Below are 114,658 nucleotides of genomic sequence, written 5' to 3' on the forward strand. Positions count from 1 at the left end.
AAATGTCCACTTCTGTTCATTACTTGTAGTTTCCAGACCTGAGAGCCCACCGAAAGAAGTGATGTGCAGTTTTCCTTGGAGAAATATATGGCAATACTCTGCATTACCGTTTAAGATCCTTGAGGACTTCCATCTGAACTTTATTGAACGGAGAAAACACTAACCAATCATTATGGACACGAATCAACTTTTGATAAAGAAAATGGTAAAGCGAATCTTACTCTCCTGCTCTCCCAAGGCAGCCCCACATCCCAAATTATGGGTCTCCTGGGAAAATAGGCAGGGAGGGCTTCTCGCTAATTAGCATTACTCAGGCTCCATTCTCCTTTCCAAAAACTTCACCATTAATTCAGTTCAACAAAATTCAATATTATTAATGTAGCAACTAGACTCTCTGGTGAGATGACCCACCACAACCACTGGAGCACTAAGACTCAAACTTCAGTGTGAAAACTTCTCAGACTTGATTCTCTAGTTCCTGATAGATAGGAGAAGAGGGAGGGCTCCAGAGGATTCTAAAGCACATGAGCCTGCCCATTCCTTGAGAAGTATACCAATAGAAGCCTAAGGACTCAGGGTGCCTGGTTGGCTCAGTCAGTAGAACACGCCACTCATGATCTCAGAGTCAAGCCCTGTCATGGGGCAGAGCTTACCTAACAATGAAAAGCCTAAAGACTCAACTATTTTAGGTTTTCTCACATTTTTTTCTCGTGTATATAATTTTAAGAGGAAGCTATCGAAACCAACATTTCCATCAAAGTTCTGGCAAACTTTTCCCAGCAGAGGCTCACTTCCTGCCTCAAGAATGGAAGTTGGGGTACACACAGTGTCTCCAAAAGAAAATATTCTAGTTAAGTTCAATATAGTAAACCTTCACTAACGATCTACGAATTGGTTAGAAATTGCATTCTGCTGCTAGAGACAGAATCTCAAAGTCAGTGGCTTAAACAAATTTGGTTTTTATTCTATTGTGTGAAAAAATTAGAAAGTAATGGATCAGGGCTGGTATGGGGGCTCCGTAAATTCATCAGGAATCCAGGCTCCTTTATCTTTTTGCTCAGGGTAATAACAAGGCTGCTGGAAGTCAGCCATCATGTCTGTATTCCAGGCAGGAAAAGGGGGGTGGGGTCGAGGAAAAGGGGGAGCCCTCTTCCCAGCTGAGTCATTTCCCTATTAGAAATTTTCCTGGAGGGGAGCCTGGGTGGTTCAGTGGATTGAGCGTCCAACTCTTGATTTCAGCTCTGGTCGTGATCTCAGGATCGTGGGATCTGCCCTGTGTTGGCCTCTGCGCTGAGCATGCAGCCTGCTTGGGATTCTCTGTCTACCTCCCTCCTCCTTCTCTCTCCCCCCACCCCAAAAATGTTTTCCTGGAAGCCGCAACCGGTAATTTCCCTTTACCAGCCACCCCTAGACCCTAGATGCAAGGGAAGCCTGTTAGCCTGGAGAATATGATGATTCTATAACCAGGGAAGAGGGAAGAATCGACGTTGAGGAAGGCGACTGGAAGTCTCTGCCACAGTCTCCTGAGGACTACGAGGGTGAGGAGGGAGGAGATGGAGCTCTGTGACCCTTAGTCCATTAGGAAGGACACGCAGAGCACAGAAACAATATACCTCAGAGGAAATCTGTGTGTGTGCCAAGAGAGCTGTGGAACAGGTGCCACAAGGCTTTTGGGAGGAGAGGGCATTTGATCCGCTTCTTGATGTTGGGGAGAATTATATCCCACAGAGAAGGATGGCACAGAAAGTCACTGTGGGCAGACAACATGTTTGGGGAACGACTGGGCTCATGACGTCAGAAGAATCTGAAAAGAAAAAGCTTTCAGGGATAGAAAGACATTCAGCAGCCACTTCGTTCAAAGGTCCTTACCCTGAGATGCAGGCACAGCCTTACTGCAGGGGCCTCGGGGGCCCTGAATTGCCTGAAATTCTACACCAAACTTTTAATATATGGGTATATTGTATTTCTCTTAGAAAAATGTTCAGGATAGTCCCCATATTGTTCTTTCCAGTCTTTCCCAAAAGAGCGCACCCTGTCCCGACTTTCGCCCCTTCCACACAACCTAGCCAGCAACTCTAATTCCTCATTCCTCAGCTGCCAACAGCCACACTCTACCCCCTGGACTCATGCTCTTCCTCCCTCTTATGATTGCTCCTCTCTGCTTCTCCTCTTCCTCTAGGTATGGGAAGATGGGTAGTGATCTCCCCACCACTGGAAGTATGAATATATGGACTGCACAAACACCTGGAAGGGAAATTCTTTTTTTTTTTTTTTTTTTTAAGATTTTATTTATTGGGACACCTGGGTGGCTCAGCATTGAGCGTCTGCCTTTGGCCCAGAGTGTGATCCTGGAGTCCCGGGATCAAGTCCCCCATCGGACTCCCTGCATGGAGCCTGCTTCTCTTTCTGCCTGTGTCTCTGCCTCTCTCTGTGTCCCTCATGGATAAATAAATAAATAAATATATTTTTAAAGATTTTATTTATTTATCCATGAGGGACACACACACACAGAGGCAGAGACACAGGCAGAGAGAAAAGCAGGTGCCCTGTGGGGAGCCCCACGCGGGACTCCATCCCAGGACCCCATCCCAGGACCCCGAGATTATGCCCTGAGCCAAAAGGCAGATAGATGCTCAACCACTGAGCCACCCAGGCATCCCTAGAAGGGAAATTCTTAAAGAAATTTGTCTTATTTGTAAGCAACAAAAACCAACCTGAGATTGTAGGATTCCTTTCAGCGTGAAAATTCTTTGGCATTGGTATTTTCCAGGAAGTCCTCCTTCCCTATTCCTATTTACCACAATCTCTTATCTTGTTTTAATGCTAATACTTTTTATGTGGGGTGCACAACTTAACATTTGCTTTGTAACTTGTTTTGTATTGTTCCCCCTCTTTTTCTATGCATAGGTCTAATGTAAGAAAAAAAAAGCAGATAATAACTAATTCAGGACAAGAATCTGAGTCTGCTTCCCTTGTGCTTTCACTATGTCTTGCCCAAAGGGTGACCAATCATCCCAGTGGACCTAGAACTGAGGAGACATGGGACTTTCAGAGCTAGAACTGCAGAAATCTGGAGCGAACCAGAATAGTCGTTCCCCAAATAGTCACCCTATTTGCCCAAGAAATGGTCACATTGTACCTGCTTATTAATTGCTAACTGTGGTAGACATTTCTGCTGCTCACCAGTATTCCTGGTTCTCCTCTCCTTCTGGGTACACATTGTACTTTCTCATCCCTTTGAAGTTGAGCATGACCATGTGACTTGCTTTGGCCAATAAAATATGAGCAGACAATGTGTGTCACTTCTGAGTGGGCACATTTAAGACCCTATGCTCTATTCTCTGTATATACTCTTCTGCCATGGCACAAGTTGAGGGGATAGTGTTGAGATGACTGCATCATAGGATGGTGTAGAATTCCATGTGCCACAGAGTCCCCTGCCTCCCCATACTGGACACGTAGTGGGAGCAAAACTCAGCTTCACTCATAAGTCACAGCATTTTTATATTTTCATTACCGCAGCAAAACCTGACCTAACCTGACTGATACATCACCCAACAGAAGTTTCAGTAGCCACTTAATCAAAGTCAAGTTACTGAAACAAAACAAAACAAAAAACTCTTTAGAGTTTTTTCATAAGGAGGAGCTTTAAAGCATATAAGCAGAAAGCCAGTTGTGTGAAAGTGGGAAATCTGAGCCCAGTCTCCCAGGAAGCACCAAGAAGCTGGAGGCAAGAGCTTGAGAACAAAGGTTCCAGGAATAGAATTTGCCTTCCTAGTTCCTACCCACCAGCCCAAGCAATTGATTTCAATTGTTGGCATTTAAATTTCAGATCAATTTTGGAAAGTGCAACTCTTCAGGGTTCACATGCAAAACTTTCCAAAAGGGGAAGCGACTTGTTCAGGATCAAACAGGGCACTCCTGCTTATGATCTCCCCACATTTTTTGGCCATTTTGCCTATTTTTTTTTTTCTTTTCTACCTAGTCTACAGTCATTGTCCCTTTCTTTGGGATTTCATATATTAACCCCTATATTCACTTGATGGTGAAAAACTAGTCTCAGTCTCATGAATGGATTTAGAAACATATTTTATTAAAAACTTTTTCTGCTCATAATAGTGATTTTCTTATAACAATAGTCATAAGGATATACCCCTTTTTAAAAATCTCACCTATACAGAGGTAATCACTATTAATACTTTTTAAAAGTAAGAATGGATTTGTTACTTTTTTAATAAAATAAATTCATCCTACTCGGTATTTTTACTGGTACCGTGACTTTCTATTTTTATAGATATATCATAATTTACTTAATCAAGCTCCTTTTTCTTGGATATTCAGGTTGTTTTGGATTTTGCCTGTTTGCTGGTTTGCTTATTTGTTTTTAAATCCTGAACACTGTTTCAATAAACATTGTAAATTTAAGGAGACACTCTTTCTTCATTGCCTGTTTAGCACATCCTACAGCAGGGGCTCTCAAACTTTAGCAGGGTCAGAGTCACCTGCAGGGCTTGGGAAACTATAGATTCCTGAACCCCATCCCCGGAGTCTAGGATCTGTAGGTCTGGGTGAGGCCTGATAATTTGTATGGCTAACAAAGCTGTCTGGTAGTGAGGTTGCTGCTGATTTGGGGACCACACTTTATGAACCACCGTCCTATATTATTCTTCCTTCCAAGAACCTTGTATCATCTGTATCTTTAGTTTCCTTTTTTAGAACCTGCTGCAATTGGTCTTATACTCTGTGGAGGGGGAGGTTCCTTTGTGGTCTCTTACTCTTCCTCATTCATGACTGTAAGTCCCTCTCACATTAGCATACCTTCCCAAGTGTCTCCGGGCCTTGTATAATTTGCTAATAGATGCACAGATACACACGCACGCTGATTTTCAAAGTTCGGTGTGGTTTTTTTCTACATTGCCACTCTCAGAAACCCCAGGTAGTAACAAAGTGGCAGTAAATAAAAATTCTCTTGCCCAGGCAGCGACAAGATCTGAAGATCTGTCCCTTATTCCCACCGCCTGTCTACTTCACAAGGTGGCTGTAATGGGTACCATCATCCGTCCAAGACGGACAGCGTATTACAGATGCTCGTGACCCGGAAAGAACGGCTGACCCAGAAGTGAAGAGGCATTACAATTAAACTAAGTATCATTATGTATTTGTAGGGAAGTGGTTCAAAGCTTAGGGTCACCAATTAGAACTAGAATTTATTTGGGCTCGGCTACTCCCTAGCTAGTGAGCTTCGGCAAATGATGTCTCTGAGCCTCCCTTCCCTAACCTGTAAAGTGGGAGGAATAATACCTTTGTTGCAAGGAGATTGGGGGGCTGGAGGGGGGGTAGTAATACGTGCAAAGTAGCCGGCACAGACACAGCTCTCAAGAAACGGTAGCTGTGTGTTTTCTAAGTAATTGTTTTAATTTTTTTTTTTTTCTTCCTGACCTTTTCTCTGCCCAGGGCCCGGAAAAGCATCCGTGGTTCGTAGGGACCTTCTGTGCCCGGCCCGAGGTGGTTGCCTTTCGCAGAGTCGGGTCACCTGCCGGGGGCGGCGGCGCCGCGAACCCCCGAGGCCCTGCTCTTCGGGTATTTACGGCGCGCGGCCGCCCCAGCGCCGGCTCAAGTCTGCGCTTCCAGGTTCAGTTTCAGGGTCTCGCCGGCAGCCCCGGCGGGCGGGCGCGCGGTCCTCGGGGCGGGGGGCGCCCGGAGCTGGGCGGCGGCGGCCGGAGCCCCGGAGGAGGATGGGCGGCGGGCACAGCCGGCTGAGCTGCTGCGGAGCCCCCAGAAAGGTAAAGGGCCGGGGCGGCGAAGTTTGCCCCGGGAGGGAGGGGGCGCGGAGCCGCTCCGCCGCGGGCCCGTGGGCGCCGCCCGCCCTGCGAGCCTCCCGGGGCGCCGGGCGGAGGACGGCGGGGCGGGCGCGGGGGAAGGCGGGCAGAGCCGGCCGGGCTGAGCCGCGCGGGGCAGCCGAGTGCACCCGCACGGCGCCTGGGCCCCGCGAGCGCCGCTGAGCCGGCCGCCCCGCCGCGGAACCGCCCGGGCCGAGGCAGGTGCCGGGCTCCCTTGGGTCGGGGGCTGCTGGCTGGGCCGCCCCGGCCAGGTGACGCGACCTCTCTGGGCCTCGCGCGCCTCCCGCGTCCCGAGGCCGCGCCTCGCAGAGTGGCCCTCGGGGTCCCAGCAGCGGCCCCACCCGGGACCCGTGTGAAATGCAGACTCTCGGGCTTCGCCCCGGACCTGCTAAAACAGGACCCGCCTTCTAACGAGCTGTCCGGGTGATGACAACAGACACTGAAGTTGGAGAAGCGCGGGTCGCGAGCCTCTTGGGGGGCCCCCAGCCGGTGCACGTGGGCTGTGCTGGGGGTAGCTGGGAGGGGCCAAAGAGGGAGGAGATCCACCGCCTGCTGCTGCCCTGCGTTTCCTTCCTGTCCCTCCCCCCGAGGGGCCTCGGAGCTGGGTCAGGACCCAGGAGACTCTACTCGGGTTTCTGGCAGTGGGACCAGGTGCCCCTGGGTTCTGAGCAGCCCAGAAGGTCAGAGCCTGGAGCCGAAGGACGACTTCCTTCGGGGACCCGAGCCGCAGAGGGGAAAGGGAGGGCCCTCAAATTCTAAGCCTTCTTCCTACTACTGCCTGCTTTTCAGCCAGGTGGGAATAGGTGGTCCCATGAACTTGGTGAGCAGTTCCCTGGGGACCCTGAGAAGCCCCAAACTGCAACAAAATGTAGTTATTTTTCATAAAACTTGAATCTCTCTCTCTCTCTCTCTCCCGCTTTGCTGGGACCAAGGCAAACTTTCCATGCCGTGTGCCTCGTTCTGAGAGAGGAGTTTTCACCCCAAGTACAATACCTCCTCTGCTTTTCTTGCTCCTCCTTTATTCCTAGTTCAGAAAACCTCGTCAAGCTCTGGCTGGGAATCCCTCACGTCATCCCTTACTGCAGCAGGGAAACTGAGGCTTACCTACAGCAGTGGAAGCAGAGGGCTGGCAGATAGGGATTGTGGGCAGATAAAGCTGAGCCTGGCTTGAGACCCGAAACGGAGCTGGCGATAGGTGGACATCAGTCCTGGCTCCACTGTAGACGTGCTTGGTGAACTGGAGCAAGCCCTTATCACTCTCTGGGCCTCAGTTTCTCCCTCTAGGGGGAGAGGGAGGGAGATGAGCAGGAAGATTTCCAAGGGTCTGAGAGTCTGTACCTGTGTCAATGTCTCAGTCTGCAAAGTGGGCCAAGAGTGAATTCCATCTAGGCAGGGGCAGAAGGAGACCAGAAGAGGGGCCCTGTCCCAGGCCTGACCCTTCTAACAGCGGGCATGGGTTCCCTTGCCGCCTTGCCCTTCCAAGAGCCTTACCAGCTGTCCCTGTCTGTCCTTGTCACAGTCTGAACTGGATGACCCTCCCCTACCACCCCCAAACCATGAAGGGCAAGTAAAGCCTGCACAGACTATCTCAGTGGGAAGGGACCTTGGGTACCACCTGGGCTGATGCATGGATCAGAGGGTAAGGCCTGGAGAAGGGAAGTCTTGACCGAGGTCATAGAGTAGCTTAGAGTAGAACCCAGGCATCCAGTCCCCTAGCCCAGTGCTCTTTGTCTCTTCCCCTACTCTGTGCTTCCAGTGACTTCTTATGGATTCCAGAGCCCTTTGGCCCAAAAGCCTTCACTCTGTTGCCTTAGGCCAGTCTGGCACATCTTCCCTGCCCCAGCAATGCCAGGCCCCTGCCCCTGTGTGGCAGGATTTATAAGTCAGTTCACTTAAAGTTCATGCCTGTTTCCATCCCTCCAGGCTGTGCTCCTGCCCAGCTTCTCATCCAGGTGCCAAACCCCGGAAGGCCTGAGCTCCCAAGGCCATCCCCACCAGCTGTCATTCCCTCAGGGAGACCCAGGGCTCTAAGGATGGGATGTACAAAAATGAGCTCACACTACAGAGGGGTTAGGTCATGGTCACAATGACTCACGCTGAGTGGCAGTTTACAGAGTGCTTTCACATCCTGCGAGCCTTACAAAAGCCCAAGAAGTTAGGCTGAGCTGCCGAATCTTCGCCACTCTATGGGTGAGGACACGGAGGTTCGGGGAGAAGTGATGTGTCCAAAGTCGTAGAGCCAGTTGGTGGCAAAGCTATTCAGCGGAGCCTGGTTTTCTGCACCCCCGCTGGTGCTCATCACCTCCTATGGAGTAGGTGCTGCGTAAATATTTGAGTGAGCAGATGAAGGCCAGCCAATCAGGGTCGGGGTTAGCCCCGGGGAGCAACAGCACTACCTCACCCAGCCTTGAGAAATACAGGAAGATTCCTTGGATGTGGGGAGGGGTGGGTGTGGATGCCTTGACTGAGCACTGAAGGTTTGGAGGCAGAGAGAAGAGCCCGAGCTGAGACTGAGCCAGAGAAAGTGCAGCATGATGGGCTCACTGTGGAAAGCAGGGGTGGCAAGCAGCAAGGAATGAGCCCAGAGCTTTCAGCGGGCACTGCCCTGGCTGGGGACAGAGGCTTGACCGTTGGGACCTCTCAGTCCTTCCAAGTTCAAAGATTAGAGGGTGTGCTGAGTTCTGTAGTCTACTGTGCCTGGTGGCCTTAGCCAAGACACCCCACCTGAGGCTGTCACTGCCTCATTGGGATGAGTTGAAATCCTGATGATGGCTGAGCAGGGATCCCTGGCAGGTGGATGCTGAGGAGCCATCTGCACTTTCTGGTCCTTCCTAAATCCATCTTGACTGATACCATGGGTGATATGGTCATGTCCCCAGGAAGACTTGGGAGGAGGATGGGCAGAGAGGGGAGAGGCCAGGGAAACATTTTCCACGAATTTGCCTGTAAGAGTAACATGGGAGTACAGAGGGGCCTTCCATCCCCAGTAGCTTCCGCCCCCCACCCCCCGGGCAGGGGTGGGGAAGGGCACCTAGTGCCTCATGGTCAAGCCCCTGTGTGTGTGCCTGGTATGATGTCTGAAATCCCTGGTCCCCAGGACTCTGACTCATGGCACCACAGTCCAGAGCAGAGTGGCAGAGAACCAACTCAGCACGGCTCCCACTACTGGGCCTTGGGCACCAGGTTCTCAATGGGTCTGTCGTGCAGGAGCCCTTCATGAGCACCTCCAGGTAGCAGGCCGGGTGAGAGAAAAGGGGGGGTGGGGAGGGATGCAGAAGTGAATGGCCTGGAAGAGCCCCGCGTGGGCGTACATAATTCTGAGACCAACCATGGCTGCTAAGGGCATGGGCTTCAGGGCAAGGTTCATGCATTCATTTACTCACCGGGCACAGCAGGCTCTGCCTAGGTGCTGCCGCAGTCCTGGCTCTATTGCACATTGGTTAAGTGACTGTGGAAAGGACTTGGCTCCTCCATGCCTCAGTTTCCTAATCTGTAAGATGGGTGTGAGATTAGCTCCTGGGTCATAGGGTTGTCTCAAGATTAGGAGAAAGAATGCATGCAGCGGAGCCCCTGAGACACACTGACTGGCAAGAATAGAGGTCATGTGGAGAATGTCATAAGGAGACTTTAAGGACATCACTGCCTAGATTGTACCCAAGGAAAGCAAACAGGGATGTAGGAAATAGGGGGACATTCATGTCCCTGGAAGATTTTTGGGGTTGGGGACATGAAGCCTGGAGCCTGGCCATTGAAGTGTTGCCAAGGAGACTTGGGGAGCAGCCTTGTTTTCTGTTTTTCCAGAAGGCAGAATTGTGGCCCATAGGGGAAGCTAAAGGAAGCCAGATTCCACCTGTTCTGAGGAAGAGGTAGCGAGTTCCCCATCTCTGGAGAAGTTCAAGCAGAGGTCAGGTGACATTTTGTCAAGAATAGAAGAGGAGATGCAAGCCTAGGACTAGTAAATATTTTAGGATTCCACTTAAGAAATCTAATTCCGATTATTATAATGTTTGAGGCAAAATTTCAGAACCTGGGGGAGCCTGGGTGGCTCAGTTGGTTAAGCGTCTGCCATCGGCTCTGGTCATGATCTCAGGGCCCTGGGATCGAGTCCCGCATCAGGCTCCCTGCTCAGTGGGGAGCCTGCTTCTCCCTCTGCCTTTCCTCTCCCACAGCTTGTACTCACTGTCTCTCTTGCCTTCACTCTCTCTCAAATAAATAAATAAAATCCTAAAAAAGAAAATTCAGAATTTGGAAAAATATAAAGAAGTTTAAAAAATCACCCTTAAGACATAGCCTCTGCATACACTTCAGTGTCCTTCTATTTTTCCTATATAAATAATATCCACGAGGGTGACTTTTTACACAATTGGCAATATATTTTAAATTGGTTATATTCTAGTTAATATTTTGCTGGGGCATTCTTGTTAAATAGTCCATGGAAACATGATTTTTAATGGCCACTTAATATTCTGTGGATGTTCCATGGCTTATTTAACCAGTTTGGACACTTGGTTGTTTACATTCCCCACTCCTACCCTCATTATTCATGAGCATCTTTGTGTTTTCATCCTAATGGGTGAGAGGGGTGGCTCTGAGCTCAGAGGGGAGAGGAGGGGCTGAGGGAAGGCCTCCCTAGAGAGCTGGCATCTTGGCTGGGTTTTGAGGGTTGGTGGGGTGGGGCTAGATAGTTGTGTTGGGGTAAGTGGAATATAGAAAAGTCCAGGCTCCTGACACTTTGTCAATAGGAACTGGGCAAACCTGACCTTTTAGCTTGGTTTGCCAAGGATGGGACAATTGAACGTGAGAGGAAGCTGACTTTCCTGGGCACTGAGCCCCTTGCCCCAGGCATCATGGAGATGTTGGTGTGTATGTAGCCTCTGAGCTGATGGGGTTTTGCCCACCCCAGAAAATCATCCCAGCTAGAGCCAATACAGGCTTCCATGCATTGCATTCTGAAAAGCTTGTGAGGTTGAAAGCCAGATTTCTATTTTATAAAGAGACCTCTGTACTTGGGTAGAAAAATTTCTAATAATCCTTGCCTTAAAGACACAATCTTTGGCAACACATTTTCTGCACATGTACATGTTTTCAATTCTGTTCTTTTCCTTTGTAGTTGAATTCCCAGATGGCTAATGTAGGTCCCCCAAGGGCAGGGTATGTACCCAGTCACCTAAAGACATCCATCTTTGCCTCCGTTGGGTGCTGAGTTTGGGGCCCAGATTTCATGTCTTTTTTGTTGTAAACAAGGCAGAATACATGAAACCTCAGATTCATTGCCCAGAAGCGGGCTACCATGTAAGTCAAGCTGATGATGGTCCTGGGTTTGGGGGTGGGAGGGGGCACTGCCAACTAACCTCTCAGTGTTCATGGAGCAGCTAGTAAATCTGCCTGGAACAGGGATTCTAAGGGGTCTCAGTGTAACACTTGTGAGCATTCAGGTTCAAAAAAAAAAAAAAAAAAAAGACTTGGAAAATGTAGGGATACCCCTCCAAATAAAAGGAAAAGCCTGATGATGGTTGGCCTGATTGGTTTCCACCTTTGTCCTCTCAGTATCCTCCACCCTCAGAGCACTGTGAGGCCTACTGGATGACCAGGGAGAGCTGGACCTGTAGGTGGGGGAGGAGGAGGTTCCAGGAGTCCAACGTGGGCAGAGAGTAGGAGCAAGAGGAAAATCCATCCATCTTTAGCATGTGGAGATCTAAATCTGTCCATTACCTGAAGACAAGTCATCCTGCTTCTCTTGCCAGGTGAATTTTAATCCCTAAAAATCGTTTATCTTGTCACTTTATTTTCAAACCTGAATCTTCCAGAACATCTAGGCCAAATGCCTTATAAGACATAAAACATCCATCCTACGTCCGTGCTTTCCTCCAGATAAGTGATGTACAACCTGACCTACTTCTGCTTCTCCCTCTCCCCCAGTGGTGGTGTTCTTTTACTGGGTGTGCAAGGAACCTTGTAGACCTCCTTGCCACTTCTCCACGGCTCCACACAACCCTACCAGCTGCCCAGTGATTAAGGAAATAGCCCTGACGTTAGGAAAGTTACCTGTACTGGAGTGAATAGTGCCCCCACCATACACAACTCATGAACACACAGAACCTATGAATGTGACCTTATTTGAAATAGGTTTTTTTGGAGATGGAATCCAGTTAAGATAATGTCCTACTGGAATAGGGTGGGCCTTCACTCAATGACTGTTTCCTCATAAGAACAGGAAAATGTAGACAGTGAGAAAGCCAGAGATAACAGAAGTAGAGACTGGAAGGATGTAGACACATGAGCTAGGAAGCACTAAGGATTGCTGGCAAGCCCCAGAATCCGGGAGAGAAGGAGAAAAGGGTCAAACCTTCTCCCCCAGGACCTCCAGAAAGAACCAACTCTCCTGACACCTTGATTTTGGATTTCTAGCCTCCTGAACTGTGAGAGAATACATTTTTGTCTTAAGGCTCCAACTTTGTGGTAGTTTGTTACAGCAGCCCTGGGGACTGTGGATATATCTTCAGGTTCATTACTCCCACCCCCACTGTCAACCTCCACCATCAGTCGAGGGAGGGCAGCAGGAACCCCAGGCCTCTGTTTGGACCCAGGGTTCACCAGAAGAGAAGGGAGCATGGCAAACAAGGAGGTGCTTGGCCAAGGCCCGGGTGCTTTCGGCCAGCAGTCGTGGCATCCATGGAGGAAAGCACTGCCCAGGGAGTCAGCTGTGGTCTGACTCCTGCCCCTTCCGCTAGCCTGCTGGGGATCTGAGCTAGGGGGTCCTCTCCCTGCCCCTTCACTTCTCCATCTGGATAATGACCTGCCTTCGCTGCTTTTAGGTTTCGAGAGTCGTATTTCTTCCTGTTGTTGATTTCTTTGCACATGAGTAAAACTTGAATGCATCATTGTTTAAAAAATTCTAAGAATTCAGGTAAGACTAAAGCTCCCCATCCTTGGCTACAATGATCTTAGTCCTTTCTCAAGATATGACAAGTGTCATCAGGTTGTGCTTTTCTGTATAATAGAAATAGTTCATTTTGCATTTTGGTATTTTACCAAATGTCTTTCCGACGTTGTATGTAAAATGTGCTTCATTTTTTAAACTTATGACCTTGCGTAGTATGAGGTACCTTAGGGTATCAAGCCAGTCCCCACGACAGGTATGAAGCTGGTTCCCAGTGTTTCCCTATTACACACGACTCTGCCCTGAGCACCCTGGAGGTACTGTTGTCCTCACTAATGGGTGTCTCTCTGCTAGCAGTGCAATTGCAGGGCTACAGGGTGTCTATATGTGCTGCATATAACCTGGGGGTGGGTGGCTACTGGGCTCCCTGTCACCCTCTGCTCCAGGCAATTACTGCCTCCCACAGGGGCTGCTCGAGGACAGAGGGTATACATGAAGGGCGCAGGACACCCACTCAGGTCTTCCTGAGCAAGGGTGCCTCTTTCTTGGCCTCTGGAGAAGCCCTCTTCGTGCAGGGGTTGACAGCTGAGTGTGTCAGATTGCCTGCCCTGCTCTGCCCGGAGCAAATGAGCGTGCCAGGACTGATACAGGATGAGGTGTCCGAATGACCTCACTCTGCCCCTTCTTCTACATCCAAAGTATGTCAAAACTAAGAAGGACTCTGATGTATCCCATCACCCAACTCCATACCATACAGAAGAGGAAACAGAAGCCCGGAGAGGGTAGGGTACATTCCCAAGGTCACACAGCAAGCAAGTGGCAAGCCAGGATTTTGACTCTAAACCCCGCTCCATCCCACCACCTCCCAACTCGGCTGCTTGCCATTGGGTTGGGGAGATGGGTGGATATCTGATATGTTGTCTGTGCCCTCAGCATGTCTCTTTCTCTGCCCCGGCCACCGACATCATTTTCTATCTCACCCCTTCAGGGTCTCAGGCTGACCCAAATGCCAGAAATGGTGCTGAGTGCTTTTGCCAGCTCCAGGCCCTGCCAGGTGCCCCAGAATTGGTAGACACCCTGGGAAGCTGCTAGGGGACAGGGAAGCATGGGCTCTGGGGAGAAAGAAAAGGAATATTGTGCACTGGGAAACATTTCTGTAGGCCTCAGCTCCTCCATCTGTGAGCGAGGCTGGGCTCTGTGCTCAAGGCCTTCCCCACTGTCTGCCATGGTCTGCGCAAGAGGGAAGTGGTTCTGTCCTCCTCTGAGGCCTCATTTGTCAGTCAATCAGATAGGAACACTAGAGACCACATCCAGCCCCGACTTGGGTGCTCTGGGGGCATCACAGGTGTTCAGAGAATAGGCAGTGCCCCCAGCACAGCCGAGGGGTCCAGGCTGGCCCTCCTGCCTTTGGGGTGGTTGTGTAGCCAAACCACTCTATCCCCAGGCAGGCGGTGGGCGGTGGTGACGTCACACTCTGTAGCATGAATGAGGCAAGCTACATCTTCGGTGTCCCTGACACTGTGAAAATGAAATCAAATTCAGGCATCACTTTGGCAAAACACTTCTGCCCATCTTAGAGATAGGGGAGAAAACCTGTGTTTATGGTGATCGTCCATCTGGGCCTCTGTGATTTGGGTGTGAGCACCAATATTTCTCAACAGCCCTGAACATTTAGGCCCTGCCTTTCCTCCCCTTTCTGGAAGGGGGGGGGGGCCTTTGGGCCTCCACCCCCACCTCCTTCCTGTCTCTACCCTCAGCCAATAGGCTCTGCCTTGGTTGTTAAGATTCTGAAACTACTGGTGAGGGGCCCCGCCCACGCTGAGCGCAGCCTCCGGAAAGCAGCTCTGATACTGCAGAGGGCTGTGACCTGAGTCCCGTGAGACCCAGAATCATCTGTCCCCTAGACTTCATCTGCTGAGATCAATCTGGTGTATGCATATAGGAGAAGGAACGGCGTCCAGGCTCCGCCTTGAATCTGGATTCTCAGTAGCGTTCTGCTCCCTGGCCTTGTGGCCTCTGACAAGTATTGTCTGCCCCACCTCTGGGCCTCAGTTTCTCCATCTGGAAATAGGAGATGAAGAATGGAATAAACTGTCTCCAGGGGCCCTGCCAACCCTGCCTTCTGGGTCCCAGGAAGCATTCCTCAGCCAGAAAGGGTGTAATAGGACTCTGTGGCCCAGGGAAGCCAGGCGACAGGAAAGGAGCTGGGTAACTCTTAAGGGTCCTTTGATTATTAAATTCTCTAAGGGAGGCAAAAATAATGAGGATGTAAATGATACCACTCAGTCAGAATTATACAAAGCCCAAAGGCCCGTGGAAAGCATGGAGTGATGTCCCTAAAGCAAGGTGAGACCAAGTGTCTTCTGGAAAGGCTGAGCCATCCTCAAGGCTGCTCTTGGCTTCCATCCTAGCAGGAGCCCCAGCGGAAGGAATAGCTGGGCGGCTTCCATCTGAGCTGCTCCTGCCTTACTCACCCATGCCTGGTGCAGCTCACAATTTGAGGGAAATTGAGGATTCTACCCCCTAGGCTTTAGTACAGGACTATGGAAATTTACTCCAAAGTACTACAACCTGGATAATACTCAACAGAGCCCCCGAGACTGTGTTAATGCTGGTGGCTTTCCCACACCACCTGTACTCTGTGTTTACCTGAGGGCTTTACTTGCTGAACATCAAGGATACTTTATAGAATTATAGACTGTTGGAGTTCAAGGTCCTCTGTAATCACTCAGTCCCACCTGTGAAATGAAGTTTACCTCTTCTTGCATGCTCCTGGTGATGGGGAACTCACTGTCACCACTGCACCCCCAACCTCTAGTAAGGCAGCTTATCTCTGTCTGGGGCAGTTCTGAAATTCTTCTTCATGTTGAACTGAAACTTCTTGAAACTTCTAGTCCTTAGCCACAAGCCTGCCCTCTAAGGATGTGTGGACCACACACTAGCAGCTTCTACCTCGTGACAGTCCTGCAGAGATTTGAAGACAGCGGCCAGGTTTTCTTGCCTCTTCTTGACGCTGACCAACTGTTGTCAACAGTACCTCCTATAATTTGGTTTTGTGCCTCCTTCCACATCTTGTCAACTCCTTTTGGATGTATTCCAATTTGTCAATTTACTTTTCAAAATGCAAGCGTCTTCTACGGGTCTCACTGGACCCAATCTGAGCTCATCGGGCTTTTCCACAGCTCTGGCCACTGTCCTCCCACTCGACCCTGACTTTTTTTTTTTTTAAAGATTTTATTTATTTATGAGAGACACACACACAGAGAGAGGCAGAGACACAGGCAGAGGGAGAAGCAGGCTCCATGCAGGGAGCCCGATGTGGGACACGATCCCGGGGCCCCAGGATCACGCCCTGGGCCAAAGGCAGCACTAAACCGCTGGGCCACCGGGGATACCCTCGACCCTGACTTTGTACCTGTATTTGGCAGCCACATCCTGCTGCAAATCGGGTTGGCTTCAGGTTGAACCCAAAGCAGGGCTCTGGTCTGCTTGACAACAAGGAGCTGGGCCCCAGAACTGTGTGTGTTACCAAGATAAAAGCACCCTATTTCCAGCCTTCATAGTGGAAGGGCTGCCCTGGAGTTTGGAAGAACTGTTCCAACCCTGACGCCTGGCAGATACAGAAACTGAGGACCAGAGCAGGCAAGGGACTTCCTGAAAGGCTCATAGGAAAGCTGGGACCCAGGTCTCCTGGTGTCTCCCCCGGTCAGGGGTTCTGCTTATACGTCCTGTGCTGCCAACTGCTCCCCTGGCTCTCTTCTTCCAGTTTCTATCAACTCAGGAAACCCTGCTATCTCTCTTCCAGAGCTCGATCCGGATGCCCCACCCCAGCCCTGGCCCTCCCCGGTCTGCTTTTGGAAGGGGAAATTCTTGTGTCCCCCTCCCAGCCCCTGTCCTGTCCCACTGCAGGCTGTACTCTGCTCTGTAGCCTCTGAGGAGGAAGCCGCTGGAGCCCCAACCTGGGGATTTTCCATGTAGTGGCTGCTTATCAATTCTTACTCAGCTCTGGGCTCTGTGTCCTTAGGCTTTTGTGAGCATCAGGACCTCCTGCATAGATTGGCAGATGGGAGCTTCCTGGCACACACATCACCCTTGGACTCTGTGGGTCCAGAACTGGGCCTGGGGGCTGTGTTAAGCAAGCTTTCCAGGTGGTTCTAATACGGGAGACCCATAGACCACATTCCTAGAAATTGTGTTCTGGGCATCATAACAGATGCTGGGACAAATCCAAAGTGAGTTTCAAAAATGATCCCTATCCTCAAAGAGCCCCCTTGGCCTAGCTGGAGAAACACAGGTAACCAGACAGGTGCTCATGCTGGTGTTCGGACAGGTACTGGAGCACAGAGCCACCAGGAACTAACTCAGCCCTGGGAAGAGACAAAGGAGAAATGTGACATGAGCTCAGCCTGGAAGCCTGAGGAACTGGAGGGTGCACCATGCTGGGATGGGCTTGAGCAGCTTGGGTCGGTCTTGAACACATGGATGCACCCATTGGGGCCAGGAATACCATAGGCTTGTTTGGTTTGGGCCTACCAAATCTGCCCACTATTTTTTAAAAAATGGTACTATTCCATGTTGGCAAGGTTGCACTGAAACTGGCCTTCTCATGTGCCAGTAGTGGGTGTGTTCATTGGTAGAACCTTTCTGGAAGGTAGAACCAGTAGTTTGGGATATGTAAAAAAAAATCGTATAAATCGGCAGGTGATTAGTGAAAGCATAATTTGGAAATTTAAAAATGTAAATAACCGAAGTACTCATGCAGATTATTAATCAAATGATTGAATTTGTTCACAAAGATATAATGTTTGAGTCGTGAAAATTAATATATTTACAGAATATTTAATGCCATGTAGTAAATGCTTATAATGTAGTTGAAAAAGTAAAACATATAAAGTATATATAATGTTCAAATAATGAATAGATATATCTATTATTACTACTCCTATAATTGGAGGAAGATGTTTATAAATATTCATTAAAGAAATAGGAAAGAAGAGGAGGATAGTAGCCTAAGGACAGAGAGTGATGAGTCTTGAACGTCATTGGAAGGAGTAATTCTGGGAGTGATTTTATCAGGATCTGGGGACTCAAGCCCCTGGTTATACATCCTGCCTGTGGTCTGGAAGCCGTTTGTGGAGAAGAGCTTTTCACCCTTCTGTGATTGTTATTTGGCAGGAGACAGTTTTTTATGAGCTTTATGATCTTACTTCAGGCCACCCTGAGGGAGATCTACCAAAGCACTGCTTTTCAAACAGAAAGTAATAAACTCAGGCAATGTTTGAGCTCTTAGACTATGCCAGACATTATAGGTACATTATCCCATCTAATCCTTAAAACAATCTCATGAGGCAACCAAGGTTTAGAGAGGCCATGCCATCATACAGTGTTAGATTTAGGATTTGAATCCAGGTCTGGGTAATTCTAGAATCCCAGAGTTCTTTTTTTTTTTTTTTTAAGATTTTATTATTTATTTATTTATTTTAGAGATAGAGATTGGGGTGGGGGCGGGTGGGAAGGGGCAGAGGGAGAGAAGCAGATTCCATGCTGAGCACAGAGCCGGACAGTGGGTCTCAATCCCACAACCCCAAGATCATGACCAAGAGCTTAACCGACTGAGCCATCCAGACATCCCTAAATCCCAGAGTTCTTAACACACCACTCCATCTCTAATGTGCTAAGACCTGGTTCTGATGTGGATTTTGCCATCAAGGCACAATGTGACCATGTCTTGCTTCCCTGGGTTTCCTCACTGTAATTACTCTGCCCATCAGCGCTATCGAGAGGGGCTGTGGGCAGAGGCCTAGAGTTGGAACACCGTGGGGATCCACTACTGTGTTCTTGACTCTGTTTTGCAAAGGAGGGAGCAGGAGCCCAAAGAAGGGAAGAAATTTGCCCAGGTTTGTAGAAGAGCCAGGACTGGAATTCAGGAATTCTCAGTCCCATAAAAACATCCCCAGATGAGTATAACCAGTGGTGGCAACCAGGATGTGACAAGCACTTATCTCCCTTCTTCCTACAGGCCAGAGTAGAGAGGCTGGCTCCCATCACTTCCCTGATTCTTGCTCTGACAGCTCCCCTGGCTTGTGCCTGGGCCAGGCATCCCCTCTCGCCTGGGCAGGGAGAGCCCCGTCTTCACAGGGTGGAAGGAGAACTCAGTTGTCAGGCATCCGCAGCCACGGAGCGCCTGCCCCAGCCACTGACCTGGATGGGGGTGATAGTGCCGTGTCATGTTCAACTGGCCAGGGGCTCACATCGTACCAGGCTCTGGGCTGGGTACTTTGGGGGCAGGAGTTGAAGGTTGTAGAAGCCTTCCCTTGACTTGACTTCCTTCTCCAGCCAGAAGTATGCTTTCTAGCAGCATTTCAATCATTCTTTAGTTCAGGAAATTGTTAATAATTTTGTGCAATAATTTACTTTTAAAAATCTGTTACCATAGTAAAAAGTAAAGTTTGTCTTTTACAGTGATAATTCGTAATGGAACATTTTCAAAGCCTTCCCATAGGCTGGCTTATTTATTTCTCTCTCTCTCTCTCTCTCTCTCTCTCTCTCTCTTTTTTTTTTTTTTTTTAGAGAGGGAGATGGGGGAGGGGAACAGGGTCGGGGAGAGAGGGAATCTTATGCAGGCTCCACACCCAGCATGGAGCCAGACAGCATGGAGCCTGGACACGAGCCTCATCTCAGCCCTGAGATCATGACCTGGGCTGAAATCAAGAGTCAGATGCTTAACTGACTGAGCCACACAGATGCCCCTTTTAAGTGTTTCTTAAAATGGGATCTAGAAATTTTTTTTGTTTTTTAAAAGCATCTTTAAAAAACATTTTTTTAGAGATTTTATTATTTATTCATAAGAGACAGAGAGAAAGGCAGAGACATAGGCAGAGGGAGCAGACTCCTCACAGAGAGCCCGATGCGGGACTCAATCCTGGAACCCCGGGATCATGCCCTGAGCTAAAGACAGACGCTCAACTGCTGAGCCATCCAGGCGTCCCAAAGCATCCTTTTTTAAAGGTATAATTGACATATGAATATTATATTAGTTTCAGGTATACAACAATGATTAGATGTTTGCATATATTGTGAAGTAATCAGCACAGTAAGTCTAGTTACTACCCGAAAACATTTTTAAAAGTGTACAGAATGGCTTAACTTTTTTTTTTTTCTACCCCAGATTCTGGCCCAGTGGCCAGGGCCAGGCCTTGACCGACTTTCCACCAGCTGGGGTGAAGTGGAAAAAATTAAAGGTGTAGGTGTGTGTATAACGTTGAATAAGCATGTCAGTTCCCCTTTCCCAGAAGAAAAGTCTTGAGCTTTCCTTACTATATTTTGGAAGGTTATCATGTGCTCTATTTTATGAAATGATAGTGTTAGTCTGCAAATAATATTTTTCAGCATCCTTTCTCATCAACCCATATCAACTCTCCAATTAAAAGATACCATTTACGAAACTTGAAAATCTGGGAGCCACTGGCACTGCTCTGGAATACAGCCCTTTGGCATCTGTTCCCTCCTTTGATCAGATTCACCCAATACTGGCCAACATTGGTTAAAGCACCCAGAGGTATGGCTCAAATCCTTGACTCTGCCAACGATTCGCTAATCTACCTTGATTGAGTCCTGACTTCACTTAGCCTCAGCTGCCTCTTCTTTAAATTGGGGATATTCAGGGACCCCTGGGTGGCTCAGCGGTTAAGCATCTGCCTCTGACTCAGGGCGTGATCCTGCAGTCCTGGGATTGAGTCCCACATCGGGCCCCCTGCATGGAGCCTGCTTCTCTCTCTCTCTCTCTCTCTCTCTCTCTCTCTCTCTCTGTGTCTTTCATGAATAAATAAATAAAATATTTTTAAAAATAAATTGGTGATATTCATATTTCCCAGGATCATTCTGAAGATTTGCTAAGGTAGTATAGATAAGACATCATGATGCCCAGTACATCCTGAGTATGGTGTCTTATCCCCATCTGTCAAGTAAGTACCACTGCCTCTTTATAGTTGGGAGAAGCACCCCCTCTAACAAAGAATAATCATGGTAAAACCATGGCTTGGACCTCTTCTCTTTTTAAAGAATTGATTTTTTTAAAAAAGATTTTATGTATTTACTCATAAGAGACCCACAGAGAGAGGCAGAGACACAGGCAGAGGGAGAAGTAGGCTCCCTACAAGAAGCCCGGTGTGCAACCCTCTCCCTGGATCCTGGGATCATGCCCTGAGCCAAAGGTAGACACTCATCCACTGAGCCACTCAGGTGCCCCAAGAACTGATTTATTTATTTGAGAGAGAGAGAGCAGGGAGAGGAGCAGACAACCAGACTCTGCACTGAGCATCAGCCGGACATAGGGCTCAATCCCAGGACCCTGAGATCACGACATGAGCCAAAACCAAGAGTTGGAAACTTACCCTACTGAGCCACCCAAGCACCCCCCACCCCCATGGCTTGGACTTCTGATGCTTTGTCCCAAATATAGGGAACTTGGAAGGAAGCTGTGGTAAGCGTAGGTCCTCAGAGGAAAGGGTAATTGTCTCTGAATTCAAGATTGGAAAGTTTCAGCTCTAACTGGGTGAGGATAATAGCAAAAGGTCTGAGTAAGTGCTGGGAGAAGGAAGAGGTGGGCAGGGAGGGCCTTCTGGTTGGTTCACAAACCACAAGAATCTAAGGAGAGGTCAATCAGCATCAAGCTCCCCACTGAAGGTTTCCCTGGTGATGATGAGAAATCCTGCTATGGGAACCCCTTCCCTACAGAGGGAGTGCTGCCTTCGGCTAGTGAGGGAGGCAGCCTAAGCAACTGGATCCAGGGCAAGGTCTGGCATAACTGGAAATCAGTCCTGTCTTGCCTTTGGAAGGATCCAGTATAGCATACATCCTCACATTGACTTCCTACCTTATTTATTCATGAGAGACACACAGAGACAGAGACATAGGCAGAGGCAGAAGCAGGCTCTCTAAGGGGAGCTTGATGTGGGACTCGATCCCAAAACCCCGGGATCATGACCTGAGCCAAAGGCAGACGCTCAACCACTGAGCCACCCAGGTGCCCCTACCTTCACTTCATTGTTGTCTCATTTCTTCCAGAGGCGCCGAAAACCAGATCAGCCACCCAGACCAGAGCCACAGGAATTAGGTCCCCTCAATGGGGACACAGGTGAGTAGGCAGCCCTATAAATGCCCTCCTCTCCATCCATGAGGTTTCCTACTTTATAATCAACAGAAGTGATATAGCTATTTAATTATCTCATGAGACCTTAGGTAGGTTACATTAATAGGAGTATCATGTCTAAAATCAGGGAGGTGATAGTCCTGACCCGTTCCTGGCTATTAATGCCACACCCAGAGTGCTGAGTTTATTTCTGGAAAGTACATTTTTAGGGGAATCCAGAAAAATTGGAGGGAGTACAATGGAGACAGATCAGGCTGGTGAGGAATCTGGAAACCATGTCCTGTAAGGAGCAATTAAAGGAGCAGAGGATGTTCTACCTGGAAAGAAGATGTTGCAATAAAAGACAGCAGATCTCTCCAAGTGTCTGAAGTGCCCCTGTAGAGAAGAAAGATAAGCCTTGTTCAGTGTGACTCAGAGGTCAGCACAAGGGCCTCAAGGTGACAGAAACAGGCAGGTGGAATTCAGTTCAATCTCAAAGGATTTTTTTGTGTGATTGTTGGTTTAAAACCATCAGAGCTACCTACTAATGAAATGAGCTCTCCACCTCGAAAGTGTTCAGTTACAGACTGGAGACTGTCAGGGCCGTTGTAGACAGAGTTCAAGCACCAGATAAGCAACTGGACCAGAATTCAGAGGTTCTATCATCCGCCTGTGCACGAGAATTACCTGGAGGAGCTACAAAGATACAGATTCTGGGGCCCCACCACAGACCAGCTAAACGGGAATCTCTTGGACGGGGGCTGATGGTATTGGTGATGATTTATGTTTTTTATGAGCTTCTCCCTGGCTGGGGCCAGTCTGGGACTGGTCTTGTGGACCAACATTTGGGAGCCTGAGCCAAATGGTTTGTGAGAGTCTGGGGTTCCCTGAATGTGGTCACCGCTGTCCCCCGGGCTCCAGGGCACTGACTCACTACTCTCCTCCCCAACCCCGATAGGAGGCCCAGTGCCAGCTAACTGGCTAGCAGCCCCATTCTTCACCTTTCTCCCCAAGCCCTTTGCCAGTGCTGTCTGTGGCACTCTGTGATAATAATACTAACATGGATATAATAATGCCAGCCACAGCAGTAATGCCAGCCCCTCTAATACTTGTCATGAGCAATGATGAATCTCTAGAGAGCATGTAGTTCAAAATAAAGCGCATTTATTGAGCTACCTCTAAATACCTGGCAGTACACTTACTGCTTTTTGTACGTAAGCAAGCAGAGTTAAGGTGGCAATGAGGGGTGCTTGCCGTGGGATCAGACTGTGCAGGTTTAAAGCCCTTCTCCCCCAACTGTGAGCTGGGTGATCCTGGCCCAATTGCATAACTTCTCTGTCTCTCAGTTTCCTTCTCTGTGAAATGGGGATAAACACAGTACCCGCCACAGTGGGTTGTTGTGAGGACTGCGTATTCCCTGTGGGGCACTTTCAACAGGTTCCTGAGCACTGGGTAAGCACTCAGTACTCCTTATCTTGCTCATATAATTTCTGTTGCCATTGTTTCCAGATTTAATCATCTCTATAGCCCTGTGAGCTAGATAATATTATTTTCCCAGTTTCCCATATTGAGTAACTGAGGCACAGGGAGGGTGGATCATGCATTGGGTCACACCCAGAGCCTGTTGGACTCAGAGTGGCATTGGCAGGACCTGTGTTGGAGTTTCCCTAATGAGATCTAGGTTTCCAGTTTGAGGCTTCTTCCCACTCACAGCAGCCCCTCTGCCTCCAGCTAGCTGGCCGTTGGCCAGGATGGGGGTAGGGGATGCTAAAAGTCGGGGGTCACACACCCAGACACTCACAGGCTCCAGCCCCAGCAGGTAAAGCAAGTGATGGAGTGGTCCCCTCTATGTGCCCTCTGGAGAGAGAGGCAAGGACTGTGGCAAATGGCAGAGCCACATCCTGTACAAAGGGGAAGACAGCTGTGCCTCAGCGTCAACTCCTGGGTGGCACAAAGGTATATGCGGCCAGTTCTTGGGCTTCTTCAAGCAAAACTGGAAATCTGTATATGAAGTAAAAGTAAATCTCAGCAACTTTTTAAAACTTTTATTTATTTTTTAAAAAATTTTTAAAAGATTTTATTTATTCATGAGAGATACAGAGAGAGGCAGAGACATAGGCAGAGGGAGAAGCAGACTCCCCGCGGAGAGCCAGATGTGGGACTTGATCCCAGGACCCTAGGATCACAACCTGAGCTGAAGGCAGATGCTCAACCACTGAGCCACCCAAGCATCCCCCTTTTTTAAATTTTAGATATGAGCTAGAGCATGTTAATGGGCTGAGTCCGTCCTCTGAGTTCCCAGCTCTGCTCTAGATCCTAAGGGGCCATAATGAGATCACTGGCTCCTACACTAAAGAGGGTCTCTGAAGCCAGAGAGATGTGAGGGGCTGGTGCTGAAGGTGGATCTCCCATCTATTTTTTTTTTTTTTTTAATGATAGTCACAGAGAGAGAGAGGCAGAGACATAGGCAGAGGGAGAAGCAGGCTCCATGCAGGGAGCCCGACGTGGGATTCGATCCCGGGTCTCCAGGATCGCACCCTGGGCCAAAGGCAGGTGCCAAACCGCTGCGCCACCCAGGGATCCTCTGGATCTCCCATCTAAAACCATTCTTGAGCTGGAGACTGGAGTTGTCACCACTTACCCCTGACCTCCTACATCCTCTCTGCCACATCCCTGACCTCCCCTCTGCTGTGTGTGAATTTTTTGCTTCCTCACCTGTAGCCACAGCTGTCCAGCTCTGCCCATCTGAGGAGGCCGAGCAGTGCCAGAAGGAGATAACCAGAATTCTCCAGCAACATGAGGAAGAGAGGAAGAAATGGGCCCAACAGGTAAGTCCAGGTGACACACAAGCCCTCTCTTTTCCTCCTCCCTTCTAATCTTGAGGACTACCTTTCGATTTTGATGTAAGTATCTCTTACTCCTTTACCCAGTAGGAAGTCCTTTATCTTTTGACTAAATATTTGTAACTGCTTGCATGTAATTCATTATACTCATTGTATGCAGTGTAAGATTGGGAAACACTCTAACACAGTACAAAGACTTCCTGCCTGGAGAGGGCATCAAGTTTACTATGTCTTGAAAGTCTGTGCCCACTCTGAGCTCAGGTTGTTTCCATCACTTGGATGATGGGGTGGGACTCTGATCACCGACCTCCACAAAGCTCCAGGGGTTGGTGTGTGGATCAGTGAAGCCCCGCTGAACCACTTCCCGCCCCCAGGTAGAGAAGGAGAGGGAGCTAGAGCTTCGAGAGAAACTGGATGAACAGCGAAGAGTCCTGGACGGAGAGCATGAGGAGACCCTGCAAGGTAAGGATGGAGATGCTTCACTAGCAAGGGTTTAGAAGGGTCCTTCTTTTCTTCCCACCTCCCCAATTCACCTCTCGAATTCCGGACTCTCACTGGCCCCCACTCCTGTCTCTGGTCCCTCTCTTTTGCCTCTGACCCCTCCTTTCTACTATTGCCCCACACCCACCCCCGCTTCTGGCCCCTCCCTCCTGCCTCTGGTCCACAAATAGTTGGCTGCTTCAGGGCTGGAATCTTCAGGGTCCTGGGACTTGTCCTTTTGGACATGACTTTAAAACTGACGCCATGCTTTGTTTAACCTTAATTGAGAGAGTTTTCCCCCCTTTCCATTTAAAAAAGAATTCGTATTCTTTTTAAAATATCCATATTCCTTCCCTACAACAATGACAGCTCTTAAAATTTATAGTTAGGCAATTTTTTTCAGATAACTTTCTTTCTTTTTATATGTGATGTGGCCATCATAAAATTTAGACTCTATGGATCAAACAAAATGATCTTACCGCATAGTGGTTGGGATCTGAGGCTCTGCAGCCACAGGTTTGAATCCCATCTTCACCTCTTCTCTTACTGGTTATGTAAACTTGAAGAATTTAGTTAAATTCTAAGACCCTAATACATAGGGTCTTTATGAGAATTAAATGATTTGATGTACAGGTAGATGGATAGATAACATTTAGAACAATGCCTAATATTTCACAAGATAGTTAGCAAACAATTATTAGTGTTTATTATATTATTGAGAAAATTAAAATTGTATGTAATTCCACCAGAACTAGTCAATGTTATCCCTTTGCTATGGATCCCTTTCATTCTGTGTGTGTGTGTGTGTACGTGTACCTGGGATATTCATCTATACACATAAACACACAGACATTGGGGGAGGAAATAAATTGTTCTCACTTTGAATTCTATTAATATCTTGTCATTACACTTCTGTAACATAAGTTTTAGTAATTGCACAGCATTCTAATGTCAGCCCTTGTTCATCTGAGCCCATTGGTTAAGCATTTAGATAATTTCAAACTTTTGCCATTGTTTATAATAGCAACGATACTTACACAGTAAACTCTGTTTTGTACATCTTTGCCACATTCATGACTTTTTCTTGAGAATAATATTCTAGTAGGATGCCTGGGTAGCTCAGTGGTTGAGCGTCTGCCTTAGGCTCAGGGTGTGATCCTGGGGTCCTGGGATAGAGTCCCACGTCAGGTTCCCTGCATGGAGCCTGCTTCTCCCTCTGCCTGTGTCTCTGCCTCTCTCTCTGTGTCTCTCATGAATAAATAAATAAAATCTTTTTAAAAATTGAATAACATTCTAGTAAAGTTGGTGTGTCAAAGTTCATGTATTTTTTTTTATTTTGGTAGCATACACATAAGACCATTACCATTAGTGACATTTCGTACATTCACAGTGCCCTGCAACCATCACCCCATCACATTCCAGTACACTCTCATCACCCTGAAAGTGAGTCCCATACCCACCAAGCAGTCCATCCCTCCCCAACCTCCTAGCCCCTGGCTGCCACCAGTCGACCCTCAGTAAATAGAATCTTACCATCTGTGACCTACCATCCCACCCCATGTCTGGCTTCTTCACCCAGCATAATGTTTGCAGGGCACATCCATGCTTCAGCTTACATTTATGCTACAATTTCTTTTTTCCTCTCCCACTTGAAAAACTACTCCATTCCTTTTTATAGCTGAGTCATATCCATTATTATTGGTATGGACCCACCATACTTTGTTATTTGTTTATTAGTTGATGAACACCTGGGCTGCCTCCACCCTTTGGCCACCGCGAATAGTGCCACTAGTACAAGCACCTGCTTGCACACCCACTTTCAGTTACCCTGGGTGTACACCCAGCAGTAGAATTGCAGGCTCATACAGTAAATCTATGTTCCACTTTTTGAGAAAACGCCAAAGTGTTTGCTACAGCAGCTGCGCCACTCTGCATCCCCATCAGCAACCACGAGGCTTCCAGTTGCACCGCATCCTTGCCAACACTTGTCTTTCCATTCTTGCTGCTATTGTTGTCATTGTCGCCATCCTAGTGGGGAGTGGAGTGGTATCTCCTAGTGGTTTTGATTTGCATTTTCCTAATGCCTAATTTTGCTGAGCACCTTTTCATGTGCTTTTTGGCCATTTGTATAACTTCTTTGGAGAAGGTTATGTACATTTCTTATTCTATTGAAACAGACCTAGAAAATGTTATACCATTGTTTACTTTAATCATTAGTATTTGCATGATCTTTCCCAAAAACTATCTTTTAAAGATACAGATAGGATTTTTTTTTTTAAGATTTACTTATTTATTTGAGAGAAAGAGAGAGAGAGAGAGCACCAGAGCAGGAGGAGGAGCAGAGGGAGAGAGAGCAGCTGGGAGAGGGAATCTCAAGGAGCCTCCAGCTTGGGGCTTGATCTCACCACCCTGATATCATGACCTGAGCTGAAAGCAAGAGTCAGATGCTCAACCTACTGAGCCACCCAGGCGACCCCAGTTGGGATGATTTTATATGTGAAATTTTAGATCTGTTCTTTTCATTTAACATTGTTTCCCACATGTTTCCAAGTAATTATTCTGCTTGTAAATGTTGATAAAGGTTAGACTATTGCATACATGGTTTTCCTTATATCCTGTGAGTCTAGACTTCCAGATTTTAACTGCTGTAAATAACACCGCACTAAACGTCTTTTGCATAAAGATGTGCCCACATTTCACGTTATGTCCTTAGATTCCCAGAAACGGAATAACTAGAACAGAGGTCTGAACAATTTTAAGATTCTTGAAACATATTGCAACATTAGCACAAAATGTTTTGGAATGGATTTGAAGCCCTCGCCCAGGGAATTTGAAGAGCTGTGTTTTAATTCTAACGTGCTGTGCAATCCTGGGCCTGTCACTCAACCTTAGTTCAATGTCTATGCCTCTACAATCTACGTTGAATCTCAGTTGGGTTTCCATATCTCTAAAATCTACCTTCCCTGGGCGCCTGGGTGGCTCAGTCAGTTCAGCGTCTGCTCCGCTCAGGTCATGATCTCAGGGTCCTGGGATCAAGCCCCACATAGTCTGGTTCCCTGCTCAGCAGGGAGTCTGCTTCTCCCTCATGCTCTGCACTCCCCCACCACTCATGTTCTCTCTCTGTAATAAATAAACAAAATCTTTTAAAAAATAAAATCTACCTTTCCCATGTCACTAGGCTATTGTAGGAAAGCAACTTTGTTCTCTGCACATTGCTTTGATACCCTTTTTAGCATTATAAATATATTGATAAGAAAATTTTCCTTTTGTAAAAACCCCAGAGGAGAAGGGACTGCTTGTCTTGAGTTCTTTCCACCAGTCAGAATTCCTTCATAGATATTTCTAAATCACTTGGCTTATATTAGGTGGTACATAAATGTGTATGAAATGAATGAATAAAAAGCATAGTGGGAGGGAAAATAAAGGATTTTATTTGTTTGGGAAATGATACATAGATAACTGGGAAAAACTAGTGGTAGTTTTCCATATTGATGATTCTTTGTTGTCTTTTGTTTTCTTTTTTGTTTTTATTTTTAAAACTTTTTTTAAAGATTTATTTACTTATTCATGTTTTTATTTTTAAAATTATCACAGTAAAATTGACTTTTTTGGTGTACCGTTCCATACATTCTAACACAGGTATACATTCACGTGATCATCACCTTAATCTGATACAAAACAATTCCACCTCCCCCCAATTCTATCAGGCTATCCTTTTTTTTTTTTTAATATTTTATTTCATTTTATTAGAGAGCACATAAGAAAGAGAAGGGATAGAGGAAGAGGGAGAAAGGGAATTCCCAAGTAGACTCTCCACACTGTGTGAAGCCTGCGGGGGAGCCTGAGCCCACAACCCTGAGATCATGATCTGAGTGGAAACCAAGAGTCCGACACTTAACTGACTGAGCCACCCAGGTGCCCCTCAGGCTATCCTTCTGTACTCATCTCCACCCCTACACCAATTCCTGGTACCTACTGATTTGTTCCCCATCACTATAGTTTTGTCTTTTCAAGGCCATTGTTTACTCATCCACTTGTAAGACATATGGATTGTTTCCAGTTTGAAGCGAATGTGAATAAGGCTCTTTGGAACATTCATGTACAGATTTCTGTGTGTTCATAAGTTTCCATTTCCCTTGGGTAAATAATGCAAGAGTAGGATGAATAGGCCATATAGTAAATGTATGTTCAGCCTCATGAGAAATGGGAAACTGATTTCCTACGTGGCTACCATTTTGCATTCCCCTGAGCAGTACAGGAATTCCACTGTTGCTTCTCACTGAATACTTGCCAACTTTTTTTTTTAACCTTAGCTGTTCTAATTGGTGTGTGGTGATATATCATCATGGGTTTGATTTGCATTTCAGTAATGACTAATGATGTTGACCATTTTTTCTTGTGCTTACCTGTGGTCTGTATATCATCTGGTCAAATGTCCATTCAAGTCTCTTACCCATTAACTAGCTTGCTTGTTCTTACTGTTGAGTTTTGAGACATCTTTATACATTTTGGATACAAGTCCTTTGTATTTGCACATATTTTCTCCTAGTCTGTAGGGTTTTTTTTTTTTCTCATTCTCTTAACAATGTATGTTACAAAGCAAAGTCTTCAATTTTGATAAATTTCAATTTATTATTTTTTCTTTTTTCATTATGCTTTTGGTATCATATCTTAAAAATTCAATACTGAACCCCAGACAACAAAAATCTTCTATATTGTCTTCCAAAATTTGTATGGTTTAAAGTTTTACACTTAGATCTATGACTCATATAATTGTGTGATTTTTCTTCTTTGGACTGTTAATATTTTGGGTTACATTGATTTGAGTTTCAAATTTTGCACCTAGCCTTGTATTCCTGGCATAAACCCTACTTGGTCACATTGTATTATTCATTTTCATGTATTTCTGAATTCGAGTTGGTAATATTTCACTGAAGATGTTTGTGTCTATGTTCACTAGGGCTCTTTTTCTGTACCATCTATCTGGTTTTCGTTTCAAGGTATAGCTTGCCTCATGGAATGATTGAGAACTGTCCCTTCCCCTTTCATTTCTGGAAAAGATTGTATAGAACTGGTATTGTATCATTTTTAAATGTTCAGCAGAGTTTGTGAATAAACCATCTGTTCTCAAACATCTCTTTTCCAGAAAGTATTTAAGTACACATTCAAATTCTTTAATAGTTAGTTATAGGAATGCCCAGGTTATGTATTTTACCTTGGGTGAGTTTGGGTAGTTTGTGGTTCTTCAGGAATTGCTACAATTCACCTAAGTTATTGAGCTTATATGCATGGAATTGTTGTAGTAGTCTCATACTATTGTTATAAATATCTTCTGTGTCTGTGGTGATATTTCCTCTTAATTTCTTGAAATTGGTAGTTTGTGTATTCTCTTTCTTCTTTGTCAGTCTTATTTAGGGTCCATCAACTTTATTAATCCTTTCCCCAACCCAGCTTTTGGTTTCCTTGATTTTTTCCCCCTGATTTTTCCATTTTGATTTTCATTGATTTCTGTTATCTTTATTTTCTTCCTTCTGTTTGCCTGCTTTATACTTAGCTCTTCTTTTTGTGATTTCTTAAGCTGGAAGTTTAGATGACTGATTTGAGACCCTTCTCTTTTTTTTTTTTTTAAGATTTTTTATTCATTCATGACATACACAGAGAGAGAGAGAGAGAGAGGCAGAGATACAGGGCAGAGGGAGAAGCAGGCTCCATGCAGGGAGCCCGACGTAGGACTCAATCCTGGGTCTTCAGGATCATGCCCTGGGCTGAAGGCAGATGCTTAACTGCTGAGCCACCCAGGCACCCCGAGACCCTTCTCCTTTAACATAAGCACTTAGTGCTATAAATTTCTCCCTAAATCCCATGGATTGATGTTTTTGTATTTTCATTTTTGTTCAGTTCAGAATATTTTCTAGTTTCCTTTGAGACTTCCTCTTTGGCTCATTGAACACTCATAAGTGTTTGGAGATTTATAGTTCTCTTTCTGTGACTGATTTCCAGTTTGGTTTCATTATGGTCAGAAAACATAGTTTGTATTTTGCTCCTTTTCTGGTTAAGGCTTGTTTTTTTTTTTTTTTTTTTTTTTTTTTTTTTTAAGGCTTGTTTTATGGTTCAGGATATGGTCTATCTTGTGAGTGTTTTATGTGCACTTGAAAACATGTGTATTATGCCACTGTAAGTTGTACTTTATAAATTAGTTAAATCAGGATGTTGACAGTGTTCCGTTCCTCTGTATTCTTCCAGATTTTACACTTCCTTTTTCTACTGAATACTGCAGAGTGTTGCAGACCCCTACCATAATTGTGTATATTTGTCCATTTCTCCTTTCAGTTCTGTTCATTTTTGCTTCATGTATTTTGAAGCTCCTTTGTTAGGTATATAAACACTGAGGATTATGTTTTCTTAGAAAACTAACCTCTTCATCATTATATAATGTCCTTCTTTATTCCTCATAATATTCCTTATTCTTAAGTGTACTTCATCTGAAATGAATATAGCCACAGCAATTTTCCTTTGATTAATGTTTTTTCTACCTTTTTGCTTTTTAATCTACCTGTGACATATATTTAAAGTGGGTTTCTTGTAAATAGCCCATAGCTGGGTTTTTTTTTTTTTAATAAGATCCATTCTGACAATCTCTGTCTTTTTTACAATGTTTGAACCATTTAATTTAGCATTCTTATTTTTTAAGATTTTATTTATTTATTTATTTTTAAGATTTTATTTATTTATTCATGAGAGACACACACACACACACAGAGGCAGAAACACAGGCAGAGGAAGAAGCAAGCTCCATGCAGGGAGCCCAATGTGGGACTCGATCCCAGGTCTCCAGGATCAGGCCCTGGCCTGAAGGCGGCGCTAAACCGTTGAGCCACCCAGGGTGCCCTATTTTATTTTATTTATTTTATTTTATTTTATTTTATTTTATTTTATTTTATTTTATTTTATTTTTTTATTATTTTTATTTTATTTTATTTTATTTTATATTTTATTTTATTTTATTTTATTTATTTTATTTTATTTTATTTTAATTTAATTTTATTTTAATTTAATTTAATTTAATTTTATTTTATTTTTTTATTATTTTTATTTTTATTTTATTATTTTATTTTATTTTATTTTATTTATTTTATTTTATTTTATTTTATTTTATTTTATTATTTTATTTTATTTTATTTTATTATTTTATTTAGAGAGAGGGTGAGCAGGGTGAGGAGCAAAGGCAGAGGGAGAAGCAGACTCCTTGCTGAGCAGGGAGCCCAATGCAGGGTCTCTCTATCCCAGGACCCTGAGATCATGACCTGAGCCAAAGGCAGACACTGAACTGATCAAGCCACCCAGGCGCCCCCTGGTTTAATGTTCTTATTGATATGGTTGGATGTAGGTCTGTTATTTTTGTATCTGTTTTCTGGTCATTCTGTTTTTTTAATCTTCTACTTTCCTTTCCCTGCTTTCTTTTGGAGTATTTGAAATAGTATCCCATTTTAGCATTTTAGTAACACATTTAGTATCCCATTTTAGCTTGTCTCTGTGTTTTTTTTTTTTTTTTCTTTTCTTTTTTTTTTTTTTTTTTTACTATATCTCTTTGTATAGGCTTTTTTGTTTGGTTGGTTTTGGTGTCTTTCTTTTCTTTTCTTTTTTTTTTTTTTTTTTTTTGGGTGACTGCTTTAAGAATTACAAAATACTTAAGAGTCTACCTAGAATTCACATTTTGCCACTTCCAGTGGAATGTAGCAAGCCTACCATCATGCAGGTCTCTACCTCTCTCTTTCTTGTGGTACTTCTCTTAGGTATTACATCCACTTACATTGAATGCACCATCAGAAAGTGTTACACTGTTTATAACGTTGATTTACCATCACTCATATCTTCAGGGGCACAAGGGAAGAAAAAGAAGAGTAGTCTATTCTATTGCCTAGGAATTTACTGTTCTGTTGCTCTCCTGCACTCCTGAAGTTCCGAGTTTCCCTCTGGTATCATGTGCTTTCTGTCTGAAGAGTTTCTTAAGCAATTTTCTAAGAAGGGCTGCAGGTGGGGGATTATTTTAGCATTGTTTCATCTGAGAATGTTTTAGTTTCACCTTTTTTTCCTGAGGATATTTTCAATGGCTATAGGATTCTAGATTTACAGTCCTTTTATTTTGGCAGTTCTTATTCCTTATTTATGTTCTTACTTTGTCTTGTCTCCAAGGTTTCTCATAAGAAATCCAGTCATTCAAAGTATTGTTTCTTCTAAGGCACCATTTTTTTCTGGTTCTGCTCCAGATTTTTCTTTGTCATTAGTTATCCAAAATGATGTGTCTGGGTGTGGATTTCTTTGGGTTTACGTTGTTTGGGGTTCAGTGAGTGTCTTCAATCTAGAGGTTTATATTTTGCCAGATTTGGGAAGCATTCAACTATTCTCTCTTTAAATACAGTTTCTGTGCTGCACTCTTTCTCTCCCCTTTCTGAGACTCTGATGCACAAATATTAGACATTTTCAGATTGTTTTACAGGTCCCTGAGGCTTTGTTCATTTTTTCCCAATCGTTTTTCTCTCTGTTGTTAAGACTAGATAATCTCTATTGCTCTATATTCAAGTTCATTGGCTCTTTACCTGTGTCATCTCTATTTTGCTACTGAGCCCACCCAGTGAGGTTTTTTCTAAATTTCATTTATTACACTTTTTAGTTCTAAAATTTCCTTTTGGTTCTTTTCTATAGCTTCTATATATTTGCTAAGGCTTTCTATTTTCCATTCTTTTCAAGAATACTCACCCTTACTTCATGAAGCATTTTTACATCAGTTGCCTTAAAGTCTCTGTTAATAATTCCAACATCTGTAGCATCTCAGTGTTGGCTTCTGCTGAATGTCTTTCTCAGCCAAGTTAAGATTTTCCTGCTTCTTTGTATGCTGAGCAATTTTGGATTTGTATGCTGAGCCATTTTGGATTTGTGTGCTGAGCCATTTGGATTCATATGCTGAGCAGTTTTGTATTATATCCTGAAATATTTGAAAACATGAGATTCTAAGTCTTGTTTAAGACTACTGGTTCCATGGTACTTCAAATTCTGATCTTCTTGCCCAGTCTCCCTGCTACCATTTACTTTTCTGAGTCTGCAAATAGCTACTCCATTCATTCTGTCTAGGTCTTAGAGCTATATTCAGGAGGACAAAGTGTTATGGAGTCAATATCCTCTATCTTACCTGGAATCAGAACCTGTCTTGATAGGCAAATTAACAAATTTGGCCCATAGTTGGAAAAAAATTCAGCCTGTAATTTTTTATAGCTGATCTCTTTAATTTCTTTTTCTTTCTTTTTTTTTTAAGATTTTATTTTTATTTATTCATGACAGAGAGAGAGAGAGAGGCAGAGGGAGAAGCAGGCTCCGTGCAGGGAGCCTGACATGGGGCTCAATCCTGGGTCTCCAGGATCACACCCTGGGCTGAAGGTGGCCCTAAACCGCTGGGCCACCAGGGCTGCCCTGATCTCTTTAATTTCTGACAGCTCTATCACATTTATACTACTGAACATTGTTTTCTCTCTGACACAGGCCCACTGTATACCTAGGCTTTTGGTCATGTGAAACTTTTCTTTCCTGTCCTCTCTGTCCTGTTTCATCCCACCCATTGATTCGTCACTTTACATTGTCTTCTTCTAGCTGAGACAAGGTAGGAATTTTCCATGAGGAACTCTGTAGAGGAGGTGGGATAAGAAATGTAACTATAGGGACTCCTGGGTGGCTCAGTGGTTGAGCATCTGCCTTTGGCTCAGGTCATGATCCCAGGGTCCTGGGATCGAGTCCCACATTGGGTTCCCTGCAGGGAACCTGCCTCTCTCTCTGTGTCTCTTATGAATAAATAAATAAAATCTTAAGAGACAAACACAAGATATGTAACTATATTGATTTGGGAGAATGATAGCAAATCTGCCCAGCACTGCCCAGTCTGGAAAGCCCATGTATGTTGTTTTCTCATGTCATCCTTGAGTCATCCCTTAGAACAACTCATTTCACAGTTGAGGCAATAGAACTTTTCAATATTTGAAGTGATCCTCTCAAGGTTCCTCAGTTGTGAAGAAGCAGAACCAGGACGACATAGATTTCTGGGTGGCAAATCAAGTGTACTTACTGCAGTTTTATGCTAAGGTTCGATAAGTAACGATTTAATTGTTTCAAAGTTTGGGTAACCCAGCTTACAAAACATTGACCCTCTGCATATGAGGGCATGGTGAACAAGATGGACAAGCTTACTGCAGGGTCTTAGCCAAAGTGAGGTGTGGGTGGCTCCCATACTCTGGTAGGGTTCACAGTTCCTCTCAAGATACAACTTGTTTCCATTTCCACAAGCTTTTAATTAATATCTACTATGCTTCTGGCACAGCTGCAAGCCCAGGAAAGGAAGTATGAATAAGACCATCCCCAGACCCCTGGCCCCTGTGGGCCCCAGCTGATCACCCAGGTTCTCCGGCCCTCATGGCACCTCCCAGAAGGCTTTCGGGTAAAGGGCCTGGGTGTCTGAGCTCACAGAGGTCTCCTTTCCCTGCAGTCCTCCGGGCCTCACATGAGCAGGAGAAGGAAGCCCTTACCCAGTCCTTTGAGGAGGCCAAGGCGACCTTGCAGGTGAGAGGGTAGGCCATGGCTGACTCTGTGGGGGAGGGGAGGCCCTGAGGGAAAGTAGCATGGCCTCTACTTAGATGTGAGGGGCATAAGTGAGTGTCTTCTGTGTATCCAGCCCCTTGATGTGGTGATGGGGCTATTAGCTCAGGAGGACTTGGTCTGAGATTAGGATTGGCCTATTTCTCTGAGGACTGTTGTTGGAGGATCTTGGGGTACCACATTGTGACTGGGCTGCCAGGTGGATACAGGCAGGCATGTGGAGCACGAAGGAAGGCCTCTGAGCCAGTTTATCAGGTCAGGGACTCCCCAGAAAGATGAAATCTTAGCTGGAACCTGAAGGGTAGGTTGGAATTCTTCAGATGAAGAGGGGTAAAAAGAGTGCCCTAGGCAGAAAAAAAACAGTGTGCTTAAAGACATGGAGAAAAAAGGAAAATCTGGATTGCCCGTGGAACTGAAAGAAGTCTAAGATGAAGAGTATGAGTGGGAGGGAAGTAAGGTTGGGGAGGAGGTGAGGGCCAAGTGCTGGGGCCCGTGAGCCATATGAAAGGCCTGCTCTATCCTGAAGGTCATGGACCAGGTTTGGTTTGGGTGCGAGAAAGTAGGAGGCAGGGATGTCCCTGGCAGCGGGAGGACTGGCAGGTGCCTGGCCACAGAAGCAGTGAGAGGGAAGACTGGGAAAGTGCAGAGCCCTGTTCAGGTGAGCTTTGAATGCCAAGTTAGCACCACCAGCCTTGAACACTGGGACATCGTCCCTGAGGGCAGAGGGAGTCCTTGAAGGCTCTATGACGAGAGACGGGGCAGGTGTGTTTCAAGCAGTAGTTGCAGCAAATCAAACCTGCATTATTGGGGAGGGCAGAGTGAAGATAGATGGAAAAACCCAAAACTGCCCCCTCGCTGGGATATGCAGATGTCCACCACAGCCTTTATGAACCAGACTTTGACCATCTCCCTCCCACTCCCTTCTCCAGGAGACCATTGATGAACTGTCGTCACAGCTGGAGGTCTTCCAGGCCAAGATGAAGAGGGTAGAAGAGTCCATTCTGAGCCGAGACTATAAGAAGCACATCCAGGTAGGTGGCAGGGAGGGATTTCCCTTCTCAGATCTCCAGGGAAGTCAGGGTCTGGGCAACAGGAAAGGCCAGGCCCTCTTCAAGGGCCCAGACTTGACACTCTTACTTTCACAAGGGCCTGGAAGAAACAGGGTCCCTGTGTCATTGAAGGGGAAAGGAAGGATGAGAGAGAAGCATAGGGAAAATAGGAAGTGCTTGGGCTCTGGATTCGAAAGGAACTACATGCAAAGAGCTAACCTACCACTTAGCACAAGCATCATCACCTATCCGAATGACAGTTCCTCATCTGTGGTGGTAGTGGGACTTGCCTCAGAGGCTAGTGTTAGGCTAGAATGAGGTCAAGTGTATTAAGCACTTACCATGAGCCAAGGGAGGGAGGTGACTGGTGAGAGGCAAACAGTGATTTGCAAGCAGAGTGGGAGAGAGACAGGTACTCCCTGCATCCCCTCTCCCTGCCTGCTGGTCTAATGAGATCACTCTGTGTCCCTGTCTAGGATTATGGGAGCCCCAGCCAGTTCTGGGAGCAGGAGCTGGAAAGCTTACACTTTGTTATCGAGATGAAGAACGAGCGTATTCACGAGCTGGACAAGCGGCTGATCCTCATGGAAACAGTGGTCTGTGCTTGGAAGCAGCTGATGGGGGTGGGGGGAATGTGTTCTCAGGCTTCTGCTTTCTGGGCATTTCCTCTGTAAAGTGCGTGGAGGGAAGGGACTTTGAGGAGGCTCCAGCCTGGTCTGCACTGGCTTTGACCTGCCCTGGCTTTGACCCATGCTGACCCTTGAGACAGCTGAGGCTGGCCTGTGGCTGATCTGGATCAAGCAGTGGCCCCTTCTCATCCAGACCCTGTGCTTTTCTTGGCTATTCCTGTTGCTATAACTTGGGTGACAGCAGGGCAGGTACCCTGGCTCATCAGGAGGGACCAGGGAAGAAAACAAGGCTGAAAAATCAGATAGAAAGGCAGCCAGAGTCAGCAAGGGCAGGCCTGGAGAGTGGTGGGCATTGAGCACACAGCTGGCTTTGTTTCCGCGAGAAGGGAGGCCTTGGGAACCTAGGGTTGAATCCAAACAGAGATTATGTTACTCCAGAAGAAATCTCCCTGCTGTGTGTGCCACACGACCCATATTCTAATCAGACCATCTCAGATGTTCCTGTGAATTTTGTTCAGCCGTTCTTGTGGAAGAGCATAGCAGACACATGGAATTTTATTTATATAGATTATATCCTTCTGACTTTAGAGAACCAAAAATATCCTTTCTCTTATGAACTGATGGAGATGTTAGATGGGAGTGGCTGTATTCTTTTCCTATGTCTCGTGTAGCAGAATTAAAAATTGGCAGCCCCTTGTTCACTCCTTAGTTACACTTTTTTTCTTAAGTAATCTTCCTGCTTCACGAAATGTAACATCTAGTCCAGAATGAGTCAGGGTTTTCAGTGACCACAGATAAGAGGTAGGTGATGGCACACATTGTGCCATGTGAGTTTGGTGGCTTCTCTGAGCTCCTTCTGATTTGTTACAGAAAGAGAAAAATCTGATGTTAGAGGAAAAAATCACCACCTTGCAGCAGGAGAACGAGGACCTCCATGTCCGGGGCCGCAACCAGATGATTATGTCAAGGTAGCTGTTGCCCTGCCTCCTTTCCTCCCATCACCACCATTTGGTCAAAATCTCCAGTTGGGAAGGTCTCAGAGAACCTAGGGAATGGATTGACATGGGGCGGGGGGAGGGCAGGGGTGAAGGGCAAGCCTTTCTGGGGAATGTGGCCCCTCTTTCCTTGGGAGTCAGGAATCCCAATGGACCAGCTCTACCCAGAAACCTAAGTCTCTGTGCCCGGATTGGTATCTGTCCCCATCCTGGCTAAGCAGGCTCCATGGCAAAGCCCAATACAGGAAGAGGACACAGGAAATTTCTAGCTGGGATGGCCTAATGAACGAATGAATGCACATGAATGAATGAACCTATTCTGAAGGCTTAGTAAATGAGGGCCAGTATCGTGTGTCAGACATAATTCATTGAATTCTTTACATATTATCTCACCTGATCCTCATTACTCTAAGAGCTGGTCCTCCTCCTATTGTCCCTCCCATTTTACAAAATGAGGAAACTGAAATTTGGCAAGACTAAATAACTCGTTCCAGGTTGCATAGCTAAGTGGTGGGGTACAGCTGAACCCGGAGCTGTGGCCCCTGAGGGCCACGTTCCTCTGGCAACGGATCAAGTGGCCTCCTGCAAACAAGAGGGCCCAGGAGCCCAGGAGGGCGGCCCACCTGAGGAAGGCCTCCTAGAGGAAGGGGCTGGTGTGTGCAGCCGCTGACAGGCTCTCCCCGCGGCCCCCCGTCTGCATCCACAGGCAGCTCTCCGAGGACGTGCTTCTCGCCCGCGAGGCCCTGGAGAAGGAGTCCCAGCTGCGGCGACAGCTCCAGCAAGAGAAGGAGGAGCTGCTGTACCGGGTCCTGGGGGCCGACGCATCCGCTGCCTTCCCCTTGGCCTCCGTCACCCCCACCGAGGTCTCCTTCCTGGCCAGCTAGGGCCCCGGCCTGGGCCCGCCACGACGCCTGTGGTGGCAGCTCCCTCTTGAGGACTCACCAGAGAAGACAGCAGAGGCCTTCTTTCTCCCCGAGGGGCCGAGGGCAGGAGTGAGATGGGGAGCCGGTGTGTGCCCAGTGACCCTGGGGGCTCGGGCCATGCAGGATCACCCTTGGGGCTTTGGGGCCCCAGGTGTGCCTTCCCTTGAGTTGGCCCAGGGAACAAGCAAGAGGAGTCCTTCTGTCCCTCCCTGTTCTCTCTGTTCCACTCAGGGAAGTCCTGAGCTTCTCCCAGGGGCAGCCATGGCTGCTGCGGCCATCTGACAAAGAGACAACCCCCTGGTCCTGACTTGTCAGCTTCCCCCAGATGTTCCTGCCTCTGCTCAGGCCCTCCCTTAGCCTCAGTTTACTTCTCCTCTAAAACAGCCAGGGGAACTGCACGAATGACCCTTGAGTCACTACGGTGTACCATTCTAGGATAGTTTGAAGGTCAGACTAGGGGCTGGGGGGCAGGGGAGGAAGTGGGCCAGACCCTGGGAATCAACAGGGAAAGGTGAGCAGCTGGAAAGGGGGTCACTGGAAGCTCTTGGGACTGGGGTGCCAGGGCCTAGCCCAGCCAAGGCATGGGCTGGGTATGACATGGGGCATGCCATTGCTCCCAGTCCCAGAGTCCAGCCAGCCCAGGAGTTGAGCCAGTGCTCCTCCCCCCTGCGCAGGCAAGCAAGGCTCACTCCTCAGCCCTCTGGATCTCTTAGTCTCCGTGTCACCTGGATGCAGGGCCACCTAGTGGGTCTGGGTACACTTAGCTGCCAGTGTTGGAACCTCATCCCTGTACAGACTAGGAAACCAAGGTGGGGAGTGGGACCCACAAAGCCAGGACAGGAACTCATCTGTCATCCAGCCCTTAGCTTGTTGTGCTTGTTTTTCTTTCCAGGCTCTGGAAAGATCAGAAGTGTGACTTGGTCTTTGTCCTCCTTCCTCTACCTGCCCCCACCCACTTCCAATCTCTCATACTCCTGCTCCTTACCTTTACTCGTTCTGCCACCCCTGATGCCAGGCACCAGGACCCCAGAACCTGGCCCTGAGCTTCCCCATCAGTGCAGAGGGGTGGCCAGACTAACCTCAGCAGGCCTGTCCAGCCCAGACCGTCTATGGATTTTATATTCTTCTCAGGAAGCTTCGGGTCAGCTGGACATGATAATGATAAAATAAACCCTCCCTTGCGCAGAGCATTTTAATTCAATGCTCTCACATACACCTCCCTCCCCTCAGCCATCTAAGATCCTTGAAGCCCCATTCTTATCTCTCTTCAGAGCAAACTGAGATCACAGGAGCCAGTGAGATTCCCCAGCTCCAGCCCCAGGCCCCAGACCAGCAAGTAAGAAAAGTCAGTCCAGGAGAACTGAGGTTGGCTCTATCATCCCAGACTGCCTTCTTCATTCCCTTGGATCTGGTCTTCAGCCATTTCTTGTTCTAGGAGTTCAGATGCAAATCTGTTTCTCCATTTCTCCCCTAGTAGGGCTAGGGGAGTGCTGAGCTGTTTCTCCGGCCACAGGCAAACAAGTTATCCATCTCGGAGTCTTGGAAACAGCTCTGGAGTCAAGTATACACGTACTTCTTCATGCAATGTTTCCCAAAGTTTGTCTGCGATGCACTAGTTCATTGCACATTAATAGGCATGACCAAGAAAAGAATTGGTAGCCAAGCAGTTTGAGAAACTCTAGGTTCAATCAAGTTAAACAGACCTGCAGGACTTCTCAGAACCTTTAATGTGCTAATGTGCACTGCAATTTCCAGTGTGTCCAGCATTTTCTAAACTCCTTTGACCAACTTTCTACCCCAACCTAAGCACTTCAGGCTGCAGTATGCACTTTAGAAAGCATCATTTTAATTGAGAGGGGCTGGTCTGCAGAAGGGGCAAGCGGGGAGTGAGGTTTCTCCCTCATATAGCATGTGGTGGGTGCCAGGAGCTAAGCTGTGGTCACGCCCTCACCCCAGCAGACAAGTTTATCTGGCCCCTGTGTTTTCCCCGGGTGAGGGAGGAGGTGGCCCCTCACTGAGGACCCCTGCTGGTGGCAGGGATCATTGAGGAAAATGTCCTGGGCCTGAGTGACTTGCCTAGAGGCTCTAGGCTCCCTCTTGGGGTATTGGTACCCCAATGGCCCTAGCTTTGCCCAGCCTTGGAATGGGGCCTGATGTTGGAGTGAAGACTGGCCATCAGAACAGGTCAGGGCTTGGAGGGAAGCTGTGAGGTTGGTGGAAGCAGTGATGGACAGCAGGGTATAAGGGGTGATGTGAAGGTTCCTTTTGTAGTCCTTGTGCGAGTGACAACTCCTGGGCATCAAAAGCACCAAGGGTCACATAGTAACCTACCCCCATGTCTGCCCTTGGCTCCACTAAGATGCCAGCAGTCAGGGAGGGCGCTAGGAAGGGGCAGGGGAGATGTGACGGCTTCCTGTGTTCACAAGGACATGGGTGGTGGCAGTCCCCATGCCCTGGAGGTTGGTGGCCTGGCAGGTGTAGATGCCAGAGTCCCCAACCTGAGCCTCTTCCACGTACAGGGTGCTCCCTGCCACCTGTTGTACCTGGCCCTCTTGGTGAACAACACTGGCCCACTTGCTGACATAGGGGGGTCGGCCCAACTGAAAGGACAAAAAAATAATTGTCCATCAGCTACCCCAGGTGTCACCTCTGACTCAGGCACCAGCAGGCGAGTAAGAGGCACTGTGTATTCCTTCAGGAAAAGGACAAAGGGACAGTGACTCGCCCAAGGTCGTACATGCATATCAGAGCACCTGAAAGGGCAGGTTCTTTGTGGCAAATGTGAGCTTCTCAGGTCCCTGGGGAGAAGCTGGGGTCTCCTCCCCTACCCAAGGAGATACAGGAAGTACCTTGGCTGGGAGCACCCCCCCCTCCCGCCCCAGTGTGGCACTCTGGTTTTGTGTGATTGTTAATGGGTGCTACCTCCCCAAAGCGGGGTGTGGAGGGGAGGTGGGGTTCTATTAAATTGTTTGGGAAACACTGAGTTAAGCAAAATTAAATTGAGACTCAGACCACTGTGTCTGTCGCATGTGCATGTGAGTTTTGAATCTCCAAGGCAGGTGGTGGTTATAGGAGGCAATGTTTTCCTAAAAACACTTTTTTAGGGGTTTGAGGCTGAATTTTTCGGTGCCCTACCATTCCAAGGAACACGCTGGGGAAAGGCCAGCACAGTGAAGCCATGTCTCCCAACCATCTGTGTGGTCTTTTCCCCTTGCTGGGTCTTGGTTTTCGTTTTGGGCAAGTGGGAGAATGTTCCCCCACTCTTTCCCTCTTGTGGCCTCTGGGGAGCTCACCTTCACCATATTTTTGTTGGTCTAGCCCCCCCCTCCAGGGTCATGTCAAATTCTAGCTCTTTCAGGAAGCCCTGTGAAGAATTTTTGAAGTTGTCAGTGCTGGTGGATCTACCGTTTGACCCAGCTGCTTTCCAGATGTCTGAGGGCTCTGGGGGTAAGTTCTTTGAGAGGAAGGAACATCACAACCATCTGTTGAACAACACCTTAGGAACGTCTGACCTCCAGCAGGTACCCAGGAGACAGTTGCTAATGGATTTTGTCCATCTCTTACTACACACACCAGCCATGGGGCCTGAGCACTTGCCCAGCCCTGTATTCATGAGATTTGGGCCCATCCAGTCTCAACTTGAATGTCACCTCAGAGAACACTCCCTGACCACTCTATCTCAAGAAGACCCTGTCACATTGCCCTATTGTATTCTCGATGTAGCACTTCATATTCTCTCCATGATCACATTCATTTCCCACTCCTTCCTCCCTATTTAGATGGTAAGCTGCAGACAGCAGAAGCCATAGCTCTTTTTGCCTCATCATTGTGGTCTTTGCACTAAGTACAGTGTCTGGCATGTGGTGGGTGCTCAGTAATTACTGTTGGATTAATTAACAAAGGAGCAAATTATATATTTTATACAGTAATCTAAACAAGGAAACTGAGGCCCAGAGAAAGGGAGGTGATTTGCCCAAGGTCACTCAGAGTACTGGTCTAGCAGTGGTTCTGCTCTGCCACGATCCTCATCCTAATTCCTCACTCCCATGCTCCTGCCCAACACACCATCACCACAGACACACATACACACCTCTTCTTCCCCTCTGCTTACCTTCTGCCCTGGATATTCCCAGATAAAGTCCACAGCAATCTCCGGCTCACCCAGAGCCATACAGGTCACGCTGAAGTTCTCTCCAAGTTGAACTGATGTTGCTGAAGCTTGGATGGTGGGTTTGGGGGAGGAAGACGGGTCTACCATGGAAATGATGGGAGAGAAATGGTGACAAACGTGTTGACTGATTGTTAGAGCGATTAAATGAAATGAACGGGTGGATTGGTTAAGTTCGCAGAGGATGAATGGTTGGGGTGGTCGAACTGATAGAGGATGAGTAGTTGATGGAACAGGTGATCTGATGGAGGATGGGTGACTGGAATAGTTGATTTGAAGGAAGACAGATAGATGAATGGAATAGTGTGACATGATTGACAGTGAGTGGATGGACAGCCTGCATGGATGCAAGGTCGCTCAATAGCTGATTGGCTGGCTAGACAAGATAGTTGACTACATGGAATGTTGTTGAAAGCTGGTTGATTGTTTAGTCCCATAATCCACAGAACCCGAATCTGAGGTCCCTGAAGGAGGCATCTCCCCCATATCCTCCCTTCCCTGCCCACCCAGGCCCTAGGCCCATGCACAGTTGATGTAAATCAGCATGAACTTGGTAGAGATTTGTCTCAAGCCGCCCAGGCTGGCCAAGCAGAAGAAGGAGCCAGCCAAGGAAGCTCGGGGCTGGTGGATGGTGAAGCCCTTCTTCACATCGAAGGAGATGTCTCTCCCACCCCCTGGAATTTCCTCCGGGGGGATCTCCCGATGCAGCGACACCTGGGCCAGGGGGTTGGTCACCTGGCAGGGAAGTAGGACTGGTTGATGGCTGCGCAACTGTACCACCTCCTAATCCTCGGTGGGGACAAAGAGCTCCTCTGGGTCTAGGAAGGAAGGAGGGAGAGAGAAGAATGAGTTTGGCATAGATTAGTTTCCTGATGCTTTACCACCACCCATGAGCAGGAGGTCCCCTCATGGGGCCCTAAAATCGCCCTTTCCCTGCCCATCCCGGTTTTCAGTGCTTTTTCCTCTCTGGTGAGGGGTCCGAGACTGAGAGCTGAAGACCAGCCTGCGAGTTCCAGCGTCGTCATTCCCACTGGCATTTTGGAGACCCTGACTTCAGGGCGCCTGTGAAGAGGACCAAGGCCTTTCCCTGGCCGGCCTCGCCTTCTGCGCACGCGCAGTCCCGGCAGCGCCGCGCCCGGCGGCCCGAGTCCCCTGTGTCCGCGCCCCCGGGCTCCACCAGCTGCAGCGGCTGGGCTGCCCCCGTGTTTGATTCTGGAAGACAGTCGGGGGCTGGACCAGGGCGAGGCGGGCGGGGGATGGGGGCCCTGAGCCAGCCCGGGAGCACCCAGGGAGAGCGTGGAGCCGAGGCCCGTGCTCCCCCCAGGGCTCAGCACCCCCCACCCACCTCGTCCCCTCGAGGACTGGGAGCGGCCCCACCTGGTTTCCACTGCTCGCCTCTCACGGGCCCCCTGCACATCCGCTGGCATCTACTCCTCACAGAGCCTGTCCTCACATGGCAGATGGCATCCCCCGAGCTCCCTTGTGCTTGCTCCTTGGCTCCTTCCCTAGCAGGGGCTGGGGTCCCAGCAAATCTCACTTTAAGAGGCTGAACTGAGAGAGGGCAGACAAATCTCCTGAACCTAGTTTTATACCCCAGCCTTTGCCCAATTTTCTTCTGCAGTGGCGTGAGCAGTGCTGGTGGGGTCAACTTTGCCTTTCTTTCTGCCTTCCCTGTGTTGGCGTCCCTGACATCAGGGTGTCTCAGCCTGACATTCAAGCACGGGTAGGTGGGACAGTCGGCCTCCTTCCCTTCCCATTGCCACCCTTCTCCCTACAGGCACTACTTGCTGCCCCCAGAATTGGTTTCCAGTCTTGCGGGAAGCCGTGCCCCCCGTTCTGTTAAACCACTAGGCATCTGATGGGTCTTGGGAGCTCATCTTAATTTTTTTTTAACATTTAAAAAATTATTTATTTATTTGAGAGAGAGAGAGAATGAGCAGGGGGAGGGGCTGAGGGAGAGGGACAAGCAGACTTCCCGCTGAGCAGGGAGCCCAATGCAGGGTTCCATCCCAAGACCCCGGGATCATGACCTGAGCCACAGTCAGGAGCTTAACCCACTAGCCACCCAGCCACCCCCTGTTTCTTTTAGATGCTGGTAGTTGTACCTAATGGAAGCCCATTGTAGGTTCTGGACCACTTTAATCACTATCAAAACTGTCGTCAGATTGTGAACTGCTGCCCCACTCCCACTGATGCATAGGAAGTTCCTCTACCTTGTACCTCAGGCACCCCTGGCCTACCTCTTCCAAGTATACAGGTACCTTCCAGCGAACCACCTTCCCCCTGCAGCGCAGCTCCAGGGGATCCCCGGCCCTGCAGGCTCAGAGAGTCCCCACCTTCTGGAAGTGGCCCCTCCCTAACACCTGGGTCAGGATGGAGGAGGCGGGTGGGGCACAGGAGCCTCTGTGGGAGTACTATCTGCAGGGACTTCTGGCTCGGGTCTGATTTGGGTTTCCTCCTGCCTGTGGCTCCTGAGGCCTTCACCTCTCCAGAGCTGGCTTCTGGACTTCAGCTGTAGGGAGACGGGGTGGGTGTGGGGCCCTGAGCCTTCACCATTCATCTCAGATTGGGTCCTCCCCTCACCCCAGCGGTTGACAGACCCCAGAGATCTGTAAGGAACCCTCATTCTTTAGAGAAAAATTATAAAATGCAGACCAATCAAGAAAAAGGATTACATTTACCCCAAAACTTACCATCCAGAGATAACCACCATGCCTATTTGAAGCATAGTTCTCCACGGCTTTTAAATGCAAATATTTTAAAGACATTAAAAAAATAAAATGGAGCAACAGAACACATATTTTTAATAATCTGCCTTTTTCACTCGGTAATATGTTATGATTACCATTCCACATCAGTAAACACACATGTACCAAAACATCCTGAACCATTTGCATGGTATTTCGTGGTAGGTGTGTATCATGATTTATTTCTTTATTGTTGGGTATTTGGGTTTTTCCACATTCTTAGCCAAAATAATCAGTTCTGCAATGCACCTTTGACAGCTTCCTTCCTTAGAATGAGTTCCTTAGAAATGGAAGTACTGGTGGGCTATGGAAGGGAACTTACACACTTTCTTCCCCGAGCGGCCACCAATATTTCAAAACCTTCTAGAATATGCTCCAAAAGAGGTCACTTAACCTGCACTTAGATATGTCTAGCAGTAGGGAGCTCAGTATTTAATGATACTAGTAGCTACAATTGATGTGCCTATGTTTCTGGAGTTGTTCTAGCCCCTTTCTATACATTTTCTTATTTCATCGTCCTAATGACTGCAAAGTAAGTATTGTTCTTGTTTTACAGATGAGGAACTTGAGGCTCACAGAGGCTCACTTTCCACAGGTACTAGGCCGAGGAACAGGAGACCTGGGACTCAGACTTAGGTTAGCCTGGCTCCAGAGCCCATGGCAGCTCCACCGTAGTGTATCTTAAGGCTAAATGGATCTGACTGCTAGAAAGACATTAAGATGCTGACCCTCAATCTTCAGCTTTTACCACTGATCCAATTTTTCTTCCCTGTGGAAGAGGACGTAGAGCCATTCCGTGTGCCTGCCTGCCACCCCAGCCCCCAATTTTCTCTTCAAACAGAGAAGGTTGTGCAATTTCTACCAAGTTCTGAGGCTCTTTCTTTTCTGCTCTGGTAGTTCCCAGATACATCCTTCTCTCTTCATCCCCACTGCTACAACTCCTCAGTCCGAACCCTGGTCAGATCATACCTTGTCTACTGCTGTAACTCCCAACTGGTCTTATTTCCAATCTAACACACATCACAAACCTCTTCTTAAACCATCCTGTTAAGACCAGTTACAAAAGTCTTGGGCCATCCCCATCCATCATGGGTAGCAGGTTGGGAGGTAAGGGCAAGGGGCGGGTATGGTGTTTGGGCAACAGCAACAGAAAAGATCCCAATGGAGTTTAGCAACTGTCTTTTTATGTCCCAAACCACCATCACCAACACATCCAGGTTCCAATGGGCAATAAAACAATTAATTCACAACAAAGTTAAGGTCTCCGTAGTGGGAACTTCTATAATGGGGGCCTCACCTGGCCTTGGAGGGATAGGGTACGGCAATAGCTTAAGGAAGGTTTGGTAGTTTGGGGGCAGGTTTATTCTGAAGTTCTTACATGGGGAGAGCACTTAGTTCCATGGAAAGAGAATTCTTCAACTCACACTCTGGTTTAATCCTTGCCATGGCCCGGAAATGAGCACCCAGCAAGCATTATTATCCCCCTTTTACAGGTTGAGAAACTAAGCATCAGGGAGGTCAGCTGGGCTCAGCATATTAATGAGGTGACCTAGAACACTGCAGTCTAGCACCTAAAAACAACGATTCTCTGAGGAATTATCTAGGCCACTCCAGAGAAGGGGTGGGAGCCTAGATGCACTGATGGAATATGGACTTTAGAACCAGGGGTGCTAGACTTTGAATCTTTGCTCCACTAAAAGCTAGCTGTGTGACTTTGACCAATTCATTTAATTTCTCTGAGGCCCATTTTATTCATTTAGAAAATGGAAACAAAAACACCTGCCCCGCAGGACTGTTGTTGTGTCTATTAAATGAGATAATATACGGGAAGCACTGAGTGCAGTGCCTAGCTTACAACAAAAGCTCAATAAATTTTCATCAAGAACAATGTATTCATTTCCAATTGTCACTGTAACAGGTTACCACAGACGTGGTGGCTTAAAACAACATGAATTTATTATCTTATAGTTCTGAAGTCAGAAGTCTAAATTGGGTCTCATTGTGCTAAAAACCAAGGCGTCGGGGATTGGCAGTCCTTCTGGAGGCTCTCAGAAAATCTGTTTCCTTGTCTTTTCCAGCATCTAGAGGCTGTCCAGATACTTTGGCTTATGGCCCCATTTAACTCTCTTCAAAGCCAGCACTGTTGGATGGAAGCTTCCTCGTGCCACCACCTCCCTTGTTCTGCCATCCGAGTCCCTCTTCAGCTTTCAAGGTCCCTTGTGATGACATTGGGCCCAACTGAATGAATGAACAATTGAGACCACTTCCCTACATTAAGGTCAATTAACTAGCAAATTTGATTCCATCTCCAGCCTTAATGTGTCTTTGCCATGGAAGGTTCTGGGGATTAGGATATAGATATCTTTGGAAGGCTGATAGTCTACCTATCACAAATAATTTTTTTTTCAAATGCAAATATAAAGCTATGATTTAACAGCCAAGCTTCCATAAATAGAGGCCTTCCATGAAGCAGAAGCAAGCCAATCACAGGGCAGGATAAGAGAGGGCTCGTGGTACTTGCTGGTTCTTTGTGTGCCTGACTGAGAAGCTGTTGTTACAGCAGCTGGCTGGAGGTATCTCTGGGTCCTGGGTCTGAAATTCTATTTGATCTGGAGTTGAAATCCAACCAAGAGCTGGGCTGGCCTGGTCCCAAGAGCTGGGGCTGCCCAATTCTGACAGGGCCCACCAGGACCTCCGCTTGGGGGGGAGCACGCTGCAAACACATCTTCCTGAACAGACACTGGGCTGAGGAGGGGAGGAAGTGGCTCTCTGGGAGCCATCAAGATGTCCCCAGCTTTGGAACCTCTGGGTTTGCCAAGCCAACAAACCACCTGGGAAAATTTAGGGAAGCTGTCAAGTCTGATCTCAAGATGTGAGGATGAGGATAATGATCATAAATAAAAACCAGTGGGCACCCAGGCTCTGCACTAAGTGCTTTCTGTGCTTTATGTTATGTGGTGCTCTCACAAAGGGATCTGGAAAGGGTTTGGATGATCGTGCAGTCCAACCTTATCATTGTGCAGATGAGGAAGCTGAGCTCACAGAGGGGATCCTGCCAAGGCAGCACAGACAATCCATGGAAGAGCAGATCTTAGGGGTTTGAGTGCTCACCCCCCACCATGCTGTCAGGGTATTCCTGGGAAAGGCAGAAAGGAGGGGTCTCCGGGCACCCGGGGAGAATAAAAAGATTTGAGATAGATGTCCATACCTGAAATGACACAGATGAGCAGGAAACAGGACAGCCAGCACAGGGCCTGGGGGTCCATTGCAGGGGCCTTGCAGCTCAGAAGATGTGGCAGCAGGGGCTCCCAGGAAGAGATTAAGGGCTGAGGAGTGTGAGCAGGGAAGTGGCAGGGACTCCTGAGAAAGGGAGAGGAGGGCCTGACTTCAAAGTCAAATCCAAGTCCTGAGTCTAGGACTCCAAACAAATTCCTTTCTCTGGGTCCCTGACGTGCCCTCACAGCACTCTCCCCACCCAGCCAAGGTGAATAGAGCTGTTCAGAGCTCTGCTGCTCAGGAAAAAACAGTCCTGCAGCCAGGAGAGGAGTGTCCCCCCAGCTGGGACACAGCTGGAGGGGTCACTGAAGGTCACAGGAGGGTTATGAGGGGGCCTGAAGGACAGGACTGTTTGAGGACAGAGCAGGTGAATGTGGTCTGGGAGGGATGGGGCTCGAACAGGACTTAAATGGGGGGCGTTACCACAGGTGGGGTTGTGCAAATCTGCAGGCAGCCACCCACTTCTGGAGAGCCCTCAGATAAGAATGGCTAAAAAAAAGAAAAAAAAAAAAAAGAATGGCTTAACATTAAAAAAAATATATATCTGGAACCTTTATAAATTTCTGTGTCATCCTTGTGCCACACTAGTGTTCTCTGTATGCTTCCAATTTTAGTGGATGTGCTGCCTAAGGGAGCACTTACCATTTTTAAATGCTTAAAAACCTATATTTGGTGACACAGGAAAATGATATAAAATTCCAATTTCAGTGTCCATAAATAAAGCAGTGGAAAGAGGCCACACTCATGGGAGTCCATACTGTCTGGGGCTGCTCTTACACTACAACTGCCAGATGGAGCGGCTGCCACAGAGACTCACGGCCCACAGAGCCTGAAATATTTACCGGCCGGTCCTCAGCAGAAAATGTTTGTCAACTCTTGCTGTAAAGGTTGGTGTTTCTAAAAAAAATAATTTTATTGAAGCAAAGAATATGTAAATAAAATTCATTTTAAAAAAAATTACAGATGAAGCTTAAGTTCCCTTTGACACCCTGACTGCCACCCCCACCCCCACCCCCCACCCCGTTTCCTCAGAGGTCACTACCTGGGTATGTGTTCTTCTAGATCTCTGCCTGCATTTACAGAAGTCTAGGTGTGTATCCATAGAGAAATAAATAAATAAAGTCTAGGTGTGAATTTTTTTTCTGTAGATAATTTCAGACTGTGCATAGTTTCTTTTCTTTTTTTTTTTTAAGATGTTATTTATTCATTCATGAGAGACACAGAGAGAGAGGCAGAGACACAGGCAGAGGGAGAAGCAGGCTCCATGCAGAGAGCCCGATGGGGGACTCAATTCCAGGACTCTGGGATCATGACCTGAGCCGAAGGCAGATGCTCAACCACTGAGCCACCCACGGGGCCTATAGTTTCCTTAAACTTGCTTTAAAAACAAAAACAACAACAAAAAACCTCAACAATGTTCTCTGGCTCCCTGTAGAGACCTACCTTTATACTTTTTAAAGTGCTACATAATATTCTGTGGCTTTATTATTCCCCTACCAAAGGACACATAGTGTGTTTCCTTTTTGCTGTTGGAAACAATGCTGCAAAGAGCAAGAAGGAGTGTTTCAATGCTCAACTAGCTGTATGTCCTTGAAGATTTAACACTTGTTAAATGAAAGAATGGGACTCCACACAGCCACCCACAGGAGCGGATGTGTGTTTGTGACTCAGGAAACACCAGCAGGCAAGTCCCTCCCACGTAGCCTGTAGCCGTGAGCCACCTGCTCTTCTGCAGAGTTTGGTGTACCTTCCAACTATTGGTTGTAAGCAGGTAGGAAGCCTCCTGGCTTCTGGTTGAAACAGGATTCCCTCGGTACAAACTCCATGGTCATTCTTGGAAGTAGTGTGGGAGGGTGGGAACTAGCAGAGAATGGAGAGCCTCACCTTGCCACTTGCTGTGTGACCTTGAGCAGCCTCTTCTCTTTGGGCTTCAGATTCCCCAGCTATTTAAGGAGGATGTGGGACACTGAGAGGAGCCAGAGGGACCTGAGAGGTGATGGTGTAGTGCTCTCAAGGCAGATGCTGGGAGCTAAGGAGGGCACCTTGTTGAATCCATGTTCTCTCTGATTGTTCCCCAGTGGAGAGATTGCACAGAGAGTATCCATGCAGCCCAGCCCAGCCCATGGCCCTGGAGAATGTCCATGGAGCCCAAGGTCCTGAGTCTGGATTGTGAGCTATTACATGCTCCTGGAGCACCCTGTTCCCCTCCGACCCACAACACTTACCACAGTTTGTTGTTCACAGGAATTTGTGTGATTGAGTCATGAATGTCCGTCTCCCACCCTCTAGGGGGTGAACTCTGTGAAAGCTGGGGCCAGGCCTATATTGCTCACCCTTTATCCCAGTCCCCTAGCACAGTGCCTAATACTTTGTGGGCATTAGATAAACATCTGCTGAATGAATAAATGAGCCTGGTTTCAACAACACGGACATAGCCTTCTCTTTAACCCATAGGCTCCCAAAGAGACAAATAAAGAGGAGTGGGGAGCAGAGGGGCTGGGGTACAGACAGTCCAGACAACATCTTGGAATTAGAAAGGTCACTCTCTTCTTGGGTGTCAGCCTTCAGGTGGGCCGGGGGTGGGAGGTGGGCTGTGTCTGGAATAGTAGACCTTGGGAATAAATACTCAGGGAAGCTTTGTATTCATTCATTCATTTATTTCATTTATCAAATATTTACTGAGAATCTACTTTACCAAGCAATAGAGACATGAAGAAGACAGATATTAGCCAAAATCACAAAAATAAGTATCTAATCACCAACGAGGACACTGTTATGATAGGGAAGAACAGGATCCTAGGAGAGCCTATGGGGAGGGGTGTATAAAGAGCACTGGAGAAAGGATCAGGAAGGAATTTCTGAAGAAGTGCTATTTAAGGAGAAACCCACAAGAAGAGTAAGTTTCTCCCAGGCTTACAAGAAGAGCTTTCATTCCACGGAAATGGAATGTTTCAATAGAGTTTTGAAAAAAAAAAAAAAAGAGTTTTGAGTGAGTCATGGGATCTTGGAATCCTAGATAGAAAATCTCAGAGTTATAAAATCCTAATCTCACAAAATCCCGAAACAAGCACTTAGAGATTTTCAACAGTAAATGGAACCTTAGACTTGAATGTTAGAGACTAGAGTCTTCAACATGTAAGAACAAAGGGAATCTTAGGAGGTAGTTTATTCCCATCCCCTTCTCTCTACTATTTGTACAGATAGTAACAGAACAAAACAAAAGTGCATGATTGTAGAACCCAACCAGAACTCTCACCTCTTATTATTAATAAATTAGGACCCTATCCATTTAATAAATAATAAAAATAATAGCAACAATGCTTATATTTATTGTCTCAATACTAGATGCTAATTGCTAAGTGATTTATATCATTACCTCAGTGAATTGCAACATCAAACTCGTGTGGTAGGTATTCTATAAAACTTGTGTATTATAACTAAGAAAACAGAATCTCAGGGGGAATAAAAATGGTTAATGACCCAGCTAGCATGTGGTGGAACCGGAACCCTGGTTCTTTGCTAGGGCTTTCTTTGCTCATTTGCTTTTTAATTTAAAGACTGTGCTCTAAAGCATAGTGCTATGCAGCTTTTTCTAATTACAGCTGCTTTCAGGCCCTTTTCACAGTGACCCAAGATTTCCTGCAAGGGGTCAAGGTAATCCCTTGGCCCGACTTTGCTGTGGGGTGATGAGCTGCCCGGAAGGTCTATAGTACACTCTCACGTCAAAGGAGCCTTCTGAAGACCTAAAAGTACTGTTAAACCTAAAAGAAGTGAGTCTGTTAACGGGATCCAAGAAACAGCATGGCATCAGGAAACAGTTCCCATCTTAGGGTAGGCACTAAATAGCTATGTTATGCTGGCTTTAGCAATGGGGCTTCCCTGGCTTCCAGGTCAGATCTTTTGGGTGCGATTATAGTGCCTGCTGTGTCCACCTCAGTTGTGGAGACATGATGCGTGCAAACATGCTTTGTGATTTATGAAATCTATGTAAGCATTCTAAGGTTCAGTGGTTTCTCTTCTACCTTGTGCAGGAGAGTGTGGATTGCTCTCTCAATGGAGGGGAGGGGGAGCAATTTGGAAATATAAGGAGCCTCTAAAAATATTCACTACTCTTTCATCTGGAATTCAAATTTTAGGAAACAATCTCAAAGCCATGCTGAAAAATTCAGAATCAACTTAAATGTCCAAGGTGATTAGATAAATAAATTACATTACCATATAATAGAATTTGGCATAGTTATTCTCAGTGTTTCAGAGTATCTAATCACATAAAATAGTGTTTACAACAAATTAAGGTGTATCAAGGATAGAACAATATTTACAGTAAGTTCCAGGTTTTTGTAAATAAAAGTATACGTGTGTGGCACATAAGTGCTCTCCATCAGTGTTGCTGTTATAATCATTGCTGTTGTTGTTATATAATTTAAAAAATGATGTTAATCACAGTGTTGATGTAGGCTACCTTTATTTTTTTTTAATTTTTTAAATTTATTTATGATAGTCACAGAGAGAGAGAGAGAGAGAGGCAGAGGGAGAAGCAGGCTCCATGCACCGGGAGCCCGATGTGGGATTCGATCCCGGGTCTCCAGGATCGCGCCCTGGGCCAAAGGCAGGCGTAGGCTACCTTTAGATTGTAGGATTATGGCTTTAAATTATTTTCATCTTTTGATTATATATATGTATATGTATATATTTAAATTTTTGTTTACTTGAGAGAGACATAGAGAGAGAGCATGAATGAAGAGAGGGAGCCCGATGCGGGGCTTGATCCCAGGACCCTGAAATCATGACCTGAACCAAAGGCAGATACTTAACCGACTGAGCCACCCAGGTGCCCTCATCTTTTGATTATCTGTAATGAACACCCAATATTTTTACAACAAGAGAAACAACAAAAGTCATTAGAAAAGCGGTTCTGTGATTTTTTTTAAGCCAATTTTTGTTTGTATGCTATTTCTCCATTTCTCCACCTTCCAAGTGACCTGCCTGCCCCAAAACGAAGCATCCTCACATCACTGAGACTCTATGGCTGAAAATAATCCGCTTCATGTCAAGTGGTTAGAAACTCTCTTTCCCACAGAGAGGAGCAGCCCCCAAGTCTTTCAAAGGAATACCAGGCACTGAGACAGGCCTTTCTTGTGGAGGAAGAGGGTCTTCCTGGAGGTCCTATGAACATTACCCCAGGGCTCCTTCCTTGAGTGCACTTAAAGTGAGACCCCCCTCTGGGACAGCACACAGGGCGCACCATCCTGATGGAGGCCGGCAGAACTGGCATCGGCCAGCAGGTGGCAGTATCTGACCACTCCCAGCTTCTCCAGAGCCCAGCCCCCAGATCTTGAACCTTTCTCCTCTGAAATTAGAGAGACAAGGAGGGGAGAGAGTCTGGAATCCCAGTCCATTGTTCTGCCCACATCTCCACATCACATTGTCTCTCTTACATACACTTTGGAAGGGCCACTCTATGTAGGAAGGGGCTTGGAACAGCACCAAAAAGATGAAGTCATCTTAGTAGGTTTCCGTCCCATATTTGCCTCCTTCCAGGCTTTGTGTCCACCAGCCAGTGAGGTGGTGTGACATATACTTACTTGCTACTCCACAGCCCCTGGATGTTTATGTTGTTTCCTTTCTGTGGCTAAAAGTAAGGTGTGGGACCTCAAAAGCTCTGTCTGTATTTCAAATTATTTTCTTAGGACTGATTCTCAGAAATGAGATGTTCAGTCAAAGAAAATGAACAATCTATTAACCTTTTTTCTGCAGCTCAGAGAATGAGGCCCCGGGCCCAGCAGTCAAGGGGGCCAGGCTTCCAATCTGGGCTGACTTTGGGCAAACACCATATTTTCTCTGAACTTCAGTCATCTTTACTGCAAATTAAGGATACGAACAGCCCCTACACTTATACACTAGATCCCATTCTCTCCCCAAATATCGCTCCCATCTCTCTCCATTTCTTTATCTGATCAATCCCACCAGCTCACAAATATGCTGTGATGTCACCAATCTTTTTTTTTTTTTTTTTTTTTTTTTAGATTTTATTTTTTCATGAGAGATACAGAGAGAGAAACAGAAACACAAGCAGAGGGAGAAGCAGGCTCCCTGCAGGGAGCCCGATGCAGGACCCAATCCCAGGACCCCAGGATCACGACCTGAACCAAAGGCAGATGCTCAACCACTGAGCCACCCACCCAGGCACTCCTGATGTCACCAATCTTAAATCAATAAACAAACCAAAACCCTCCTCTTGATCCCCACACCCCCAACCAGGAATGACCCATTTTCTTTACTTGCTTTTACAGCAAAACTCCTGAAATAAGTAGTTGACACTTGTTCCCCTAAGCCTGTTCCTATAAGGTCATTGCTCTCAATACTTCACTGAGTCAGCTCTTCACAGGATATGTGGATCTTCATATCGCTAAATACAACGATAGATTCTTGGGACTTGTCCTACTGGACCTAAGGGCAGCAAAGAGCTGACCACTCTCTCCTCATTCAAACACTTTTTTCCACTTGGTTTCCAAAACACCACACTCTTGGGTTTCCTTGCACATCACTGCAAGTTCTTTCCCAGTCACCTTTGCTGGGTTCTTCTCCTCTTTCTGATTCTTTTTTCTTTTTTTAAGTTTTTAATTTAAGTAATCTCTACACCCAACATGGAGCTTGAATTCATGACCCCAAGATCAAGAGTTGCTCTTCCAACTGAGTTAGCTGGGCACCCCTTTTCTTTCTGAATCTTTTTTTTTTTTAATTAGGATCCTTGCACAGTGCAGAGCCCATTGTGAAACTTGAACTCATGACTCTGAGATCAAGACCCTGAGATCAAGAACTGAACTGAGACCAAGAGTCAGATGCCTAACCAACTGAGCCACCCAGGTGCCTCCTTTCTGACTCTTAATATAAGAGTGACCCATAGTTCTCTTTTCTTTTGATGAACTCATCACTTTCTGTGGCCTTGAATAGTAGTTATATGCATGTGACTTTCAAATATGCATCCCCAGCCCTGACCTCTTTCTTGAATGCCAGATTTCTGTATACAGCTGCCTCTTTGACATCTCCTCTTGGATATCTAATAGAAATCTTAAACAAACTGGTTGAAAATGGAAGTCAATCTTTTTCCCACTTTCACTCCTCAAATTTCTCCTTCTGAAATTTTGTTCATCACCGTTCATAGTAACTCCATTCTCCAGGAGCTCAGACCAAGATCCTTGAAATCATTCTTGACTCCTCTCTTTTTCTCTCACCTTATAACCAATCCTTTATGGAAATCGTGTTAATTTTACCTTGAAGTATATCCAGCCTTTAACCACTTCTCACTGACTCCATTTATGCCACTCTGGCTAAGCTACCAGCATCTCTCATCCAGATTACTACAAAAGCCTCCTAACAGAGCTCCAGCTTCTACTCTTGCTCCCCACTAGTATTCAGTATTCTTGACACAGAAATATATCATTTCCAGAATATATAAAGAGCTCTGACAACTCAACAACAAAAGGACAACCCAATTTAAAGATGGGAAAAGGAAAAAAGACTAAATTGGGTGAAGGACTTAAATAGACATTTCTTCAATGAGGATGTATGTACAAATGGCCAATAAACCCATGGAAAGATATTTAACATCACTAGTCATTAGAGGAATGCAAATCAAAATCATGAGATTGGTATCTACCAAAAAGAGAAAAGAAAAAATTCAGCTATACTTCAATTATAAAAATAGAACACAAAACCACATAATACATTTCACACTGACTAGAATGGCATTAAAAACAAAAAGTACGGTGCACCTGGATGGCTCAGTGGTTGAGTGTCTGCCTTTGGCTCAGGTCGTGATCCCAGGGTCCTGGGATTGAGTCCCACAGCACGCTTCCCACAGGGAGCCTGCTTCTCCCTCTGCCTATGTCTCTGCCTCTCTCTCTGTGTCTCTCATGAATAAATAAATAAAATCTTTTTAAACACACACACACACACACAAAACAGAAAATGGCAAGTATTGCCAAGCACATGGAGAAGCCTGTGCATTGCTGGTGGGAATATTAAATGGTGCAGCTGCTGTAGGAACAGATCAGCAGTTCCTCAAACGATTAAATATAGAATTACCACATGAACTAGCAATTCTACCCTTAGTAAATATGTAAGAGAACTGAAAAGAAGTACTCACACCAGTATTTGTACACAAATGTTTATAGCAGCACTGTTCATGATGGCCAGAAAGAGGAAACAACCTAAATGTCCATCAGCTGATGAATGGATAAGCAAAAGGTGATATATACGTACAATAAAATATTATTCAGCCATAAAAAGAATAAAGTATGGACACGTGAGGCAGCACAGAGGAATTCAAAACCATTGTCACCATGGTTAATTTTACATGTCAACTTGACTGGGCTAAGGGATGCCCAAAGAGCTAATAGAACATCACTTCTGGGTGTGTCTGTGATGGTGAGCATTTGATTCACTGAGAGATTAGCATTTGGTGCAGTACATTAAGGAACTGCCCTCACCAGTGTGGTTGGGCATCATGCAATCCATCAAGGGCCAAACGAAACAAATGGCAAAGAAAGGGCAAATTCAGCTTTCTCTCTTCTTGAGCTGGGATGTCTATCTTTTCCTGCCCTCAGACCACCCCTTCCCATCCCTATTCTCAGGCATGCAAAAAATTTTTTTTAAGATTTTATTTATTTATTCATGAGAGACACCCAGAGAAAGGCAGAGACATAGGCAGAGGGAGAAGCAGGCTCCTTGTGGGAAGCCTGATATGGGACTCGATCCTAGGACCCTGGGATCATGACCTGAGCCAAAGGCAGACATTCAACCAGTAAGCCACCCAGGCATCCCAAGGCCTACAGATTCTAACTGAATCACACCACTGGCTTTCCTCATTCTCCAATTTGCAGACAGCAGATTATGGGACTTCTCAGCCTCTATAACTTCCTGGGCCATTCCTATTATAAATCTCCTCTTATATATATCTATTTCTGTCTACCCTATTGGTTCTATTCCTCTGGAGAACCCTAATATGATTATGCTAAGTGAAAGGAACCAGAGAGGAAAGGCCCCACATAGTACCATTCCATTTATATGATACATTCAGAATAGGCAAATCCATAGAGGCAGAAAGCAAATCAGTGGTTTCCAGGGGGCTGGAGGCGGGGAGAATGGAGTGTAGTTGCTTCATGAGTTCGAATTTTCTTTTAAGGGGATATGGAACTATGGTTTGGAACTATACAGAAGTAGTGGTTAGATAAAAATGTACATGTATTAAAAGTCACTAAATTGTTCACTTTAAAAGGGCTAATTTTATGTTATGTGAATTTTGCCCCCAAAGAAAGAAGAAAACAAATGTCACGTCCTCCTCTACTCAACACTCTGCACCAGCTCCCCAAATGCCTCAGCATGAAAGATTAAGTCCTTCCAATGGCCCACAAGCCCCCTCCCTCATCCCCATTTGATTGGGTCCCTCCTTATGTCTGTTCTCCTGGTTTTCTCCCTCCTTCTCACTCCACTGCAGCCACACTGGCCTCCTTGCCGTTTCTGGAACATCCCAGGCCTATGCCTGCCTTCAAACATTTGCTCCAACTGTTTCCTCTGACTGAGATGCTCTTCCTCCAGCTTGGCTACCTTCCTTACCTACAGGATCTTATCCTGAAGATTATCTTAACTTTCTTTGGGGGGGCCTCAGTGGTAGATTCATTGGCACTGATTTAGAAATTCCTGACTGGTTAATATTACCTTTCTGGGGGAGGTTGAAACAGATTAAGTATTAATTCCCAAGACCCAGTTTGTGAATTCAGTCTCAATGACACTATTTTGGGCAGATGGTTTTATTTTTAACAGATGTCATCATAAGGTAATTATGTTAATTTCTCCTTGGTCTCCTATGAGATTCCATTCATCTTTTTTTTAATTTTTAAAAAATTTTTATTTATTTATGATAGTCACACAGAGAGAGAGAGAGAGAGAGAGAGAGAGAGAGAGGCAGAGACACAGGCAGAGGGAGAAGCAGGCTCCATGCACCGGGAGCCCAATGTGGGACTCGATCCCGGGTCTTCAGGATCTCGCCCTGGGCCAAAGGCAGGCGCCAAACCGCTGCGCCACCCAGGAATCCCTCCATTCATCTTTCTGGTCACAAATTAACATCACTCTCATTTGGATGCCTAGGTTGGGCTGCTGTAGGCCAGTGTTGCACTTTATCGATCACAACTGCCCAAACTTTATTTTAACAATGACCTAAGCTTCTGTCTTCTGTAAGAGTGAATGCTCCCTGTGGACAGGTCAGGGCCCCACTTCCTATATGCTCACTTCAGTCTCCCAGTTCAGCATCTGGCATGCAGCAGGTACTCCATAAATTTTGTTGGGGGAATGAATACGTTGGGAAGGAAAAAATTCCCTGGCCTTTCAAGATCCTTCTAGCTGGATGAAGACTCAAATTAACAAGAGGCAGATCAACAGGAGAAAATCTTTTTTTTTTTTTTTTTTTTAACAGGAGAAAATCTAATTTACTTTCATACTAAGGGGAATCCACACAGACATGGAAATTCCAAGGACACTGTGGCAACGTGACACTTATATGAGCTAAGGAGTGGAGTAGGGGTCTGAGAAAGACCATTAGCAGGAAGGTAAGAGATGGCTGGAGAAAAAAGTTTGCCTTGTTATGAAGATAGGTTTCTTAGATAAATTGGAATGTCCTGTTAAAAGTTCTCTTCTTGGGCAGCCCAGGTGACTTAGCGGTTTAGTGCCGCCTTCAGTCCAGGGCCTGATCCTGGAGACCCGGAATCGAGTCCCACATAGGGCTCCCTGCATGGAGACTGCTTCTCCCTCTGCCTGCGTCTCTGCCTCTCTCTCTCTGTGTGTGTGTCTCATGAATAAATAGATACAATCTTTAAAAAAAAAAAAGTTCTGGGATCCCTGGGTGGCGCAGCGGTTTGGCGCCTGCCTTTGGCCCAGGGCGCGATCCTGGAGACCCAGGATCGAATCCCACGTCGGGCTCCCGGAGCCTGCTTCTCCCTCTGCCTGTGTCTCTGCCTCTCTGTGTGACTATAATAAAAAAAAAAAGTTCTCTTCTTGGGTGCCTGGGTCTCAGTCAGTTGAGATCATGATCTTGATAGTCCTGGGATCTGCCCTGAGTCAGTCTCCATGCTCAGTGGGGAGTCTGCTTGAGGATTTTTTTCCCTCTCCTCTGCTCCTCCCCCTACTCATGCAAGCTCTCGCTTTCTCTCTCTTTAATAAATAAATAAATCCTTAAAAAAAAAAAGTCTCTTCTTGGTACAGCCTCTTTCCAATGTAAATTTAGGCAGTTGCGGGGGAAATAAAGAGCTTTTCCTGAATCTGTTGGTACAGATTGCTTTTAACTCAAAATAATCTTCATGCCAAAGTGGTTCATCTTGGAGCAGCCTGCCCTTGGCCCCTACAAATAGATGAAAGAATATACTTTCCAGCCAGGTCTTCTTGTGGGAGGTTTAGAGGATTCTGACCTAGTGACAGATTGAGGACAACCCTCCGCAAAAGCCTCATCATTATCTTTTGGATGAGCAAATTGAAAATCAAAGTTCTGTCCATGCAAACTCAGCAGGTGAATAGCAGCCCAGGGTTGCCATCAGTCTATCTTTTCACCAAAGCAGAACTTCTAAGGAGGTGTAGGGGTTGGGAGATACTACTGACCTCTCTACTGCAGGATCACCTCCTCCAGGAAGTCTTTACAAATATCTGGGGGGACAATCATTCTGTTTCCTTTGGATTCCCAAATAGTTTATGGTGTCCTGTGTTCTAGGCGTTTTCCACACCGCTCTGGATTTTAACTGCTGGTCTCTTTGCCTTTTCTCTTAACCACACACTCCGCAGAGCCGAGCTCAAATGAGCATCCCTCTGGAGCCACTAGGCCCAGGTTCAAGTCCCAGCTCTACAAGTTACTAGCTGTGCCACGTTGGTCAAATAACTGGACGTGTCTGGGCTCTCCTGCTCCAGAAAGTGGGTAAGTAATGTCACCAGCCTGATGGGGCTATTGAGGAATGTGATCTGATCAACCAGATACAGGGCTTGGCCTCAATTCTGTCAAGCCTCAATGTTGTTTCTCAACGAAGCTTTGGCGAGTGGTAGGGATTTGGGGGGAAACGTGCGGATGAGGGAAGCCCTGACGTCCGGCCCTGAGCGCCGACGACCTTGGCCGAAGCCCCCCACCTTCTCTAGGTCTGAGCCCCGACGCGGGCTCTCCTGCGGGGCCCCTCCGGCTGGTGACATTCTCAGATTCCCGGAGCGAATGAACTTGCGGGCTGCGGGGGAGGAGGCAAGGCGGGGCGAGCCCGATTGGCCTCGGCGCGCCACGTGTCGGGCCCGGCGCCGCGGCTGTGCTCGGCCCGCCCCGCGCTGCGGCTAACGGGCTCCCACCCGCGAGCTGCGTCCCCGCCGCCGCCGCCGCCGGTCGCGACAGGAAGCCTCCGCCGCGCGGTGAGTGGCTTGAGGTCAGAGAGGAGATGGCTTCGGGGAGCCCCTCGCCCGGGGGCTGCAGGGGCGCGCGGGCGCGATGAACGCCCAGTCGTCGCCGAGCCGTGCCTCCCGCGGGACTCCGGGGAGGGGCGCGGGCAGGTGGGGCGCGGGCAGGTGGGGCGCGGGGCCGGGAAGCCGAGAGGGGCGCGGGCTGAATGTGCCTGGGGGAGCACAGTGGCGCAAATCTAGGGGGGCGCAAAGCGGAGGCGAAGGCGCTCTGGCAGGGGGAGGGGAGGGGAGGGGAGGGGAGGGCGGACTCTGCGGCGGTGTGGTCCCGGGGCTGGGGGCGCGGGGCCCAGGCAGCGCTGGATGCTGGCGGTGCTTTGGGGGGAGGTCGGGGTCTGGGGAGGCTTAGCAGACCTGGGGTTGGGGGCAGCCGGACGGGGGTCTGCGGACCCGCAGGGCAGGGTGTGGCCGGGGCCTGAAGACTGAGGCTGTAGGAAGAGGCGGCCCGACCCTCCAGCGGCTCGTGAAGTGGACTGGGTGTGTTGTTGCGGGGGAGGGGGGGCTCTCGGCGTGCAGACCAGTGGGTGACTGGCTTGTCTGTTCACTCCCTAGGGACCCTCGAGGGGCCCTTTGGACCACCGCTGCCCTAACGGCGACTTGCAACCAGGCCCTAAAGGCAGACGCCCCACCCTTCTTGCCTTCCGGAAGCCCAGTTTGGGCCTTCCCAAAGCTTAGGGCCTCAGCTAACTCCCAAAATACCAGCATGGGACTGAAATACCCTGAATCCAATCCCAACTCCACCATCAACTCGCACTGTGACCTTGAATCGGTAGCTTTCCCTCTCTGAGCCTCAATTTACTTCTCCAAGTCCAGCGCTCATAAACCAGCCCCTCTGGGGGGACATGGCTATCCTTAAAATTGATTTATCTGTCAGCTGCAAGGAATGGTGACAAATTTGAGAAGTCTTGATTAGGCCTGGGAAGTCTGACCTAACCTTCAGACCCTGTCTGAAGAAGGGGGGGGGGGGGGGATCCTTTGGGAAGAGAATCCAGCCTTTGATTCCTTCCTACCCCTCCTTTTCTCTAAACCCCCGTGGGTCTTCCCTGACAATTCCAAATTTGGAAATATGGCTCAGGGGTTGGTGAAAGGACTCTGGTTTCCTCAGCCTGCCATTTTTACTCACTTCCCCCTCCTGCCCCACCCAAAGCACACCTGAAATTGCTGGCCCCACTGACCCAGAAGGGATATCCTGTCCTGCTTTGCCCTTCCAGGTGAATGACCAGCCCAGCTGCAGCTCCCACAGACCCTGCCCTTCCGGCTGGCAGGCCCTGTGCCCTGCAGAGGTCACTGGCCTGCGAGTGCGTGGAAAGCAGGGTTACAGTTCCAGGAGCTGGAGGGGTCCTTGGGCAGGGTCCTTCCCTCTCTGAATTAGTTAGCTGTCTGTTGCAAAGACTGCTGAACTAGCTGCCACTTCTGGCGCTGGTATTCTAGGATCCACTGTTGTAAGACAGGATTCTGGGAGTTGGGTGGGGCTGGGGAGGGAGGCCCAAGCCTGCATCCCCCTCTGCAGCTGTGACAGTCACTCATCCATCTTCCTTTGCCTTCCACCCTTTGTTCCCAAGGCACTGGCTGCTTGGATTCAGAAAATATTTGTGGTTTCTGCTTTAGGGCCATAGCTCTTGCTGGGGCAGAGTGTGGATACCAATGTGCAGAGTAGGGGGCCGTCCTTGGGAAGTACAGGACCTTGCCTATTGGAGCTGACCCTGGGAAGGGGTGGGGGACGTTCCGCAGTGTTGGGTAGCTGCCAGCATCTGGAGCATCTGCACTGCAGCACCCAGCAGGAGCCTTGGGCCACTAAGCCTCTACCCTGCCTCTGAGCAGCTGGGCCCCCAGGCAGGCCTAACCCCTAGGCCTTAGTCCCTTCCTCTCTAGAGGGGTAAGAGATGTGTCCATGGCACCCCACTGGTGAACTGGGTTGGGGCTGCCTAACTCTTTATGTTGCATTTTTTTTTCTAGAATTTTCTGGGGAGGCCCAATAGTATCACTTAGCCTCACCCCGCCCAGCTTCTCCAAGATATTTCCTGGGTGGAGACAAAGTGCAGGATGTGGTCTGTACCCTGATTTCTGAGCATGCAAGTCCGTGTCTTGTCCGTACCCCCACCACCCCCACAACGGAGGAGAGGAAGTCTTTGTTGGGGGGTGGAGGGACCTTTATGCTTATAAACTTCTCAGCTTGGAATCCAGCTACACTGCATTTCCTTCTCTCCGGAGACTGAGAAGCTCCCCCAGAGACTAGCAAAGGAGGAATGACTGTCTTTGGGTTCTCTGAGCCTTATTGCCCATCTGTAAAATGAGGATGAGGTTGATACCTCATGAGATTTTAAGATGGCAGATGTGAGAGAGCTTGCAAACTGTCGAGTGCTATGCACAGAGAGGCAGGTGCTACCGTTGTCGTCTCGGAAGGTTGTGGTATTTGAGGAAGCAGGTGACCCAAGCCTCAGGTTCCTCATCTGAAAAACTGAGAGTCCTGGTACTTCTCAAACGATAATAAAATCATCACCTCTGTTATTGAACCCTTCCAACTCGCCAGGCCCTTGCTGAACCCCTTGATATGTTGGATGCTGCTTCCATGCCCATTTTGCAGATGTGGAAAGTCAGCCTTCAAAAGTTTAGGGAAGAAACACTACTAAATACACATAGTGTTTCTGCTGTGTCAGGGCCACTTCTAAGCTCTAAGGTGTGTCTTCTTTTCATCTTCACCATGGCCTCTTCTGAGGCACTATTTTCGTCCTGTTTTACATACAAGGCTAAGTACTTGCCCAAGACCACACAGCTCTTAAAGAGCAGAGGCTGCAGCCTCTGTCTGTTAGACACTATACTTCTCTGTCTCTCACAAAAATGAACTGAACTGGGATTCAAACCCGGGCCCATAATTCCAAACCTGGGGCAGCCTGATGATCTCCTGGGGCCTTGCCCAGCCGAGATCAATGATTCTGGGTCAGGAGAGGCAAAGATACTGCTCTCTAAGAAACTCGAGTGTCTTGAGCTGGAGGGGGGGTGCCCAGGCACAGGGCCAGGAATGGCATTTACCCCAGCTTCATCAAAGCCTGGCTTCATCAAAAGCTAGCTCCTGGAGGATCGTGGGGCTGGTCCTGGTGTCTTCCTGTGGGCTGGGGGAGGAGCCATCAGGAAAAGGGGAGGGGAAGGATCATGAACTTATTCCCTGGGGGGCCTCTGAAGTTGGGTGCACTCATCCTGGGAGGCACTAAGATGATTTTCTGGGGTACAGGAGGAAACTCTAGGGCTCTTATTACATATGCTTTTAATTTCATGCTTATAAAATATATTTTTATGATAAATACTCAGTTTTTTTCCTTTTGTTACAGTGGTATATAGGATCCAAAAAAAAAAATGACAGATTACTGCACTAGATTGCCAACTTTGTGTGGGTGGGAGACTCATCTGTTTATTTTTTATTCTACCCTCATCTCCTGCCAATAAACATACTCAGTCAATTTTTTTTAAATGAGCCCCTTAATCACTATCTTTCTTTATCATATTGGGTAAATTATATCAGTTATTTCCTCTCGTGGCTATGTAATGAGGAATAAAGCACAGTTTCAAGCCCCGTACGCTGGATGTCCTTTTATTGTGTGATTTTTTTCCCTCAAGGGGGTCACTAAAGAAGCATTAAAACAGCTCAGTGCATTTCACCCAACAATCCTTATGAGCCGTACCCTGTGGTAAGGGGGTGCAGCAAAGAATCAGACACAGTGGGGATCCCTGGGTGGCTCAGCGGTTTAGCGCCTGCCTTCAGCCCAGGGCGTGATCCTGAAGTCCTGGGATTGAGTCCCGCATTAGGCTCCCCGTATGGAGCCTGCTTCTCCCCCTGCCTGTGTCTCTCATGAATAAATACATAAAATCTTTAAAAAATTAAAAAAGAGTCAGACACAGTAATTTTTAAGAAACAGTAAAGTCATGATTCAAAAGATATAAAAATGACCATGTGCCAAAGATTTTATTCAATTTACATACTAATAAGGACAGGTAGATGTTATAGCCAGCTTGAAAGAGAATCAGTAGACACTTTTATTAAAAAGAATGTACAGGGCAGGCCGGGTGGCTCAGTAGTTTAGCGCCGCCTTCAGCCCAGGGCCTGATCCTGCAAACCCAGGATTGATCCCAAGATCCCACGTCAGGCTTCCTCCCTCTGCCTGTGTCTCTGTCTCTGTCTCTCTCTCTCCAATGAATAAATAAATAAAATCTTAAAAAAAAAAAAAGGGAATGTACAAATGGAGGCAAACTGGTTTTTCTGGTGGAAGGGGAGGGAGATTCATTGGACCTTTACCAAATAGAACAGTATGAACATGTCTGTAAGAATTATTTTGCGCTGCCACCATTTACCTACAAATTACTGAGCTGTAAAATTGCTCAGACTGGAATCATAACCTGGAGACTTTGAAGTAGAGATTTTTTTCCTAGAGTACCTTGAAGGCAAGCAGCCTCCATCTACTCGAGGAATGGTAAATCCACAATGGTTGAATCCAAGCCAGTCAAATGTAGGTGGTTTCTGAATACTGTAGGGGTTCAAAGAAGAGAGAAATCCCTCTTGGATTCCTGGAAGAGTTGAAAGAATCACCTAGGAAAAGTTTTTTTCTTTTTTTTTTTAATTTTTATTTATTTATGATAGTCACAGAGAGAGAGAGAGAGAGGCAGAGACACAGGCAGATGGAGAAGTAGGCTCCATGCATCGGGAGCCCAACGTGGGATTTGATCCTGGGTCTCCAGGATCGCACCCTGGGCCAAAGGCAGGTGCTGAACCGCTGCGCCACGCAGGGATCCCTAGGAAAATTTTTAAAAATTACCAAAGCCCAGGCCTCACCCCAGAACTGATTAATCAGAATCTCTGGGGGTTGACTTTATGCTTTGGTAAATTAGAAAAACTTCCCAGGTGAGGTTAATGAAGTCAGAATTGAAAAGCACTGGTTTTGATGCTAGAAGGTTGGGTAGAAAATGCTGGTGGAAGAGGTTCTTGGCTTAGTGGGGAAAGGATGTGGTGATGGACGAAGAGGAAAGAGGAGAAGACAGATAAATCAGAAAGGATGTTGTGGGTCTTGAATGCTGAGCTGAGAGAGCCTGCTTTGAAGAGGGTCACTGGGGCCAAAGGGGCAAGCAGTGACACAGGTCAACTTAGAGTCCCCCGGGTTCTCCTGGGGCACAGAGGTCTGGGTGAGTTTTTGCATGACCTTCCGTGTTATTTTTTGATTTTTCTCAGATTGCCTTCCCCACACATATCTGGTTTCACTCCCTTCCACTCAGCATCTCTTCCCTCCCTGAAAGCATATGCTCTATTCCTCCAAAGTGTGCAAGGTACCTTTTGAGGACAGACATGCTTTTTTCTTATGCTGGTGTTTCTCTTCTGTCTGACATCCCCTCTCCTCTCCAACTGCTTCATTCCATGACGTCCAGACTCGCGATTGTGCCTATCAGCCTGAACCTCTAACATGTGTCTTTAACTTTATATACATATCACAAATGCAGCAGGAAAGGACAAGGTAAAAGAACATTTAGAAAACTAATATTTTTGTCCTGCACCCTGATGGCTTATTGTGCCTAGTACCCCTCTAACGGTGACTGTCATGACAGAAGCCATCACTTATTAAACATTTAACATGATCCTAGCCATGCTGAGTATTTTACCTGCCTTAGCTCATTAAATTTTCACACACACACACACACACACACAAACACAAACAAAAAAACCCCAACCTTATGAGGTTAGCATTTCCCAGATAAGGAAACTGAGTCAGAGAGAAAACTTTGCCCTAGGTCATGAACTAGGAATTTTCTGGAATGTCTGCATTTGAACTCAGGCCATGACTGCAAAGCCTCCGTTCTTTATTATGGTGCTACACTGCCTATCTTGTAAATATTTGGGTTTATCATAATAAAAGCTACGATTTCTTGAGCCTTTACTTCCGAATAGGCACTGGGTTTGGGGCTCTTCCTCTGCTGTTTTGTTTATTTTTCAGTACTTGGAGATAATTTCGATGTGCATTTTGTAGATGTGGAAATTGAGATTCAATGAAGGTAATTTTACCTAAATCACGCACTGGGGGCAGAGCTGTGATTCCCAGCTAGGTCCGACCTCAAAGCCCATGCCTCTGGCGTGATTTGGACAAGACCCTTTCCCTGTCTAGGTGTTGGTTTCCCCAACTCTTGCACTTGAGCAGTGGCAAGCCACAAGTCCTGCCAGCTCTGGTGTGTTCTGTACCCTAGCGCCTTCCTTCTGGCATCAGATGGAGCTCCCAAAGGGGAGGTAGGGAAACATCGTTGCTTTCAGGCTAAAGAACTAAAGAGAGGCTGGCCACAGTAGCACAGAGCCACTAGGACATTGTACCCTAGAATGGATTCTGGAATGATCAGCCACGATGAGCCCTCATGGATGCCCAGATCAGAAGAGGTTCAGGGTTCTTGGGAGGAGAGAGGCACAGGTGCAGAGGGGCCATACCTGCCAGTCTTGAGAAGCTATTTCAGTCGGGGCAGGGGATAAAACTTACATATTGGGTAGGGGGGAGGTTTGGGGGAGAGAGAAGAATCCTGTGACCTGGGGGAGAACCCTCCTGGGGCTGATGTTTTGAGGTTCTCCTGTGAAAATCCCTGGTTGGAATCTATAAAAGCCTTTCTCATCCACTCTGATTTTCCCAAAGACGGTGTGCTATTATCCCCATTTTATAGATGAAGAAACTGAGGTCCAGAGAGGGAACCTGACTTGTCGGAGGTTACAGACAGATTGGAAACCAGACGTAGGTGTTTTTCTTTGGCCTCTTCCTTGTGTCCTGTTGCGGCCATGGTCCACGGTTGTGTGGGGGGCTTTCGACCTGGGACTCAGAGGCACAGATACAGGCTGTTGTCTGGGCCTTGGCCAGCCACTTATCCTCTCCAAAGTGCCTTTACCTCGAGGAGAAAATGAGGGGCCGGAGGTGGTGGATGGTTAAGAGTCCTCTGGGATTCTGAAACATTGTATATAAAACACTGATTCAACCAATTCTGGGTTGCTCTGGTCTCAGAGACCCTTGTAAAGGCAGGGTAAATGGCACCTCTGTGATTAGCTCCAGTGCTTCCCTGAGCCCGCAGAGAAGGGGCTCCTGGAGATGCCCACCCCTCCCCACAACTGCAATCTCAACATCTAGTTCTGGAAGAAGTTTGCTTTCTGTGTATACACCAGCCTGCACTCACATGAAGCACATGTAAACTGTTCTCTGAGCTGGGAATGTTTTCCCAAAGACTGGGAGGCCCTTCCTCTAAGCCCTAAGCCGTCTCTCCTTGGAAAGGGGCTCTCATCCAGATGGCCCTGGGCTGCAGCCAGCAGCTGAAGTTTCCAGCGACAAGGCCAAGGGAAAATGCTTCCAGACTGGAGGTACAGGTGACAGGCCTGAGCCCTCCCTGCCCAGCACACTTCCCTGTTTCTATGCTGGCCTTGGGGGATCCTTCACACCCCCTGCCCACACCGTGCCCCAGGTTGGGAAACCCAGGAGCTCACTCAAATGTTCACACATGGCGCCCCCCCCCCCCCATCCCCGGCTGGGGGAATTTCCACTTCCTGGTGAGAGTTGCATGTTGGTACATTGGTACAGAGGGGCCCCTGGTTGTCAGGGAAACACCAGGGTTTCCTCAAGCTCTGCTAGGGTTGCAGGCAGATTGCCGCCATCCTCTGCTGTTCATCCCCAGGCCCCACCTCCTGCCTGTCTGCTGACTGCAGTTTGGGGGACTCATGATCAGGCCCTGGGGATCCGGGCAAACTGGACACAGCGCTGTCAGAACTTCCACCGGCACAGCGAATGCCTGGCCTCCTCATGCGCTCTGCCCTTGACATAAGTTAATGTCTCAGCCTCTGACAGCCCTACAAGGCAGGAAAGGGAAAGGCCCGGTTTTGTACTTGAGATAACCTAGAACTCAGAGATGAGCAATGTGTCCGAGGTCACATAGCTAATAAGTAACAAAACCTTATTTGGTTTTTTTTTTTTGATGACTTATTTTTAATTTTAATTTTAATTTTAATTTTTGTATATTTTTTATTGGAGTTCAATTTGCCAACATATAGTATAACACCCAGTAGTCATCCCATCAAGTGCCCCCCTCAGTGCCTGTCACCCAGTCACCCCAACCCCCCGCCCACCTCCCCTTCCACTACCCCTTGTTCGTTTCTCAGAGTTAGGAGTCTCTCATGTTCTGTTCCTCTCTCTGATAATTCCCACTCATTTTCTCTCCTTTCCACTTTAATCCCTTTCACTTTTTTTTAATATTCCCCATATGAGGGCAGCCCGGATGGCTCAGTGGTTTAGCGCTGCTTTCAGCCCAGGGCCTGATCCTGGAGACCTGGGATTGAGTCCCACATCGGCTCCCTGCATGGGGCCTGCTTCTCCCTCTGCCTGTGTCTCTGCCTCTCTCTCTCTCTGTGTCTCTCATGAATAAATAAGTAAAATCTTTAAAATATGTATATATATTCCCCATGTGAGTGAAGCCATGTGATGATTGTCCTCCGATTGACTTACTTCACTCAGCGTAATACCCTCCAGTGTGGTCTATGTATACAATGGAATATTACTCAGCCATTAGAAATGACAAATACCCACCATTTGCTTCGACCTGGATAGAACAGAACAAACCTATTTGAATCTACTTCTGTCCGTCTAACCCTCCCCCCCCAAACCTGTGTTCTTCTTACTGTCTGTCTCCTTACTGTCTGTCTCCAGTGACCCCAGAATGAGAGCAGGATTACAGACTGAGGTCTAGAGCTGGTTTTCCCTAAATTGTTGCTGGTTTGGGGTTTGTTTTTTTTGTTTGTTTGTTTTTTGTTTGTTTTGGTGGTGTGGTATGTGGTGGACTGGAAAGCACTGAGGTAAAATGTCACCCTGGTTTCTATTCTTCTAGTTCCACTCTTTGTAACTCTTGCTGAGTAAGTCTGATAGAGTTCCTTATTCTTACTTTTATTTTTTTTTAAGATTTTTATTTATTTATTCATGAGAGACACAGAGAGAGAGAGAGAGAGAGGCAGAGACACAGGCAAAGGGAGAAGCAGGCTCCATGCAGGGAGCCCGACATGGGACTCGATCCCGGGACTCCAGAATCACGCTCTGGTCCAAAGGCAGGTGCTAAACCGCTGAGCCACCCAGGGATTCCCCTTATTCTTACTTTTAAAAAGTAGTACACAGGGATCCCTGAGTGGCTCAGCGGTTTAGCGCCTGCCTTTGGCCCAGGGCGTGATCCTGGGGACCCGGGATTGAGTCCCACGTCGGGCTCCTTGCATGGAGCCTGTTTCTCCCTCTGCCTGTGTCACTGCCTCTCTCTGTCTCTCATGAATGAATAAATAAAATCTTAAAAAAAAAATTAGTACACAGACATGGCTCAGAAAGATCCAACGAGGGCACCTGGCTGGCTCACCGGTTGAGTGTCTACCTTTGGCTCAGGGCATGATCCCGGGGTCCTGGGATCGAGTCCCACATCTGGTTCCCCACAGGGAGCCTGCTTTTCCCTTTGCCTATGTCTCTTCTTCTCTCTCTGTGTTTCTCATGAATAAATAAGTAAAATATTTAAAAAACAAAAAAAGACAGATCCAATGATACAGTCCTGACTGAAATGGAAAGCACAGGCCCTTCTTTCTCCTCTTGTCCCAGGAAAATTGCTTCAGTTCCATCTTTGCCTTCCTGCTGAGAGTGCTCACCAGCCTGCCCTGGCCCCCCTTTCTCTTTCCCTTTCCAAGGCAGTTACAGCCCTTTTTTTATTTCTTTTCAGTTGTAAGACATTTTTGTTTATTTTTTCACTCTATCTCCTACACTCCCTTGGATAAGATCATGTGTCCAGTTTGTCCTTAAAGAGGGGGAAAAATCCAGCGTCTTTACAGTGGCTCATGCCCTGATCCCCTGCCTCCATTCCCTGCTGCCACATTAGCCACACTGAGTCCCCTCGACTGCACTGCCCTAGGTGTCCACATGGCTCATGTCATCCTCTGACCATTTGGCCTGAGCTCCTTGTCACTGTCTCCCGACCAGGCATTATATTTTCTCCTTACTTTTTTGCCATGTGCATTTTTATTCTTTCCCAGTATGGAGTCAGCTGCAGAAAAGCAGGATTTTAAAAATCTCTTTTATTGATTGCTGTATCCTCAGTGCCTAATTAGAGCAGTTGCTCAAGAAAGGCTCACTGACTTACATGGGAACCACAGCCCTTCAGACATTTGCAGCAGGTGGCCCAGAGCTCTTGGAGCATTCTCATCTGCAGAACGTGAAACCCTGGCTTCTGGAACCATTCCTGGTGACTTAGACATAGGGTATGCATGGTGCAGATAGCTTGGACTCTGGAATCTGGACTTTGTTGAATTCACTTTTAAGCTGTGTGACTTTGAGTAAATTACGCAACCTCCCTGACTCCCCATCCTCCATTCCCTCCTCTGTGGAAGGGGAGAATCTGATGCTGGGAAGGATCACCATGAGGATTAAGTGGGACATCTGGGAAAGTGCCCTGTATGGCCTGGAGAAGTGGTGTGTGCTCAGAGGTCATGCCCTGTCTCCCTTTCCCATCCTGGTGTGAGTGTCTGGACCCAGGCCAGTCTACTCAGTGTATTATGAAAAGTGCAACTGGCCCCAAGGCAGGTCTGGATGTAATTTAACCCAAAGGGCTGGGAGCAGCTGGAAAACAGCAGGGGGAGCATACTTCCCTTAGGAAGCAAGAAGGGTGAAGAAATTGAGGGAAAGCATGGAGGTGACCAGATCTCATGGGTCTCTTTCTTCTCCACAGTGTTACCTGCTGCAGAACCTGATACCATGGCCAAACCACAGGTAAGGAGCCTCCCCCCTCCTGAAGGCTATGCTCTGCCTTTCCTGGGCTCCCAGAGTCCCTAGGCCCACTCTGCAGATCCCCGGTGCCTTCATCTAGAAAGGAGCAGGAGAGATTCTCAGGCTTTGCTTGATCCCATTACAAGTCACATCCTTTTCAGTTGCAAGTGACTAGTGACAATGCACAACATCCTAAGCAGAAGAGATGCGTATTGGCTTATGTGACTAAAAAGCCCAGGGCTTCAGGTTTGGCTGGTTCCAGGGACCCAAATGATGTTGTCAGGATTCAGCATCTGTGAATTGAACTTCCTCTGGGTGGCTTCAGTCTTGGGTGGTTCTTCCCTAACTTGGCACTCTAGCCACCAGCTGCCCCAGGCTTCCATTCTGTTTCCTGAGCAAGCTGGAGGAAACTACATAATTTATTCCTAATGATTCCAGGGAAAGTCCTAGGTCTGGTTCTCATTGGCTGAGCCAATGATGACTTGGATTCCGGTGGTTGAGTTGGTGCTACCTGAACTGCGTGGGCCAGAGGTGGTTCCCCAGGGAGATGGCTACTGGTCAGGCAAAAGCATTCGAGGGTTATCTCTGCTCTGGCAGTGGAAGCGTCCCTTGTTACATGCATCTGGGTTTAAGTCTCCCTGGCTTGGGAGACCCCAGTCTTTCATGCCGTGTAACTGCTTTGCTGAGCAGTAGAAGTTGAGGTGTGGTGGAAGAGCTTTTACTCCTGGGTGTGGCCAGGATCGGGTTCTGTCCTTGGGCAGAGTTAACTGTCCTGTGCCAGGCTTTACCTGAGAGTGACTCCTCTTGTCTAGCAGTAGAAAAGGAGATGGAATTGAGAAGGGAGGATAAAACCAAGGTACATCTGACTTGGCCTCTCTTGCTCCTCCCTTCAGTCACAGAGCGACTGGCCACAGACATAATACAGGAGCTTGATCTTGGGGGAAGTTCTACTCTCTCTGGACCTCAGTTTTCATGACTCACCACCCAGTGAACAAGGGCCTTAAGGATATCTATTCACAATTTTTGAAGAGCTCAGTTTCTCATGTGATACAGGATCAGTGCTCAAAAGAGTCCTAGCTGTGGCCTCCCTGTCAGCCTCTGAGGAGCACACTTTGCACAAGTGGCCTCTCTGACCAGGAGAAGAAAGTGTTAGTGGTTATGGGCAAAGGTCCAAGGCATAACTTGCTGTTCCCCATTTTCCATATGTAGTCATACCAGAGCCACTTCCTGGGAGGCATTCAAACTGCAGGGTTCCGCACAACTCAAGTGGAGAGAGCAGATCCTGGAAGGTCAGAGGGGTCAGGACCTAGGGCATGGATATTTGGAATCCTGTTCCAGGGCTCTGTTCCAGGTTCCTGGAATCCTGTTCCAGGTTCCATGCTCCTGCCTGGCTGACCTGTGGTTTCTTGTTGCCTTGGACCAGGGGCCGGTAGACAGTCTGCAAGCAAGAGTCCCAGGGTGTAAGAGCCTGCGGGGTCCCTCATCTCACAAGATGAGCTGGAATCCTCCGATGCACAGGACTCATGCTCTGTGTGGAGGCAGTAAAGTAGCTCTGTGGGTGCAGGTTGTGGAAGCTGGGAAAGATGCCTAGAGGGAGCTGCGGGGGAGGAGGGAGCTGCTGGGGAAGAGTGAGGGGGCTGATGTGCGCACAGGGGAGGGGACGCTGGAACAGAAGGCCAGAGGGATGGTGCAGAGTGTGGGGGGCAGCAAAAGCAATTTGGCCTGCTTGGAGTGCCAGGGTTTGGGGAGGGAGGGAGGTTGCAAAAGACAAAAACTGGAGAGTGTGAGCAGGTCTTCTTCCATTCTTGAGCTGAAGTTTGTATCTATTGCTTGCGATTATTGGCAGCCCAATTATGCATCCTGTACACCCCCTTCCCAACATTCCTATACCCCCCACACCCATGCACAGAACAAGCCACTTTTTTCTCTGGTCCATTTCTGCTGTGTTTTTTTTTTTTTTTCTTCTTCTTCTGCTGTGTTAATTGGGTTATCCTCCCCATCCTTCCTTCTAGAAGAGGGGGGATCTTGAGGACCAAAGATGTGAAGAAATGGTGTGGTGTCAGAAAGGTCCCAGACTCATAGCTCTGTGGCATCCATTTGACAGGGGTGATCTGGATTGGAACTTGACGATGGGCGCGAGAACACTGAGGTCTGGGCAAGAGGGGGGCAGGCACTGGTCCACGAACCTCCAGCAGCTGCAGAGCTGAGGCCCAGGTCAGGTGTGGTCACGATCGCTCCAAGCTGGAGTCCTGGCTGGGCAGCCGTCTCTCGGGAGAGGCTGCAGGCTCCTACTCAGGCAGCAGCTGGGATGGGTCCCGAGACCTCAGAGCCTCAGGGTCCAGGCCGCTCACCAGCTGGCAGCAGGACCTGCTGAATATTTCAGGGTGGAAAGTCCTTTCTCTGCTCTCCGCACCCCTCGCCCCTCCGCGATGGGTGCCCGAGGCCAGGAGCCTGTCTGCCAGAGGAGCACCAGGCTGTCTGGGTGCCCTGAAGTGGGGACAGCTACACAGGTGGCACCTAGAGACTGAGTTCATCAGGTTGGTGTGAGGATGACCAATGGTGGGAGACTGGGGGACTTGTAGGACTGTCTCTATGCCTCTAAATGTGACCAGCGCTAAGCCCCCTCCCCCATCGTGTCCCCCTCTTCTAGTTGTTGCAATCCCAAGGGCCCCTGGGATAACCGCCCCTTGGAAGAGTTTATTGTCCTTAGGCAAAGACACACCTGGGAAGCTGGCCTCGCTGCTCACTCAGCCGGTGTTGAAGGGAACATTTGGATCAAGCTCCCTGTTGTCATTAGGCTTCCTGTCCTCCTGGAGGACATTGCCTCATCCCTCACCTGCCATGGGAGGAGGGGCAGCTGAGGTTGGGGAGCAGCTGCATGGAGGGGAGAGGGTCCTCAGCTTGCTGCTCCTCTGCCCTTCCACCTCCTCTTCTTGTTCTTTCCTGGCAACTTAGAGTCCCATGGTCCTGGCAGCTCTGGATGTTGGCACTGAGCACTGGAGAATCTTCTAGAACCTTACTGTGCTGTTTCCTGTGTGAAGCCTTTCTCCTAGACTCGGCTTTTCCCATCCCCCCTCCCAGCCCTTGGGGCCAGCTGTCACTCAGCCTTTAGGGGCTCAGTGTAGAATTTACCTCCAGGAGGTCTTTGATCTGCTCAGAATGTGTGCGGTCACTCATCCATCCGGTCACTGATCCATCCGGGTGCCTGTCCCCCTAGGCAGCAGATATCAGGGCTTGGTTACTCCAAGCTCTGCACTAGGTGCCGGGACTGCACGGGTGAGAAGGGCCGTTGCTCCTAGGGCTTTCTAAACAGACTGTCTCTTTTCTGACCTGGGTATCTGGCCTGGGTTACTCTCTCCTCCTCTGCCCAGGGGTGTGATCAGGTTGCAGGGGATTCACGGGTGGCGGGAAGAGGGCCGTGTCCCTTTCTGGTCACCCGCCCTGTCAGAACTTTAAATAGCAACCCTGCGCCCACGCATGCATATCTCAGAGGAGCAGCAACTGCAAACATAAACCAAGGAGCACCCAAATGTCTGGCCAGGCCGTTCAGTGGGGCCTGGGAGACGCAGGAGATGGTCGGAGGCTCTTTTTTGCAGTGAGCCACCCCCAGTCCTTGCACAGGTTCCCTCCCCTAGATGGAATCGACCTCCACTATTTTCCCAAATTACTCTGCCTCTGTTTTAGGGTATTTATTACCAGCTCTATGCTAATTTGTGTGCTTCTCTCTCTCTCTCTCTCTCTCTCTCTCTCTGTCTGCTGAGTCTGAAGCTCATGAAAGACAGGGTCAGGTCTTCTTTCTCCCTGAAACTTCAGCCCTTAGCATTGGGCCTGGCCTAGGCTAAGTGCCCTCTCACCATGCCGTGAGCTCAGTACTCAGGCTCCCGCAGCCCCAGCCACTCTCCTGGCCCCAAACTTCTCTGGGGCCATGGAGCTGACCCACATCTGACTTCTCTGTGAACCAGTCCATTGTGCATTCAGGTTCAATGTCTCAGATCCTCTGGCTCTGCCTCTCCTCCCTTTCACCCCAAAGATCCAGCCAGCTTGTCCTCAGATGCCAGTCTCTAGCTCAGTTCACTGAGCCCAAAGGGCAGCATCTTGTCTTGGCATTGATTCTGAGGGTGGTTCTGGGCTTCCCTTGGGCCACGACCTCACTCTCAGAAGCTGGCAGCTATCAGGTGTCTGGAGCTGGAGAGCAGAGGGGAACAGGCCAGAGATCTGGGCTCTGTGGGACCCCCAGCAAGAGGCTTTCCCTCTTTGGGCTTGGTTTCTTTGTTTCTGTGGAATAGATCATCTTAAGTGCTTCTACAAGTTGGAATCACATTAAGGGAGGCAAAAGGGTTTTGTAGACTATAAAGTGCCATAAAAATATAAGGAACTTTTGTTATTCTTGAAGGGATCATTTCTATCCCTCGCATTCAGCCTGGCTTTTTCTTCTCTTTCAGGTCCTGGGAAAGGTAATATAGTCCAGTGGGCTCGATGGAGCCACTGTCCCTTGGGGAAATGGCAATGTCTGTGGGCAGGCTATGTCAGGAGGTACAGAGAGAGTCGTCCGTACCCTTGCCTGGGCTTTCTGTAGTCAGTGATTAATTTTAGGGGAAGGAAACTCAGCCTAGACTCTGCCTATGGCCAGGGTTGAGAGTATGACCTGGGGTTGGAGTTGGGGCTGGGAGCCTTGTTTAAGGCCAAGATCAGCAGTTCACCTTCTGCTTCTTCTCTCCACAGGGTGTCAAGTACCGTGGCTCCATTCATGACTTCCCAAACTTTGACCCCAACCAGGATGCTGAGGCCCTATATACTGCCATGAAGGGCTTTGGTGGGTGCTCAGCCACCAGCAGTGGGGCCCTGGGAAAGGGAGCAGGACTCATGGGAGCTTGGGGGTGTTCCCACATGTGGGCTCAGCCCCGAACCCTCCTGGGGGCGAGGGTTGGGGTGAGGTACTGAGATGGGCTCACTCATTCTTTTGTCTCCTCTTTTTATTATTTTTCATAATTTTATAATGAAATATTTCAGACCAACCAAAAGGTCTAAAGAATAATAGAAGCTTCACCCAAGGACCTGCCACCCACCATGAGAAGTAGCACTTGCCTCCTCATAGAGTTGAAACCTCCTTGGTGGGTCCCCTCCTAAAGCATCACCCCTGCCTTTCCTCTTGGGGGTAACCACTACCCTGAACTTGGTGTTCATTATTCTCTTTTATTTCTCTTGTTGAAACAACCCTGTCTTGGGTGTTAGGATACCTGGGTTTTTCTAAACCTGGTCTCATTTTGAAAGCTAGGGTGAGTCCTTGCTTCTCTTTCAGCCTCAGTTTCCTTATGTGTCTGATGAGGGACTAGATCACAGGCCCTCTGAGCTCAAAATCTGTGGGTGCTGTGATACTTCTCAGTAGGGCCTTAACAGGTCCCCATAGATCCTCCCCCACTGACACCCCCGCCTGATGAACGGGAGGCTGGTGCTGAGGCTGGTGCTGGTGGGCTTCCCGGAGGCAGGTTGACGTTGGGTCACCAGTGCCCTCCTGTCTTCCAGGCAGTGACAAGGAGGCCATACTGGAGCTCATCACTTCTCGGAGCAACAGGCAGAGGCAGGAGATCTCCCAGAGCTACAAGTCCCTCTACGGCAAGGTAACCATGGCAACTGCTAGGTGGGTGGGATGGGGCCAGGGAGCTGATTTCATTCACCCGTGTGTTCATTCAGGGTCCCTCCTGTTTTACTCCAGCTCAGCCCTCCGTGCTGACAGTTCTGCCCTCCTTTTCTCTTCTCATTAGTCAGATGTGTGGGCACTGTGCTAGGTTGTTGGGGCTCACAGGCGAACGAGACCTGTGGGGTGTCAGCCCTGTGGACCCACAGACAGTGGGAGGGACACTCAGTAAACAAGTGAACCAACAATGCCAGGGAAGAGGCACCGTGCCATGCACCCCCCATTTGCTCACCGTGTGACTTTGGGTGAGTTGCCTGACGTCTCTAAGCCCCTTTCTTAGGGTTGATGGGAGCCCATACCTCCCAGAGTGACCCTTCCATGGGCTTACTTAGCCTGGTGTCTTGCAGGGCAGGTGCTCATTAAATGTGATAAGAATCACATTTAATGAGCAACTCCCCCTCCTCCTCCATCTCCTCTCCCTTCCCCCCCGACCCCCACCCAGGACCTCATTGCTGACTTGAAGTATGAGCTGACAGGAAAGTTTGAACGACTGATTGTGGGTCTCATGAGGCCACTTGCCTACTGTGATGCCAAAGAAATTAAAGACGCCATCTCGGTAAGAAGCGTGGGTCAGTATGTGTGTTGCAAGTGGGGGTGTGATTAATGGGAAGATTCTGGTCTCTGCAGCAAGTATTCAGTGAGGCCTGCACCCACCAGCAGTGTGCCCCACTGCAAGAGGCAGCTTGCTCAAACGCTGTCCCAGAGGGGTGCCACAGTCTCCTCCAGATGGACAGATATGGGACAGATGTTGGTGTGAGACAGGCCTCGTAGAGCGGCCCTTGGCTCAGACCTCAACACAGCAGCTTACAGCCCTGAGGAAGCAAGATGCAGGGGCACAAGGGCAAACTGTGCCCAACTCCCCAACACCAAGGGCATATTAGAGGAGGTCGGGAGAGCAGGCCCAGGGTAGCTTGAGAGGGTGTCACAGAATATGAGAGATCAAGTTGGGCCCAAAAGCTCTGAGGTCATTCCAGGCTAGGTAAGAAAGGTGTGTTCAGGACCTGGGTGTAGCGCAGCCTGGCTGAAGCAAGCAGCGAGGGATCAAAGCTCTTAAATGTACCGGGCACTTTACAGAAGCCAGTTGTATACCTGTGATCTTTGCCTCAGATGAGCTATTCAATATGACTTTATATGTTGGTAAATTTAGCGACGTGAGAGATTGCCTTCTCAACGTCCTTGTGAGTTTGGCAGAGCAACTGGCATCATTTCCATTTTACAGATGAGAAAAGAAGCTCAGAAAGACAATGTTTCTCAATGCGAGGTCACAAAGCAAGCTGCTGGCAGAGCAGGACTAAAACCTATGTCTTTTGATTCTCAGGGCAGCAGCTCCAACTTGGTGCCTAAGAGCTGTGGTGGGAGCACTCTGAGTGTTGAGGGTTTCATAGCTCTTGCCACTCCAGGAACCCAACGCGTGGTTGGTGGTGGCCTCCCATCCCAGTCCTGACTCCTGTGTCCCTTCTGTGCTCCCAGGGCATTGGCACTGATGAGAAGTGTCTCATTGAGATTTTGGCCTCTCGGACCAATGAGCAGATCCACCAGCTGGTGGCAGCATACAAGGATGGTGAGATGGGCGGGAGGGACCATTCAAGACTTTGAGATATGAAATGAGGGTAATTGCAAGGGTGGGGACCCTAAGACTGTGGTGGGCCATCCAACTTCTTCCCTCTTTCCCTCTGATCTGTCCATCATTTCTCCATGTCAGAAATAGCTGCTCTGTGCAGCAATGTTCTAGGTTCTCAGGATATGGTGGTGGGGAGAACCCATGTAGTCCCAGCCTCCTAGAGCTTATAGATTCATGAGGTAACAAGGGATACAGACAATACACAGGTAAACACGATGATGACATGTTGTTACACTATGAAGTAACAAGATTCAGACTTTAATTGGGCAGGACCTGCCTGCCCCAGACAAGTGGTCAGGGAAAGCATGTCTTGGGAGGAAATGAGAAGGAGCCAATTGTGTAAAGAATAGGGAGAAGATCCTGGCAGGCAGAGGGAATGGCAAGTCCAAAGGCCCTGGGGCAGAAATGAGTCTGGTAGCCAGTATAAGGCCAGAGTTGGTAGAGGGCAGGACAGGGTCACACAGAGCCTTGCAGGCCAAGAGAAAGGTGATGTTTGATTCCAAGTCCAGCAGGAAGCAGGGGAGCCCATGATCAGAGAGGGCTCTTAGAGTTACTCTTGTTGCTGTTGATTGGAGAGGGAGGGGAGCAAAAGCAGGAGGCACACTTAGAAGCCTGTAGCCACTGTCCAGGTGAGTGACCACAGTACCTGGAGTGGGATAGCACGAGTGGAGATAGAGGGAAGTGGACAGATTCCATCTCCATGTGTCAGGGGTCAGTGCAAAAACCTGTGAAGATACACCCTGGGTCCTTCGATGATCATCCCAGAGACTGGGTTCTGGGATTTGTAACAAATATCTGAATCACCCTGGGGGCAGCAGGGACCTTTATCCTAAATCCCTGAGGTCTCACGGGGATGGGACTAGAGCTTGTGTTCCTTTCCTGCAGCCTATGAGCGAGACCTGGAGGCTGACATCATTGGTGACACTTCTGGCCACTTCCAGAAGATGCTTGTGGTCCTGCTCCAGGTTGGTCCACTATGGGGTCCTCCCTGAAGCTCCAGCAGAGACGTGCAGAGGGCTGTGGGCAACTTTATCCTGTTGCCCCAGACAGAGTGGCTGTGAGGGGTTCCTTGGTGGCTCGTCGGGTATAAAGTCCTCATAAGCTGTGGCCACTCCTGAACTGCCCATTTATCCACGAACTTGAGATGGTTCCTCTCTGGCTCACCTGGCTGTAGAATCCGAGCATCCAGGGTCTGCTGTGTTGCCCCTGGTTTGCATAGGCAGGTGGTCCCGCATTCCCTTTGCACACATCCCTCTTTTGTGCCCAAGAGAATCCTCCATCCTCTCTTCATACCCCCACCCCTCCTTTCCAGACCTCCCTCTTACCAGCCATTGCTTCCTCCACCCCACCCCTGCAGGCACCCGAGTCACCAGCAGGGATGGGGCATTTCTGGGGCTGCCTGCATGGTGTGTCCCCAGCCAAGCCCTGCTGCTCCTCCCTTCCACCCCCAGAGTACATAAAAAAGGACCATGAAGAGGCTGCAGACTGGCATCCACAGCCGACTTCAATCTGCCAAGTTGTTTTTCCCCCTGGGTTTTCCTACACAATGTGTTTTTTTTTTAAAATACTTTGAGTTAGTTGCTAACATTTAAAAATGAAGAGCTTTTGCTTGAAAGCCAGATTTCTACGTTCCTTTGAATAATAGAAAGTTCTGGCAATAGCAGGCCTGCAGGGGGCTAGAAAACAGCCCCACTCTGCTGCTTCACCACATCACCTGTCCGGCTCCCGGGAAAGCTCCATGACCATGGGCTCTGTGCGGAGAGGCATTGAGAAATTTCAAGGCCAGCTTCAAGGACCAAACTTGTAGGGAGCTTTATATAGATATTAAGCCACTTCATTGTTCCTTTCACTTCCTGCCCTCCCATACACATTTCACCCTAGCCGCTCCCAGGTCTTTTTCTTCCATTGCCATAGCAATCCCAGTCCCATATCAAGCAGCTGGGGAATTATCAGAACGTCAGGGATGGGAAAGCCATTTGTTCTGGAGAGGAGAGTTCCAGCTCCTTTTTAACATCTAATGCCAAGTGGGCAGTGCCGCAGCATGGATTATAAATGTGCAGGCTCCGTCATTGTAAGCTCAGTCTCCAAGAGAACCAGGGGCTTTGATATCTGGAGATGCACCATCTAGGGGGAAGAGGAGATAAGCCTAGGCCTGACCCGTACCTACAGAACCACGATGCCCACTAGGGCTGGCCCCGTGCCCTGTGAGTACCATCCTTTGTCAAAGGGGCACAGGGCATGGGTGGAGCAGCAGAAACACCAATAGGATTTGAAGCCTTTTGGATCTCAGGACCCAAGTCTCAGATCCTCACTGGTGAGTTCTTTGGGTTAAGGTGTGAACCCTCAGTAGAACAAAGATGTGCAGACTTCCTACTCCTGCGGTATCATTGTTGGTGGGCATTGTGAGCCACACCAAGGCTTGTGCAGGGTCCTGTTCTCAGTACAGGCTCTGGCTTGCTCTGGGATGGGGCACCTAAAGGGACCTTGTTCATTCTCAGAACACTCCTTCTTTGGTCCCAACTCCAAGGATGAAGGGAAAAGCCAATAGGAGGGACCCTATGATTTCCCGTAAAATAGATGCTTCGGTCTTGGTGCAGTGGCAGCTGTAGGTCACTGCTCCAGGACCCGCCTGGGCCACCGTGCTTTCTTTAGCTCTCCCTGTCTCCACCTCTGGTGTCCAGGCCTTCCCCCCCGCCTGCAGTATTTGAACCTCATGTCCCTGTATCTCTTCTGCCCAGGGAACCAGGGAGCAAGATGATGTGGTGAGCGAGGACTTGGTCCAACAGGATGTCCAGGTAAACCAGCACAGATGGAGGGCACTGGGGCATGGCAGGGGAGCCCCAAAAGTGGGGATCTTGGGGATCCAGGGAAGGGCTGGAGGCGAAGTAATTTGCATCAAATACTAGAATTAACTGACTCACAGCCAGCCTTTTATATGGTGCTTTGTCAAAGAAAGGATTTAAATTGCTTTCAAAGGTATACAACATATATAAAATTGGTGAGATATTTTTTGGAGCTTTTGTCATTTGTTCATCCAGTGAATTAATATGTATTGAATACCTATTATGTGCTGGGCACTCTGCCAAGCACTTGGGGGATCACTAATGAAAAAAATCAGACGTACTGGGACAGATAGGTGTATATTAATCATACAAACACCTTTTTTATGGGTATATCATTACATTCTAGGTGTTTTGTGTCCCACTATGTGCCAGCGACACTGCAGGGGTAGATTCAGAGAATGCGAAGACATAGTCCCTGACTTTGAGGACCCCATACCCTAGTGGGGAGACAGGCATATAAAGATGTTATTATAATATACAGTGGAGCAAAGCAATAAAGAAGCAGGAAACTATAGGAGCTTAGAAGAGAGGAGGAGGGGAAGAAAGAGAACTCGGCTTTGGGGACATCAGGAAGTGCTTTGAGAACAAATGGGACATTTAATCCAGGCATTGAAGGCTGAGTAGGAATTTCCCCAGAAAGAAAGGAAGGGTATACAGGTATATGCAAAGGTCCTAAGGCTACCAATTACTGGTAGTTTAGGGTTCCAGCAGCAGTTGATAAGCTTGGCCAGTGAGTTCTGTCTCCTTTCAGTGAAGTCCTTCCTCTTCCCCTTCAGGACCTGTACGAGGCAGGGGAACTGAAATGGGGAACAGATGAAGCCCAGTTCATTTACATCTTGGGAAATCGCAGCAAGCAGCATCTTCGGTTGGGTAAGTTCCAGAGAAGAAAGACCTACAGCTGTTCCCTTGGGGTTGTGCCAAGAATTCCATTCTTTTTTCCTTTTCTACAAATAGAGCAGGATAGTTACTTCATCTATAATTCAAGTACTGGCACTGATTTTATTAGATAGTGGTTTGTGTAGTCCCTCAGCAAAGTCATTAACAGGATGCTCAGCCTTTCCATCCGAGTACCAATCCTGTCTTCATGTTGGAGTGTGAGGAATACCCAGTGCCTCATGTCATACACAGCATGGCAGCATGGGGGCTGGTGATGTGCATGAACTCCCTGTCAGCTAGCTCCTCAAATACCAGCCCTACCTTCATGGTGGGCACTTTGCTCCTGGCCTTCCCTCCTGAGGTCCTGGTTTCTTCTGTGTTATGGGGCATTCTCAATATCCCTGTCTCTCTGACTCAGTGTTTGATGAGTATCTGAGGACCACAGGGAAGCCGATCGAAGCCAGCATCCGAGGGGAGCTGTCCGGGGACTTCGAGAAGCTGATGCTGGCTGTGGGTATGTCCTGACCTTGCTTTCCTAGGGGCTTTGCGGGATTCTGGGATTCTGGCCCAGGACAAGAGGCCCAGAATGGAAAGGGGGGATTATATGGTATGGGGGCAAGGAAAGAGAAAATCAGACAGGCAGTGAATTCTGAAAGTTGGCCAGGACAGCATGAAATCAGGGAGGCAGGGAATGGAGCCTCAGGCACTGACTTCCTGCCACTCCTTCCCCCAATGCGTGCAGTAGGGCGAGTTAGAGCACTGAGCCTGGGATTGGGGAAATAACCAGCAGGAGAACGGACTTGTGTGGAGCACGTGCTGGGTGCTGTGTGGAGTGTTTGATATTTAAAAAGGACCCAGGAGTGGGCATTATCTCCATTTCACAAATGAGGAAACCACATCTCACAGAGTCTGCATCACTTTGTCAAGGGGTAGTTTTGTAATGACTTGGGGGATATTCTAGGCATGGGGCATGCCAGGAGCTGACTAATCAGTGGTGGGGGTCAAGATTCAAACCCAAGGCTTCTCCCAAATCTGCTGTTGACTTGGAACAAGTCCCCTGTCCTCAGTTCTCTCCTCTGATAAGTGAGGGCAGAGATGATGGCTTGCCTGACCCCGAAGCTAGACTTTGTAAGAATCAGTATGTCTGAGGCTGGGTGAGTTGTATGTGTATCTTCTGGGGGAGAGCTATATCCCCAGCCTCATCCTCCTGCCCAGAGTTGTCACCTGCCAACTCTTTCAAACAATCAGGCTTTGGCGTGCTCTGCCAGCAGGATCCAAAGTGATGTAGCTGCCAGTACATTTTTGCTGCAGCAGAATCTAAAGAAACACCTTTTCCAGCTCCACCTGACGCTACCACCTACCTGGCCTAGTTCCCTGCAAACCCCCAGAGGACTGGAAAGATGAAGTGGGCTTTAAGATGCACAACCCAGTTGTGCCCAGTTACTGATTTCTTTATGCCCTGGGTTTGTGTTAAAAGTGGGTGAGACCTCAGGTTATCAGGAACTTGGGTTCTTCCGGGGTTTGTACTTGGTGGTCCCCAAGGGGTAAAAACAAAGAAGGGGTCCGGCCACCCCAACCCATCCAGAGGCAGCCAGAATAACTCTACCTCTTCCTCCCTCTTCTCAGTGAAGTGCATCCGGAGCACCCCAGAGTATTTCGCTGAAAGGCTCTTCAAAGCCATGAAGGTGTGTAGTGGGGTCAGTGGGGATAAGTTTGTAGGTGGGGGTCTCTCCCCAGCCCCACAGGACTGTAGAGCCTCTGACAAGTCTTTAGGACCCGCTAGACAAAGAGAGCCCTCCCTCAGGGGATCGGCCACAGTAGAGAGTGCTGGTACTTTTCCCAGGTGAGCTCCCAAGCCTGGGATGCTGTTGGGTCATATACCTGTCTACCCTGATACCTGCTCTGACCTCATGATTGATCACAGGGTGTTAAGACAGCCTGCACTTGATTCACCCAGCCAGATGGGCTGGAAGCCCACACATTTCAAAAATATTAATTAGCTGGAATGCTTATGTACAGTATATGTAGATTAGACCACTTTGGAAGATGCTTGTTATTATCTATTAAGGCTCATGCTGTTTATCCCTGTGACCCAGTGATTCTACTCTGGACGTGTACCTGAGCACACCGATTCCCACTATTTTGCACATGGGACACACAGAAACTGATGATGATTCCAGAGCAAAACAGGGTACATGAATGCAGTCATTTGTTGCCAGAGGCCATAGACCTGAGGCCCGGGAGCCCAGGCCTTTCTGGCCCTATGTGGCCATCCCACAAGGACAAGTGGACTATGGCCCCTTCACTGTCTTTCATTGTGCCAGAGTGAGGTCGTACAGCTCAGCCCCCGAGAGAAGGTTCCTGTGTGCATGCATTCATAAGAATGCTCATGGCATTGTCCACGTTAGGAAAAAATTAGAAACAATCCCATGTCGGTCAGGGGTTGCAGGAGAAATAAATGCAAAGTGGTGTTATATACAGCGGTCCAAGATGTACTAATGTAAACGATATATGCTTAGAGTTACAAAGTTATGGTAAAATGATAAGGGAAACCAAGGACAGGCCTGAGGTATGAGAGGGAGGAAGGAACTCAAAGCGGGAGGGATGCATAGGGAGCTTCAGGGGGAATGGCAATGTTTTGTTTCTTTTGTTCTTAATTTTAATGTTTTATCACAAAAATTGTATTTCAACTAAGCTGGGGGCTGGTAGCACTCTAGCCTCCTCTCAGGTTCCTGTCCCCTGTACCCACTTGTCTTCCAGGGCCTGGGGACCCGGGACAACACCCTGATCCGCATCATGGTCTCCCGTAGCGAGCTGGACATGCTTGACATTCGGGAGATATTCCGGACCAAGTACGAAAAGTCCCTGTATAGCATGATCAAGGTGAGCGGAGCTAACAGGGTACAGAGAGGAACAGAGGGCTTGGGAGCCACTCCCAGGGGAAGAGAACTGCCCCAGGAAGCTGGGAGTCTCTTGGGAATTCCAGGAGCCCTCACCTCGTGGCACATTCTGAGAATGTAAGGCAATTCAACGGAGAAGTAAGCGTCTGGCGGCGCTTGTGAGTCACAAAGCCCCAAAGGAAGGCGGAGCTTTGTTAGGAAGGGCATGCAGGCGGAATTAAGGATGAGGACTCCATCCCAAGGGCGGTGAGAGTTCAGGCTTCGGAAGATGGGGTGGGGGGTGGGGGGGAACTTGGCCCCAAGACAGGAGATTTATGATGACTGGAGTGCCCAGCCCTTGACACTTGGCCAAGACACAAATAGAGTTGAGATTTTTTTCTTTGGGCAGCAAGTGAGATAAAGCTTTATGAATTCCAGCTACGTTCCCTGAAGTATGTTTCCAAAGAGGAATTTTACAGGTGTTACATGCAAAATGTTTCATGGGAAATGTTGGGAAAAAAACTAGTAAAGGCAGCTGGTTTACTTCAGAACTTCTCATAGCCTTTAATATGTTAAATCCATCATGAAGCTCCAAGAGGGGTATAAGATACGCTGCATATGTTTGTTTGGGTTTGGCATTTCCCAGTGTTTTTTGTTCATGAAGCCCTATTTTTGTGGAATATTTCACTTGGGAGGGCCAAGCTAGGGATTATCTGGGGGTAGAGGTGTGCTGGGGCTGGCTTGCCCTGCCTTGGGAGAGCAGCCAGCGTTTCCTCCGCATTTTGCGTTCGGTGAAATCATATTGGTGGTTTGAAATTATCCCTTGATGGATGGATTTACACCACAGAGATTCCCAACTGTTGCAAATCAGGGCTTCTCTACCCCCCACCGCCACCACCCCCACCAAGAGTCAGTACCACTGGTTGGAGGGCTCAGCTACCCCCAAACCAGAAGAGAGTCAAGGCTGCCATGAGTAAGTGTTCAGCCCTCCCCTATTTGAGGCTATGCAGAACCTTCCCTCCTTGTCTGAGGGGAGCTCAGGAGTGAGTGAGAAGTAACCTTTCTCTCCTTCTCCCCAGAATGACACCTCTGGCGAGTACAAGAAGGCTCTGCTGAAGCTCTGTGGGGGTGATGATGAGTAAGTGGCTCCCAGGCCCCAGGCGGGAGGGAGTGGCCCCCGGGGGTGGCAGGCCTGGGCTCTTCTGGCCCTCATCCTGATGGATGGATGTATGGATGGATTGGATGATCTTGGGGATTCCTCGGTGCCAGGAGCAGTGCACAGGTGAAAGTCTGTACGTGTGAACGGCATGTGCTGTCCCAGACGCAGAGGTGTCTGCTCTTGTGAGCTTGGAAAGTCAGTCTGGGGGACGTGACTAGGAATCAGAATATGAGGGTCCAGGTCCTGCTGCATCATAGCAGCTTCTCAGTTTCATTGTCTGTTCAATGGGAAAAATACAGGTGCCTGCTTTGCATACTCCTTTATTCAGCTTGTTTGTAACAAGTACCTCCTGTGAGCAGGCCTTGTCGGGGAGCACTGGGGAAGCCCACAGCCCCGTGAAGCAAACAGGCCAGAGTTGATGTGCACGGTGGTCCTGGGATGGGGAAAGCAGATGTGCCTATGAACGCACACATCAGGGCACTCTACCTCTCCTGGAGGTGGAGAAGTAGAGCCTGAGGAGGAAGGTGAGGAAGAGGAGGAGGTGAAGACAAGGTCTGAAGGAGGGTGGGAGGAGGACAGGCTTAGGGATGCCTGGTACATTTCTGTAACTGATGCCAAACTTTTGCAGAGTGAGAGGAGGAGACTTGCAGGAAGAGAGGAGGCTGAGCAGTGAGAGGGGCCTGGGGCCTCCTCCTAGCAGAAGAACCTCTGCTGGGGGGAGTGGGGAGCCGCCAAAGAGATTAAATTGGGCATGACTTGACCTGATTTGTATGCTAGGAGGGGAGCTCTAGGTACTCTGGGTTTCCCCTCCCAGAGCTTATAAGGATCCAGGTAAGTAAGAGATAGGAGAACATCCTGTTAGCCTCTGGCAAGTGCCTTGGGGGCTGATTTAAGTTCCGCAGACATTTACTGGGCACCCAGTATACCCAGGTGCTTTGCAGGAGGAGATATTGAGGTGACAGGGCCATAAGCTGGTCACTGACTTGTTTGAGAGGGGAGACTCGGATAGCAATCACTCAGATCATAAAGAAGAAAGGAGGTCAGAGGACTCAAGAAATCCTATTCTGCTTGGAATTTGGGGCCAGGAAGGCTCCCGGGCAAAGCCGCATTGCAAGGGGTCTCAAGAGAAGGTAGAAGGTTCTCAGAAATGGAGGGGAGGGCTCTGAATGGATGAGTCTAGAGAGAAGGTAAAGAAAGCGAAGCGGCTTTCCTTAAGGGGTGTGTGTGTGTGTGTGTGTGTGTGTGTGTGTGGACGTGGCCGTGTGTTCTATGTGTGGAGCGTGGCCCACGATGACGTTCCCTCCTGTCCTCTCCCCGACCCCCTCCATTCCAGTGCTGCTGGCCAGTTCTTCCCGGAGGCAGCGCAGGTGGCCTATCAGATGTGGGAGCTTAGTGCAGTGGCCCGAGTAGAGGTCAGACCCTCCCCACCTCCTGCTTGACCTCTTGACCACAAGCTTCCAGTCTTCTGCTCTCGCACCTTCCTGCTGCTCTGGTTGGCACCCAGCTGCCCCCTGGTGGCCAACCCGAGACACTGGTTCTCACATCTGAAGCTTCCTTGTCTCTTAGGAGTGAGGAGTTGGTGGGTGGGCACTCTGGTAGGCATCTAATTCCTGCATCACCTTCTAACCCGCTGGGAAGTGTCCTGGCCCACTCACTACTAACAGGGCTTGCTGAATGGAGACATGTCTGGTTCTGGGGAGGAGCCTGTGTCATCCTGGGTCAGACCGTTGGCCTCTGGAGGCATGAATACAGAACAGAGGGGCACCTCTAGGTGTACTGGATGGCTCAAGGTTGTTCTGACCATCGTGAGACCCAAGGTCCACAGAAGTACTTGGGGCAAACCATTTCCGGGGACTGGTAACACTTGGGCCATGTGAAAACATTTGGAACCTTGCATTCTCTCTATTACTTACTGAGCCATTTTTGGCAGGTCCCTACCTCTTTCTGGGCCTCTGTCTCCATCTTCAGGATAAGGTGTTAGACACAGCAAGCTCAGTGCCTTGCAAGGGCTCTTGAGCTCTGATGTTCTAGAACAGCATTTCCCAAATTATGAGGCAAGAACTGTCATTGCGGGTGACCTTAAATTATATAAGAAATGAATTCGTTTGGGTGAGAGGAGCCTCCATGGCATTAAAGAACACCAAACTCACATAGCGAGAGAGCTACTCCTTTTTTATTTCATCCACCTTGCTCATTCCGTCAAAGAGAGAGTCTTGGTTTGGTGCCACACTCACTGGCTTTCCTTTTTCACAAACAGAACTGAGAGAGCTAGCTTCAAGTTCAGAGCATTTGACAAGCAGCAGCATCTCATTAAATTTGGTGGTATTTGGCACCGTGGTTTTTTTTTTTTCTTTATTGCATTTGTTTGCATGGGCTATCATCTCTTTATGGCACATAATACCAGTTTTCTCTATATGAAGTGATTTAAAAATTATCTTCATTCATTAATTTATTTTGTGAATATTTTTTGAGTGCTTACTTCATTGTAGGCACTTGGGACATAAAGTTGAATTAAGTAAAAATATTAAGAAACAGTGCAGGGTGTATGCAAATAGGGAAATACTGAAAACCTCACTTAGGAGTGATTGAAGTTTGGGAGATCCTGTTCTGGTATTTCAGAATTCTGGTTGCCTTTTCAGGCTTGGGCAGGGGGCTCTGGAAGAGGCAGGAGAGCCTTGGGGACAGGGCAGGATTCTGAGGGACGGGGGAGGCCCCAGTGCAGCTAGGATGGAGCTGACTCCTGGGGCAGGAAGCTGGCTTGAACAGCACTTGCCCTGCTCCTAGCCTGGGTCTGTCTCTCGTCCTCTCTCTCTCTCAGCTCCAGGGTAGGGGGTCTGTCTGCTGTGCCTTCACCCCTGCCTCTTTCCCCTCAAGCTGCTTGGTTTGGAGCTCGTGGGGAAAACTTCCCCTCTCTTGCATGCGCCTCTCTTGGCCTGGCCCCCAGGGGGGCCTCCAGACACCTGCTGAGTCTCTTTCTGCCTCTTGCAGCTGAAGGGAACTGTGCGTCCAGTGGATAACTTCAACCCTGATGCAGATGCCAAAGCGCTGCGCAAGGCCATGAAGGGACTTGGTAAGGGCACATGAAAGGGCTGGGTTGGCCTCTGGGGCAGCAGGTGGGGCATGTTTGGCAGTGGGCCAGGCAGGAGTAAGAGCTGAGGCCTCAAACTAGGATCCACAGAACGAGGAGGATTTTATGTGAGTCTCTACCCTCCCGAGGAGAGTCTTCGCTCCCTGAGTCTAGGTAGGAGGGGGGTTAGGGGGTTTGTAAGGAACTAGGCACAAAGCCCTTCCTAGAGACCAAAGGTGTCCCCAGCCTCTCAGGAACAGTGTCCTGGTGTAGAAGAAGGTATTAGGTCATAAGGCTTAAGGTCATAAGGGTTCTTGCCCTGGCTTTGCCTTAGATTCACTGTGTGACTTTGGGCAAATCCTTTAATGCCTCCAAGGGTCCATTTCCCCAGGTGTAAAGTTAAGAGATACAGACCCAGTTCTGGGATGGAGGGTACCCCCTGCTGGTTACCCCTTTGAGACCTCCATTTGGAGCTAGTGGGAAGAAGTACTCTATGGGTGGGTGCCCTGTTCTCAGAAAGGTCAGCAGGGACAGAGGATACAGGTGTGGCTTCCATTACGCTTCCCCTCCTCTCCACCCCTCCTCTCCGCCCCACCCCACCCCTGCCCATCTAACCTCACCTCCCTGGGGCCTTAGCTTAAAGTCCTCCCCTTTTGGGCCTCATCTTCGTTTGTCTCTTGGGAAAGATAATATCTACCGAGCATATCTATTACTACTAGATGACAAGTGTAAGCGTCCTTTTGTTTTTGTTTTTTTAAGATTTTTAAAAATTCATTTATTGATGAGAGAGAAAGAGAGAGAGAGGTAGAGAGAGAAACAGGCTTCCTGCTCTGCAGGACTCAATCCCAGTACCCTGGGATCATGACCTGAGCCAAAGGCAGACACTCAGCCGCTTAGCCACCCAGGTGCTGCTGTAAGAGTCCTTTTGAAAGGTGGGTGCTGGGTCTGAGGTCGAAGGCATTAACCTGAGAGGCTGGAGGTGGTGTCCTGATGTCTTCCAGAGTTGACATCTCCTTCTATAGTGGTTACAAGGACTTAGGCTCCAGCTCCCAGGGAGTTGACGAGAAAGCACACAGAGGGCCCTGTGGGATTTAGATTGTCAGGTCGAAGGATCCCTTAGTAACTATCTGGCCTCTTCATGGCATAGATGTGGAAATTGAGTCTCAGAAAGGGCCAGGACTTGTACATTCATGGCCAGAACCAGGGCTGGAACTCAGAAGCCCTGACTACTCAGCACAGGGCTCTCGGCTCTTGTGGGGGTCTCCGTTCAGCTAGTGAGCCGACAGAAGGAGGTGCAGGGAGGAACGCCAGTAAAGTGGGCAGCTTGGGCCAGAGGCAGGGCTCCTGTAGGGGCTTGGGAGTGCTAGCCAGCCTCTACGTGACAAAGACTGGCACAGCCCGTGGGGGGGATGTGGGGAGGCTGGGCCATGGGCCTTCCTCTGATGCATGGGGCTTTGCTGACTCAGGGACCGACGAGGACACCATCATCGACATCATCACACACCGCAGCAACGCCCAGCGCCAGCAGATCCGCCAGACCTTCAAGTCACACTTCGGCAGGGTGAGGCCTCGGCTGGGGCCCCACACCCACCCCGCCCCCAGGGTTGGCCTGTCACAGCCGGCTCTGCACAGCTGGGTGCCCAGTCTTCATGGCCCTGGTGCCCTGTGGTCACGTGTCCTTGGAGTGTCCCCTGCCCTGGTTTGGGGCTGCCTGCAACGCATTCTCTCCATCCCCTGGTTCCTTGTGATCAACCCTTGTGGAAATGGCTCAGCTTGATGAGGCTGAGATGAGGGACATGAGTTGTTTTCATGCAGCATTTTCTGGATCTCGAAATTCCAGAGGCTTCAACACCCTAAGGCCGTGTCAGTGATTCTTGTGCCTTAGCGGCAAGCTGGCGAACTTCCCCCAGGGTGGGAATGATGTCCTCGGGCACTGCCCCCTTTCCTGTCAGTCTCCTTGCCTGCAAGGATGGTGGGTCTTCCTGCTGCTTGGGTTTTTTTTTTTCCCCCTGCCCTCTTCGATGTCCTCTAAATAGTAAACATCAGCAAAGACAGACACAGGCTCTCCCTATGCCCTGCGTTCACATGGTGCCCCTGTTTCCACATTCAGTACCTCCTCCTTGTCCTGGGTCACACATGAGCACGTGCTGATAGTGGCATGACCTCAGCCCTGCCTTTGTAGGACTTGATGGCTGATCTGAAGTCTGAGATCTCCGGAGACCTGGCAAGACTGATTCTAGGGCTCATGATGCCACCGGCCCATTACGATGCCAAGCAATTAAAGAAGGCCATGGAGGTATGACATGGGCATCAAAGGGATGGGATTCAGGCTGCGGGTGCTGGAGAGGCATAGGTGCTCCCTACAAGCCCAGGTGTGGGTTTGCTGTAGCTCCCTCGCAGAGCCCTTCCCACACCCGATTCAAACTAGCATGAACGGCAAAGGTTGGTTCCCATAACTGAAAGGTATAGCACTCCATCTGGTTTTAGACATGGCTGAGCCAGGGACTCAAATAATGTTCTATGGACTCTTGTCTCTCCCTTACCTTGGTTCTTCCTCTTCTGTGGTGGCTTCACTCTCAGAGAGTCTTTCTCCTTGTGGTAGTAGGCTGACTTGTGTATGTCCTACCAGCTAGCACCTCTGTTCCTTCCTCCTAGGAGTTAAACCAAAGTCTTGGCTTCTACTCTGGTTGATTCAAGTGAGGTCACACGCCCAGTAATCAGTGATGTCAGAGGGATCTGAAGGAGCAGCTAGAGGAAGCAGGATGGAGCTGGAAGGAAAACCTTAGCAGTTGGAGTCTATTCTAGTCCGGCCCTGCTACTAATACAATATGTAATGTTGGACCACTTACACTTTCTAAGCTTCCATGCCTTCAGCTGTGAATGGAGAGCAGTCATCCTGGCCCTTCAAACATTGGAGTGGGTCAAGCAAGGTCATGGGAATGAAGGGCACCATTAACTCTGAAGACCTGACCTTGCAATTGGTTAGTAAGAAAGGATGTGATGTCCTGGCCCAGCTGTCACAGGAGCTGCTTTGCCTCTCAGGGCACCAGTTGTACCAGGGGCTCCTCTCCTGTGTTAGGAGCATATGGTAACCCATCCTGGGCTACGTGTATTAGCTACGTGTCTCATCAACCCTCAAGGCAAGGCTGTTATCTTGTCCCCATTTTACAGATGAGGAAAGTCAGGCTCAGAGGCTAAGTCACTTGATCAGAGTCACAGCACTAGGAGATAACAGCTGGGATTCAGACCAACTCCATCTGACTCTGGAGCCCGACTCGACAACCATAGGAAACCATGAGGGCTTTGAGGGCTTCGGGTCCCTAGAGGATTAACAAAAGAACAGACCTTCTCTGGGCAAAGCAAATTGAGGTTATTGTCCTCTTAAAATGCCAAGACAAAAAAAGCAAATGGTTTGAGAGCACAGAGTTTAGAAGTTGAAGGGACCAGGGAGCCAACCTGACCTAACCTTTCCCATTCTTGTACTTCACCAACGGGAAACCCAGGAAGGCGCCATACCACCTGTGAGGTAGGAGAAGGGTGGGGCTAGATCTTGTCTTAGAATGCTCTGGGGGTCAGGCTGTCTCCCCCACTTGCCTGCTTTTAGTAAAGAGCCTATTAAAAGCTCAGCCAGCCTCAGTTTCCTTCAGGTCTGGAAGCCAATGGACTGGCCACCCCACAGGCAGTAAATCCAAGGGCAGTGCATATGCCTTACTTTTTTTTTTTTTTTTAGAGTTGTGGCTGCAGTGGCTTCTGCAGGGACTGGCATATTGCAGGTGTTTCGTGCATATTTGAATCTGTCAATGAGTCCATTTTGTTCACCTCCCTCCCCTCCTCTTGCTGCTCCAAGTGAGGACCTTGGAATAGTGCTTTCCCCAAGCTGTCTCAGACCAGAGGACCTAATGTACCTGTCCCCATATCACTCCTCAAATCCGAGTATCAACGAAGACAGCATGTTTTTCCCTTAGTGCACAAAACCTCTTCTCTTCTGACAAAATAATATCTGAGAAAATCTACACAGAGCAAAAAAGAAGAAATGAGAAATCGCCTATGAACTTTTACCCACCCAGAGACCACTGTTACACTGCAATGCATGACCTCCATTCTTTTTATATACTTACACATAAATGTTTATATTCAGACACATGTGTGTATGCCTTTTTATATACACATACCTCTCTATGCCACGTATTCTTTTCTTTTTTCTTTTTGATCCAAAGCAATTCTCATGGGAGGTTCTGGAAATCCTGACAGGCTGGCATGTACCCCCCCCCCTAACTATTCTGTCTCTGGTCTGGAGATAAGGAGAAAATCCAGGAAGCCTTGGTGGTCTGAGTGTTTGCCTCCTGGGTGGTTTCTTGGAACAGGGGTCTTCTTGGCCAGGGCACCTCAGGCCTCTGCATGGGGGTCAGGGCTGTGGTTCAAGCTTCCTGTCTTGACATTCCAGGGAGCTGGCACGGATGAAAAGGCTCTCATTGAAATCCTCGCTACTCGGACCAATGCAGAAATCCGGGCCATCTGTGAGGCCTACAAGGAAGGTAAGGGTGGGAAGCCTCAGGCCCAGTACTGCTGAGAAGTGGTGGGAGGAGAGTCCCCTTACCCCATGGCTCTGCCCATCTCCCGTCTCTCAGGCATGAGGCTTTGCTAAGCCCCTGGTCGTGCCCGGCCCTGTGTCTGAGGAAAGGGAACCCTAGGCAGAGAGTCCCAGCTGGACGAATGCCTGGAGGCAGGGAGTGATTGGAGGGAGTGTCTAGACCTCTGTGGAGCAGGAGGATAGCTCCTGGGTAGGTGGCCTGTGCAGTCACTCTGTGCCCTCATTCAGAAGTCTGTGCTTGGTCAGACTATTATTTTGAAGAATCTTAAGTACCAGTCAAAAATGTTTAAACCTTGTAAGAAGCTCTTAGGATGGTAGCAATTTTGAGCAGAGGAATGGTATGGCCAGAGCTTGTGGGTCCAGTGCCTGTCTTAAAGGACAGAAGGTAGGAGAAGGAAGACAGGGTGGCTGTGATGCAGGAGAGGCAAGATTCCCGAAGCCCTCAGCTGGGATGGGGAGGGAGGTGATGAGCTGGAGGCATCCAGCCACAGTGGCACGACTGGATGCTCCCAAGAACCAACTACAAACTCCTTCATCCCTATCACCCCTGCCAACATGCTCTGGCTCAAGACTTAAGCTTCCAGAAGAAGCAACCCCCATCCTTACCCATCAACTGCCCACACCCGGTTTCTCTGTTTCAGACTATCACAAGTCCCTAGAGGATGCTCTGAGCTCAGACACATCCGGCCACTTCAGGAGGATCCTGATCTCTCTGGCCACGGTGAGTGAGTTCATGGCCCCAGGCCTGCCTGGCCCCTGGAGGAGTTGGGAGGGGGGTAAGGAGGTCAGAGCCCACTTGTGATGAAGAAATGGTGTCCTCCCCACTTGCCTTCTCAGTCCCACTGCTAAGGCCATGACTGGCTTGTGTGAAGCCGTCTCTCGATGTTCACTTTTCAAAGCTGGCCTGGTGCTACCTTCTCCAGGCAGCCCTTCCTGATGGCCCTCAGCCTGGCTTTTTGGGCCCCTGGCTAGCAGGACAAAACCATGTGGGCGACCTGCATGTTACCTGCAAGTTACAAGTTTTCTTCACCATCGCTTGTATTCCTGCAGCCCAGACACTAGGCCCTGAGCTTACTGTGTCTGAGTTCCCTTGGGCTAAGTGCCTTCAAATTTAATGTTCACATCAGCCTCTCCTACTAAGGCAGGATTAGTGTCCCCATGTTCTAGCTGAGAAAGAGGGTTCAGAGAGGCAGAGCGGCTGAGCCAAGGTCCTATGGCTGCTTGAGGGACCAAGAGGGTGGATGTTTGAGGACTGAGCTTTCTCACCTATCCTGCTGCAGGGGAACCGAGAGGAGGGAGGAGAAGACCGGAACCAGGCCCGAGAAGATGCCCAGGTGAGAACACCCCCCCCACCCTGGGTAGCTCTAGCTAATGCCTGTCTGTGCCAGGCCCTGGCACTCTGGGAGTGGGGACAGCTCCTGGCAGGGATGTGGCTGATTTAATCGGTGTATCTGTAGACCCATGGACTCCTTGCACCTCTCTACCCTTAGAAGCAAGACTTTGAGTATTTTCTCAACTTTAGAAACAATTCTAATGAGTATAGTGCTGGTCTTACTGGCATTTGTTGTGTGAAGAGAGTAGGCTGAGAGCTCTCAGACCTTCAGAAGGGACTTACAGACCACCCGGGTCAAACTCCTGTTACAGTGGGAAAATGGAAGCCCAGAGAGGGGGAGTAACTTCTGAAAGTTACAAAGCAAGTCAGTGGCCCAGGTAGACTTGACCCAGTGAAGGCAAGTCTGGGAGCTTTCTGGGAAGGGGGTCTGAGTGCTAAAGGTCTGTTTCTTATCTGTGAAATGGGACTAAGGTTGAAGGAAGTGTCCTGGAAGAACCTAGACAATGAGTTCATCAAGGGCTGGGATCTTTGTTTTGCTCACTGATGTGTCCAAAGTGGCCACATGGTCAGAACTCAATAAATATTTATTAAATGAATTAGGGAGTCAAGGGTTCTCTTGGGTCTCTTGGCTGCTCTGCTTCTGCCATGCGGGGGAGCTCGATCTGGAGACGGTTTCTCATGGAGGCTGGATGGCCCCAAATCCATCATCCCTAAGGGTCCTAATAATTGGGCAGCCCTTCCTAAGGCCATGTGCACTCCCCCCACTGACCTGCACCTTGCTCCCAGCACCCTCTGGCCTGGCCCAGGTCCAGGCATTGGGCACAGACACCAGAGACCGGGGATCTGGCTCCCTTCCTTGACAATTGGTGGGTTTGGAAAGAGCCCTGTTGGATTGGGAGTGGAAGTAGCCACTCTGTGTCCGCTCCATTGATAGAAAGGAGTGGAGTGTTAGAGCAGCCCCTGGGCTAGAAGAATTCTTGGCTATGACCTTGACAGTGGCAAAACTATAAAAATGCATACTAAGCACTGAGCATGATGCTAAGACTATTTTATACTTTATTATGCCCCCCTTATTCCTGGAGGAAAATGAAGATCCTAGCCAAGTGTATGCTTTCTGAGTGGCTGTGGTGTAATTTGAACCCAGGCCCGCCTGACTCCAAGGCTGCACTTAAATGTGGTTTTCCAGCTGCTTGTCGGTGTGTTTATGAGGGCTAGCCTGGGAACCCAGCCCCTAGGGTGGCCAGTTAAGGTCACATTTCATTCACTTATTCAACACGTATGTACTAAGTACTACTACAGACTGACTCATTAAGCCCTTGTTGGTCTTTGAGCCTGGCTACCCCCTTAGAGCTCACCCCAAATCCACCATCCACCCTGAAATTCATCCTCTAGGCGATGCTGCTTCCCCAGGGCCTACCTATGGGGCTGTGCTTCCAGTTCTGGCCAGCAGGGGGCAGCGGTAGGCTGCACTGGCAAACACCCTGCAGGCCCGAAGGGGTGAGAGAGAACCTGGGGGCGGGGAACAGGGGAGCCCTGCCCAACTCAGTTGCCTGTCCAGATTCACAGATGCTGGGCCCTGATTAGTCTTAGTGTGGACTCATTTTCTTAGAGCTAGAATGTTCGGTTTCTAAAGTAATACATACTCTTTTGTAGAAACTCTAGAAAATAGAGACAAGCCTCAGTAAATAAGTCAATCCATAACCTACTAGTAACATTGTTAATATTTTGGCATATAATCACTTAGTTGTCTTTTTATATGTATATCTAAAAGTGGATTCCTGCTTTAGAACAGTTAGAAATGAGTATTCCATGAATACCATTCAAATTATCTTTAAAAACACATCACTTTAAAAAAAAATTTTTTTTTATGATAGTCACAGAGAGAGAGAGAGAGAGAGAGAGAGAGGCAGAGACATAGGCAGAGGGAGAAGCAGGCTCCATGCACCGGTAGCCCGACGTGGGATTCGATCCCGGGTCTCCAGGATCGCGCCCTGGGCCAAAGGCAGCGCTGCGCCACCCAGGGATCCCCCACATCACTTTTTTTAAAAAAGATTTTATTTATTTATTCATGAGAGATACACAGAGAGGGGCAGAGACATAGGCAGAGGGAGAAGTAGGCTCCCTGCAGTGAGCCTGATGTGGGACTCGATCCCAGGACCCCGGCATCACAACCTGAGCTGAAAGCAGATGCTCAACCACTGAGCCACCCAGGTTCCCCAAAACCAACATCACTTAATGGCTATGTACTATTCCATTTAAGAAGCTACTACCAAGCTTTATTTCAACAGCCCCCTTCCTGGGCACCAACTCTTCCATCATATGTGGGAGTGTTTTTCTTAAATAGGTTTCTAGAGGTGAAATGGGAACACCAGAGGAAAACATACACAAAAACAGAAGGTGTTAGATCTGCAAAGCCGGCTTCCTCCTGGGAAAATAATGTGTAGGAGTACTTGGCACTGTTTGTGTCACGTTTCCTCCTTCCCCCACTCAATTCTGCATGTCTAGCACACCCCTGAGAAGTCCAGGTCTGCTACCACAGTGCTTATGAGTGTGTGGTGTTCACCTTCATCCCACAGCGATTGCTGAAAGCTTCCTTTCCTCCCTCCATGATCCAGTTTGAGCAACAAACAACATAGGCAATTTAATCCAGAGTGAAGTGAAGACCTGTGGCCAGTTTCGGATGATTCAATCCCCAGGCTATTATTTTTTAATATAAAAGTTTTGCAGTTTTGTTGAAATATAATCCATATACCATGTTATTGAAAGTGTACTACTTCAGTGGCTTTTAGCATCATCACAGACTTGCACAACCATCACCACAATCAATTTTAGGAAGAACCCAAGGAAACCCTATATGTGTTCCTTATTTCTTCTCAGCCTTCCAGCCCTGCCTAACCACTAATCTACTTTCTGCTCTATAAGTTTACCCATTCTGGTCATTTCACATAAATGGTGTCATACAGTACATGGCCCTTTGTGAGAATTTTCTTTCACTTAGTATTTTCAACATTCGTATTTAGCCTATGTCGTACTTCATTCTTTCTGCTACCTCATTGCGTGGCTGTATCACCTTTTTGTAATCCGTTCATCAGCTACTTGACATTCGGGTTACTTCTCAAGAATAATGCTGTTTGCTATAAACATGCATGTACTTGTTTTTGTATGTACGTATATCTTTGTGTCTCTCAGGTAGATAGGAGTGGAATTGCCAGGTCATATGTTTACTCTATGTTTAACTTTTGGAGGAACTTCCCAGTTTAATTTTTGCATGAAGTAGCTAGCCTAATAGGAAAAGCCTCTGTGTTAAATATTTGGAAAATTGTTTCAGTAGCCCACTGTATTTTTCATATAACACATATTTTTGTCTTAAAGATGTTTTGAAAAAAATATGTCTGGGGTTCTCTGACCCAAATAAATGAAGAAGACGTGTTAGATTCTTTTTGATTTGATTTTTGTTGAGGAGGAGAAAAAGAGTTAGAGAAAGGGGGAGGGGCAGAGGGAGAGAAGGGGTGGGTTTTTTTGCATTTTTAAAAATTGTATTTAAATTCAATTAACATATAATGTATTACTGGTTTCAGAGCTAGAGGTCAGTGATTCATTAGTCTTACATAATACCCAGTGCTCATTACATCACGTACCCTCCTTAATGTCTATCACCCAGTTACCCCATCCCCCATCCCTCTCCCCTCCAGCAACCGTTTGTTTCCTATGATTAAGAATCTCATGGTTTGTCTCTCTCTCTCTGATTTTTGTCTTGTTTTACTTTGCCCTCCATTCCCCCATGATCCTCTGTTTTGTTTCTCAAATTCCACATAAATGAGATCATATGGTAATTGTCTTTCTCTGATTGGCTTATTTCGCTTAGCATAATACCCTCTAGTTCCATCCATATTGTTGCAAATGGCAATATTTCATTTTCTGATGGCTGAGTAGTATTCCACTGTGTGTGTGTGTGTGTGTGTGTGTCTGTGTATACACACACCACATCTTCTTTATCCATCCATCTGTCAATCGACATCTGGGCTCTTTCCATAGTTTGGCTGTTGTGGACATTGCTGCTATAGACATTGGGATGCAGGTGCCCCTTCAGATCACTACATTTGTGTCTGTAGGGGAAATACCTAGTGGTGCAATTGCTGGGTCGTAGGATAGCTCTATTTTCAACTTTTGAGGAACCTCCATACTGTTTTCCAGAGTGTCTGCACCAGCTTGCATTTCCACCAACAGTATAAAAGGGCTCCCCATCCTCTGCATCCTTGCCAATATCTCTTGTTTCCTGACTTGTTCATTTAAGCCATTCTGACTGGTGTGATGTGATAGGAGAGAATCTTAAGCAGGCTCCACACCCAACTTGGAGCCTGATATAGGGCCTGATCTCATGACCCTGAGATTATGACCTGAGCTAAAATCAAGAGTCAGATGCTTAACTGACTCAGCCACCCAGGTGCCCGTTTTGTTTGATTTTTAAAATATCTCCCTTTCTTTAAAAAAAAAAAATCATATATTATATATATACACACACACGCATACATACCAGGTATTTTTTAGCCTCACTTTTTAAAAATTGTGGTAAAATGCACATGACACATAACAGAGCCTGACACATAGTAAAATGTGCCATCTCAACCATTTTTAAGTGTGTATAGTTTAATGACGTCAAGCACATCCACATTGTGCAATGATCACCACCATCCATCTCCAGAACTCTTTTCATCTTGTAAAACTGAAACTGTGTACTCATCAAACCGTAACTGCCCATCCTCCTCCCCCAGCCCCTGGCAACCACCATTCTACCTTCTATCTCTGAGTCTGACTATGCTAGGCACCATGTGTAGTTGCAATCATATAATATTTACCCATTTGTAACTGGCTTATTTCACTTACCGTGATATGTTCAAGTTTCAACTAGGTTTTTAATATAAACAGGGATGAATAAAAACCAGAAATATCCCATGATCCCAGTGGCCCTGATAACTCCTATTTGACATTAAAATAAAACATAAAAAGAACATATTTGTGTGTTGAGAAAATGTAAATTGAAAACTTTAAGAAAAATAAAATGCAAAAGCTTTCCCAGCCCTTCTCCTCAAAGGTAACCTCTGTCCATGACATTGACCAGACCTCTAGCATGACTTCCCTGCAAATAAGTATGAGTGAGTGTTATTTTACCTTTTCTTATCTAGATAAAAGGAACACTGTTAGAAACACTATGCTATACTTCACTTTTTTGCTTAATTTAAAGGGAGACTCTCCTTATCAGCACTGTAGACCAGTCTCATTCTTTCTAATAGCTGTGTGGATTTCCATTATTGGATAACCATAGTCTGTTTAACAAATCATCTACTAGTAGTTTCCATTTTTTCTCTATTACAAAGAATGCTGCAGTAAACACCCTAGTATTGTATCTTCAAAGGCTTTGGCTAATATATCAGTAAAGGTACATTGTTAGCAATGTAATTACTTGATCAAATGTCACATGCATTTAAAATGTCGAAAGACATTGCCAATTTATATAACGAAAAGAAGTTTCTAAAGCCCAGGCTATTGTGAAGTTTGTAAAGAGGATGGTTTGGATCTGCCCAATAGAATCAAGTAGTCCATGGGGTTTCAGGGGAACAGGCAAAGGCAAAACCCAGTCTGGGGCACACAAGGCTGGCTGTGTTTTGCTCCCTGACACTCCAGGGCACTGCTCCTTGTCTAACTGAATAGTGTCCGAATGACTCAGCATAATGCAGTGATCAAGTCACCCTTGTAGAATGACTAGACAGCTGGCTTTTCCCACCTGATTTTGGCTGTAGGCCCCCCTCCCTCGCAGCCTCAGCTTCCCTGTCTCTCCCACCTGTAACATGAGGGGGTAAAATAATGAGTCTCAGACTCCTTATGGTAAAGGGTGTAGGGGATTCAGCGCTTCTCTTGCTCCAACTTCTGGGCGGCTCTTTGGAGACAGGAAGGCTAAGGGCCGGAGTCGCCCTGGGTGGCCGGGAGTGACAGGTACAGTGCCCTGTTCTGTGTCCTCCTCACCCCCCTCAGGCAAACACTTTAAAGTTAATTCCCAGTCCTATCCTCATTTGGAGCTCCAACTTAAAGATAAGGGAAAGGTGTTTCCCTCCTCCTTGCCCACTGCCCACCCCCACCCCCCGCAACCCCCAGCTAGGTCCCTGCCCTTGCACCCAGGGCCCCAGAGCCACCCTCTCCCGATCTTCTCTGCCTCCTCTGACTCAAGCCTTCCCTCTCTTCCCTCCTCTCTCTCCTCCCCACTCTCAGGTGGCTGCTGAGATCTTGGTGAGTGTCCTGTTCTTCATGGGGATTTTCATGGCTTCTCCGAGTGAGGGCTGAATGGCTGTGGCTCTGGGCGGGCTGAGTGGCCAGTCAGGCAGTGGTTGGGGGGCTTGCCCATAGGTTCTCTCTCTCCCTTTCAGGGCCTCTTAAGAGCCCCACTGGGTAAAAAATGGGCCAGGCAAGTGTTTCCCAAATTTCAGCCACTTACCTCCCATATGATTTGTGCTACATACCACCAGCTGTGAGTATTTTTCTTTAAACGAACCCCTTTTAATCCAAAATGAATTCTTTTCAAGGGAAATTTAATGTTGATATAAATGGAACTAGTAGCTGGCTGGAAGATCATTGTGGAAACACGTGTATGTGGTGTGTTACACTGTTTGCTCGCTGACCGCACTTGGGGAAACACTGGCTAGGCTATTTGCTTGCACGTGGGCAGGAACACTTCCTCAGAGAGGCTTTCAGAAGGGGCTTAAGGAAGGAAGACTACCGAGTCCCCTTGCCCACTGCCATTTGCCCTCCCTGGGGCCCCAGTCTCGAGGTCCTGAGGTCAGAGTGGAAGTGCCTCCTGCTCAGCCCCTCTGTGTCAGTCCAGAGGGTTCCTGGGAATTGGAGGAGGGGATGTGGAAGCTGAGGAATGAAGGGGCCAATGTCAGCCTCCTGAGGTGGGTTGGCCCAGCTTCTAACCGCCCTCGGCCTAGGCGAAGACGTGAAGGTGAATAATAACCAAGGCTTTCTGGTATCTTCCCTCCCAAATCCTTCCCATCTGGGATCTGCAGGAAATAGCAGACACACCCAGTGGAGACAAAACTTCCCTGGAGATGCGTTTCATGACGATCCTGTGCACGCGTAGCTATCCACACCTCCGGAGAGGTGAGGTCTCAGTCCCTCCCCTTCCCAATGCAGCAGGAAGATGCCCCAATCTGATGGGAGCCTCTTAGCTTTCTATGACAAGAGGAGCCAGGTGTCCACCCAGCCATTCCTCACCCCAGCAATGGAATATTGTGGCTGGTGGGGAGTTTGGTCCTGGTTCTACTTCTAACATTCACCCTCAGGCCAACTCCCCTCACCTCCTTAGAGAAGCAGGTGGGATGCCTGGGATACAGGATGACAGGTGGCTGTCACCTCCAAGGCCACTCCAGCAGATTGGTGGTGGCTCCTTCCAATGATGTGCTGAGGATTCAGAGGTTCAGTGTCACGGCCCTTTGATAATGTCTGCCAGGAACAAAGCAATGAGGGGTGCTGATGGCACAAGGACCACAGACAAGTCTTTGAACCCTGCACAGGGTGAACCTGTATATGGTGGCCCTGACATTAGGTGCTCAGGAAGTGCCCTATAAAATACTTAAGGGGCTTTAGCACAGTGGCTGAAAGAACAGACTTGGGAGCTGAATTGCCCTAATTTGAATCTCCCATTTATCGGCTATATCACTTTGGGCAAGTTTGTGAATATCTGTGCCTTAATTGCCTTATATGTCAATTGGGATTATACTCCTACCTTATGTGATTGTTGTAAAGATACAAAAAAAATATAATGCATGAAGAGGACTTAGCATAATGCCTGGCACATAGTAATTTTCTGTGTCCTCCTGATTATTTACATTAATCTCCATCCTAACCTGACACAGGAGGAAGGCGAGGCCCAGAAGGGGGGAGGAGTTTTCACAAGGTCATTCAGTGGGCTCGAGACAGAGCCTTGACTAGGATCCAAGCTCAGGTTTTGCTACCCCAGCCCAGGTTCCTAGAACTCATCCGAGGCTCTGGGGCAGCATCTGACTTGACACAGATTTGGCTCTGAGCCCAAGGCAGCCTTGAGGTCAGAAATTCCCTCCCACAACGATCCTGCCCAGTGCACTTGGGCCTGGGCTACAGCCATCCCTGCTGTCTGTTTCTCCTTTTCAGGGGCATGCCTTGGGAGGGGAGCTGGGTGGGCAGGGAAGGGGCAATATCTCCCCACCCTCAGAACTGAAGCTCACCCCCCCACCTGCGGGGCTTCTCTGGGGGCTAGTCTTCCAGGAGTTTGTCAAGATGACCAACTATGACGTGGAGCATACCATCAAGAAGGAGATGTCCGGGGATGTCAGGGACGTGTTTGTGGCCATCGGTAACTTATGGGGACTGAGGGAAGGGGATGGATATCCCGGGAAAGGGCTGGGGGCACTGGGAATGTGGCCAGAGTCCCTGGGCAAGTGTGGCCTTGGCCGTTTCCTAAGCTCCTAGTACTAGAGAATAAACCCAAGCGCCGTAGGGGGGTCCTGCCAATGCTTGGTTGGCAGGATTAGTGTGAGGCATTGTTCCAGGCTGCAGGGCAGGATGATAGAACAGCTCTCCCTGGGTAGGATAGTGGCAGGGTGAATAGGGCACAGTGTTCTGCAGGACTAGGGTGTGTACACACACACACAAACACACACACACACACAGTACATGAGGAGTTAGGAGGGTTGGTGTATGATGTGACCTTTCCCATGGGTTCCCAAGCTGGTGCATGACCCATATCTCAAGTGACCATGCATTTGGGGTATGCAACTCCAACCTCTTGCCCCCTGCCCCCCTCACAGAGATACTTTTATATCCAGGGTCACTCTGGCTTTCCGGTACTGGTTTCTGACTCCTTCTCCTTGAGCTGCCTGCATGGGCCCCAGAGCCTTGATATCCAGCAGCTGTTGAGGGCTAGAGCCCCCTAGGCCTTGAGAAGGGACTGGGACTGGTGTAGTCAGGCAGACATTGTCTGGGGTGGGGGGTGAGTGGGGAGCAGAGGCTGCCAGCGCAGCCGGAGTGTGCAAGCTCTGGGGTAACACCCACCCAGGGCTAGGCCCAGTGCCTTAAATCACACCAGCAGACAGTCATTCTCTGACACAGTCTTCCTCTAAATCAGTAGTTCTCCAGAATGAGGCTGCAGCAGAGTAGGGACCAGTCATTCTGGTTTGTACTAAAACCAGGAATATCCCAGGCAGAGTGGGACAGTCTGGTCACCCCTTCAGGGTCGCAGTCTTAGCACATCTAGGGTGGGTCATGAGAATTTGCATTTCTGCTGGGTTCCCAGACACTGCTGCCGGAGCTGTCCAGGAACCGTGCTTTGAGAACCACTGCTTAAAATATTTCTTGGATCTGAGTTAGGGCAGTGCCTAAAATCCGAGGTTTTTTTTTTTTTTTTTTTTTTTAATTTATGATAGTCAGAGAGAGAGAGAGAGGCAGAGACACAGGCAGAGGGAGAAGCAGGCTCCATGCAGCGGGAGCCCGACGTGGGATTCGATCCCGGGTCTCCAGGATCGCGCCCTGGGCCAAAGGCAGGCGCCAAACCGCTGCGCCACCCAGGGATCCCCTAAACAAGTTCTCTGGTGATTCTGAGGCACTTAGAAGTTTGAGGCGCCATGCCTTGGGTTGATGAGAGCCTTCTTCCCTTTGAGTCCTCCACCAACCTCGGCTAGCTGCAGGCCCCTTAGCAGGAAGTGAGTTGCCACCCAGGGAGAGGCAAGTCGAGGGATGAGCCAGAGGAGGTGGCATCGGGAACGGGGAATGAAGGCTTGAGTATGACCCAGGGGTTGGCGTGACCTGCAGGCCCAGGCCCAGGCCTCGGGAGAGGAGGGGGAGAACACCGCCCCGCCCAGTGTCTGGGCAGCCCACCCCTGACCAACTGTCCTGTGTCTCTCTCTTCCTACCAGTTCAAAGTGTCAAGAACAAGCCTCTCTTCTTTGCTGACAAACTTTACAAGTCCATGAAGGTAAACAATTTGCTTGTCTCTTCCCCTTCAGCGCTTCTGCCCACCCACAAACCTAGATGTGCACAGGCTCCCCCCATCCCGGTCAGGACTGGTGGCAACTGTTTCCACCCACTTGATGTTTATCAGCGTCTGCCCTGTGTCTGGTTCTAGGATAGGAGTTCTCATCTGGAGGGTGATCTTGTCCCCTGGGGAACATTTGGCAATACTCAGATGCATTGTGGTCTCCAGTACTTGGGGAGTGTTGCTGCTGGCATCTGGAGGGATGAGAGTGGGGGTGCCACTCGACATCCTATAATGCATAGGAAGGATCCCTGCCACAAAGAAGGAGATGGCCCCAAATGCCGAGGTGGAGAACCTTGCTCTGGGAGAGACTCTGTCTCTGCCCCCTCGGAGCTCACTGTCTAGCAGGTGGCACAGTGTCTCCTGTGACATATGATCACAGAGGTGGCCAGTGCTGGACTCTGGGACCAGCCCTGGCTTCCTGAAAACCCAGGCCACTCTGGTCACCTTCTCTGCCCAGCTAACAGAGTCTCAGCCTGCTGGGCAGGCTATTTGGTGGGAGTGAGCCTGAGACGCCTCTCAGCCTGCAGTCACCAAACATGACGGCCATTTATTGAGCACTCACCATATGCCAGCTTTGACTCCTAAGCTGGTGTTCCTGAGATCCCTCGGGGCAGAAGTAGGCCCTGGCTTCCTACGCATTCCACGTCCTGTGCCTGCTTCTTGGGCCCCCTGTGAGTTGCTCAGGGCTGCTTTAACAAATTACCACAGATTGAGTGATGATGGAAATTTTATTTTCTCGTGGTTCAGGAGGCCAGATGTCAAAAATGAAGGCGTTAGGTTCCTTTTGGAGGCTCTGAAGGGAAAACCCTCCCATGTGTCTCTCCCAACTCCTGGTGGTTGCCAGGAATCCTGGCTTATCGATGCGTCCCTCAGGCTCTGCCTTTATCTTCACATGGTCTTCTCTGTGTATATACCCATGTGTCCTCTTCTTACAAGGACACCAGTTGTTGGATCTGCGGCACACCCTCATCCAGCGTGCCCTCAACTCATTACATGTGCAAAGACCCCATTTCCAAATTAGGTCACATTGCAAGGTTCCAGGTGGATGTGAGTTTTGGCAGCACACCATTCAACTCATACAGGTTGTTTTTGCCTGTCTGGCCAGCCCTAGGCACAGTGGAATCTGAGTCAGGACTATTTTTGGAAGACAGAACACTGGTTTAGGAGGGAAAATGAAGAGAAGCAGATGGCCTGAGTTGAGTTCTTGCCTGACATGACCCTATTCCTCCTCCTGCCCTGTGTCTCCCTCTCACCTGGTTCCACCAGGGTGCTGGCACAGATGACAAGACCCTCACCAGGATCATGGTCTCCCGGAGTGAGATTGACCTGCTCAACATTCGGCGGGAGTTCATTGAGAAATATGACAAGTCTCTCCACCAAGCCATTGAAGTAAGGGGGAAGGGCTAGGGATGGGTGGGGGAGGGTGTGAGTGTCAGATCCCTGACCATGGGATTATAAGTCCTTTCTAGTCCCACAGTCTTTTCCTCAATGAGTTCTCTCTGAGAACAGCCAGGATGTTGATAAAGACATACTTCATTGTATATACCAAAATAAATTCCACATGACTCAAAGGTTTATTTATTTTTTTGACTCAAAGGTTTATTATAATGAAGGATTTCTATATAAAATAGCCCATTTTTTTGTTTTTAAAAGACAACTTTATTAAAGCATTATTTATGTACCATAAAGTTCACTTGCTTTAAGGTGCATTCAATATTTTTTTAGTAAACTTAATGAGTTTAGAACATTTCCATCCCCCACTAAGGTCCCTTGTATCTGCTTACTTATTTCCACCCCTGCCCAAGGCACCCATCGGGTGGCTTTCTATCTCTATAGATTTGCTTTTTCTGAGTATTTCATAGAAATAGAATCACGTGATATGTGATCTTTTGTGTCTGACATCTTTCACTTACGGGGCCGGTTTGTTTTCTTTAGTCTTCGAGGTTGGCCAAGATCTTAAGGTTTGATACTGTGCTTGGTTGACAAGACTGTGGGAGATCTCACAGCAACCTCACACAGACTTGGTGGGGATGTACGCTCGTAGCACATCTTTGGAGGGTAGTTTGGCAGTTTTCAAAATTTTAAATGTATACACTTTGAACTTGGTGATTCTGCATATGGGAACTGATCCTACTTCCCACAGATGTGGAGGAGAATATTTATGCCAGCTTGTTTATAGTAGCAAAAGACTGGAAGCTTTCCGTACAGAAGTGGTTAAGGACAGTGTGGGTACATCCATAAGATAGGATACAATACAACCATGACGAAGTATAAGGAGGCTCTATCTGCTGATTTGGGATGTTCCCTAAATCAAAAAAATATGGCCCAGAAGAGTGTGAATGCTGTGTGTCCATGTGTGTAGAAAAGGGACATCCAATGCCTATGCTTATTAGTACATGCACAGACTCTTGCTGGAAACCCAGATAAGAAACTAGTGACCATGTCTCTCTCTTCCTTTGGGGAGAAGGGGGTCAGGGATGGGAGATTTTTATCGTATAATCTTTCCTTGGACTTATGTTGTTTATAATACTCATTTTTGAAATCAAATACCAAAAACTACAAAAGAAAGGAAAAACAGCATAGATGATAAAAATGACAGGAACCTCTCTAAAGGGAGGGAGAGTCTGGCCTCCCATAGTTCGACTGTCGGCCAGGCATTATGATGTGTCATAGAGACAGTGCTGTTCACATAAATTCCTGCAAGGGCCTGGGGCTCAGCAAGTGCTCCATAGCATTTGTTCAAATGAGGGGTCTTGTTCACACATGTGGGAGGAGGAAGGCAAGAACCAAGAGCAAGAACGCTTCCCAGAGGAGGGGGCATCAAAGGGCAGGCAGGATCTGGGGGGAGTACAGAGGGCAGCGTACAGGATAAAGGAGAGGTAGGTATTAAAATAGGAAGATGAACCAAGACACTTCCAGAAGCGGGGGCTGGGGGTGAAGCCAGACCACAAAAAAACCATTTTCCTGAGGATAGTGGGGGAGCCACAGAAGGGATATAGTCATATTTCTGTGTTTGGGAGACATGAGGCTAACAGCAGCTAGGAGGAAGGGGCGTTGAGGCCATTGGGATTGTTTTCACTCACCGTTCTCTCTCTGCTCCTCCCAGGGTGACACCTCTGGAGACTTCCTGAAGGCCTTGCTGGCCATCTGTGGAGGCGAGGACTAGGGCCACCAGCTTTGGCCAGCACCTCTGCCAAGAAGCGGTCAGCAGCACCAGCCGCCATGGCCAAGCCTGATCGCTCCGGAGACTAAGGGAGGGACGGGGTGGGGGGAGGGGATCAGGGGTGGGCTCTTGTCTTCAACTGGGGTTTAGGGAAGGCTCCCCTCCCACGGGCCACTGAAGGCTCAGCACGGTCACTCCTGCTCACGTGTGAGCAGCTGAAGAACCGTAGCCACAAATCCCATCCATCTCCACTCCCCATCTTCCTCCTCCTCAGCTCATCCCGGCTTCCATCCCTTGCTGCAGCCACTGCCCTGGTTCGGGCTTTGTCGAATCATAAACATACTGAGCCTCTGTCTGTGAAATGAGTGGAGTGTGTGCTTTGAATGGTGGGGTGTGGTGCCCACTGAGTGTTCTCGGGGAGGGGAGGGGCGGGTTAATGTCTTCCGGCCAATTGCCAGGCCTCCCACAGTTTCACCACCCACCCCCATTCAGGTTTTTGTTTGAGAGACAGAACCAGGAATCTGGATACCTGGGTTCAAATTTGCACCTGCCACGCATGCGCTTTCTAGCGTCCTGCCAATGTCTTTCCCTCCCTGAGTCTCTACTTTCTTATCTACAAAATGAGAGAGTTGGACTAAAGGATGTCGACTTTCTCTTTTCACATTGACATTGTAGGCGGCGTCCCCAAATCATTCCCTTTCCACTTCCCACTTTAAATAAAAACAGACATACAGACACAGAAGCAGATTTCCAATGGGGATCTGTGTTTTTTACTTAGACTCGCAGCCTGGATTGTCCTCATTAGAGCCTGAGGCATTCACCTACCCAGGAGTGAGTTCTAGCCTCATACTCTTGGCCTGGGAACCCTGAGTGAGAGTCTGAGCTCACATTCATCCTGAGCAGACTGGCCCAGGCCCCTCCAGATCCTAAGTCCCCTCTCCTCCCTCTGCTGCCTAGATATTTCTCTGTGCGTTCTTCATCCATTGTAACCAAACCCAAACTTCCTCTTTTGAGCTCTTCAAGGGCACCAGATGTGATCGTGATCTGGGGAGGCCCGTGGAAAGTTTCTACTTTGTGAAGATCACTGATAAGCAGCAGGCTCCACTGCAGCTTCTCCCTTCCGTGAGCTGTGTTTCTGCTCTGAGACTCAGGTCTGAAGCTGTTGGGCGACTGTGGCATGAGGGTGTGGGCTGGCTGGAGGGCCCTGCTCCCTATCCTGACTGGCCTGACCTACTTTGGCAAATCAGTGTGTCTAGTATAGTAGCTGTGCAGGGAACACGGGGTTTGGGAAACTTGTGTGACCTTGGGCCAGCCACTGCCCTCACTGGGCCTCAGTTTCTACATTTGTACAGTGAGGGGTTGGATCCAACAGCTTTAAGGAGCCCTGTCTTCATCTCTGCCATAATGAGGCTGAAAGCAAGACAGTTTACCTTATTCTGTCCTCCACTTCTTCCCTCCACCAGGCTGTGAGCCCAAATACCAGGAGGGTCCATTGGGAGCTTTTTGGGGGATTTACCCAACTTAATGTAACTGTTACCAAAAGATAAATTAACAAAGCAGTTAAGAGCTAGCTGTGGAGTCAGACGTTTGCCACTAAATGATCTTGAGTGTGGCATGTCTGAGCCTCCAGTTCCACTCATCTCCTAGCCTTTGAGGAGGAAGTGAGGTGATACCTGGAGTGCTCAGCAGGGGACAGCCCTGCCTACAATCAGCTGTCAGCACCACCAGCCTTTAGGAGCTAATAAGTGGATCCCAAGATGGTTTCTGAGCTCTGTCGTCAAGAAGTCAGCTGTCTGATGACAGAAGTCATCCAAAGACAAACAAGGAAGTGCCTTAAAAATACGTGCCAAGGGAAAAAATAGCTCTGGGGTGGAACGGAAAGAGTGATAGGATCCCAGAGAATAGATGTGGGGGAGGCCCCCTGAGGCCAAGGGGAGCACACAAGCAGAGAGCCCTGGGGTTTCTAGAATTCCAAGAAACCAGGAATGAGAGTTCAAACGGAGTGCTTCACCAAGTACACTTAGTACAAGACTGTTCTAATTCCTCAATGTGCAGTTTTCACATTTCAGTTAAGGCGGATTGCAGTCTGGGATCGGCCTCAGTGGGAGGGAGACTCTCAGAGGGTGTGGGGTCGAGGCAGATGAGATTAGAAATGAGGGTTTGTATCCAAATACAGGGGCTGTCAGGATTTTCTCTTACCACGCAGGGGGCACCTTTGGAAGTTCTGGATGGGGAAGGTATACGTCTAGCCACGCACTTGAAAAAAACGTGTAAAGGGAGCATGGCCAGTTGGGAGGCTGTTGTAACAATCTCACTTAGGACCCAAGTGCCTGCAGAACAGATGACACTTTTTCCTTGGAGCTGCGGTAGAGGAGGGAGCAGCCGATGTTCCGAAGCTCAGGTACTCAGGCAGCTTATACTGACCGGATGCCTCCCCCAGGCCTGATGCTAAGGACGTAATGAGTTAGACTGTCGGGTCCTGATCTTCAAGAGCTGATGTGTGAGTGTCCCTGCCACCCAGCCTTCTCCAGAACACGGTGCTAAGTGACACCGGAGATGGCTTCTGTGGCCCCAGTTCAACAGAGAGAAGTGGCAGGGACTAAATTAAAACTAAAAGGAAAGAGAAAGCAGAAACCCAAACCACCACTGTCTCAAAGCGGGAGAAAAGGAGGATGGTGGTGATGTTCTACGTGTGGAAGGGGCCCTCGGGAAGTCTCACCTCCCTCTCCCACTTACAGATGACTCTGACAGACAACAGTCACAGAGGAAGCAGCTGGCCCCAGGGCACTTGGCATTTCCACAGGCAGACAGGGCTGGCACCTCGCAGTCCTGCCCACCTCAACCTTCTCCCCCAACCTGGCTTCTTGCCCCAGCCTGGGGCTTCTCCCTCAGACAGGGATGGCACCCCGCAGTCCTGCCCACCCCAACCTTCTCCCCCAGCCTCCCTTCTTGCCCTGGCCCAGGGCTTCTCCCTCCGGCAGCCTCACCTCTGGCTCCTGACTTCCACTCCTGCATTCTCCCTTCAGGGTGAACCCTCCTCCCGATGCTCCAGCCTGGGACTTTGGGGCCACAAGGAAATGTTCCAGGTTGACTGGCTGGGAGAGGGTTGTGGGAACTGCTACAGCTGCATTTCCAGCTGTTGAGAGAGTAGCAGTAGGACTGCTGGCTGTTGGAAGCCCCCTAACATTTACTGTGCCCCAGGCTTTGTTGAGAGCAACCAGTAAGACCAGGAATCCTGTGGGAGTAGCTTATCCTCCACAGCTACTACTTTCTTTACAGCAGCACAGGGACAATCACCCTTATTCTCCTAATGACAAGGCCGAGGGACCAAGTGGTGAAGCAGACTGCCCGAAGGTACAGGTGACACATCATGGGGTGAGCTGGAAATGGTCTGAGAGCTCATCCAAACCAAGGCTCCTGTTTCATGAGTTTGAAAATTAACCATGGGATTGCTAAAGGCTAGATCCGGCATTAGTGCCTGGGTCTCCTGACCCCACTCTGCTATAGACATCTCCTCCTCCTCCTCCTCCTCCTCTTCTTCTTGATTAACGGAAGCCAGATTGCACTGAGAACGTGAGGGAGAAGTGGCAAATTGCCCAACCCGAATTTCAGAACCCAAAAGCAGCAAATCGGTGTTTCTAGCCAGCCTCTCAGACCCCAGCTTTCCCCACGCAGATTTCCCCACTTTACAGCTGAGTTAGACAGGCAGGAAATTCTAGTTCCTAACTGAGCCTTCTACTCAGCAGTTAATCTATGGAGGCAGGCAGGCCATCTGGAATGGGAGCCTGGCCAACCACTTAGAAGTGGATAGGTCGCTTGTCCTCTCTATGCATTGATATCCTCATCTGAAAAATGGGAATCACATTCACAAGGTTTTCTGAAGATTAAATAGGGTGATGCATGTATGCCTCTGATCACACTATCTGGGACATAATGAGAATCCCATAAATACCAACTCTTTGGTATTAATACATAGGCTGGATCCCATTTCCTAGAGGAGATGGACTCGGAGGGGGAGTCTCTTTCAACAACCTCTGATGACCACTGAGTCCCTACACTGTGTTCCTTACCCCTCAGGAGCTAAGTTGGGAAAGAAGACAATGAGAAAAATACAACCAAGGTACATAGCAAGGGGTACCTCAGGCAAAGGCCACATAACCAGAGAAGGACTGAAATGGGATCCTTGGAAAAGGGGCTTGTGGGAGACACCTCAAAGATGAGGAAAGAAGCTTTCAATAGTAAAGGATATTGAAGGAGGAAGGAGTTCCAGGCAGAGGCTCCAGTGGGAGCAAAAGCAAGGAGGTGGGAAGTGGAGGCGATGGGAAGTGCCCTTGGGGGCCTTGGACCCCACATGCAGTGTATGAGGACGCTGACTGGGAGGGTCACAGAGGCCAGGCTAGAGTGTGGACCTTACCCTCCAGGCCCCGGCCAGCCTCAAAGGTGCAAGGGATAAGAGCAGTGTGAGTAGAAATGTCCTTTAGAAAGACATCTCTGTGGCCAGCGTGGAGAAGGAAACTG

The 114,658-nt window shown here is 48.4% G+C and overlaps 2 protein-coding genes, 1 long non-coding RNA gene and 1 other non-coding gene across 8 annotated transcripts; 2 read left to right on the forward strand and 2 right to left on the reverse strand.

Annotated features, from left to right (window-relative positions):
• Positions 1-5,458: 5,458 nt before the first annotated feature.
• CCDC69 (coiled-coil domain containing 69) lies at positions 5,459-42,426 on the forward strand. The gene is made up of 9 exons (XM_077895836.1): positions 5,459-5,783; positions 21,787-21,856; positions 24,572-24,678; positions 25,068-25,155; positions 35,702-35,775; positions 36,741-36,842; positions 37,337-37,456; positions 38,360-38,457; positions 39,191-42,426. The coding sequence occupies exons 1-9, from the start codon at positions 5,736-5,738 to the stop codon at positions 39,366-39,368; spliced, it is 885 nt and encodes a 294-aa protein (XP_077751962.1). The 5' UTR covers positions 5,459-5,735; the 3' UTR covers positions 39,369-42,426.
• On the reverse strand, positions 35,108-61,931 carry LOC144312792 (uncharacterized). Of its 3 annotated transcripts, none has more exons than XR_013378399.1 (5): positions 61,248-61,931; positions 49,531-49,682; positions 44,311-44,393; positions 43,519-43,658; positions 35,108-36,960 (listed from the first exon to the last, which is right to left on the reverse strand). It is a non-coding gene; the product is annotated as an uncharacterized LOC144312792 (long non-coding RNA). The 3 variants fall into 3 exon arrangements; XR_013378401.1 differs by lacking the exon at positions 61,248-61,931 and adding an exon at positions 50,022-50,082; XR_013378400.1 differs by lacking the exon at positions 35,108-36,960 and adding an exon at positions 37,331-37,890.
• On the reverse strand, positions 50,135-50,236 carry LOC144313180 (U6 spliceosomal RNA). Its single transcript, XR_013378905.1, has one exon. It is a non-coding gene; the product is annotated as a U6 spliceosomal RNA (small nuclear RNA).
• Positions 61,911-110,502, forward strand: ANXA6 (annexin A6). 3 transcript variants are annotated; one of them, XM_077895833.1, is made up of 26 exons: positions 61,911-62,030; positions 72,813-72,853; positions 77,573-77,663; positions 78,374-78,468; positions 78,988-79,101; positions 80,016-80,106; positions 81,052-81,131; positions 82,905-82,961; positions 83,786-83,879; positions 84,304-84,399; positions 85,512-85,570; positions 86,646-86,768; positions 87,844-87,902; positions 89,257-89,335; positions 90,912-90,993; positions 92,457-92,551; positions 93,173-93,286; positions 95,435-95,525; positions 96,223-96,302; positions 96,862-96,915; positions 103,179-103,196; positions 103,973-104,066; positions 105,202-105,297; positions 106,856-106,914; positions 108,244-108,366; positions 110,084-110,502. In XM_077895833.1, the coding sequence occupies exons 2-26, from the start codon at positions 72,839-72,841 to the stop codon at positions 110,141-110,143; spliced, it is 2,019 nt and encodes a 672-aa protein (XP_077751959.1). In that variant the 5' UTR covers positions 61,911-62,030; positions 72,813-72,838; the 3' UTR covers positions 110,144-110,502. The 3 variants fall into 3 exon arrangements, with proteins under 3 accessions (XP_077751959.1, XP_077751961.1, XP_077751960.1); XM_077895834.1 differs by having other exon boundaries at positions 61,951-62,044; XM_077895835.1 differs by lacking the exon at positions 103,179-103,196.
• The last annotated feature ends 4,156 nt before the right edge of the window (positions 110,503-114,658 follow it).

Source organism: Canis aureus, chromosome 4 (assembly GCF_053574225.1).
Source record: "Canis aureus isolate CA01 chromosome 4, VMU_Caureus_v.1.0, whole genome shotgun sequence".
NCBI classification, from domain to species: Eukaryota; Metazoa; Chordata; class Mammalia; order Carnivora; family Canidae; genus Canis; species Canis aureus.

Coding starts and splice junctions, on each gene's coding strand:
- CCDC69 (XM_077895836.1), top strand. CDS start 5,736: ATGGGCGGCGGGCACAGCCGGCTGAGCTGCTGCGGAGCCCCCAGAAAG. Junction 24,679..25,067: donor GGAAGAAATGGGCCCAACAG/GTAAGTCCAGGT, acceptor TCCCGCCCCCAG/GTAGAGAAGGAGAGGGAGCT. Junction 35,776..36,740: donor AGGCCAAGGCGACCTTGCAG/GTGAGAGGGTAG, acceptor TCCCTTCTCCAG/GAGACCATTGATGAACTGTC.
- ANXA6 (XM_077895833.1), top strand. Junction 77,664..78,373: donor TACTGCCATGAAGGGCTTTG/GTGGGTGCTCAG, acceptor CCTGTCTTCCAG/GCAGTGACAAGGAGGCCATA. Junction 80,107..81,051: donor GGTGGCAGCATACAAGGATG/GTGAGATGGGCG, acceptor CCTTTCCTGCAG/CCTATGAGCGAGACCTGGAG.